Source organism: Panicum virgatum, chromosome 3N (genome assembly GCF_016808335.1).
Source record: "Panicum virgatum strain AP13 chromosome 3N, P.virgatum_v5, whole genome shotgun sequence".
In the NCBI taxonomy this organism is placed as follows: Eukaryota; Viridiplantae; Streptophyta; class Magnoliopsida; order Poales; family Poaceae; genus Panicum; species Panicum virgatum.
Window position 1 is genome coordinate 15,836,075 of NC_053147.1, and position 141,094 is coordinate 15,977,168.

Below are 141,094 nucleotides of genomic sequence, written 5' to 3' on the forward strand. Positions count from 1 at the left end.
GATGCAGTTTCAAGTATTTTATGGTGAATACAATGTTATGTATGGGCCAAATAGAGTAGATCTTTCTGCCTTTAAGTGCACATCTAGCGGCATAGATAAACCTCTGGAAAGGAGTTTTGGTTCCATATGTAAGTGGGTGCAGCGTGGGTTCCGTGTTGATCCGTTGACACATGTGATCACTGTCCAGTCTCTTGTTAATTGGGAGGTAGAAAGTGAATTATGAGAATTGATGATGATACACAACACTGATGACTGGCAGAAGTACATGCAAGCAGCTCTAGAGCGTGGGTGGCCTCTGGCCATTCTTGTTCAAATCCGGGAGAAGACACAAAATGAAATACAACATTGTGCAGATCAAGGAACTCCGAGTATTCGAAGAGAGACCAATTATGTTGAGCAAGATGAGTCAGAAGAGACAGAGAACCAAAACATGGGACCACAGGGCCTTGCTGATGAGGGAGAGAGGATACATAGCATTGTGGACGAGATGGAGGCAGAAGACCAAACCGCAATAGAGATGGAAGAATATGAGGGCTCATCTGATGACGAGCAGTACTCATTGCCAAAAGAGTGGAAGGAGCATGGTTTTGGCAGTCATGTCGCAGAAGATGTACGAAATCAGGAGTGGGAGTACAGAGATAATGAGGTAGTGCAAGGTACAACATATCCAAACATTGAAGCTGTAAAAGATGCTGTGAGACTATGGGCAATCTCATTGAAACGAGAATTCAGAGTCGTAAAGTCTGGCAGTAAAGAATATGAGGTGAAGTGTGTGAATGCTGGATGTCCATGGCGAGTACATGCATTCAAAGGAAAATGGAAGTCAAACTGGAAATGTTTCATTGTTACAGAGCACACTTGTTTGCTGTCAGAAGTTGTTCCCTCGCATCGCAATATATCATGCGACTTTGTTGCAAAGCAAATGTATGGGTTTATTATGGACAACCTAAATTATGAGCCAAAAATAATTGTTTGACACATTGAGCAGACTTACCAGTACACCATCAGTTATTTGAAGGCATGGCGGGCTAAACAAAGGGTGTTGGAGATGCGGTTCGGCACATACGAGGCATCATATGATAACCTACCTCGTATGTTATCCCAGGTTGCTGCTAGAAATCCTGGAAGCTTTTATGACACATACCTTGTACCAGCCTTGACTAGGGGACAAAAAATTATGCAACGAGCCTTCTTTTGCATAGGTGCTTGTGTTAGAGCATTTCAGTTTTGTCTTCCGGTGATCTGCATTGATGGCACATTTTTGACTGGAAGGTATAAAGGTCAGATACTCACCGCAATCGGTGTAGATTGCAACAACCAAATAGTTCCGCTCGCATTTGCATTTGTTGAGAATGAGAACATAGACAGTTGGTATTGGTTTCTTGAACGAGTGAAGATTTATGTTGTTGCTGCACGTCCAGATGTATGCCTTATTAGTGATAGGCATGCAAGTATCCTGCAATCAATACTGAAATTGCAATGTGGAACTGCGACAACGCCTCCATTATGGCCCGATGTCCAAAACAGGTGGTGCATTAGGCATATGGGTGCAAACTTCTATGAACACTTCAAGAACAAGGATCTTAAGAACCTGTTTAAGAGGTTGTGCACCCAAAATCAACAGAGAAAATTCAATGCATTATGGTAGATGCTTGATCAGTTGACTGCAGAGCTAGTGAAGGTAAGGGCATCAGGAGCAGGCACGAGTCAGGCTGCAGAGTCTAGGGATTCAATTGAGAAGCCATTTTCACACTGGATTCGAGGTGCACCTAAGGAGAAATGGTCATTCCTTTATGAAACCAACGGAATACGGTATGGTATTCAGACAACGAACCATGCAGAATGTTTCAATATGGTTATGCGTTCTTGTTGTGCCTTTCCACTTGTGGGAATTGTTGAGTTCATCATGTATGGGTGCATGAAGTATTTCAGAGAGCGTTACACGGCTGCAAGCATAAACATCAGCAACCCCCAAATTCAGTTTTGCAAAAGAGTGACACAATATATGCAAGAGAAGATTGAAAAGGCCAAACTGCACCGCGTCATATCCACAGGTACAATGGAGCATAGATTTGAGGTTCTATGCAAGGATAGAAGTGGTCGTGGTATCCGTAGAGATAGGGTGGTACTGGAGAGTTTGATTACAGTTGATGGCAAAGCCTTCTGCTCCTGCATGAAGCACAAGTTATTGCATATGCCATGCTCCCATCTCATTGCGGCATGTGCAGAGTCTGCGTTGCAGCCAGGACTATTTGTTTCACCGTACTTCAGCAAGGAAGCAGCTGTATCCACATGGGGACATGAGGTATACGTGATTGGAATTGTGGGGCCTTTCACTCAGGATAATGAGAATAAGATGTTTATTCCTGATCCAGCCACTAAGAAAGGCAAAGGCCGCCGCCAGACACGTCGTATTCGGAATGGTATGGACGAGTCGGAAGCAAGCAAGGCAGAAAAGCGTTGCAGCCAATGTGGAGCATTGGGTCACAACTACAAGAAGTGTCCTCAGAATGCACTTCACGATGCTGCTGACGTCGGTCCTTCCGGAAATCCCAGAGATGGAGCACCTCCTACGTTCAGACGACCATCGGCGAGAATTGCTCGTGGAAGGCATTCGGTGTCATGATCCACAATTGTATTTCATTATTTGTAATATGTAGTAATGAAATATTGCAGGTATGTAATAAAGTATTATTGTATTTATGTGTCCAGTTTGTATGAAATATATATTTACCTATGTGTTCTCATATATTTTTGAATGCAGGTATGGAGATGGACTCCTTGCTAGACCCAGTGATCGACTCGAGCCACAGGTCTTACTTTGCAGCTGTTGAGCACCGAGCCCTAGAGGTGCTACGTCCTCGTCCACCCGGCGAGGCGATCTCTATACACCACGATTGGTGTGACCGGTATGTAATGAAATATTATTGTTTATCGCCGGTATTCCTTTGTTTCGACATTTTTTGTTTTTTTGCAGGTTACGTGAGGCCGGCCTACTGACTCTTAGCCGTCTTGTCGAGGTTGGGCCTATTCAGCTCGACCGATCCCTCCTGACGGCGCTCGTTGACAGATGGAGGCCGGAGACACACACGTTCCACCTCCCGTGTGGGGAGATGACTCCTACGCTGCAGGACGTGGCCTACCTTCTTGGCCTCCCTATCGTCGGGGAGGCTGTAGGTCCGCGTGTGGTGGCGGGCTCATGGAAGGATGACCTGGAGGCCCGTTTTGCCCTGGTTGACCGCGTGGAAGAAGCAGGTCCGATCAACTCGCACCCGCGAGCAGCAGGTCCTTCGAAGACCTGGTTCCTACAGTTTACAGTACGTATTCATTTCATATATAAATTTAATTGTTACAATTCACATGTTCCATTGACAGTTGAAACCATTAATCTTAATTATTTATGCAGCCTGCCCTGTTGGCTGCGGATGCCGACGAGTACAGTGTGACCAGATCGCTGGAGGCGTACCTACTTTGGTTGTTTGGTTACATCATGTTCAACAACACTCATGGCAACTCGGTCGATAGGATTCTCCTTCCGTATGCACGGGAGATTGCGGATGGGTACGAGGACGTACCGCCCTACAGCTGGGGTGAGGCGGAATTTGCAGCCACTTACCGTGGACTCTGTGACGGCTGCATGAAGACACATGGGAACGCTATCATGGCAGGGTGCCCACTACTGCTACAGCTTTGGGCGTACGAGAGGCTAGCCGTTGGTCGGCCCTTGGTCAGCCACGAGTCTTACCACGGGGGCATGTACGGCGACGAGGAGGACGAGAGGCCCACTATGGGAACTATCTGGATCTGGCGTCAGGTACGTTCGCAATAAATCTAATTTTGTTATTCATTGTTACATGATGTATTAGCGCACTTTTAATTTTACTTATTCGGAATGCAGAGATCCTGGGCCCATGCGCGGGTTAGACGCGCATATCCTGAGTTTGTTTCGGAGCTCGACATGCTGACGCCCGAGGACGTTGTCTGGGAGCCTTACAGCCCAGAGGCTGTGGCTACCCGTGCACCAGCAGGCCTGTCTTCGCACTGCTCCGCAAATACGAGCCTGTGGCTTACTAGCGCCGTCCTGGTTTATGACATCGCGGTTGAGGCATATTGCCCCTGGAGAGTCATGAGACAGTTTGGGCAGCGTCAGGAGTTTTCGGTACCCACTGCGTTGGAGCGTGTCAGTCGCCAGGACCACAGGTAATTATGAATGAACTTGGGTCGTATATTCGTGTCAAATCTCACGATTCTTCGTGGTCCACTTTTGTAGGTTGTCAAGGAGTGGCTTGCCGTGCTCTGATGATTGGCTCACCAAGATGCAGCCGTGGGTGGACCAATGGGAACAGGCAGACGAGCACTTGGTCCCTCCAACAGGACCACACACAGACAGCTCCTTTAGGGCTTACCTCACCTGGTACTTACCCCGGACTCGGGCTCGTCTGGTTTATGTTGACACTCACCCGCAGCCACACCAGGCGAGGCCTCAGGATGGCTATGCCCGGCACCACGTGGAGGCACTAGCTGGCGCGGTGAGTCTCTTGATCATATTTGCATATATATATATATATATATTCATATTCGTAAGATAATTCATGTGTTTCTAACTGTACCTTTACTGAATGGATGCAGTTTCGCCTTTGCAACATGATGGAGACAGACTGCTCGACTTACCTGACGAGGGTACGTGCCGGATCCCCAATGACCCAGTTTGAGCAGACAGAGGCATGGTCGAGGCAGCGTGATCAGTTGCGTCAGGTAGTGCACAACTTGGGAAGCCGTGTGCAGTACAAAGACAGCCACGGGTCGTCCCAGGCCTCGTCGTCGTTCCCGTGTCCGTCGACCGTGCGTGGGCCGACGTCGCAGTTCTTCCCAAGTGCAGGTAACGTACATATCTCTTTATAATTAGATCAAGTGTTACTACATATTTACTAATATCACATACAGGATACGATCCAGCTACTGCGTTCGGCCATACTGGAATGTTTAGAGGGACAGCACCAGTTGGCGGACCGTATCCAGGGATGGTACCGGGGCCACAGATACCGGTCTACACAGGTTAGTTTATGTTTCGTATTTCGGTTTCTACATGTCATTACGAAATATACGAGCGTACGCTAACATCCACATTTTTTGCGTAGGATTCTACCCCGATGCGGGCGCCGGACCTTCTTCTTCCTCCTTTCGACCAGATAACGAGACCTTCACCTTAGACGACTTCGACAGCTTGTCTCCAGAAGAGCCTGCCGCGCAAGGTGACCCCGATGTTTTGGGGTATTCACAGCTAGGAGGAGCACCATTTGGGATCTCTCAGCAGCAGACACCGCAGCCCCTTGCGCGTCCTGAGCGACAGGTGAGGTCTCCGGATGTTCTCACCTACTCCGAGGGCCATGTCCGTGCCCAACAGAGGGCTAAGAGGGCCCGACGCCCTAGGGGTGGTTAGATATATCTGATGTTTATTTGTAATGAGATAGCTGTGGACCGCTTATTTGTATCCGATGTTTATGATTGTGCTAGTTTACTTGTCATTTGTTTCTATAGATACTATTGATGTGAACTTGTTATGTTTGGGGGTTCCATAATGCTCGTGAAATAAGGGAAGTTCTTACGATTTTTTTCCGTGATTTAATGAAGGACAAGTTAGGTGCGGTAGGAGTTAGCGGCCGAGATCCTGCCGACAATGAGGACGACTACACGCTCGGATATCGCATTCTATAGATACTATTGATGTGAACTTGTTATGTTCCGGCGATCACGGGTTTCCCAAATATCGCATTCTTTGCCCAGACATATGTGACCAAATAGCAGTGCCCTTCCACCATTTCAAAAAGATGTGACAACACGGCAACCACTCCAGTTTTTTTCATAAATTTTAAGGCTCAAATGACAAAGGGAATGGCGGCTAGGGCTGGGTTTTTTTCCGATTTTTTAGGCTCAAATCACAAAGGGAATGGCGGCATACGGCGGCGGAGGGGCCCCTGTCGCCCCCTCAACGGGCGACAGGCCCCCCCTTTTTTCTCTCCAGGGACTTCGTTGCAAATTTGGAGAGAGAGAAAATTACACTTTGGGCCTGTCGCCCTATGGGAGGGCGACCGGGGTATATTTTTGAAATTTTCCAAAACGGACATATATTTTTGAAATTTTATTTTTTTTAAATATAAAAAAGAAAAAACCGCGCCGTTACCCTTGTTGTCCTATGGGCCAAGGTGCAGTTCGGTCCACTCGGAGGGTTGGGTCGTGGGGGCTCATCAGCTCCTGCAAACTTTGGGCCGTAGCATCTGAGCTATGACCGTGAGCCTGTGTTTGATCTACCGAGAACCAAAAACCGACTAGAGGTGGTGAATAGACAGTTTAAAATCTAAAACCAACAACACTAGAAAAATTAATTAGTAACAAAAAAAGCCCTATGTCATGCTACTACTAACTCTAGTTGGATTTGCAACCTAGGGTGACAAAATACAAATCAAGCTCTAGTAAAATAAATTTCTCAAAGTAAATGAACTAAACAAAATGAGCAAGAGATGTAACCGAGATAGACACAAGAATTTATTCCGTGGTGTCGATGACTTGCCGGTCACCCCTAATCCACGTTGAGGTGGCACTACTAGAAAACAAGCCTTAGATCCACCCCAAAAGTACTAGCATAGGTACCGGTTCATCTCCATACCGGTACTTTTATGGTGGATGGAATTTATGAATGAGCCTTAGGTACCGGTTGGTATTATCAACCAGTACCTAAGGCTCTCCATAGGTACCGGTTGGCTCTCCATAGGTACCGGGTGGTAACTTTTATATTAGTACCGGGTGGTACCACCAACCGGTACCTATAGATGAGCCTTAGGTACCAGGTGGTACCACCAACCGGTACCTTAGGCTCATCCATTGGTTACTTTAAAAGGAAAATATCTCCTTCTCGATCAGAACAACTATGTAGCTGAGATGGTAAAGGAGCAACGTGCGAGGCTAGAGGTCGCGAGTTCAAGTCCCAACCAAAGAGAATATTTTGCATGAATTTTGAAGGCTTAGGCACCGGTTGTTTTACCCGGTACCAAAGGCTCAGCCTTTGGTACCACTTTGGGGGTACCGGTTCAAAAAACTGGTACCAAAGGTTCCTTGCAACCGGTGCCTTAAGCCGATTTTCTAGTAGTGTGGATTCCAAGAGTCAACCGCTTCTCTATCAAGAACTCTCTTGACCTTGAGCCGGCTTGAATCGAGGAACCGCTCCACTCCTCGATTCCACTAGAGTTGCTCTTCACCACTCCGGTGAGGTGAGCACAAAACCTCTCACAACCGAAATCGGGGCTCCTCAACAATCTCCTTGGAGGTGCTCCACGAAATCCACTTCTCCAAGCCGTCTAAGGAGCGGCAACTCCCAAAAGTAACAAGTCGATGACGCTTGATTGAAGCTTCTCTAGTGCCACAAAGCTCAAACTCTTGATGCAATGCACTAGGATGCTCTCACACTCTCAAGAATGCAATATCTAAGCAAGTGTGTGAGGGAGGAATGCCTTAGCTCTATAGTGTCAAGTATGCAGTCCAAATGGCCAAGAGAGCCTCCCAATGGCCGGGCATTGGGTATATATAGTCATCCCCTCAAAAACTAGCCGTTACACTCTTTTCTGCGAAATCGCGGACCGTTCGCGGTTAAAAAACCGGACTGACCGCCGTTATAAACCAGTGAGTCAGAGTGTAATGATTGTGTGTCAGAATTAACCGTTGGAGCCCTGGCGGACCGTTCGCGCCCCAAGGGCGGACCGTCCGTGGTTATATGTTCCACTCCACTAGAGACGAACATCGTCTCTGGTACAACTTTGAAATTAGTCGGCGGACCATCCGCGCTGTCAGACCCGGGACAGCGGGACTGCTTATAGGCATAGAATGTTCTAGAGTAAGGGATAGTTCATGGATGTACCTTACCTTTTTTGTAACAACTCGAATAGGCATAGAACTAGCTGCAGTATAAAGGAAACTACCCGATCGTGTTGAAGTAGGATTCCAACTGTACTTGGCTAGGACTTTTCATGTAACCCTGTCACCCCAGATATATAAGGGCGCGCAGGAACCCCCTCCAAACAATCAATCAACACCTAAGGCAATACAAACCACACATGACGTAGGGTATTACACAAACTCGCGGCCCGAACCTGTCTAAATTTTTGTGTTTCTTGTACCATCGAGTTATAGAGCAGTCGATCCCTACCTACAAACCCTACTGCTAAGGGTATCCCTGAGCAGGCTTGACGGTGAACACTGACAGCTGGCGCGCCAGGTAGGGGATTCGGCGAGTTCACCAACGAATTCGATGGCCGGATCAAGCGACGCCAACAACGTGCCGGAAGGCACAACCCTCATTTTCGGTTCTTGGGCATGCATGACTGATGGAACGGGAGGCTGCTCCAGCCACCTTGTCACGCCTAACTCGCCTAAATCGAAAATCTGCTCCAAATTCGCCGACATCCACGAGTCCGCGGATCTCGACGAAAAAAGAGTTCCACATGAACTCGACTCGGACAATCTGGAAAACGTGACAATTCAAAACCGAACTCTCGGTACGGTCGAATTCGACACAAATTCTGACTCCGAAAAGCCTCACTTTTCCAAAACTCTTGGAAAGTACCTGGCTCATCTAAAAAAATCAAACGCCATTAGATCAAAAACTCAGAACTACTCGTCGGCGTAGATCAAGTTTCACGGTCAATTCAGGGCTGCATCAAACTTGCAGAAACCGCTCTCGGCACATCTACGACACAACAAAACCCTAAAGCACTAAATCCACCATAGAGGAGGTCGGGTGATATGCTCTCAGGGATTAATCGGGTGAATTCAAAGCTTGCCGACTGCATTAAGGTGGCCGAAAGCACCCTGCAAAATAAAAAGCAGCAAACGGGAGGAGGAATCTGTGGGGGAGCTGGTGAGACAAACCCCGGCTTGTTTGGATGGGACCGTCTATCTCCAGGATACCTCAAAGCCCTTCACCGAAACTTGCTCACACTGGGACTCTGAAACCAGACGAATCCAAGTTCGATCAGGACTTTGATTGCTTCATGAACGGCCTCGAAAACTTTGAACCATTCGACGATCTCGAAGATTGGTCAGACAACATCGTGCTGTTAATGGATGCTATGGCCAAACCAACCGAGCATGCTGACTCTCTTTGGGAACTGGCCAAGCTTAAAAAAGGAAAAGCGAAGGCTCCAGAAAAATCCAGCGATTCAATCTATAACAAACCCTGGATCAAGGAGCCTAAGGGGCTAACTCCTACTCAATCATGGCTACACTGGATGAACGAGAACGCCCTCCGTGTAGAGATGGGCATCCCGCTTCTTGCTCACCCAAACCATACATACTCTAAAATCGGTGGGCTAACTGACTCCGAATCCGAGTACTCTTCCGATCCGGAGGACAAACTGGACAACCTAATCCAGTACGGTAAACAAGTCGAGTCCAACTCGGCTAAGAGTACTAAGTCCGATCATGACTCCCTCTCTAACTTTATTATATATGCAACGCCTCAAGGACGGACAGTGCACCTCAGGAAGGCACAAGATCCCAACGCTTCGGCCTCACAGCCAGCGGATCTGCCCTACCAACAGAGCACTCCTTTAGACCCATCTTCAAGCAAACAAGATCAAGAAGTTCAAGACCTCTGCCGTGAAACCCTCATGGTTCGCATCTCCGAAGAACCCGAGGGCGATCCCACAGAGCGTCTCAACCTCGACGACTATAATTCTGAAGATTTCGATGAGTACCTTTCCGACAACATGGAAACTACTCCGCCCACAATCACTGAAGCACAAGCTACTACCAAGGAGGATCTACTTGCTCCTCCCCCCCAGCGGTGACCGTCACAGTCCTACTGGACGAGCAGAATCCAGCAGAAGATCTCTACGAACGTCGTCGACAGCTTAACCAGAAGAGGGCGTTCAGGCGTCAGCGCCTTGCTAACACCCTACAAGAACAACAAGGCGACAACTATGACTACTCCAACTGCGACGTCCATAGTGTGATCAACGTTGGGCGCGATGCGCGCAACATCATCATCTCAAGGAGAAAGGAACAACAGGAAGTCGAGGCGTACATCCCTTCTTCCAACTTCCGCATCCCGCCAAAGGCTTCTGCATCCTTCAAAAAGCACAAGCCGGTGTAGCGAAAATGGCCTCTCATGCCATATTTCAATATAATGTTTTGGCGATTGATGACACACACAACACTTGGACTAATATGATTGTCAAGACAAACATTCCCAGGCTTTTAGGTTCAAGTGATGACAAAGAGAAGATAGGCGCAGCTAGGCCCGAAGGACAAGAATCGAAGAGACTGTGAAGAAATTCAATACACCGGTTGAACCGATGTTAAGGAAAAGACACACGCCGGTGTAATTGTCCAGAAGCTGGAAACTGAAGATACACTCACCGGATTAACCGACGTTGAAGAAAATGCATACATCGGTGCATTGCCAAACAAAGACCGATGAAAATACATACACCGGTTGAACCGACGATGCATCGGTCAATTGCATCGGTTCAGTTGTCCAGAGAGGTGGTTTTTGGAGGAACGTGAAGAAGTTACAATCACTGGTTAAACCGACGCTAATTTTACATACACCGGTTGATTGCATCGAAATTGCATCGGTTCAGTTGTCCAGAGAGGTGGTTTTTGGAGGAACGTGAAGAAGTTACAATCACCGGTTAAACCGACACTAATTTTACATACACCGGTTGATTGCATCGGTTAAACCGGCGATACACTGGTTAATTGCTAACGGCTAGTTTTTCAAGTGGCAGTTTACATACACCGGTTGAACCGATGATGGCTTTTGGGGTACGTCGTATAACCGGCGTTAAGCACATTTCTGACAGCTTTTCTCCAACGGCTATATTTGCTTGTGCTGCCTATATATACCCCCAAGGCCGGGTCATTTGAAAGTGCTGGAGTTCAAGGAAGTATACAAGAGCTAAAGGTCATCTCCAACCACCATAGAGCTTCATTGTACATCATATAGGCTTAAGCACACTTGTGAGAGTGCTTAGTGCTTGTTTAGGCTTAGTTCTTGAGAGAACTAGCTTGAGAGAAAGCCTTGCTGCGGCAAGCACCTTGTGTACTCGTCGTGTGACCCTCCGACTTGGTGTGGAGTGGCAACGACACTTTGTGCGGGGAAGGAGGCCCCTACTTGGTGTTAAAGCTCCAAGATAGTGAAGACGGTGCCGTGGTGACGCTTCGAGATAGACGGTGGTGGTGACCTCGTCTTTGTGACTTGGCGTCACTTAGCCTTTGCTTGTCGGGAGCCTTGGAGGCGTGGCAAGACGGTGATCAAGCGAAGAGACTCGGCATCACACTTGTTCTTTGTGAGCAAGTGGCCGTGGACGTAGGGAGGGACTTTGGTGTCCTAACCGAACCACGTTAAATCGTGTGTCTTGGTGTCTTCACGGGAGTTTGCATATCCTCTCCCTTATCGCTTTACTTACCGCATTACGTTTCCGCATTTACTCTTTCTTGCTTACCTTTACTTTCCTAGTTAGTTTGATTAAGATTGGCTATAGGTGGCAAGTCTTTTGGGGTAAGTAGAGGGTAGCATAGATAAACCTTAGTCATAACTAGCATGTGTAGGACGTGTTAGGTTTATCTTATGCAATTAGATTGAGCCCTAGGATAGAAAAGCGATTAGCGACCCTATTCACCCCCTCCCCCTCTAGGGTCAGACACCCCGGTGATCCTTACAGCCGGCAACCACCAGTACCCGTCCGCAGGGTAAACCACGCACCACTCACCAGGGTGAATCATCTCAGCCAAGGAACAGGATCAACAAAGTACTGCTATGCAAGTGCTTCATCCACCCAAAGAGCTCCCACACGATCTTCCAGTGTGACTCACTCCGGAAGGCCCTTGGGGCACCTCTCCTGAAGGAGACCTTACCAATAATCTAGTTGACCTCCGCATCGATCAGTTCTACCTCGAATTTAGTCGACCATCATATCGACTAAGTTCCTTCTTCGATCAAGTTTTATTCAGTCATGTAAACCATTGCTCACGTCCAACGAGTAAGGGGTAGGTCTTAAGAGTCAGAGTCTGTCACTTTACAGTTATTGTAATTTCGACAAATCCAAATAAAGTTGATTTCTCCCATATCGACTACTTGGCTCTCGCTCACACAACCAATACCCCATCTCGAATGCCTTGCTCAGCATAAGAGCAGCCATCGAGTAGTTTTTATGGTTCATACTCGAAGTGCTTTTTGGACATTTACATCTTGGGCAACCCGACGGGGTTCGTACCTAACAGTTCTGTCCAAAAGACACTCTAGTCCTCAGGTAGGACACCCTACTCGCCCCGCCCAAGTAGGTCTTGGATACTCTTTTGGTACGTTCGTCTTGGACAACCTGACGGGGTTAGTACCTAACAGACTTGCCCAAGAGTTACTCCAGTCCTTGGTCAAAAGGACACCTTACTCGCTTCGCTCGAGTAAGTTTTGGATATCTTTTTGACATTTACGTCTTGGGCAACCCGACGGGGTTCGTACCTAACAGTTCTGTCTTAAAGATTACTCCAGTCCCTGACTAAAGGGACATCTTACTCGCTCTGCTCGAGTAAGTTTTGGATATCCCTTCGACATTTACGTCTTGGGTAACCCGACGGGGTTCGTACCTAATAGTTCTCTCTTACGGATTACTCTAGTCCTTAGTTAAAGGACACCCTACTCGCTGGCTCGAGTAGGTTTTGGATACTCTTTCGGCACCTTCGTCTTGGACAACTCGACGGGGTTAGTACCTAACAGACTTGACTTAAAGTTACTCCAGTCCTCAGGTAGGACACCTTACTCGCCCTGCTCGAGTAAGTTTGGGATGTTTCTAGAATATTCACGTCTTGGTTAACTCGACGGAGTTCAATCCTAACAGTCCTATTCTAGAAATTAATCCAGTCCATTAATAGGACATACTACTCGATACGATCGAGTAGTTTGGGATGTTTTCGCAAAACAGCTACATAATATCTGGGTAACCAAACAAGGTCTATCCTAACTGGTCAACTACGAAAACCCCTCAAGGAGTACAGATAAGTTCTTGATACTCTAAAATAAGATGATACAAGTTTCCCGCTTGCTTAAGTTTACTATGGGAATCTCCGACGCAGAATCTTTTCGCCTCGCGTACCTGACGGATACTACCCGCTTGCTTGAGATACAAAACGAATTCATGTTCCCCCTTAGTACTCTGAGTAGTTGTCGAGAGCTGCCTGTCTTCTTATCTATCAAGAAATTTTTATACCTCCTAAAATACTCAATAAGGGTTCTCCCCTCGATTGAACAAGAAAGTCCATATTAGTCGTGCGCTAATCGAAAAATTTCCTCCAAAAAAGGGAAATCTACATTAAGCTACGGCTTTTTCTCTCTTATGGTGCTATTCTCACTTGGTTAATCCCAAGGGATTCAATCCTAACCGGTTAGCACCATGGTTTTAGTCTAGAACCATACAAACTCGATCCTATTCGAGAATACCCTGCTTCCCAAGGCACCCGCAGATACAATGCATCGTATCTACTATTATAACTGAGTGGGCGCGATGCTGCCTACACTCAGGACCCTCGAGTACAATTACTCGCCACATCAAGGGATTCCACAAATCCTAACAAGTACTTAACTTTACACAAATATCCAACATTTGTTCAAAGTACTCTCGGCTTACACGCCAACTCAGTTACAAGAAAATTTCAAGGAGACTCAGCCCTGCTCAAGGACTCTACAATTTGATCAGCTACCCGGGAAGTTTCCGCTAAACACTGACGGAACTGATCTTCCGTACAGTCAGCTTTGGCTCCTTGCCCAACGGCGTCCAGACGAGTGGTTGGCTAGTAGGACTTCACCAACCCCAACACGTGACCCACATACTGACGGGTGATGTGGGAAACAAACCTCTCAAAGGCTCCGGGAACTCTGCGAAGCCTCCCTGCCAGTGTGAGCGGTTCATCTCCGTCGCTTTCCGGGATATCCACAGCCTCGACCATTTCCCGAGCAGCACCTTTCAGGTCAACGAGCTCGCGCTGCATCGAGTCTCTTGACTCTGACAAAGTCTTGAGCTGTTGTAGCATTGACGCAGCCTCTCGGTCGGAGTCCTCCTTGATCTTCTTGAGCTTCTATATTTCATCTGCATTGCGGTACATAAGAATCTTTAAATCCAGTACCAAGCTTTTCTGAATCTCTAAAGATTTGTCACAAGCTGTGTACTCGATAGAAAGAAAATCTTATAAACACTAAGCAGATCTACTAGTCGAGTGCATATCAAATGCTAAAGACTAACCTTTCTTAGATTGGGAAAGTTTCTTCAGCTTCCCCTCAAGAGCAGTCTTCTCTGACGAGAGCGTTTTAACCCTCTCTTTCAAGGCATTCAGCTCTGTCTCATCTGGAAATTGGGCATCCTTTCGTCCCTGTGCCTCCTGCAAAACAAAAAGATCAGTATACTATTTGATCTACACAAAAAGTACTCGAGGCACCCGACTACTTACTTCCAGCAGCTTGAAAGCATGCTCCACCTTATCTCGTGGCAAGATACCTCCCGATGTGATCTCGGAAGTACTCGCCACAACTTCAGCCACAGCCCTCCTGGGCACTTCCTCAATCCTTCCCACAGTATTCCCTGTGGCTTGGGAATCTACAGAAAGAACATGCTACTTAATCACACTGAGGGCAAATAAAAGGATACCTTTCCATAAGGCACTACAAGCTTACCCACAGGGGTCTCCGCAGGCTGTTTCTCAACGCCTCCCTCAGGAAGCTTCTCGCCTTCTCCTCCTTCTGGAAGCCTGCCGCTTCCGCCATCCTCTGGGATTTCCTCATTGGCCCTCTCAGGATCGGGCAACGGAGAATCCAGAAGCATAGCGTTGGCCATCGCCTCTGCATCATGAGCACTCATCTCAGGAGTACTCGGGGGCTTCCCCAGCCCCGGCTGAGAAGCCGAGTGGCTCTCAGCCTCCACGTCTTCTCTCAGGACCGCATCTCTGTAGAGACAAAGTAGTTACAAACTACTAGATTCAAACCAGATCCTACACATACAAGTTCTAAAAGAACTTACGCATGAGCTCTTATTAGGGTAAACCCCTTGATACCAAATTTGCGGGCAGGCTTTGTGATCATGGCCAGCTTACCCGCATCGACGGTCTTATCCACATTGAAACTACTCGCTGAAGGAGTAGCTCTGATCCCACTTGATGGGTCCACTATGGTGGAGGGGACAGTCTGTCCCACCACAATATCATCCCCAGATGATACGATCCGTGGCATTTTAGCCGCCATACTTAAAATCAAAACACAAAATTAGTGAATCGACAATGGAAGTTCCTGTTTAAAGTCGACTAGCAACATACTTGTTGTCAGCAGTTTGTGAGGACCTGCTTCACTTTCTTGCAGCTGAGTGAGTACTCGCCGGGTGATCCGTGCAAGTACCCTCGCTTCGACTAGGACTATTTGCCCTGGCTTCATCTCTAGCTGACTCTGCAGCTTCTGCATTAGCGGCTTCATTATCTAAACTAAATCTTTCAAATTCTGAAGAATCTTCAGAATCAGGCACAAATGGGTTATAAGCACTCGGAAGGAGATGAGACGGGCGAAATATGCCTGGCAAAGGAGGACTACTCCTATAAACATTCACATTATCCTACAAAAAAATATTGTCAGAAGCCCAAATAAAGTACTCGATTTTGCAAAATCGATTACTTAGCAATTACCTCTTTGGGAGGATTCAGCACTGAAAAAGCGTTAAGGAGTTGAGGAACATGCTCCACTTTGTCGAATAGCTGTTGTACTCGACGAAGAACTTCTCCATTTGTGATCTCTTCCTCCGAACACCGTGAAGGATCACTTCTACCTCAATATTCGAAACCAAAAGTAACTCGAGTTTGGAGAGGCTGGATTCTACGCTTCATCCAGTCAAAAGTAACAGACTCTCCACTTAATCCCTTTCCGCCGTTTAGACCATCAGCCCAACCAGAGAAACATCCTCTCTGGTGCAAATTTGAGTTAGAGGGGCGGACCGTCCGCACCCCATTGGCGGACCGTCCGCCCTTCATTTTTCAGCCCACACCAGAGACAACAATGTCTCTGGTACAATTTTCAAATGTACTGCGGAGCGTCCGCGCCCCATGGGCGGACCGTCCGCACTTAGTCAGTAAGCTCCCAAACTTGATCTTTTTCAAACTTTTTCAAAACTACGTTATCCCTCATGCATGCATCTAGACATTTTGAGCAAAATGACACTAAAGACCCGTCAAGCACGAGTACACGACCCCTCTTGATAGTACGGCTATCTATCCAACAAATCCGGTCACTTTTAATCCACTAAACACCTTGTGATCGGTAAAATTGCAAAAGCCCTATTTGATACCTTTGCCTTGAGCCCGAGCTTTGCACATCATCTCCAAAACTCCATACGTTCACAATCAAATCCCTTTCATCCGTGGATAAACCTTTGCTCATTAACTCAAATGAAATCGTTAATCCACAAATTGTTGTCATTAATTACCAAAACTCGAATTAGGGGCCTAGATGCTTTCAATCTCCCCCTTTTTGGTAATTGATGACAACATTAATTTTGGAGTGACAAAAAGTGTTCAAGTCAACTTTACACACAAGGCATAAGGTGGACTTGGAATTGAACTTTGGAAGAACTTACTCATTTTTCTTGAAAATTTCAGAATATGGTATGAATAAATTCACCTAAGTTCGATAAGTAAAGATAACTCTCCCTTGATATATGCTTATAAATTTGAATGAATACCAAGAGCACGCGCGCACACACACACACACACACACACACACACACACACACACACACACACACACATATATATATATATATATATATATATATATATATATATATATATATATATATATATATATATATATATATATATATATATATATATTTGAAAATTTTGACGGAGTTTCCCCTACAAGTGGAAATCGAGGCATACAAGATACAAGATATATATGATACAAACTTTAGCTTGGTTAGCACATCCTCAACAAACCACAAGATGAACATAAATAGATAAGAGTATCACAAACCAATATAATTCATCAAATATTACAAACCAAATGTTGAAATCCAACCACAAATCACAAACCGAGTTCATGCAAGACACAAATCATAAACAAGTAATGCAATAGAGTTCGACACAAATGAAACATGAGTGGCAAGCAGAAGCAAATCAAATAGAGTCTCCATGTGAAGTCGATGAGCCCCCTAGATCCGAGCATCACTCCAAGTCTCTTCTCCCCCTTTGGCATCAATTGCCAAGAAGATCAGTCCATCGGTGGCGGAGGCGGTGGCGGTGGGTAGAAAGGCTGGTGTGGGTAGAACTCCGGAGGCGGCACTGGAGCCGGGAACACTGAGTAGAAGTGGTTAGAAAACCCGGTGAAGGCTGTGCTGAAAGTATCAAATCTCTACTCAAGCTGTTGCTGCCTCTGCTCAAGCTGCTCAAACTGCTCCGTTGACGGCATATCCTCAAAGCATGAGTCCAAAGCTGCTATATCAGAGTGTAAACTCTCCTGGACCCCCTGCATCTGAGCCATCATCAGCTAGAAGAACTACTGCTGCATGTTCTGGAATCCAAGAGTCATCTGACTCTCCATCTGGCTGGCCAACCAAGCTATCTGAGAAGATATGCTATGCTGCATGGATACAAAGTATGGGTCGAAATACCCAGCTGGAGGAGCCCACTGCTGCTGCTGCACTGGAGGCTGCGGTGGTGGCATGGCATGCTGTGCTGCAGGTCCTCCCATGTGAACATCGTCATCACTATCAGCACCATCATCATCATGCCCTTGTGCTGCCTCATCCATGTCATCTCCGGGGAAAGGAGTCAAGGCCCTCAAGAGAAAAGCAGTGTCATTCTTGAACGTCCTGAAAGGACTGTGGTTGCACTCACATATCCCTCTGAAGGTAGTCTTAGCCTTGATGATCGACATAATATACAGTGCAAAATAAAGGTTCATCTCAAGGTTTAGCCTCAGGTCTACTAGCTTATCCATGATGGGTGCAATGACATTGATCCTGTTGCCATTCATCACATGCGAGATAACATTCCAATAGTGACCTCTGATCTTGTCTTTGTTGCCACTCTTAGGCATGAATGTGACTCTCATAATTTTATTGATCACTGCTGGATGATGCCTCAAACCCTGGATACCCCCAAAGCTTCTAGGAATACCAACATGTGCGGGCTCATAGTAAAGGGGATAATCATTCTCATGTAGTGTATTTTCCAATACAACATTCACACTTTGCTCACTAGTGATAGAATCATAATCCAATTGATTTGTAGCTGCAAACTGAGCAAAGGTAGCATAGTGTGTTCTCTTGCCAGTTTTCCACCAAAACTTATCTTCTACCATGTTTATCTCAAGAGTGGCATAGAACTGACGAATGACAGTTTCATTCCAATCACACCTATGCCGCAAAAAGTTTGCTAACCCCATAGCCTCAAATCTATCAACTAATGCAGACATAACAGGCTGTGATCTCATGTACCCTAGGTCTATGGTTTGGTGCTTGAAAACTGTCTTCTTAACTAAATGACCAAAATAGGCATCTTGTTGGACCATGGTACTGAAATAAAGAATGTTGTTGTCACTAGGCTCAAGGAGCTGATTTACTGACCTTGCATGTGCATATGACTCAGTAGTCCACTGCCTGCTCTCAAGATCAAGCCCCATCAAATCAGTCCCCATCAAATCAGTAACATCATCCTCAACACCCTCAATGTCTTCATCTGAAGAATCATCGCCAACATTTCCAACTGAGGATGCAACAGCCAATTCACTGAGGTTGGGATTATAATCCACATCATCTGAGCCATCACTATCCCTGTGCCTCTTTGATGCACTAGCTTTCTTGATTTTGGATGTGGTGGCTTTGAGAACCTTCCGGGGTAGCCTGAGATCAATAAACAATCATAAGATTCATATATTCAAGCATAATATCCAAGCCAAGCAAGACCATCACATCTCAGCACAAATCAACAGAAAACTGCTCTGGCGGACCGTTCGCGGCTAGGTAGCGGACCATCCGCGGGTTACTGAAACCCTACCGCAGACCGTCCACTGTCAGGGGGCGGACTGTTCGCGACCCATCTGTTCTGCACAGTAACTCAAAATCGCCCACAATTTGATTCAATCACAATTTGAGTTCTAGATCAAATCCACCAACTAAATTTTAACCAAAGTATCTCCTCATCACTAGGAACAAGATCCCCCAACTAATTTCATGAATCCATGGCCCAAAAATAGATCGGAGCACCCGAACCCTAGCCTCTCTCATGATGAAATCCAACAACACAAAGAGATAAATCATTGAAATACCGGGAGGACATGATGAAGATCGTTGAGAAGGGTCCGGGGATGCACTCGGACCGTCCGGGAATCATGACAAATGGTCTCCCCTTGGAAGGATCCTCCCACGTGCTTGAGAGAGAAAGGAGAGAGCTTTTGTTGCATGTGGGCGGTTTGGTGGGGGGGGGAGGAAGAGACACTCCCATATAAGTCAGATCTGGCCGACCCCACTTTCTGCGCAGGCGCGGACTGTCCGTGACTACCTGGCGGACCGTCCGCCTCTATATTTTTCGACTAGATTTCCACTGAATTTGCCTCTGATCAAATTTTTCTCAACACGGGCAGACCGTTCGCGGACCCATGGCGGACGTCCGCGACTTGCTAAAAGGACACACCTTTGATGTATCCGAAGCTGACCGGATGCACCGGTGACCCGCGGACCGTCCGCGGTCCTTAGGCGGACTGTCCGCCACTGCAAATTCCGGCTGACAACTTCTCTGCAGAGCCTCCGTTGACAAGTCCAATGAACGGCGGACCGTCCGCCTCTTACCCACGGACCATCCGCGCTACCAAACTTCAGACAGCCCAGAAATTTGCCAACTTTCTCAATTCCAACTTCAATTTGGGATCATAGCTCATAAAAAAACTAAAAATCTCAAAACTTGCATGGAAACCTTCCAAAGACTCATAAGAGCAAGTTTCAACAAGAAATCAACAATAAATGTGGTAGAGTCATGCAAACTCATAAATGACTCAAAAATGCCTCAAAAATTCAGAAAATTGAAACCAAACATGCATTGAAGAACCACATGCCGTGTGTACTAGTTTTCAAGCCATATTTGAGAAGTCAATGATATTGAGCTCATTCCTCAACTTGCAAAATCGAGATTCATCCAATGGCTTGGTAAATATATTGGCTAATTGATCATCCGTGCCAATACCATCAATCTTGATGTCACCCTTGTTCACATGATCTCTAAGAAAATGATGACAGATATTAATATGCTTGGTTCTTGAATGTTGCACCGAATTAGTTGTAATTTTCACGGCACTTTCATTATCACACAATAATAGAATCTCATCAAACTTCACACCAAAATCAAGAAGAGTTTGCTTCATCCATAATAGTTGTGCACAACAACTTCCAGCCGAAATATATTCCGCTTCGGCGGTTGAAAGAGCCACAGAATTTTGCTTCTTTGAAGACCAAGAAACAAGAGACCTTCCAAGAAATTGACAACCACCGGAAGTGCTCTTCCTATCAACCTTGCACCCCGCATAATCCGAATCCGAGAATCCAACCAAGTCAAAATGAGCACCCTTGGGATACCATAAGCCAATATTAGGAGTATATTTCAAGTATCTCAAGATCCTTTTGACGGCAGTCAAATGACATTCTCTAGGTGCGGATTGAAATCATGCACACACGCAAACACTAAACATGATGTCGGGCCTAGATGTGGTCAAATAAAGTAAACTACCAATCATAGAACGGTAAAGCTTTTGGTCAACCGGGTTACCTCCCTCATCTAGGTCGAGATGCCCTTTGGTGGCCATAGGAGTCTTGATTGGTTTTGCATCTTCCATACCAAATTTCTTCAAGATATCTTTCACATATTTTGATTGACACAAAAGGTGCCTTTCTTGAGTTGCTTGATTTGAAGTCCAAGAAAGAAACTCAATTCACCAGTCATGGACATCTCGAACTCTCTAGACATCATTTCGCCAAATTCCTCACAAAAGTTTGGGTTAGTTGAACCAAAGATAATATCGTCAACATAGATTTGACAAACAAACAAATCCTTACTAATTACTTTAGTGAACAAGGTAGTGTCAACCTTACCAATTTTGAAGCCCTTAGAGATAAGAAAGTCCCTCAATCTTTCATACCAAGCTCGTGGAGCTTGCTTAAGATCATAGAGAGCTTTAGAGAGCTTGTATACATGATTTGACTTCTTGGGATCTTCAAAACCGGGAGGTTGCTCAACAAAAACAAGTTCACTAATCTTGCCATTCAAGAAAGCACTTTTCACATCCATTTGAAAATGTTTTATGTTGTGAGAGCAAGCATAAGCTAACAAAATTTTAATAGCTTCTAATCTAGCAACGGGAGCAAAATTTTCACCGAAATCCAAACCTTCGACTTGAGTGAAGTCTTGAGCCACGAATCTTGCCTTGTTTCTCACAACCATTCCATCTTCATTTTGCTTGTTTCTAAAGACCCATTTTGTTCCAATGACATTATAATTTTTGGGCCTCTCAATTAGATCCCAAACTTGATTCCGGGTGAAATTATTCAATTCTTCAAGCATAGCATTCACCTAATCCGGATCTTTCAATGCTTCATCTACACGGTTAGGTTCAAGAAAAGATACAAAAGAATAATGTTCACAAAATGAAGCAATGCAAGATCGAGTTTGAACACCCTTACTAATATCACCCATGATTTGATCCACTGGGTGATCCTTTGCAAGAACATGGTGAATTTTTTTAGGAGCAATGGGCTCTTGAGTTGATGGAGAAGGTGCACTAGATGAACACTTGATCTTGTACTTGAGAATCTTCATTGCTTGAATCTTGTATAACTGGTTGTGCTTCATCATTTGAGATAGAGGTTGAAGGATTTACTCTAATAGAAATAGAAGGATCATCTTCATCCTCATCTTCTTCTCTTGGTCTAACATCACCAATTGGCATATTTTAAATAGCATTTCTCAAGCCATCACTTCTCACATCATCAAGATTTTCTTGTTCATTTTGAGACCCATTAGTTTAATCAAACTCTACATCATAAGCTTCTTCAACAATACCATGAGTTTTGTTGTAGACCCGATAAACCTTGCTACAAGATGAATAACCAAGAAGAAAACCTTCATCACATTTACTTTGGAACTTTGATAACCTAGTTCCCTTCTTAAGAATATAGCATTTGCAACCAAACACTCTAAAATATGAAATATTTGGCTTCCTTCCAATGAGCAATTCATATGGTCTTCCTTCCATGTTGATTGCTTCGGCCCAAAAGCTATCCGAAACATTGTACTCGGAGAGCATTGATCTTGCCATATTAATCAAGGTTCTATTTTTCTTCTTAACAAGACTATTTTGTTCCGGAGTGTACTTGGTTGCTTGATTCCTTTCTCATCACACCATTTATCAACTCTTGTGTTTCTAAATTCACTTCCATTGTCACTCCTCACTTTCTTCACCTTGAGCTCAAATTCATTCTCGGCCCTTGTCATGAATTTCTTGAATATGTCATATGTATCGGCCTTGTCATGAAGAAAGAAAACCCATGTATATCTTGAATAATCATCCACTACCACAAGACAATAGCAATTCCCACCAATGCTTCTATATGTTGTAGGACCAAATAAATGCATATGCAATAATTTCAATGGTCTCTTGGTTGACATGACACTCTTAGTGGGATGAGCATTTACAACTTGCTTTCCGGCTTGACATGCACTACAAAGCTTATTTTTTTCAAACTTCACATTCTTCAAGCCAACTACCAAATTATGCTTCAAGAGTCGGTTAAATTATTTCATGTCAACATGACCAAGTCTTCTATGCCATAACCAACCCAAAGATGATTGAGAGAACAAGCAAGTTGACAAGTTTGCCTCTTTAGTAGCAAAATCCACAAGATATACATCCTCATGTCTAAAACCCGTAAAGATGTGATCTTTTCCATCCAAGCTAGTCACTACAACATCATCTTTAGTGAAACTACACTTATAGCCAAAATCACAAAGTTGAGTGATCGCTAAGAGATTGAACTTGAGAGAATCAAGCAACAATACTTTTGAAAGAGAATGATCATTTGAGATAGGTGTAAGGATCGATGGACCAAGAGGGGGGGTGAATCGGGCCTTTTTCAAATTTCTAAAACAAAATAAAGCAACCTTAACCTATGCAATACTAGTAAGGCTCAATTCACCAACCGGCTAACTAAGCAACCTACACAAGCTATAAAGGATACAACAAGATATAAAGCTAAGCAAGGTAGAGCTAAGTTATGATCTCTAGGGTCAAGCACATGAATAAATTGCATGAATGTAAAGAGTGGGCAAGAGACGACCGGATTATTTCCCGTGGTGTCGATGTGTTGGCACACACCCCTAATCCACGTTGTGACACTCACTAAGAGTCTTGTCACCTCCCAAGTCACCGAGACGAGGGTGCTCACTAAGAGTCTCCGTTCACCATCCCGGCGTGGTGGAGCTCAAGCCACGTACAATCTTCTTCGGGCTCCCACAATGAACTTGGCAAGCTCCGCAAGAAACACCTCAATCACCAAGATCGCCTAGGTGATGCCAATCACCAAGAGTAACAAGCTAGGGCCTTCACATGAGCAAGAACCGATCACCAAGAATGGATGCACACAAGCTTCTCCCAACTCAAGTCCTTAGCCTTGCTTCTTGGATGATAGAATGATCAAATGAGTGGAATGTGAAGCTCAAGGTGGCTCTCAACAATAGAATGAGTGTATGAGTGTTGCCTGGTGTCAAGAGACATCAAAATGACCCATTGGAGGGGTATATATAGGCAGCTCACGCGGATAGAGCCGTTGGAGAAAAGCTGCCAGAAAAGTACGCAACCTTGGTTAATCCGACGGCCCTCCAAAAGTCATCGTCGGTTTAACCGATGAATGTAAACTGCCCATTTGAAATACTAGCCATTACAGCTCGGGCAATTTAACCGACGTATCATCAGTTTAACTGGTGAGTGTAGTTGTCCACTGATCAACTGAAAAACCAACTCTCTGGACAACTGCACCGACGCTAACTCAAATCCATCGTCGGTTTAACTGGTGAGTATAAGCTTAGAAATCCCTGGAAAACCAACGTTCTGTACAACTGCACCGATGTTAATTTCAAATATCGTTGGTTTAACCGGTGTACTCAGTGTCCATGCTTCAGTGACAGCATTTAACCGACGTATAGAAACTTGAAGCCGTCGGTTAAACCGGTGATAAGACTTTTTCCTGATTTTGTCTGTTTTGATTTTAGTCTTGAATGAAATCCATCTTTGCTTGAGATATGAGTTGAGTAGCACTTGTTTGAGCTTCCAAGAACCTGAGTGACAAATGTGTGCATCCATTTATTGGTTGACCATGTCCATGCTCAAGTTACTTGGCCTTAACCCCTCTTAATAGTGTGACCTCTACAAAACTATAAAACCTATACTAACCTAAGTGTCCTTCTCAACCTTGCGACACTTAGGACTAGAAAGATCCTTAGTCTTGTTATATATTTGAGTTGAATACCGAGATCGCCTTTTTGAATAATGAAATTTAGGGGCCTCTTTAACATATGATCCAATGAGCGATAAGATTTCATTAAGCTGCACAAACTCATTAGTCACAATAATGGTTGTCATTAATCACCGAAACATACCTTGAGGGCCTAGATGCTTTCAATCTCTCCCTTTTTGGTGATTGATGACAACACAAATAATAACTTAAATGAGTAAAGCAAGAAAGGTTAACGCGCGAAAAGAAAAGTATCCATAGACATGTCATAAAGAGTAACACGCACAAGAGTCAAATATACATGTCCATGAACCAAAATGCCAATAAAGATACAACAAACAAGTCCTGACATCTATGATCAACTCTGTTAGCTCTACCATCCCCTGACTCCAACTCCTCTCTGACTCCCCCTAACTCTCTCTCCCCCTTTGGCATCAAAGCACCAAAAAGGCGAGCTACGGGTCCTGCTGTCGCGGCACGGCAAGGAAGCGGTCCAGGTCGTCGTCGTCGTCGGACGGAGAACCCTCGGTGACAGACGGTAGCTGCGGGTCCGAGCTAACTGGAGGTGTAGCTGTCGTGGATGCTCTCGTGCTGGCACTGCCTAGGATAGGATCCGTAGAAGTCGTAATCGGGTTAGCAGAAGAGGTGTCAGCATCTAAAGACGTGACTGCTGAGGCTGCTTGCTGTGTCAACTATGGAAGTAGGGACTCCTCTCCTCCTCCTCCCCCTGAAGGTAGTGCCTATGGTACGATGGGGAGGGCGACTGACTGAACCGCTGATGGTGAGTCCTGAAAAAGCGTAGTCACTGGCAGTGGCGAGAAGATCTGACGACTGGCAGACCCAAGAAGTGCGGCAAATGAGAATGTGGTCTCTAGTGTCGTCGAAGAAGCTAGAGCTGCAGTAGAGGCTGGAGCTGGAGTGACTGTAAGTGTAGGTGTTCCCATACCTTGAAGACCTGGCTACTGCGGGGCTAGTCCGGAGTGAGAGTATAGCTGTGTGATCATGCCGAACATAGCCATCATGCCCTGCTGCATCTGCTGAAACTGAGTGTCTGTCCTCTAAGTAACTCCGTCAAGTAGGCCGACAAACCTCTCCTCAGATGCAGCACGCTCTAGAGCAGCCTCCCTCTGGATGGCAGTGAGCCGGGCCTCTGTCGCGAGCCGACCCTCTCTCTGCTGACTGACTAGCTGCTGGAGTAGAGAGGTGAGCTCGGACAGCTGAGTCACCTGAGACTTGGAGACAGTAGTGACTGCTGGCTCAGCTGGCTCTCTGGATCCTCCTGCCTCGTGATCGTGAGTAGCTGGTGCAGGAGGGAAGTACTCGTCGTCCTCAGAGGAGTCGGTCTCTATGTCTGACCAGTGGATCTCGTCGTCTCCTCTGAGAAGCTGTGCATCTGCCTCAAGTAGTGCCTCGTCCTCCTCGGCCACTCGGGCCTGCACCTCAGCTGGTAGCTGTGCCATTGCAGCTTTGTCTGCCTGTCTGCCTCTCCTCCGGTCCTGTGGAGCAGTGAGACGGTAGACTAGGAACCGGGGAGCCTCATCCTGGCGGTAGACAGCACTGATCGGCGAGTTAGCAGGCACGATCATAGAACAAATATAACTGATCCAGTGTGCATAAGAAAATTGCCGCACGACCCCCATCCCGTCAGTGATCACATCCTTGATCTCAGCCAAAATAAAGTCCACAATGTCAAAAGGCTCATGAGTGAGGATGTGGAGTAGTAGTAGCTGCTGCAGTCCTGTGAACCCCTCTAGGTAGCCACTCCTCGGTAACATGGTCCTCCGGAGGGCCATGTGTACTGTGTAGGCCTCAGCTATCAGCAGGCAGGGGACCCTAGCATAGGTAGCAGGGAACGGCTGACGGAAACACCGAGAGATCGCCTCGTGAGAAGGTGCTATCCCACCAATCAACGCCCTGCGAGGTGGATCTGCATCCCCGTAAACTCTCTTGTGCAGGGAGACATCGACCAAGTCGACTCCAAGTATTCCTGCAATTGTCGCCCTCGTCAAACCAAAGACCTGGCCTCCAAACATGAAATGCACGGCTCTACGCTCGGGAGCAATCCAGGCTGTGGCATAGAACACTCGGACCCAGTCCTCAATGTACCTGTTCTGCTCCATCTCAAGCAGTCTAGGTAGCCCTCTGAAGTGTGCAAAATGCTCCTTGATGTCCGCTCCCCCTGCGGCTATCCTCAGTGAAACCGAGTCGAGCACTCGGTGAGGGAAGCTCCGGTGGCCCCTCCTCTGATAGGTCTCGTAAAAACTGGCCTGCAATAGGGTCCAGAACCTCCTGTCAACACGGCTGTCACGGCCAACTGGGAACCAATCCTCCTCCCCAATGCTCCACCTGAGCCTCTTGACCTTAGCCACATTGGCTCTGGTCAAGTTCTGGAGCAGGACCCCTGGCTCCAGACGCACTATCGTGTCCATACGGAACACCGCGCGCTCGGCCTCTAAGGCCTCGGCTTTGCGTGCTGCTACTGCTGCGGCGGACCTCCGAGGTGGCTGAGGCTGGTGTCCACCTCGTGTCCTAGGTCCGGTGCGACGCTCGGTCGCTGGCGACTCTTCTGCCGCTGCTAACGTCTGCCGAGTGCGGCCAGTACGTTGTGGAGTAGGAGAACTCTGCCCCTCTGACTCAGCTGACGGCTCCCCCTCAGACGAATCTCTCTCTGTCTGCTGTGCCATGGCCCTGGTGGCCCTGCCTACTCTGCCTCTGCCTCTGCCTCTGCCCCTGCTGGGCTGCTCCCTAATCCGGAGCGAACGAGCACGCCCCGAAGCCTGCTCCTCGGTGGCCTTGGCCACCATCTCAGCCCTCTCGGCCTCTCTCTGCACGGGTCAGCTTGTGGACCGGCTTCTCGACCACGACCTCCTTGCCCTTCCTTTTCTCGCGGCCCGTCTTGGTGAGCTGTGGTGGCGGCACAGTTTTGTGGCGGCGGCGCAGGCGGTGTGAGACAAAGTGCCAAAAAAAATGTATGAGCCATGTCATAGGAATATTGAAGATGGAGAGCTTCAAACTCATCATGACATGACTCACTAGGCAATAATGCCCCTAACACTTTGCTCTATTCACTTCTCATGAATTGAGATATTGCATATGAAACAAGTCTCATTTCCATCAAGTGATCTCCTTTGTGACCCTTACGCATGCAATGATGGTGCAAGCTATAACCACATGCGAGAGAAGGGTAAACATGAAGTGCACATCTATATGACAAGAAATGCATAACAAGAATTTAAGTTCTACTTGTCAAGTTTGAACACATGGGAAGCTTCTTCATGATGAGCCTTTCTACAAGCCTAGAGCAAAACAAGTGAACCACCACCTCTAGCTAAGCTCATGCTCATCATTATCTTACCATGGTTAGACAAGTGTCTTATATGTATGCATTTATATGACATAGCAACTTTACATGACATTTGCCGCATCTAAAACATTTAGCTCATTAGCCTAACAAAGGTACTCTTGTCTAAAGGTTTTGTGAAAATATCCGCCAATTGCTCCTCGGATCTCACACCTTGAAGATATATGTCTCCTTTAGCTTCGTGATCACGCAAGAAGTGATGGCGAATATCAATGTGCTTTGTGCGAGAGTGTTGAACCGGATTTTTGGCAATTTTTACGGCACTTTCATTGTCACAAAGGAGTGGAATCCTATCTAGTTTCACACCAAAGTCCAAAAGGGTTTGCTTCATATATAGGATTTGGGCACAACATGCACCGGCCGCTATATATTCCGCTTCCGCGGTGGACAAAGCCACGGAATTTTGCTTCTTACTTGACTACGAAACTAGAGAATGCCCAAGCAAGTGGCAACCCCTGGAGGTACTCTTGCGATCCACACGGCTTCCGGCAAAATCCGAGTCCGAGTATCCCAAGAGATCTAAGCTAGCGCCCTTGGGGTACCACAAGCCTGTGCTTGGGGTGTGGTTGAGATACCGAAGGATCCTATTCACAGCCGAGAGGTGTGATTCCTTTGGGTTTGCTTGAAAGCGGGCACACAAGAACACCGACTAGAGGGGGGTGAATAGGCGGTTTAAAATCTAAAATCAACAACACTAGAGAAATTTAATTAGTAACAAAAGAAAGCCCTATGTCATGCTACTACTAACTCTAGCTGGGTTTGCAACCTAGGGTGACAAGATACAAATCAAGCTCTAGTAAAGTAAATTTCTCAAAGTAAATGAACTAAACAAGATGAGCAAGAGATGTAACCGAGATAGACACAAAAATTTATCCCGTGGTGTCGATGACTTGCCGGCCACCCCTAATCCACGTTGAGGTAGATTCCAAGAGTCAACCGCTCCTCTATCAAGAACTCTCTTGATCTTGAGCCGCCTTGAATCGAGAAACCGCTCCACACCTCGATTTCACTAGAGTTGCTATTCACCACTCCGGTGAGGTGAGGACAAAACCTCTCACAACCGAAATTGGGGCTCCTCAACAATTTCCTTTGGAGGTGCTCCACGAAATCCACTTCTCCAAGCCATCTAGGGAGCAGTAACTCCCAAGAGTAACAAGTCGATGACACTTGCTTGAAGTTTTCCTGGTGCCACAAAGCTCAAACTCTTGATGCAATGCACTAGGATGCTCTCACACTCTCAAGAATGCAATCTCTAAGTAAGTGTGAGAGAGAGGGATGCCTTAACTCTATAGTGTCAAGTATGCAGTCCAAATGGCCAAGAGAGCCTCCCAATGGCCGGGCATTGGGTATATATAGCCATCCCCTCAGAAACTAGCCGTTACACTCTTTTCTGCGAAATCGCGGACCGTCCGCGGTTCAAAAACCGGACTGTCCGCCCTTATAAACCAGTGAGTCAGAGTGCAATGATTGTGTGTCAGAACTAACCGTTGGAGCCCTGGCGGACCGTCCGCGCCCCAAGGGCGGACCGTCCGCGGTTATATGTTCCACTCCACCAGAGATGAACATCATCTCTGGTACAACTTTGAAATTAGCCGGCGGACCGTCCGCGCCCTAGGGGCGGACCGTCCGCGCCCTAGGGGCGGACCGTCCGCCGTTCAACCTTGAAAACCAACATAGACAAAAACATCTCTGGTACAAGTTTGAAATTAGCCGGTGGACCATCCACGCCCCAGGGGCGGACCGTCCGCCATTCAGACCATCAGCCCAACCAGAGAAACATCCTCTCTGGTGCAAACTTGAGTTAGAGGGGCGGACCGTCCGCCCTTCATTTTCCAGCCCACACCAAAGACAACAACGTCTCTGGTACAATTTTCAAATGTACTGCGGACCGTCCGCGCCCCATGGGCGGACCATCCGCACTTAGTCAGTAAGCTCCCAAACTTGATCTTTTCAAACTTTTTCAAAACAACGTTAGCCCTCATGCATGCATCTAGACATTTGGAGCAAAATGGCACTAAATACCCGTCAAGCACGAGTACACGACCCCTCTTGATAGTACGGCTATCTATCCAACAAATCTGATCACTTTTCATCCATTAAACACCTTGTGATCGATAAAATTGCAAAAGCCCTATTTGATACCTTTGCCTTGAGCCCGAGCTTTGCGCATCATCTCCAAAACACCATACGTTCACAATCAAATCCCTTTCATCCGTGGATCAACCTATGCTCATTAACTCAAATGAAATCATTAATCCACAAACTGTTGTCATTAATTACCAAAACTCGAATTAGGGGCCTAGATGCTTTCAGGTTGGGTTCCGGTTCCTGAGTCGGTTAACCGAGAAACCGATCTATTGTATATTCAGTCCATCAACCTATTAGTTTGTAGTCTGCTGTGAGTGTGAATCACTGAATTATTTGTGATTGTTGCTTGTTTTCCTTTGAATTCTTTGTAGTATGTTGTACATTCAGCCCATTGTACATTGTTTTCCTTTAAATAAGGCGAAATGTTGTCGAAATTTGCTATTGAATGAGTATTTATGCATCTTGGTAGTTCGGTTCCATCGGTTATAACCGGAACTGAACCGAAAGGAAACGAAACCGAAGTTCCTTGGTTCCTAGTTCTAAAAAGAACCGAACAATTTTTATTTTTCAGGAATCGAACTTCTCCAAGAACCGAGGAACCAAACCGATCGGTTCGGTTCTAATCGAATGCCCAGGCCTACTCTGATTTGCTTTGTAGCACCAGATACTGAAGAGTGCTGAAGGGCTGGTGCACACACCTCGGAGAGTCGCGGATTTTCCTACTGCAGCACCGTGCCTCAGTGAGCTACGACACCAATTTTCTACGTTTTCTTTGGCACTGCATTGTTGGAGTTTGACCCCCGAACAGACGAGAGATGAGATAGAATGAGAGGGAGAGCAAACCAAACAAACAAAAAAGCAAATGGCCAAAAGTTCCCATCTCCACCTCATGGGGTGCTATTTATAATAGGGAAGAGGAGATGATCGTTTATGTTTATTCCATTAGTGGGGTCGAATATTACAAAAAAGTCCCTAAAATTTATAAATAAATCTCTATATGCTGCAACTAAGTCCCTAGACCTCATAAATTGGCCATTAGACCCCTTAACTTTGCCGCTTTCACAAAAAGGGGGTCCCTAGCCTTAGGTGTCTGCCTAGGGCGCACCCCCAACATGCATAATGGTCTATCGTCGCAAACAGAGATAGGTTATATGTTTAGAAAAAAATTGGTATCCGTTTCGTATTTTTATTTAAAATAAATTAGTTTGATTTTTAGACGTAATTTAAAATTTACATTTTTCTAAAAAAAATACAAAACTATCTTTGAAACCATCGTAAGGGTCAAACTTGACCGGTTTCGATAGTTGGATGGCCTTTTTAGTTATCCGATTCTATAATTGAAAATTGAATCAGATTTTTGTGATAGTTCGAATGTGTAAACTGAATTTTTTTCTTATTTTTCTCAACAATGCAGGATATAGCTAAGGCTCCGTTTGGATGTTGATATTGGAGGGCTTGACATTTAATTGAGTTCAATACCAAATCAGACTAGTTTTGGAAATGGATCACAATACCAAATCCATTGTTTGGATGTCAAAGAAATTGCTTGACAGAATTCAACATGGTGGCCAATACCAATTCATGTTTGGATGTATATACACTCAAATTACAATTGACCCATCTTCTTCTCCAATGTGCCCAGCCCCATCGACGCTCCTCCTCCCATCACCAGCACCATTCACACTGCCCTCCCGCTCCTCCTCCGTGAGCTAGCTCCATCGCTCCTCCGTGAGCCAGCCCCCATCTTTGCTCCTCCTCCATCAGTCAGCAACCATCGCTGCTCCTCCTCCAATCGCTCGAGCTCCATGGCTCCAACCAGCCCATAACCGCCGGAGCTCATCCTTGAGTTCCTGGACTCCTGGATCTGCAGCCCGTGGAGCAAGAGGCGGCCATGCAGACCACTGCCCGTGGAGAGCATGAGAGCAACGGCGCCCCTGCTGGATCAGCATCAGAGGGGAGATGGGGATCTGCTGCGCAGATAGGGATGAGAAGAGAGAGGGGAGGGGGGGATGATGCGGGAGAGCAGAGAGGGGGAGGTACGGAAGGGAGGAGTACGGAGGTGGGGAGCTCGGTATTGCGGGAAGCGCTGCGGTAGCATGCCGAATGCGGCTGGGTATTGGAGCAATTTTCTAATTCCAATTCTGAGATCATCCAAACAATTGAAATTTAGTGTTCCCAATACCAATTCCGAATTCTGAGCTTCAATATCTACATCCAAACAGAACCTAAAACATGATCGTTTACCCTGTTCCCAGTGTAAGGGATTGTTAATAGGAATAGGTTGCACAGGCTAAGAAAGAATTTTTTTAATATATTTGTCATCTCAAGATTGGCACTGGCACCCGAAAAAGGTTAGCAAAAATGTGCGGTGTTGGCCCCAGCCCCCAGGACATCCATCAGGTAAATCAGATGTCTGGCATGCAACCATATGCATTAGCAATAGAGCAGATCATAGTTTTTTTTTTCTTCGCGTCTCTTATGATGTAGACATAACCAGAACTTCTCGTCTAATCGTTGCCAAAGGCATAACTAGCACTGCCTATTTGCGATGCAGCAGTTCGAGTTCAGACAACGAACACAGCAAGCAATTTCCTTCTCGGTTGGAACCCAGTAATTTATATCATGGTACAAACTGAAACCAATGCGCGCTCACATCCGGACCTCCTACAGATCGAACAGTTCGGGAACCGACCCCTCACTTGCCGGGCACGAAGTTGGTGGCGTAGGCCCAGGCGTTGTTGTTGACGGGGTCGGCGAGATGGTCGGCGAGGTTCTCAAGCGGGCCCTTGCCGGTGACTATGGCCTGCACGAAGAAGCCGAACATGGAGAACATGGCGAGGCGGCCGTTCTTGAGCTCCTTGACCTTGAGCTCGGCGAAGGCCTCGGGATCGTCGGCGAGGCCGAGCGGGTCGAAGCTGCCGCCGGGGTAGAGCGGGTCGACGACCTCGCCGAGCGGGCCGCCGGCAACGCGGTACCCCTCGACGGCGCCCATGAGCACGACCTGGCAGGCCCAGATGGCGAGGATGCTCTGCGCGTGGATCAGGCTTGGGTTGCCGAGGTAGTCAAGCCCGCCCTCGCTGAAGATCTGGGAACCCGCCTTGAACCAGACGGCCTCGCCGAACTTGACGCCGTTGCGGGCGAGCAGCTCGGGGAAGACGCAGCCGAGCGCGCCGAGCATGGCCCAGCGGGAGTGGATCACCTCCAGCTCCCGGTTCTTGGCGAAGGTCTCGGGGTCGGCCGAGAGCCCGGCGGTGTCCCAGCCGTAGTCGCCGGGGAACTCGCCGGTCAGGTAGCTCGGGGGCTCGCCGGAGAGCGGGCCGAGGTAGAGCACGCGGTCTGGGCCGTACCACGGGCTGCCGGAGGCAGCCGGCTTGGGCTTCGCCGCGGTCTTGCGCATGGTCACGCGGGCCTCGCCAAAGAGAGACGATGGCACGTTGACGGCCTTGCCGGCGAAGGCCGTAGAGGAGAGGGCCATGGTGCTGGTCGCCATTGCACTTCTAACACCAAGGTGTCTTGTGGTTTAGGATTAGGAGTGACTAGTGAGACTTGACTTGCAGATGGCTTGAGATGTCTGGAGACGAGGAAGGTATTTAAAGCGATGGAGGCAAACGCTGCCGCGTGCAATCTATCTTGAATTTTGCCAAGAGTTTAAAAGAAAAATCTGCTGCTTGGACGCCATTGGTGTGCCTGAGATCCTGGCACACTTGGCACAACAGGAGCCCCAAGCGGATGAGGTAGCTGTGGCTGTGGCTAGGAATCTCCTTGGAGAAGGGCGATTGGGCGCTCTGGATTTTGTGGCGGTTGTGGATTTTTCTTCAGATTTCGAATACCAGGGGTGCGCTACTTCCTCTCAGTCCGCTGATATTTCTGCAAGTCAGTGCTCAGTCGCTTTGGAGTTGGGAGTCGCGTTGCCGTTGGGGAACGAACGGGTCATCCACACCCATGCCTGCATATTATCCGTCCCCAATTTATCCATCCCCGTGTGAGCGAATAATTATCCAACAGGTATAGATAATCCATAGGTAAACTCCTACATCTGCTGAGCTTAGCGTTTACACGGCTAAACGCAACTAGCTAGTACTCCGCTGCTCCCTGCGCTCGTATTAACTCATCGCCACAAGTGCAAGGCACACGCTCTTGTGCCTGGATCGCTAGATGGAGAGCTTGCGTAGAGCCTCGAACTCGACGACAAGGTCGTCAGTACTCGGCGGCCTTGACCCGGCTGATCAGCTGGAGGGCGGCGGCGGCTGCTGCACGTGCTGCGCCGCCGGTGGAGGGGTGCCGTTGTCGGCGAGGACGGTCGCGCGGCAGAGCGGACATGTTGTGTGGAAGCTTAGAGCAGGCGTATGCGACCCTCGTCGCTGTCCGCGAACGCCGGCGCTACTCTCATCACCATCGAACGAGGAGCGCAAGGAGAGACAAATGATGATGCGCTCCAATTCCAGCCGGTCCTAGAGCTAGGCGACGCCGGAGACGACGAAGCTGCCGAGGATGGGTATGGGTAAGACGGTTATTATCCACATTTTATCTGCCTTACCCAAGTTTAAATGGGCAAATCCGTACCGTACCCTACCCAAATACCATGGATATGGGTTTGGGCATGGGCGACGGGTACCCAACGGCAACAGGAGTTGGGAGTCATGTTCAACCCGAGAGGAACGGTAACAAACTAAACTGCCTTTTTTTTTTGAAAGAGATTGTCTTCGTGACAGTGACTCGGTGAGACTAGTGAAATGGTACGTTGGTAGCCTGGTTTCCAAGCTAGCGATGATTGCAGTTTGCCAGCTTGGCACAACATCTTTCGCTGAACCAAGTGGACAATCCACGTTTACGTGCAGCTGTATACAGCCACTATAAACTTGTGCACTCGAAATAACAGTCACGTCCACTAACGAGGATAAACTGCACTGAAGTCCACACAAGTAATGACGTAATGTAGTATGCAGACAAGCAGAATCTTTCAGACATCGGTGTTCAGACAATGAAACGATGCAAAGGTTGGTTTCCAGCAAAATAATGGGCCGCAACGAGCACGGTTTCCAGGCTTCCAGCCCCAAACCAATGCTAGGACGCATGCGGTTTTTTTATTTTTATATTTTTCAAAAACATTTTTTTACAGAAATATATTTTTTGTTTCATAATTTACAGTTCCGGCCCCCTACCGCCCCGCAGACGGGCGGTAGTAATCTATATGTAAATAAAATTTAACTTTTCTTACATGAAGATCCCTGGCTCGATCTGGCCGCCTGCTGGTCGGGCGGCAGGCACCGGCCGCCCGGTGGCGGGGCGGCAGGCTGCCACAAATATAAAAGCTGTGGCCATGGACAGGTGGTGTGTGTTCATATCACCTGTCACCATCTCGCCCCTCTTTCCCACGCCTCCTGACAATTTTCGGCTTGCCTTGTTTCTGCCCTCTGCCCTGCTTGCAATAAATGGAGCCCACATCTCACACGCTCACCTGCACGGCTGCACACTGTATACCTGTGCAGCTCCTTGCCTACGAGCCTACGACCACAAGGACTCGCCTTGCTCCCATGGACAAACTGGAACTGGCCAGGGAGCACTGTTCGGTTCTGTTGCTGTAGTTGGTTTTCTGTCTATCCTTCCTCAAAAAATTTAACATCAAAGAGAATTTATTATTTAGAAGTATTAATGAAATTTATTATATTTATCTTGCGATTTTTACAATCCATTAGTGCAAAAAAATTTGTAAACAAATTTTATTTAATACTTCTAAGTAGTAAGATTCTATTTTAAAAAAAATTGGAGGAGAAACTAAAGACAATCTTGGTAATCTCGTTGAAAGCATCTAGGCCCTCTAGGTATGTTTCGGTGATTAATGACAACCATTATTGTGACTAATGAGTTTGTGCAGCTTAATGAAATCTTATCACTCATTGGATCATATGTTAAAGAGGCCCCTAAATTTCATCATTCAAAAAGGCGATCTTGGTATTCAACTCAAGTATATAACAAGACTAAGGATCTTTCTAGTCCTAAGTGTCGGAAGGTTGAGAAGGACACTTAGGTTAGTATAGTTTTTATAGTTTTGTAGAGATCGCACTATTAAGAGGGGTTAAGGCCAAGTAACTTGAGCATGGACATGGTCAATCAAAAATGCATGCACACATTGGTCACTCAGGTTCTTGGAAGCTCAAACAAGTGCTATTCAACTCATATCTCAAGAAGAATTGGATTTCATTCAAGACTCAAATCAAAACAGACAAAATCAGGAAAAAGTCTTTGAAAGGATCTTGATCACGCGATGTCGTAGCCTAGAGGGGGGGTGAATAGGCGTTTCTTCAAAATTTGGCGCTTAATCCCTGCTGGAACTGCCTGGACCGGTCAGACCGGTCTACCAGACCGGTCTATGCAGGCAGACAGCCCAGTCAGCAGGAACAAGTCCCCTCTCGAGCTTGAACCTATAAGAAACTTGGGATATGTGTCTTGCAGGGTATTTCTAACAATATAAACACGTCCCTACACACAAATAGAGCACACCCAAGAAGATCGAGCGGAAGCACAATTCAAACTCAAAACTATAAATGCCAGGTAAGTAAATCAAACCGAAATAGAGATGATGCAATGAAGACACGGTGATTTGTTTGACTGAAGTTCGGATTCACCCCGTGCACCCACGTGTGAATCCTACTCTCCGTTGAGGAAGCTCGTAGTGACCCCAAGGTCAAGCTATCTCCTCTTCTCCACTATATGACCATGCGCCCTCTTGGCACACGATCGAAGCCGCAACAAACTTGCCGCTGCTCACCACAACTTTGGGAGCTACCCGGCGACGCCTAGCCGTCTAGGAGCCGATGCTCCAAGAGTAACAAATGCTTCAATCGAGTTGGCCAACGCAACCTCAAGTGCTCAAAGCTCGGGATGTTTCTCTCTTGCTCAAATGGCTCTCAAGGAATGGATTCACTCAACCCAACTTAAAGATTCACCTTGAATCAAGCAACTCTCACAAAGAGAAAGGTTGGGGAGGACTCTCCAAGTGCTCACAAGGATCTCAAGATGTTCTGAAATGTTCTTGTATCAGCACCCCCGAATGGGTGAAGTCATGGGGTATAAATACCCCTTCTCACAAAACTAGCCGTTGCCCTGTCAGTGTTAGACCGGTCAGACCGGTCTGTTTTGAAAACTAGCCGTTGGAGGCTCACCCTGCTCAGACCGGTCAGACCGGTCCCTCGTACCGGTCAGACCGGTACCTCACTGTTTTCTGCAGTTAGTACTCTCTCACTTTGGCTATTCTCTCTAGGGACTACTTGAGCACTTTTAGTATTGTCTAAACCTACTGATGTTGCATCCCTCTTGATAGTACGACATACCTATACTCAAGTGTATAAATGAAATATACAATTTCCACAATCACAACTTGAGCTTCTCATTTTGATCATGCCGTCCATTCTTCAATACTTTGAGGGCATCAACATCTTCACTCTTTGAGCATACCCACTTTGAGCTAGTGACTTTGAATCTTTGATTTGCATAGGAGTGAAATCCAACTTGATTCACAAGTCACTTTCTTTACTTAAATAATGACACTCTTCAACATAGAGCTCTCCATGACTCTAGGATCTCCGGCCTTTGACCCGTATCGGTTTCTTTGCTCCCCCCCAAGCTGTCGCTTGCATAGCCTCTTGAAACACGCCTCTCGGTCCTCTACCTTTATCCTAACCGTCCATCTTGAACTCATATTGATTTGTGTCATGCATGAAATCTTCATTGTCAATTCGAATTCTCAATTCAATCTTATATGCAAGCTTTCCTATTTGAGACATCATATATGCATCAACTCATGTCTCATTCTCTTTTGTCTTGCTTGCTTCTTTATTTAATAACCATTTATCACATGTGACAAGATCTTCTATATTTGAGACTATGCATAAGCATATCACATCTCATTCACAAAATCTTTACTTGTCACTTTGAATCCCATCATAGATCGAAACAAGCCTTCGCAAATATTAGAGCCTTTATATCAATCATGAATACTTTGCTCTATTTTCCTTTTCTTGTTTTGCTTGTCACATACACATTATACCAATGGGATAAATACGCTTGCTTGCAACACATGAGCCATCTCTTTCAATACACATTTCATAATTAAATACATGTTCATAATCTCATGCAAACAAGTTAGTCCTTTAATCGTGTTGTCAATCAATGCTCCAAAAACCCACTAGGGCCTAGATGCTCTTTCAGTCTTATCACTGGTTTAACCGACGACATCAATTTTCTATACGTCGGTTAAACGCTGTCACTGAAGCATGGACACTGAGCTCACCGGTTAAACCGACGATATTTGAAATTAACGTCGGTGCAGTTGTCCAGAACATTGGTTTTTCCAGGGATTTCTAAGGTTATACTCACCGGTTAAACCGACGATATTTGAAATTAACGTCGGTGCAGTTGTCCAGAACGTTGGTTTTTCTAGGGATTTCTAAGGTTATACTTACCGGTTAAACCGACGATGGATTTCAGTTAGCGTCGATGCAGTTGTCCAGAGAGTTGGTTTTTCAGTTGATCAGTGCACAACTACACTCACCGATTAAACTGATGATACATCGGTTAAAATGCCCAAGTTGTAACGGCTAGTTTTTCAAATGGACAGTTTACATTCATCGGTTAAACCGACGATGACTTTTGGAGGGCCGTCGGATTAACCGGCGTTGCGTACTTTTCTGGCGGCTTTTCTCCAACGGCTCTATCCACGTGAGCTGCCAATATATACCCCTTCAATGGGTCATTTTGAAGTCTCTTGACACCAGGCAACACTCATACACTCATTCTATTGTTGAGAGCCATCTTGAGCTTCATATTCCACTCATTTGATCATTCAATCATTTAAGAAGCAAGACTAAGGACTTGAGTAGAGATAAGCTTGTGTGCATCCGTTCTTGGTGATCGGTTCTTGCTCAAGTGAAGGCCCTAGCTTGTTACTCTTGGTGATTGAGAGCACCTAGGCGATTTTGGTGATTGAGGTGTTTCTTCCGGAGCTTGCCAAGTTGATTGTGGGAGCCCGAAGAAGTTTGTACGTGGCTTGAGCTCCACCACGCTGGGATGGTGAACGGAGACTCTTAGTGAGCACCCTCGTCTCGGTGACTTGGGAGGTGACAAGACTCTTAGTGAGTGTCACAACGTGGATTAGGGGTGTGTGCCAACACATCGACACCACGGGAAAAAATCCAGTTATCGCTTGCCCACTCTTTACATTCAAGCACTTATTTTCATGCAATTTATCCATGTGCTTGACCCTAGAGATCATAACATAGCTCTACCATGCTTAGCTTTATATCTTGTTGTATTCTTTATAACTTGTGTAGATTGCTTAGTTAGCCGGTTGGTGAATTGAGCCTTACTAGTATTGCATAGGTTAAGGTTGCTTCATTTTGTTTTAGAAATTTGAAAAAGGCCCAATTCACCCCCCCTCTTGGTCCATCGATCCTTACAATTGGTATCAGAGCCTCGTTGCTCATTTCGATCATTAGGCTTCACCGCCTAGAGCTATGGCCAAGATGGTTGGATCGCCTCCTCACTTCGAGGGCAGGAACTTTGCTTATTGGAAAGTTCGCATGGCCGCATATCTTGATGCGATTGCCCCCGAAGTGTGGTTAGCAACAAAGACCGGGTTCACCGGAAATCCCACCCCCGAACAACTAAAGTGGAATGCTAAGGCTAGAAATGCAATTTTCGAAGCCATTAGTGAGGAAGTCTTTGCTAGAGTAAATGGCATGGACTTGGCAAGTGATATTTGGAAGGAGCTCATTGAAATTCATAAAGACTCCACCAAAGTTCGTGAGCAAAAATATCACTTGTTTAGAGCTATGTATGATTCTTTTAAAATGCTAGCTCATGAAAATTGCAATGATATGTATTCTCGGTTGAATGTCATTGTCAAGGATATTAATGCTCTTAAAGTATCTAAAATTGACAGTGGCTACATCAACCGCAAGATACTCATGCTACTTCCGAAGCCCAAGTACAACATCATCAATGCTATGCTTCAAAAGGAGAATCTTGATACGATGGAAGTGGGAGAGCTTGTGGGCGAAATTCGCGCTCATGAAATGGGTATTCTTGGTATGTCCGAAGAGCCAACTTCAAGCAAATCAATCGCTCTCAAAACCAAGGTCAACAAGCATCGCAAGCTCAAGATGATCAAGCAAGAATCAAGCTCAAGCAATGAAGAAGATGATCGTCATGAAAGCTCATCCGATGATGAAGATGATGGAGAACTTGCTCTCATGATGAAAAAGTTCACACGCTTGAGTGACAAGATCAACAAGAAGGGTTACAACTTTGACCCTAAAAGAAGAATGTTCCGGTCAAAGGAAGATGTCAAGAACAAAACATGCTACAATTGTGGAGAAAAAAGTCACATCTCTCCCGATTTCCCCAAGCCGGACAAGAGAAAGAAGGATAACAAGAGCAAGCATCGCCATGATTCAAGCGATGATGATGAAGATGAAAAGAAGAACAAAAACAAGAAACTTGGGAAGAAGAAGAGTAATGACAAGAAGACCAAGCTCTTCCCAAAGAAGAAAGGCAACACCAAGAGAAGCTTCTTGGTGGAAAAACAAGAATGGGTGACCGATGTCTCATCAAGTGAAGAATCAAGTGATGAAGAAGACATCGTCACCATTGCTCTCTCCAATGAAGAACCATCGCTACCTCCATCTCCCATGTGCCTCATGGCAAAAGGTAACACAAAGGTATGTGAAGAGGATAGTGATAGTGATGATGAGCTTGATCCTAATAAATTTGCTAACCTCATCAATGAGTATACATCCGTCATCAAGAGGGAAAATGGTCAGGTCAAACTTCTTGAGAGCATTCATGCCAAGCTAGAGCTAGCTCACTCCGATTTGCTTGGCAAGTATAATGACTTGCTCAAAAAGCACCATGAGTCACTTGCACTTGCAAAGCAAGTTGAAGAGAATCACAAAAAGCTCAAGCAAGAGCATAGAGAGTTAGCTCATAAATATCAAGAGCTTGAGTTTGCCTATGAAGCAATTGACCCGAGTCTTGAGAACTCTACCAATGAAAATATTGAAAAGGTCAATGCTTCTACTTCATGTGATGACCTACTCAATGATGCAAATGCTACTAATGTTTTGCCCGAGCTTGCTCCCTCTAGGGAAAAGGAATTGATGGATCCAGTGGCAAGCCTCAAGAGTAGTGTGGAGAAGCTCTCACGAGAGGAATACATCCCTAAGGAAATTCTCTTCAACAATGCTCGTGACTATGCAAGAGAGGTCTTGGTTCATTTTCCGAGTCAAACCAAGGCACTACTTCTCCGGAGATCAAGACTAGCTTCATAAAAGAAGTTGGATCATATTGTCAACATTGCCAAGTCACCGGGCATCACACTAGGGAGTGTCTCTTGCCATCACGTCCTTTCCCTACTTTACCTAAAAATTACTCATCTATGCATCAAAATAACCATTTTCTTTTGAGTAAGGTAAAGGGCAAGGTGAAGGCCAAATTCATTTGCAAGATTACAAAGGAAGCAAAAAAGAAGCTCCCCAAGCAAATTTGGGTTCCCAAAGCTCTTGTCACACATGTGCAAGATCCAAAGCTCGCTTGGGTTCCAAAAACTCAAAAATGATTCTCATTTGTGTAGGTGAACTACAAATCCGGTGGAAAACATTGTGTACTTGATAGCGGTTGCTCTCAACACATAACCGGCAATGATAGCATGTTCACCTCTCTTGAAGACCCCGGCGATCATGAACATGTCACCTATGGTGATAACTCAAGGGGGAAAGTTTTAGGTTTGGGTAGAATAGCAATTTCTAAAGATTTATCCATTTCTAATGTCTTGTTTGTAAAATCACTTAGTTTTAATCTTATTTCAATTGCTCAATTATGTGATCTTGGACTAACGTGTACCTTTGACAAGAATGGTATTGTAGTAACCTTTCAAGAAGACAAGTCATTGGTATTCACGGGGTTTAGGCATAGCAACATTTACTTGGTGGATTTCTCTTCAAATCAAACAAGCTCCATGACATGCCTCTTCACCAAGTCGTCTCTTGGGTGGCTTTGGCATAGAAGAATTGCTCATATTGGCATGAGCAACCACAAGAAAGCCGACAAGAGAGGGATGATCACCGGCTTGAAGGATGTCACCTTTGACAAGAACAAACTATGTAGTGCATGTCAAGCCGGAAAGCAAGTTGCAACACATCATCCCATCAAGACGATGTTGTCTACCTCCAAGCCGCTCGAGCTACTTCACATGGATCTTTTTGGTCCAACCACATACAAGAGCATTGGTGGTAACCTCTATTGCCTAGTAATCGTTGATGATTTTTCACGTTATACTTGGGTCATGTTTCTAGGCGATAAGAGTGAAACTCTGGAAGTCTTCAAGACTTTTGCAAGAAGAGCTCAAAGGGGGTACAACTCCCCAATTGTGAAGATCCGGAGTGACAACGGCACCGAGTTCAAGAATATGAAGATTGAAGAATGGTGCGATGAAGAGGGTATCAAGCATGAGTTCTCCGCCACCTACACGCCTCAACAAAATGGAGTGGTGGAAAGAAAGAACAAAACACTAATCACTCTAGCAAGAGCAATATTGGATGATTATGGCACGTCCGAGAGGTTTTGGGCGGAAGCAATCAATACGGCTTGCCATGCATCCAACCGAGTGTATCCTCACCGACTCCTTAAGAAAACGTCATATGAACTCATCACAAGGAAGAAACCAAACATATCCTACTTTCGAGTCTTTGGTTGCAAATGCTTCATTTATAAGAAAAAAAGACTCGGTAAGTTTGAGAGTAAATGTGATGAAGGATTCTTTCTTGGTTATGCATCAAACTCCAAAGCATATAGAGTATTCAATCAAACCTCCAGGTTAGTTGAAGAAACATGTGATGTGGAGTTTGATGAATCTAATGGCTCCCCAAGATGAGGTTATTGGCTATGACAATGTAGGTGATGAGGAGATTGAAGAACCTTTGAAGAAGATGTCCATTGGGGATATCAAGCCGGAAGAGGTGCATGAAGGCAATGATCAAGGGGGAGGACCTTTCTCGTCTACACCAAGCACCTCCATGGCACCCCAAGTGGATGAAGATAAAGAAAAAGATGATCCACAATCTCAAAAAAGTGTTCCAACGCCAACACCCCAAGTGCAAGAACAGGAAGAGCAAAATGTTCCACCACAAGCACAAGTCATCCATGATCCACCTCAACAAACTTCCACGCATGTACCGCTAGTGAAGCATGGTCGTATCTCCAAGGATCATCCAATTGATCAAATCATTTGTAGTCCTTCCAAGGGAGTAAGAACTCGTTCTAAGCATGCTTTATTTTGTGAACATTACTCGTTTGTTTCATGTATTGAACCCACTAGCATAGAGGAAGCGCTTGAGAACTCGGATTGGGTGATGGCCATGCAAGAGGAATTGAACAACTTCACGCGCAATGAAGTTTGGGTCCTCAAAGCCCCTCCGAAAAACAAGAACATCATCGGCACTGAGTGGGTCTTCCGAAACAAGCAAGATGAACATGGGGTGGTGGTACGCAATAAAACAAGACTTATGGCAAAAGGGTTTTCTCAAGTGGAAAGTTTGGATTTTGGTGAAACTTTTGCTCCGGTCACAAGACTTGAAGCTATCCGCATCCTTCTTGCTTACTCTTCTCATCATAATATCAAGTTATATCAAATAGATGTGAAAAGTGCATTCATAAATGGCTTAATTAACGAACTTGTTTATGTTGAGCAACCTCTCGGGTTTGAAGATCCGAGGAATCCTAACCATGTTTATAGGTTGCACAAGGCACTCTATGGGCTCAAACAAGCTCCAAGGGCTTGGTATGAGAGGCTTCGTGACTTCCTAATCATGCAAGGCTTCGAGATCGGGAGGGTGGACACCACATTGTTCACAAAAGATGTCAACAGGGATCTTTTCATTTGTCAAATCTATGTTGACGATATTATCTTTGGCTCAACTAATGATTTACTATGTCATGAGTTTGCTACCATGATGTCTAGAGAATTCGAGATGTCCATGATCCGTGAATTGACCTTCTTCCTTGGTTTTCAAGTCAAACAATTGAAGGAAGGGACATTCATCCATCAAGAAAAATATACTAAAGATATCTTGAAGAAGTTCAAGATGGATGAATGCAAGCCGATCAAGACACCCATGGCAACCAATGGGCATCTCGACTTGGATGTGGACGGTAAACCGGTTGATCAATCCCTCTATCGTTCTATGATAGGGTATTTGCTTTACCTTACCGCATCTAGGCCCGATATAATGTTTAGTGTGTGCTTGTGTGCCCGCTTTCAAGCAAACCCAAAGGAATCACACCTCTCGGCTGTGAATAGGATCCTTCGGTATCTCAAGCACACCCCAAGCATAGGCTTGTGGTACCCCAAGTGCGCTAGCTTAGATCTCTTGGGATACTCGGACTCGGATTTTGTTGGAAGCCGTGTGGATCGCAAGAGTACCTCCAGGGGTTGCCACTTGCTTGGGCGTTCTCTAGTTTTTTGGTCAAGTAAGAAGAAAAATTCCGTGGCTTTGTCCACCGCGGAAGTGGAATATATAGCGGCCGGTGCATGTTGTGCCCAAATCCTATATATGAAGCAAACCCTTTTGGACTTTGGTGTGAAACTAGATAGGATTCAACTCCTTTGTGATAATGAAAGTGCCGTAAAAATTGCCAAAAATCCGGTTCAACACTCTCGTACAAAGCACATTGATATTCGCCATCACTTCTTGCGTGATCACGAAGCTAAAGGAGACATATCTCTTCAAGGTGTGAGATCCGAGGAGCAATTGACAGATATATTCACAAAACCATTAGACGAGAGTACTTTTGTTAGGCTAAGGAATGAGCTTAATGTATTAGATGCGGCAAACATCATGGAAGTTGCCATGTCATATAGAAAAATACATACATATAGGACACTTGTCTAACCATGGTAAGATAGTGATGAGCATGGGTTTAGGAACAGGTGGTGGTCCACTTGTTTTCCTCTAGGCTTGTAGAAAGGCTCATCATGAGGAAGCTTCCCATGGGTTCAAACTTGACAAGTAGAACTTAAATTCTTGTTATGCATTTCTTGTCATATAGATGTGCACTTCATGTTTACCCTTCTCTCGCATGTGGTTATAGCTTGCACCATCATTGCATGCGTAAGGGTCACAAAGGAGATCACTTGATGAAAATGAGACTTGTTTCATATGCAAGATCTCAATTCATGAGAAGTGAATAGAGCAAAGTGTTAGGTGCGTTATTGCCTAGTGAGTCATGTCATGATGAGTTTGAAGCTCTCTATCTTCAATATTCCTATGATATGGCTCATACATGTTATTTGGCGCTTTGTCTTACTTTGCGGCTTTTCCTTGTGTTTGAAAAGAAAACTATTAAGCTAGTATGCTATCCTAAATATTTTGAGGGGTAAAGTAGCCTATGCAAGTCCATTAACTTGAGATTAGTTGAATTTTATAAGTTTATTGGACTTAGCATAGAAGAGTGAGCTGAGTGAAGGTTTTTCGGGTTCACCGGTTTAACCAACGCTTAATGGATCTACACCATCGGTTTAACCGGCGTTACTAAGTTCTGTCTCAGCTCAGTCAAATCCAGGCGTTCAACCAGCATATGCAAATGTCACAACATCGGATCAACCGGTGAACATAACACAGTTTTGACCTAGCAATCAACCGATGATTTCATTGATCAACCGACGAGTTCAAATTTCACATCATCGGTTCAACCGGTGTTCAGATGCAGTTTTGCTGGAGTCTCGGGTGAACTGAACCGATGCATTTAACTGGCGCTCTAAACCTAAGCATCGGATCAACCGGCGTTAAGAAAAATCGCGGGGCCCACATGTCATATATCTCTTGCCCGCGCACGCCGCTCTCACTTCTTCCGCCCGTTCACTGCCCGCTACGCGCCGCCGCTCGCCCACGCAACCGCCTGCCGCGCTTCACCTCCACGCGCCGCCGCTCACCGCCGGCCTGCACCGCCACCCGTGCTCCGCCCGCGCACGCCCGCGCCGCTCCACTCATGCGCAATCTCCGCGCCACCGCCGCCCGCGTGCGCCACCGCCCGCGCGCCACCGCCACACGCTCAGAGCCGCCGCTGTCGCACCTCATGCCGCCCACGCAGCAACGCCCTGCACGCCGCAGCCGCAGCCTACACACTCGCACAGTGCTCGCAAGGTGTTTGACAGATTGCCTGAACCGAGATGGGTCGCGAGAAGAGGAAGGGAAAGGAGATTGTGGTCGAGAAGCCGGTCCGAAAGCGGACCCGTGCAGAGAGGGAGGCCGAGAGGGCCGAGATGGTGGCCAAGGCCGCCAAGGAGCAGGCGTCAGGCCGTGCTCGTCCGTTCGGGATCCGAGAGCAGCCAGCCCGGGGCAGAGGCAAGGGCAGAGTCAGAGGAGGCAGGGCCATCAGGGCCACGTCTGAGGCAGCTGCAGGGTCAGATAGCTCAGATTCAGATGCAGTGCAGTCAGAGCAGTCTCAGGGACAGAGTACTCAGGGGTCACCGACTCCACGATGTTCTGGCCGCACTCGGAAGACGTCCCCAGCAGCAGAGTTTCCTCCAGCGACCGAGCGTCGCACCGGGCCCAGGACGCGAGGTGGTCACCAGCCACAGGTGCCTCGCAGGACAACAGTAGCAGCAGCAGCCCGTAGAGCCGAGGCCCTAGCGACCGAGCGCACAGTGTTCTGTATGGACACTGTTGTGCGTTTGGAGCCAGGTGTGCTACTCCAGAACTTGACCAAGGCCAATGCGGCGAAGGCCAAGAGGCTCAGGTGGAGCGTGGCAGAGGAGGATTGGTTCCCAGTGAGCCGTGACGGCAGAGTGGACCGCCGGTTCTGGACACTTCTTCAGGCCAGCTTCTACGAGACCTACCAGAGGCGAGGTCACAGGATCTTCCCACACAGAGTGCTTGACTGGGTTTCACTGAGGACAGCCGCAGGGGGAGCGGACATTAGAGAGCACTTTGCACACTTCAGAGGTCTGCCCAGGCTACTTGAGATGGAGCAGAACAGGTACATTGATGACTGGGTCCGAGTGTTCTATGCCATAGCCTGGATTGCTCCCGAGCGCAGAGCCGTGCACTTCATGTTTGGAGGCCAGGATTTTGGTTTGTCGAGGGCGACGATTGCAGGGATCCTTGGAGTCGACTTGGTCGATGATTCCCTGCACGAGAGAGTCTACGGGGACGCAGATCCACCTCGCAGGGCGTTGATTGGCGGGATAGCACCTTCTCACGAGGCGATCTCTCGGTGCTTCCGCCAGCCTTTCCCAGCCTCGTATGCCAGAGTCCCCAGCTTGCTAACCCCAGAGGCGTACACAGTTCACATGGCCCTCCGGAGGACCTTGTTACCGAGGAGTGGCTACCAAGAGGGGTTCACAGGACTGCAGCAGCTACTACTACTCCACATCCTCACTCATGAGCCTTTTGACATTGTCGACTTTATTTTGGCTAAGATCGAGGATGTGATCACTGACAGGATGGGGGTCGTGAGGCAGTTTCCTTATGCACACTGGATCAGTTATATTTGTTCTATGATCGTGCCCGCTGACTCGCCGATCAGTGTTGTCTACCGTCAGGATGAGGCCCCCCGGTTCCCAGTTTACCGTCCGACTGCTCCCCAGGACCGGAGGAGGGGCAGACAGGCCGAGAGAGCTGCCATGGCACAGCTATCGGCAGAGGTTTAGGCCCGAGTGGCCGAGGAGGACGAGGCACTACTTGAGGTAGAGGCACAGCTTCCCGGAGGAGACGACGAGATCCACTGATCAGAACTCGAGACCGACTCCTCTGAGGACGACGAGTACTTCCCTCCTGCACCAGCTGCTCACGATCACGAGGCAGGAGGATCGAGAGAGCCAGCAGTCACTACTGTCTCCGAGTCTCAGGTGACTCAGCCGTCCGAGCTCACCTCTCTACTCCAGCAGCTAGTCAGCCAGTAGAGAGAGGACCGGCTCACGACAGAGGCCCGGCTCACTGCCATCCAGAGGGAGGCTGCTCTAGAGCGTGCTGCATCAGAGGAGCGGTTTGTCAGCCTACTTGACATAGTCACTCAGAGGACAGAGGCTCAGTTTCAGCAGATGCAGCAGGGCATGATGGCTATGTTCGGCATGATCACACAGTTATACTCTCACTCCGGACTAGCCCCACAGCAGCCAGGTCTTCAGGGTATGGGAGCACCTCCACTTGCAGTCACTCCAGCTCCAGCCTCTACAGCAGCTCCAGTTTCTTCGAAGACATCAGAGACCACATTCTCATTGTCAGCACTTCTTGGGTCTACCAGTCGTCAGATCTTCTCGCCACTGCCAGCGACTACGCTTTTTCAGGACTCACCGTCAGTGGTTCAGACAGTCGCCCTCCCCATCATACCACAGGCACTACCTTCAGGGGGAGGAGGAGGAGGAGAGGAGTCCCTACCACCGCAGTCGACGCAGCCAGCAGCCTCAGCAGTCACGACTTCAGATGCTGACACCTCTTCTGCTGACCCGCTTACGACTTCTACGGATCCTCTCCCAGGCAGTGCCAGCACGAGAGCCTCCACGACAGGTACACGTCCAGTCAGCTCGGACCCACAGCTCCCGTCCGTCACCAAGGGTTCTCCGTCCGACGACGACGACGACGACCTAGACCGCTTCCTCGCCGTGCCGCGACAGCAGGACCCGTAGCTCGCCTTTTTGGTGCTTTGATGCCAAAGGGGGAGAGAGTTAGGGGGAGTTAGAGTCAGGAAGAGGGTAGAGCTAGCAGAGCGATCGTAGATGCCAAGTCTTGACTGTTGTATCTTTATTGGCTTCTAGTTCATGGACATGTATATTTGACTCTTGTGTGTGTTGCTCTTTTATGACATGTCTATGGATTCTGTTCGAGCCTTCGTGCTCTTTGTGCTTTTCTTTTCGTGCGCTAATCTCTCTTGCTTTACTCGTTTAAGTTATTGTTTGTGTTGTCATCAATCACCAAAATGGGGGAGATTGAAAGCATCTAGGCCCTCTAGGTATGTTTCGGTGATTAATGACAACCATTATTGTGACTAATGAGTTTGTGCAGCTTAATGAAATCTTATCACTCATTGGATCATATGTTAAAGTGGCCCCTAAATTTCATCATTCAAAAAGGCGATCTTGGTATTCAACTCAAGTATATAACAAGACTAAGGATCTTTCTAGTCCTAAGTGTCGCAAGGTTGAGAAGGACACTTAGGTTAGTATAGGTTTTATAGTTTTGTAGAGATCGCACTATTAAGAGGGGTTAAGGCCAAATAACTTGAGCATGTACATGGTCAATAAAAAATGTATGCACACATTGGTCACTCAGGTTCTTGGAAGCTCAAACAAGTGCTATTCAACTCATATCTCAAGAACAATTGGATTTCATTCAAGACTCAAATCAAAACAGACAAAATCAGGAAAAAGTCATATCACCGGTTTAACCGACGACATCAATTTTCTATACGTCGGTTAAACGCTGTCACTGAAGCATGGACACTGAGTTCACCGGTTAAACCGATGATATTTGAAATTAACGTCGGTGCAATTGTCCAGAACGTTGGTTTTTCCAGGGATTTCTAAGGTTATACTCACCGGTTAAACCGACGATGGATTTGAGTTAGCGTCGGTGCAGTTGTCCAGAGAGTTGGTTGTTCAGTTGATCAGTGGACAACTACACTCACCGGTTAAACCGATGATACGTCGGTTAAAATGCCCAAGTTGTAACGGCTAGTTTTTCAAATGGGCAGTTTACATTCATCGGTTAAACTGACGATGACTTTTGGAGGGCCGTCGGATTAACCGGCGTTGCATACTTTTCTGGCAGCTTTTCTCCAACGGCTCTATCCGCGTGAGCTGCCTATATATACCCCTCCAATGGGTCATTTTGAAATCTCTTGACACTAGGTAACACTCATACACTCATTCTATTGTTGAGAGCCACCTTGAGCTTCATATTCCACTCATTTGATCATTCAATCATTCAAGAAGCAAGACTAAGGACTTGAGTAGAGAGAAACTTGTGTGCATCCGTTCTTGGTGATCGGTTCTTGCTCAAGTGAAGGCCCTAACTTGTTACTCTTGGTGATTGGCAGCACCTAGGCGATCTTGGTGATTGAGGTGTTTCTTCCGTAGCTTGCCAAGTTGATTGTGGGAGCCCGAAGAAGTTTGTACGTGGCTTGAGCTCCACCACGCCAGGATGGTGAACGGAGACTCTTAGTGAGCACCCTCGTCTCGGTGACTTGGGAGGTGATAAGACTCTTAGTGAGTGTCACAACGTGGATTAGGGGTGTGTGCCAACATATCGACACCACAGGAAAAAATCTGGTTGTCTCTTACCCACTCTTTACATTCAAGCACTTACTTTCATGCAATTTATCCATATTCTTGACCCTAGAGGTCATAACTTAGCTCTACCTTACTTAACTTTATATCTTGTTGTATTCTTTATAGCTTGTGTAGATTGCTTAGTTAGCCGGTTGGTGAATTGAGCCTTACTAATATTGCATAGGTTAAGGTTGCTTCATTTTGTTTTAGAAATTTGAAAAAGGCCCAATTCACCCCCCTCTTGGTCCATCGATCCTTACACTCGCTGTTGCGATCAATATTTATTGCTAGCTTCTTCTCTAGAATTCCTTGCTTCAAAAGATATGCCCGCTGGATTAATTTACCACCGGTCCATGGGTGAGAGCAGTAGAGTACAAAAAAACTATCAAGATGTGCACAATTACATGCACATCAAGGCATGGGAAAGAGGGGCGAGATGGTGACAGGTGATATGAACACACACCACGTGTCCATGACCACGACTTTTATATTTGTGGGCTTGTGGCAGCCTGCCGCCCCGCCACCGGGCGGCCGGTGCCTGCCGCCCGGCCAGCTGGCGGCCGGCTCGGGCCAAGGATCTTCATATAAGCCCGCCGGCTCGGGCCAAGGATCTTCATGTAAGAAAAGTTAAATTTTATTTACATATAGGTCCCTACCGCCCGGCTGCATCCTAGCCATCATGGGCCTAACGAACCAAATTCTGTACTATGTAAGGCCCGCAAGACCACTGCATGTTTGGTGGGCTAGACCAGCTGCAAACGATGGGGATGGTTGCAATGGATCTGTCCAACCAACGGCTGCAGCTGCATCTGCATCCACACGGGCGAACGCGAGTCGCATGCATCGCACAACACTACAGCACAGCTTTCACTCACATGTTCTGCACATCGCTTGCGCCCGTGGCACGGCGGCCGGAAAAATCTTCTGCTCGAATCGTCCGTCGTGACGGCAACGTTCAAAGCTCGGCACACCACGCGCAACATCGGCACGGGAAAAAAAAGCACCTTTTGGCCGCCAGATCACAGCTCACAGCAAACCCCCCGCCTTCTACCCACGGGAAACCAGCAACCAGCCGTCTAGCCTCACGCGTTCGCGAAGGAGATCGCCGCCCGTCACGCCAGGTCGCCCTTGTCATGGCGCGCGATCAGTTCGCAGTTCGCACTCGGGACCAACTTCACAAGAGGCCGAGCCGAGTCCCGCACACCCACCGCAGCAGGCGGGCGAGACAAGCAAGGGCACCGGGCGCCGTCCGCCCCTCGTGGCGCGCGACGGGAGCGTGCGGCCCCTCGTCGACCGTCGCCTCCCCGCGCGCCGCGGCGGGCACGGCCCGGGACGGGAGGGGAGGCCCCGGCCCCCAACACGTGGCCGCCCGCGGACTCCCGTGGCCGGCGATTTTTAATCCCAGCGGCTCGCTCGCCTTGTCACCGCGGCAGCATCACATCATAGGCCTGCCACAGTGCCACACCACTCCAGAGGGAGCCGAACAGCTTCCCCGGGACTCTAGAGGCATCAGCGCTGCGAGCAGCGGCAATCGATCAATCAACCAACCCACCTCCGCGAAATGTCCATCTCGATGCGCCTCGCGATCCCGGCGCCGGCGGCCGCGACCGTGGCGCCGCCGCGGCTGAGGGTGCGGGTGGCCGGGAACGGGGGCTCTCTTCCCGCCGCGCGCGTCGCCCTGCGGACGGAGACGGCCGCGCTCAGGTGAGGCCGTGACTGTCCACCATGGGTAAAAAAAAAACTCTGCGCCTCGTCTTTCGTGTGTGATTAATCCAAGCTGTGCCGCGGTGGTGTGCATTTGTGCAGGGGATGCGCCTCGCTGCCCCTGAAGCCGCAGCCTCTGGGCGCGGGCCAGCCGAGCCGCCGCCGGGGGGCGGCCGCCGTGTGCCACTCGTCGGCGCACCTGAGCGCGCGGACGATGCAGTGGATCTCCGCCGGGGCCAGCGCGTGAGTGCCTCCTATCCCGCCACCCAAAAGTCTCTTTCCGCTATGTTCCTTTTCAGTGATACGTAGGAAAACTATCATTTCCCACACTCTAGCGGGATGCATGCCATGCCTTGTTTGTTTGCCTTGTATCTGTTCGCAATTATGCCTCTGAGGATCCTGGTGTAAGTGATGGCATGCTGATAACTGGATCAATTGCGATGTGTGCCATTCTGTGAGTTATTGTGATCTTATGCATATGTTAGTCTTTGGAAGGGTAGGACACATGTTATGCAGATTATATACGGGTCCTGATCACAGGTTAGAGAACATGGATCAGCAGATGCTGGCACCATTCGAGCTAGTGCTGGCTCCAGTGAAAAACAAATGTCGTCCTATTTATGACATTTGCAAAAGTGTGATTAGAGGTGGACGGTTAATTGTAAATATACCTAATCCCCCATGCCCCTTGGATGTTTATCCAGTGTCCCAGATTAAGGTTTGCACGGTTTACAAGAAGAGGTTGATTTGCACCTGATATGTTCCCTTTATTTTTCACTAGCAAATAGGCACGTGCGTTGCTACGGCCGAAGATTAATGCATATATTATTGCTTGTTTTTGAAATAGTAGAGATAGATATTAGGATTCCGATTGACAGACCAAGGAATCATTGCTTGCTTTAGACATAGTATAGGTAGATAGATTTGAAAAGATAGGAGCGTTTTTTTTTTTTTGAAAATGGTTCATAGAATTTTATTTGATCTTGCAAATATTGTAGACTTTGATATAATGGTACCAGACCTTGCTTTTGATCTCTCAAAAATTACTAGATATGCTCATATTCTGAAGAAGGTGAACTACATGTAAAAGGTTGAATTAATGCAAAGCTAATCTTCAGAGTGATCTTTGATGAGTTATCAAAGCTGTTCATGTAATCCATGCTATGCATGGAAAGTCATGTAAAAAGATGGAATGAAATGGGCACAAAGATAGTCTGTTTGGAAATTCAGCTACTGCTACGATTTTTAGTGACCTCCGCATGATAAATGGGATTGTGAAATACATAGACAGTACAATTTTGCAGTACCCTGTAAGATTTTTATTTGAGTAATGTCGATCTTTTGTCTTTTGCAGAGTGCTATTGCTTGCTAAAGGAACAGCCATAAACAAATCTTTCCTTGTGCCATTTTTCGCTTTGCAAGCACCTTGCAGCATAATCTCGTGGATCAAGTAAGATGCTGATATATGTGGAAAATAATTTAAACCTTGGTTTTCTTATCTTTCTTCTTCTATAATATACTATATATGTTTCATAGTTTTAATGAAAGTTTTATAGTGATGGCTACTTATTTTATGTTACCAACATCCGTCTCTAGGGGTGATTATGGCCAATGGACTGCTTTTCTTGCTCTTTTGGTGCGCTTGTTCTTCTTCATTCCAGGTAGAGTAACAAAAACCACACATGATGAATTTTCTTTTTTGTCATGCTAATAAACAAGTTCATACATTGTTTGTGAGGTAATGCAACTTTTACATTTCTTTTGCGGGATCAACACAGACCTTATGGCCAACATGAACAAATTTCTTTACTTTTTGCAAGTATTTGTACAAAAGTTGAAGTAGAAAGGAACAGGAGGATCGAGGACGAAATTAGATCATAATTTAATTACACCAAATTAGAAGACAGTTTGCATCTTTGTACTGTACTATCTGAAGACAGTTTGCATCTTTGTACTGTACTATCTGAATACAATCTGAATCAATTTACTACATCTGACCATCATAGGTGAACTTGAGCTTCCGCTGTCAACAATGCTGCTAGTGAGCGTTGCTCCTTACCAATTAATGAATCTGAGGTATGTAACATTTCAACATCACCCCTGTTTTGCAAGTGCAATAGCTAGAGCCTCATCTGCTAATCCTGACATTTCTGATGCAAATCCTTATGACCTTTATTAACACAACTTTTTCTCAACTAAAATATACAAACGTTTTCAGTCCAATTAGCCAAGTAACCACATTTACTGCTTACTACTGAACTGTGTTGTGTGTAAATACCAGCAGCCACCATTTATGTCTCTGATCAGCTGTTATTGCCAGAAAACTACTCCACGTTTTCTTCATTTTTAGTTGATGTCCTGATTATGAGGCATACCTTGAGCCCACATATCACTGAAAATTGTGGTAGCAATGTGGCATATTCCAAGCACCACATGCGGAATTTCATATTCTCGTTCCCTTATGAAAGCTATTGCTTGTTCTTTGCTAGAAGAAACAAGTTAGTAGTTTTTTGTCACGTGCTCTAATTCCCAATGTCTGGTTACAGGGGAACTCAAGGTGGTGCAGTTCTGTCATTGGCCATAGCTGGGTTTCTCGCTTTTCAACACTTCACCAGGGTGGGAGGTCTAGGCAAAGCCTTTGAGCAGGGATCGGTCATTGCGACCTTGGCCATTATCTGCATCACAATCATCCCCTTGATGCTGCTATTCTGATTGGAGTAGGTTGGCAAGAGTTTGGTCCTCATTGTGCATCCAATGATGGATAAATAAAAACCTTGTGATGCAACACTCAGTCTTCCTAGTTCCTTTTCGCAAATAAGACCGATTTGTTATACATTCCGAAATGTATGTAGTATGTACTGATGTACCCTGTTGTGCGGTTTGGTAATGTCAGTCCAAAAGATTTTGATTTTCTTCAGTAGCTATTGAATTCTCTGCTCTGTCTATTCTCTACTCTCTTGTTCAGTCTTACATCACTGGGTGCATCTGTTGCTTGCAGCGGTTCTTAAACCTGACGAGATCACGTGCATCGAGTAAGTAAGAATTGTTTTCTTCAAGTGGCGGTGCTGTTTGTATATGCCGTCGTTAAATGTCTGATGTTTTGTGAATTATAACAAGTTGTAGTTTTAGTTGGAGTGGAAATTTGTGAAACTGACCATGGCTCCATAGCTGTCCATTACAATTTATTATAACTTGGTGACCTTTAGGTTCGATGTTGCCTTCCCCTTCCCTTTGCCTGCTGAGCTGGGATGGTGGATCACAAGATTCACAACTTGACAATACCAAGCAAACTCTGAAGCTGATTGACCAAGACGTTGCTCAGCGCGTCGAAACGTGTACCACAGGTATAGATGTACATTCGGGCCGTCCGGCCCGAGCCCGGGCCCGCCTTTCACCGGGCCGTGCCTGGCCCGGCCCTATGGCTCACCATGCCGGGCTGGGCTAGCCCACGGGCTGGGGTGACAGACTAGGCATGGTGAAAGGCCTTTGTTTGGTTTTGGTAATTGAGTGACAACTTAGGTGGACTAATAAGTGTTTATGTTGAGATACACAGGAGATTAGTCCACACAAAAACACTAGTATGAGCCACATGTGCCATGGAGGAGAAATGGCTAAGTGTTGATACTATGCTCATATAGTGTGATTGAAGAGCTCATTGCATATGAGACATGACATGGAGTTATGTGACCAAAGTGGAGAAGATCAAGACAAGGCTTGGCTTGATGGACCGGTTGCAATGAAGAAGGGCAAGTCAAGGCTTTGAAGCGAGGGACCGCGAGGCGGTGAAGCTTGGGCAAGATTTGGCGCCGATGGACCGAGGCAACGGTGAAGAGCGAGCAAGATCAAGATCGATGGACCAAAGAGGTCATGTGATGATATGGAGTGGATCATATCATTTAAGAAAGATCAAGCCAAGTGTTGACTCATGATGATGATCAAAAGGCTTGATGGAGTTTGGTGCTTGTGTGGCATCAACATTTGGGAATATGAAATGGAATGCGCAAGGCAAAGGTATGACTTGTAGGGCATTTCATTTTACCGATCAAAGGTTGTGTAGAGAAGTGCATGACCGGATTTAGGATAGATGGCCGTACTATCAAGAGGGGCAAACTTTCTTGCATATCGGTCATCTAGTGCCACTTGAGCGATCTAACATTGCGATGTTGCTAGGATCGAGTGGCGTGGTGAGATCAAGTGAAAATCCTTTGAAAATGTCTGTGAAATGCTAACACACTTGCACATGGTGTTGTTCACGTGGTGGTGTTGGCACTTTTGCAAAGGAGAAGGTGTTGGAGTTAATGTTGATCAACTTGTGGGAAAAAGAAGTTAAGGGCGGACGGTCCGGCCAGGTAAGGCGAACAGTCCGCTAGTATAATTCTTTTCTTGTCCAGAGAGGTTGCAGCTCTGTTTGGGCTTGAAGGCCATATTGCGGACGGTCCGCCCCTGAGGTACGGACAGTCCGCAGGTGTTTTAAAGAAATCATCCAGAGAGGTTGTTTCTCTGGCTTGGGCTGAAAGGTTGGACTGCGGACTGTCCGGCCAAGGGGAGCGGACGGTCCGCAGGTTACTTAACAATTTGACCAGAGACGTGTTGGGTCGCTGGTGGGATTTAAGAGTGAACCGCAGACGGTCCGCCCCTGGGGTGCGGAGGGTCCGCAGGTCAGTTGAGAATTTAGTCAGAGACGTTTACAAATCAGTTGGTTCGAAGTTTTGAACCGCGGACGGTCCGCCCTAGGGGTGCGGACAGTCCGCCCGGGGCTCTAACGGTCGACTCTGACACATAATCATTGCAGTTCTAGCCGTTGGTTTTAAATGGCGGACGGTCCGGTCTCTGTGAGGCGGACAGTCTGCGAAAACTCTGTTTTCACGGGATTTGAGTGTAACGGCTAGTTTGGGGCCTCCCTCTATAAATAGAGGGTGTGGCCGGCCATTTGAGAGTGCTGAGCACCTTGGGGACTTAGTGTCCATGTGTGAGAGGGCTTGAGAGCCCTCTACTCACTCTAACTTGATAGTAATCATCCGATCGAGTGAGAGAGCGATTCTAGTGCGATTGCTTTGAGAGATTGCATCGAGTGGCACTAGGTGATCGTGTTGCAAGCCGGTGTGCTTGTTACTCTTGGAGGTTGCCACCTCCTAGACGGCTTGGTGGCAAGAGGCTCCGTTGAAGCCCGCAAGAAGATTATGCGGTGCTCCGGAGAAGAGATTGTCAGGGGTATTGTGCTCACCCCGCGGGAGCCGCGAAGAGCAACTCTAGTTGGGCGAGACGTGAAGAGCAACAAGTGGTCCGGCCGGATCATGTGCTAGAGCTCGGTGTGAGCACTCCACGTGGGAGAGTGTGACTTGAGAGTCACCACAAGCAAGAGGATCGGCGGCAACCTTGGAGCTTGTCTCAACGGGGATTAGCTTGGTGGCAACCAAGTGAACCTCGGGATAAAAATCACCGTGTCAATCTTGTCTACTCTTCTCAGTGGTTTGCATTCTCCAAATCATAAGTCTTGTATTTACATTCATCTATATCTTGTGCTTGTGTAGTTGCTCTCTAGTGATTAGTTAGCTTGTGTAGCTTGCTAATCATCTTCTTGCTTGTGTAGCTAGAAGTAGAGATCCTAGTGTAACTAGTTAGCTTGTGTAGCTTAATTAGTTGCTCGTGCTTAGATTGTGTAGCTAAGCAAGTTGAGCTCTTGGATTTGGATTGTGTATCCTTGTCCTTGAGCATCTAGTGAGCTTAGATTTGGTTTTGTGCTTTTGCTCATTAGAATTGTGTAGGAGCTCTTCCGATTTGTGAAGTACTAGTGCTTAGGCTTGTGTGACTTGGCATTAGAATTGTTAGGAGAGCTCTTACTAGCTTGGCACTCCATTTGCTTTGTGTAGGATCTTTTCGGAGGTGCCTTAGAGTCATAGTTAGAGGAGTGAAGCCTTGGCTAAGCGAATAGTTTCAATTCCGCATAAGTTTCGGTTAGCCGGCGCAATTAGTTTTAGAAAGGACTATTCACCCCCCATTTAGTCCGCCATCTCGACCCTACACATGGGCCCACGAGCCCATTTCCGTGCCGGGCCGCCCGAAAAGCCTGCTAGCCGAGCGGCGACCGTGCCGCCCGCTGGCCGCCACCGCAGTGCACCGGCCGCGCCTGCTGCACCTCGTGTGATGATTTATTGTCTATGCCATGTACTTCACATATAGATGCTTGTTCTTCTTCTACTATGCAATATGAGACTAACCTTTTAGAAGAAAACAAAGAGCTCCAAAGTCAAGTGAAGTATTTGAGCAACAAGATAGAGAGATGGACAAAATCAAAAGTCACACTTGAAAGTATAATAAAAAACCAAAGAATCTTCGGTGACATGAGTGGCATTGGTTCCAACAAGAGTAAAGTCAAAGGCAAGAAATGGGGCAAGAATAAATATAATAGGAAGTTGAAGAAGCAAGAAGAAATAAAGCTATCTCATTTCATGTGCTTTCAATGCCATGAGATGGGACACTTTGCAAATAGTTGCCCCAACAAAGAAAAGCTCAAGTTGAAGAAGGAAGAAGAGAAGCTTAAACATGTCAAATGCTTCAAGTGCCGCACTTGGGGTCACCTCACCTCAATGTGCCCAACCAAGCAATTGGTGAAGCAACAAGAACCTCAACCAAAGCCACAAGTTGAGCAAGAGAAGGTACCCCAACCTCAAGTCAAGATCAACCATGATGATCAAGTTGATGACTTGAAAATGATGAAAAAGAGAACAAGAAGGGGTGGCAAGGCAAGAGCAAGGCATCCAACTCACATTCAAGATGCCAAGATGTTGAGCAAGAACAAGATCCAAGAGAAAAATCCACATGCTCACATCAAGTGCCATAGTTGTGCAATATTGGGTCACCTAGCTTCGGGTTGCCCAAACAAGTTTGAGAAGAAGGCTCAAGCAAACAATGAGAACCAAGGCAATGAGAAGCATCAAATGAGTAAGGAAGAAAAGGCTCAACAAAAGAGAAGATGCTACTTATGCCGGGAAAGGGGACTCATGGCTTATTCATGTCCCTTAGGTAACAATTCTAAGCATATTTCAATTGATGCAAATATTATGCTTAGAAAGGATGGTAATGGTACCTCATTTGTTACTATTGCAAAACATCCCGCTATTCATACTAAAGAATTGCCAAAGTATGTTGCTCCTAACCTGAGAGGACCCAACCTAGTTTGGGTACCATCAAAACGTGGATGAATGTGTGTAGGTACCAAAGGCATTGGAAGCTTGATTCAAATTAAATTCTTATTTTTGATCTTATGATTGAATCAAGGAATTGAAGTTTTCTTTGCATATATACAACCCAATGCCAAGTCAAAACAATGAAGTCCAAGTGCTACAACATACAAGTATCTTATTCTTGTTGTGAGAAATTCATTGGAAATATTTGATGGCTTGCAAACTTATTTGTGTTAAACCTTGCTTTTGGATGAAAAATCATTTTGCAAAGTGAAAAATGAGCTAAATGTCATTTACTTCTCAAATGTGGTTTGAAAACTAGTACATATGACATTTGTTTCTTATGTGCACTCTTTGCTTCAGATTTCTGATTTTTCAAAGCTTTTATGGGCTATTTATGAGTTTCTTTGATTTTACTTGATTTATTTTTAATTTCTCCTTCTTACTCACTCATATGAGTCTTTGGATGGTGTTCATGCTAGTTTTGAGATTTTTGGAATGTTATTTGAGCAATAATCCCAATTCAAAGTTGAGATTGTGAAAGTTGGCAAAATTCTGGGCTGTCTGAAATTTAGTAGCGCGGACGGTCCGCGTGTAAGAGGCGGACGGTCATAAGCCACTCCACGCGGACTGTCTGAAACATAGAGCTCGGTGTGAGCACTCCACGTGGGAGAGTGTGACTTGAGAGTCACCACAAGTAAGAGGATCGGCGGCAACCTTGGAGCTTGTCTCAACGGGGATTAGCTTGGTGGCAACCAAGTGAACCTCGGGATAAAAATCACCGTGTCAATCTTGTCTACTCTTCTCGGTGGTTTGCATTCTCCAAATCATAAGTCTTGTATTTACATTCATCTATATCTTGTGCTTGTGTAGTTGCTCTCTAGTGATTAGTTAGCTTGTGTAGCTTGCTAATTATCTTCTTGCTTGTGTAGCTAGAAGTAGAGATCCTAATGTAACTAGTTAGCTTGTGTAGCTTAATTAGTTGATCGTGCTTAGATTGTGTAGCTAAGCAAGTTGAGCTCTTGGATTTGGATTGTGTATCCTTGTCCTTGAGCATCTAGTGAGTTTAGGTTTGGTTTTGTGCTTTTGCTCATTAGAATTGTGTAGGAGCTCTTCCGATTTGTGAAGTACTAGTGCTTAGACTTGTGTGACTTGGCATTAGAATTGTTAGGAGAGCTCTTACTAGCTTGGCACTCCATTTGCTTTGTGTAGGATCTTTTTGGAGGTGCCTTAGAGTCATAGTTAGAGGAGTGAAGCCTTGGCTAAGCGAATAGTTTCAATTCCGCATAAGTTTCGGTTAGCCGGCGCAATTAGTTTTATAAAGGACTATTCACCCCCATTTAGTCTGCCATCTCGACCCTACACATGGGCCCACGAGCCCATTTCCGTGCCGGGCCGCCCGAAAAGCCTGCTAGCCGAGCGGCGACCGTGCCGCCCGCTGGCCGCCACCGCAGTGCACCGGCCGCGCCTGCTGCACCTCGTGTGATGATTTATTGTCTATGCCATGTACTTCACATATAGATGCTTGTTCTTCTTCTACTATGCAATATGAGACTAACCTTTTAGAAGAAAACAAAGAGCTCCAAAGTCAAGTGAAGTATTTGAGCAACAAGATAGAGAGATGGACAAAATCAAAAGTCACACTTGAAAGTATAATAAAAAACCAAAGAATCTTCGGTGACATGAGTGGCATTGGTTCCAACAAGAGTAAAGTCAAAGGCAAGAAATGGGGCAAGAATAAATATAATAGGAAGTTGAAGAAGCAAGAAGAAATAAAGCTATCTCATTTCATGTGCTTTCAATGCCATGAGATGGGACACTTTGCAAATAGTTGCCCCAACAAAGAAAAGCTCAAGTTGAAGAAGGAAGAAGAGAAGCTTAAACATGTCAAATGCTTCAAGTGCCGCACTTGGGGTCACCTCACCTCAATGTGCCCAACCAAGCAATTGGTGAAGCAACAAGAACCTCAACCAAAGCCACAAGTTGAGCAAGAGAAGGTACCCCAACCTCAAGTCAAGATCAACCATGATGATCAAGTTGATGACTTGAAAATGATGAAAAAGAGAACAAGAAGGGGTGGCAAGGCAAGAGCAAGGCATCCAACTCACATTCAAGATGCCAAGATGTTGAGCAAGAACAAGATCCAAGAGAAAAATCCACATGCTCACATCAAGTGCCATAGTTGTGCAATATTGGGTCACCTAGCTTCGGGTTGCCCAAACAAGTTTGAGAAGAAGGCTCAAGCAAACAATGAGAACCAAGGCAATGAGAAGCATCAAATGAGTAAGGAAGAAAAGGCTCAACAAAAGAGAAGATGCTACTTATGCCGGGAAAGGGGACTCATGGCTTATTCATGTCCCTTAGGTAACAATTCTAAGCATATTTCAATTGATGCAAATATTATGCTTAGAAAGGATGGTAATGGTACCTCATTTGTTACTATTGCAAAACATCCCGCTATTCATACTAAAGAATTGCCAAAGTATGTTGCTCCTAACCTGAGAGGACCCAACCTAGTTTGGGTACCATCAAAACGTGGATGAATGTGTGTAGGTACCAAAGGCATTGGAAGCTTGATTCAAATTAAATTCTTATTTTTGATCTTATGATTGAATCAAGGAATTGAAGTTTTCTTTGCATATATACAACCCAATGCCAAGTCAAAACAATGAAGTCCAAGTGCTACAACATACAAGTATCTTATTCTTGTTGTGAGAAATTCATTGGAAATATTTGATGGCTTGCAAACTTATTTGTGTTAAACCTTGCTTTTGGATGAAAAATCATTTTGCAAAGTGAAAAATGAGCTAAATGTAATTTACTTCTCAAATGTGGTTTGAAAACTAGTACATATGACATTTGTTTCTTATGTGCACTCTTTGCTTCAGATTTCTGATTTTTCAAAGCTTTTATGGGCTATTTATGAGTTTCTTTGATTTTACTTGATTTATTTTTAATTTCTCCTTCTTACTCACTCATATGAGTCTTTGGATGGTGTTCATGCTAGTTTTGAGATTTTTGGAATGTTATTTGAGCAATAATCCCAATTCAAAGTTGAGATTGTGAAAGTTGGCAAAATTCTGGGCTGTCTGAAATTTAGTAGCGCGGACGGTCCGCGTGTAAGAGGCGGACGGTCATAAGCCACTCCACGCGGACTGTCTGAAACATAGAGCTCGGTGTGAGCACTCCACGTGGGAGAGTGTGACTTGAGAGTCACCACAAGTAAGAGGATCGGCGGCAACCTTGGAGCTTGTCTCAACGGGGATTAGCTTGGTGGCAACCAAGTGAACCTCGGGATAAAAATCACCGTGTCAATCTTGTCTACTCTTCTCGGTGGTTTGCATTCTCCAAATCATAAGTCTTGTATTTACATTCATCTATATCTTGTGCTTGTGTAGTTGCTCTCTAGTGATTAGTTAGCTTGTGTAGCTTGCTAATTATCTTCTTGCTTGTGTAGCTAGAAGTAGAGATCCTAATGTAACTAGTTAGCTTGTGTAGCTTAATTAGTTGATCGTGCTTAGATTGTGTAGCTAAGCAAGTTGAGCTCTTGGATTTGGATTGTGTATCCTTGTCCTTGAGCATCTAGTGAGTTTAGGTTTGGTTTTGTGCTTTTGCTCATTAGAATTGTGTAGGAGCTCTTCCGATTTGTGAAGTACTAGTGCTTAGACTTGTGTGACTTGGCATTAGAATTGTTAGGAGAGCTCTTACTAGCTTGGCACTCCATTTGCTTTGTGTAGGATCTTTTTGGAGGTGCCTTAGAGTCATAGTTAGAGGAGTGAAGCCTTGGCTAAGCGAATAGTTTCAATTCCGCATAAGTTTCGGTTAGCCGGCGCAATTAGTTTTATAAAGGACTATTCACCCCCATTTAGTCTGCCATCTCGACCCTACACATGGGCCCACGAGCCCATTTCCGTGCCGGGCCGCCCGAAAAGCCTGCTAGCCGAGCGCCGACCGTGCCGCCCGCTGGCCGCCACCGCAGTGCACCGGCCGCGCCTGCTGCACCTCGTGTGATGATTTATTGTCTATGCCATGTACTTCACATATAGATGCTTGTTCTTCTTCTACTATGCAATATGAGACTAACCTTTTAGAAGAAAACAAAGAGCTCCAAAATCAAGTGAAGTATTTGAGCAACAAGATAGAGAGATGGACAAAATCAAAAGTCACACTTGAAAGTATAATAAAAAACCAAAGAATCTTCGGTGACATGAGTGGCATTGGTTCCAACAAGAGTAAAGTCAAAGGCAAGAAATGGGGCAAGAATAAATATAATAGGAAGTTGAAGAAGCAAGAAGAAATAAAGCTATCTCATTTCATGTGCTTTCAATGCCATGAGATGGGACACTTTGCAAATAGTTGCCCCAACAAAGAAAAGCTCAAGTTGAAGAAGGAAGAAGAGAAGCTTAAACATGTCAAATGCTTCAAGTGCCGCACTTGGGGTCACCTCACCTCAATGTGCCCAACCAAGCAATTGGTGAAGCAACAAGAACCTCAACCAAAGCCACAAGTTGAGCAAGAGAAGGTACCCCAACCTCAAGTCAAGATCAACCATGATGATCAAGTTGATGACTTGAAAATGATGAAAAAGAGAACAAGAAGGGGTGGCAAGGCAAGAGCAAGGCATCCAACTCACATTCAAGATGCCAAGATGTTGAGCAAGAACAAGATCCAAGAGAAAAATCCACATGCTCACATCAAGTGCCATAGTTGTGCAATATTGGGTCACCTAGCTTCGGGTTGCCCAAACAAGTTTGAGAAGAAGGCTCAAGCAAACAATGAGAACCAAGGCAATGAGAAGCATCAAATGAGTAAGGAAGAAAAGGCTCAACAAAAGAGAAGATGCTACTTATGCCGGGAAAGGGGACTCATGGCTTATTCATGTCCCTTAGGTAACAATTCTAAGCATATTTCAATTGATGCAAATATTATGCTTAGAAAGGATGGTAATGGTACCTCATTTGTTACTATTGCAAAACATCCCGCTATTCATACTAAAGAATTGCCAAAGTATGTTGCTCCTAACCTGAGAGGACCCAACCTAGTTTGGGTACCATCAAAACGTGGATGAATGTGTGTAGGTACCAAAGGCATTGGAAGTTTGATTCAAATTAAATTCTTATTTTTGATCTTATGATTGAATCAAGGAATTGAAGTTTTCTTTGCATATATACAACCCAATGCCAAGTCAAAACAATGAAGTCCAAGTGCTACAACATACAAGTATCTTATTCTTGTTGTGAGAAATTCATTGGAAATATTTGATGGCTTGCAAATTTATTTGTGTTAAACCTTGCTTTTGGATGAAAAATCATTTTGCAAAGTGAAAAATGAGCTAAATGTCATTTACTTCTCAAATGTGGTTTGAAAACTAGTACATATGACATTTGTTTCTTATGTGCACTCTTTGCTTCAAATTTCTGATTTTTCAAAGTTTTTATGGGCTATTTTTGAGTTTCCTTGATTTTACTTGATTTATTTTTAATTTCTCCTTCTTACTCACTCATATGAGTCTTTGGATGGTGTTCATGCTAGTTTTGAGATTTTTGGAATGTTATTTGAGCAATAATCCCAATTCAAAGTTGAAATTGTGAAAGTTGGAAAATTCTGGGCTGTCTGAAATTTGGTAGCGCGGACGGTCCGCGTGTAAGAGGCGGACGGTCATAAGCCACTCCACGCTGACTGTCTGAAACTTAGAGCTCGGTGTGAGCACTCCACGTGGGAGAGTGTGACTTGAGAGTCACCACTAGTAAGAGGATCGGCAGCAACCTTGGAGCTTGTCTCAACGGGGATTAGTTTGGTGGCAACCAAGTGAAACTCGGGATAAAAATCACCGTGTCAATCTTGTCTACTCTTCTCGGTGGTTTGCATTCTCCAAATCATAAGTCTTGTATTTACATTCATCTATATCTTGTGCTTGTGTAGTTGCTCTCTAGTGATTAGTTAGCTTGTGTAGCTTGCTAATCATCTTCTTGCTTGTGTAGCTAGAAGTAGAGATCCTAGTATAACTAGTTAGCTTGTGTAGCTTAATTAGTTGCTCGTGCTTAGATTGTGTAGCTAAGCAAGTTGAGCTCTTGGATTTGGATTGTGTATCCTTGTCCTTGAGCATCTAGTGAGTTTAGGTTTGGTTTTATGCTTTTGCTCATTAAAATTGTGTAGAGCCGGGCCGTGCTTCGGGCGGACTAAATTGGCCGTGCTTCGGGCGGACTGCATGAACATCTATAACCACAGGAAGCGCCCGAGCCGAAACCTATACCGCACCGCACGACGCATCGCCCGAGCCGAAACCTATACCGCACGACGCGCCGTTCGCGGCGCGTCCTGGCGGCAAACGCCACACGGGTGTTTGACCCGTCTTCCTGAACGCAGGGACGCTCACGCGCTCACACAGCACAGGCAGCAACGGCAAACCAGCATCTCGGTGCGCTCCTGGTGCCCAGTCTCCACGTACCTAGTCGGCGTCTGATCTGTGAAGTCGATCTGAGGAAGCAGAACAGCACGAGGAAGAGCTGGGGAGAGCTGAAGACCATGGAGACAGAGCCGACACAGGAGCAGCGCTGCAGCAGCAAGCCAGCAACAGAAAGAGCGGGTGGAGCTGATGCGGGCGGAGATCAGAGCTAGCAACAGAACGCGGCTCTGAGGGTGGAGCTCCCCTCCCCTCCCCGGGAAGGAAGGACTCGCGCGTCCATGGACGTGATGACGGAGGAGGATTACACTAAACCTTGCGTGATCATGAGCACATCAGGGGGGATCGACGATTTGGGTTTTGCCTGCCAACAGTTCGATTGTCCAAACATAGCTAACAAGCGGTCTCTCATGGGGCTGGCTTATGTCCAAACATTTGCTTAATTCGTTTTGGACTATACCACGATAAGTATGATTTGCATCAAGTTTCAGGTATACATACATGAGATCTCTATAATTTACTCAAATCTTGTTGCATGATCACACGTGCCGTCCTGCTATATGTTTTTTTCCTTCCAGAATGAAAACATCAAGTAACGAGCAGAATTAAAAAAAGAAAAAGCGAAGCACACCTGCCTCCCGATGCGTTGGTGGGCTTCTCGTGGGCCTGGGGCCTCCCAACGCGCGGCGGATGCTGCACGAAGTCCCCCTCTCTCTCCTCTCCTCTCCTTTCCTCTCTCTCTCTCTCTCTCTCTCTCTCTCTCTCTCTACAAGCGGCGACGACAGGGGAGTGGCGCCGCCTTGCCCGTTCTTCGTCGGACGCTTCGCCGGCCGACAAGGTATATCCGCTCTTTCGCTTCCCTTCCTTTCCTGCTGTGTGAAATCGAACACCCAAAGCCTCTAACGTGTGCTATTTGTATTAAGATCTGACCATGGATTTTACCTACTAACTTCGATTCTTTTCCAAAAATTATTGGGTGTACATGTGTACACCCATGTCCTATACTGGTCCGCCCCTGATCTGGGCGTGATTCATGTCCTCTATTCATTAGCCTTATTTCACCACACGGATGTATCTCTGATATGCTAGTTTATGAACCGATGTTAAACTTTGATTTATGATAGTAAACAGGTTTTTGCCTTATCTGCTGTCAACGAGACATTTCTTTTGTGATGTGCGGAGTGCCTTCACTTTGTGATGTTTTAAGAGTAAAATTGCAAGGGAGTGCCTTCACTTTGTATTATGACTGGTGAATCTTTCTACTTAATGTGATACTGCGAGTCTAACCATGGTATTGTACATGGCAAAGTTGGATCTGTGTTCTGTTTTGTTCGTTAGCCACATGCTTTGTTTGAAACCTTATCTCTAGCTACTCCATTTGTAGTGTGAGTAACATGATGGCAGTTCAAAATTAATTTTATGACACAATTGCCTGAGATAGTTTGCCAGTTTATATTTTAGTGGCAATCCATTAAGATAGAAATGGTCACGTGCACACATCATTCTTTATAAAAATGAAACAAAAAAATCAGTAGGGACCTCCCCTGCTGTTCTGTTAAAAGAAGTCTCGTAAATTATAGATAAACTGTGTAATTAGTTATTTTGTTTAGCTACATTTAATACTTAATGCATGCGTGTAAAAATTCGATGTGATGAGGAATATTGTAAAATTTTGGAATTTTGAAGGGAACTAAACAAGGCCTTAGAAATGTCCAGCAGAAACTTGTACTCACAAGTCAAAAAATAGAGTCCCATATATAATTGTACCTCAATCCAAAGGATATTTTTTTGTGCTACTATTTAACTCCTATCTTGTTAAGTTTTCTGCTTGTCCATTCAGTCTTTGTATTTTTCTTGCATTGATCAGCGTTAACCAACATGTGACTCGGTTACAAGTAATGTGAGCCATGATTAGATGTAATTTCTGAAAAAAAAAAGAAAGAGGTTATGTGTTTATAAGGTAACCATGATTGGAGTGTCGCGCATCAATACCAAGTTTCTCTTGCTAAGGATTCATCTTTATAAATTTGTAGCCTAGCTACAAGTTACTTTTATGCTATAAATCTTGGATGGTTCCGTTCTGTATAGCTGTGGGGCAGCCAGGGCTATTAGTGTTTGAGGACAGTTTTTGATGTCCTTTGGCATGGTATTGTGCCAGAATATATTGGCTGATTCATTCCAAGTTAGTACTGAATTTTGTTTGTTAGGTTCATTGAGAATTTTGTTTGTGTTAGGAACTTTTTTGGGACATTTATGAGAGACCAGGTTGCTCTGCTCTCTTCTAGTCATTTCAACGATAAAGGCCTTGTTCAAGAAAATTGCCATTTATACGGTTTCATACTTCTCCTGATACCAGATTGACCAAGATATAGCATCCTAGTTTGAATTCAGTGTTAGGAGTTATGACCTGCAGACCTTACTTGGGGATGGTAAAATCTATTACTTAGATACTTATATTGATGTTCCTGCAATACTAGATTGATGTTGAAACATGAGACGGTGTTTTCCATCATCTAATTCTGACCCCTTCCCCTTTTGTACTTTGTATTTCCCTGGGCATTTGATGATTTTGGTGGCTTCAGGATATATTATCTGATAGTAAATCCATATGATTGCAGCATCGTTAAGCACAGTATGTCGGAGAAACCATCTGATGCTGCAACTGGTGATGTGAGGCCTGAAGATATTGTTTCTGATGAGAAAGTGGAAGGTTCTGATCAGAATGAAAGAGATGGTATGCCTTCGCCGCAACAAGAGGTATCGTCAATTGCAACTTCTACCCTTAGCAATTCTTTTCATGCTTGCATGCCTCTCACTCCCCAACCCCAATTTAGTTTCTATTATGAAAAATTGAGACTCTAAGAACTCTATTCTTTTACAATATGGAACTTAGCCAAATATTTGCAGGAAGCAGCGATCAAGAAAAAGTACGGAGGAATAATGCCCAGAAAGACACCACTTATTTCCAAGGTTACTCTCATTGACTTTAAACATCTGGACCCTTTTACATCAACACAATTTACTTGATATGTACATACACCAGTCAAAGAAGTTAATTTAATTTTCTCTATGTCCATGTTCTCTTACCTATGTTTAATTTCATATCAGGACCATGAGCGAGCATACTTTGATTCTGCTGATTGGGCTTTGGGGAAGGTACTGTCCTGATATTTTTGAAAAAGCTAAAGCTGACTTTTGTACAATGCTGCTAGACAACTATCTTGACAGTACAATCCTACGCACCTGATCCTTGGCTTCCTGCAGCAAGGAGGAAATCATCAAAAACCTAAAGGACCGCTCGAAGCGCTTCGACCAAAATTACAGGTGCAGAAACTGAACCTCATTGCTTGTAACAAGTACCTTTTACTGTTGGTACTTTGTAGCCTTGGCATCAAACCATCAAGTGCAAACCTGGATTATTAGTATACTTTTTCTGTAATAACTCAAGAAATCACACATCTGTATTTGCATCAAGTTTTGAGTCCAACTCGCACCACTGAATCGAGTATACCTGACATATTTTCTTTGCATTGTCATTCTTCTTTGTGTTGGGAGGCTGATATCATTTGTTTTCATTGAACTTGATTCTAGGTTCAAAGTCAACTTGCATTGCATGGTTTATGCTGTGCACTATAAACACCTAAAAGTCCATATGTTGTTATGATGTTTTTCAATCTTCTTTCAGCCTACTCAACAACAAACTCGTTCACGTCGATTTCTTGGTGAATCTGCTGACAACGAAGGTAACCCACAACCAAGCAAGCAGTGCGTGATGTTTATGTTACAATTATCACATCACTTTTGATTTTGACTTGCAGAGAGTGTCCATTCACCTACTGAGGATGTCAATTCACCTACTGAGGATGCAGGCCAGAACCAGGATAACGCTGAAGGCAAGGGCAAGGAATGATGGGCGGTTCCAAGTTTTGTCTATGATTTTCTGCTTAAAGCAATAAGCACTCGGGTGCATGTAATGATCATGCCCCGTGAGGTCAAGCTGAGTTTCGAATTGTCAAATGCCGTAACTACATGTTATGTTGTTCCATTTGTGACGCCTATTGCCAATCACAATTTGGGATGGAATTGGGGTGATTCCTGGATCACGGTGTGGTGTCACCCGTTTGAGGCTTTGAGCTAACAAAAATGAAACATGAGAATACCAGACTATTGTGGCGACAGTATGATCTTGCCTGAAACAAAAATGAAGATACCAGACATTTCTCGTGTCCCGTTTTCCTGCATCATTGCTTGTTTCTTTTTTTTTTCTTTTTTTTGGCACTGAACCTGTACCTGTCTGTCGTCTGCACTCTGGGGCTCTCTTCCACTTCTGAACTGATGATGATCTCACTTCTCTTGAGAATGAGGGTGTGTTTAGTTCACTTTGTATTTTGCATTTTTTACTTTTTTGCAAAGGAATCTTTAACATTTGAAGTACTAAATGTATACTAATCGCAAAACTAATTACATATCTCGTCTGTAAATTACGAGACGAATATAATGAGCCTAATGAATCCATCATTAGAGCATGGTTACTGTAGCATTAATGTAGCAATTAAGTGTCTAATCATGTCCTAATTAGGCTCATTAGATTCGTCTCGCGATTTACAGTCCATTTGTGTAATGTGATTTATTTTTTGACTACATTTAGTATACTATGCAAGTGATTTACAAAAAATTTATGTTTTGTCTTTACATCATCTAAACACGGCCTGAGTAGCCTTGTAGGAAGTAGTACTAGTACTACTAGGGTGTGGTTTAGGGTGTGGTTTAGTTGCTACTCCGTAGTCAAACTTTACACATCAGTCACTTCAATGTTTGGACATATGCATGGCATATCAAATGTAAATGAGAAAAAAAACAGTTTTCACATATTGTCTCTAAATTGCGAGACGAATCTAATGAGTATAATTATTTTGTGATTAGATAATAAATTGCTACAGTGAATATGTGCTAATGATGAATTAATTTGTCTTAATAAATTTATCTCTTAGTTTACATACGAGTTTTGTAATTAGTTTTATGATTAATCTATATTTAATAGTTCAAATGTGAAAAGATTTTTAAAAAAAATTTAGACAAAGCAACTAAACGAGGTCTAGATTTGTTTGAGACGAATTTGTGGGCATTTTGAAGTCAAAGCAAAACAGTCTGTGTTTAGATTTCAAAATTTTACGTCAAAAACATCACATCGAATGTTTAGACACATACATATAGTATTAAATAAAATCTATTTATAAATTTTTTTTGCACGGATGAGTTGTAAATTGCGAGATGAATTTAATGAGCGTACTTAATTAAGGATTTGCAACAATGATGCTACAGTAACCATCCATTATGAATTAATTAAATTTATTAGACTCATCTCGTAATTTAGAATCCATCCGTACAAAAAAAATTATAAATAGATTTTATTCAATACTTTAAATTAGCATGATTTCCTTTCAAAAAAATTTTTGGCAACGTCGTATAACGGTAAGTGCATAGGATGACATCACGTGGACCCTCGAACCTGACTCTTGTTTGTGGGCCATATTAGGCCTGCCATAAGGCCGTAGCGCTGCATGCCTGCATCAAATATATCAGAAATTTTTTTCCCGCAAACCCTAAAGCCTCTTCGGCACTTCCTCCTCCCTAACCCCTCACCCCGCCGCCGCCACCTCTAACCTCCAGATCTAATTCACCATCGCCGCCGCAACCATGGGCTTCGACGTGGGCGTCGTCCCTTCCCACCCCGACGGCTGGGGCCCTCCTGACGTGCCTGCGATTCCGCAGTCCCTGGGCGGCGGCGCCTCCGTCCCCTTCGCGCCCTTCTCCCGCTCTGACAAGCTGGGACGCATCGCCGACTGGACGCGCAACCCCGCTGGCCCCGCCGCCTTCGCCGCGGCTTCCCGCGACTCCGTCTTCGACTTCACCTCCGCCGACGACTCGCTCGTCGCCGGGGCCGAGGACTCCTCTTTCCGCCTCGTCGACGCCAAGCCGCCGCCGCGCCAGCCGCGGTTCGGCCCCAAGTGGCGCTTCAACCAGCGCCCGCAGCTCCCGCAGCGCCAGGACGAGGAGGTGGAGGCGCGCCGCCGCTTGGCCGAGAAGGAGCGCGCCCGCCGGGACCGCCACTTCCAGAACAACCGCTCACACCACCACCCTGGCTTCCGGGGCAACCAGTCCTCGTCGTCGGCCAAGCCCTCCGTCGACATCCAGCCCGACTGGACCATGCGTGAGCAGATCCCCTTCGCCAACTTCACCAAGCTCTCCTTCTCCGTCGCCGACCAGCCCGAGGACCTCCTCCTCTGCGGCGCTGTCGAGTTCTACGACCGCGCCTATGACCGCGTCAACCCCAAGGCCCCGCGCCGTCTCGAGCGGTTCAAGTCCCGCAACTTCTTCAAGGTCACCACCACCGACGATCCTGTCATCCGCCGCCTCGCCGAGGAGGACAAAGCCACGGTGTTCGCCACTGATGCCATCCTCGCCGCGCTCATGTGCACGCCCCGCAGCATCCAATCATGGGACATTGTCGTCCAGCGCGTGGGCAACAAGCTCTTCTTTGACAAGCGTGATGGTTCCCAGCTTGACCTGCTCACAGTCAATGAGACTGCACAGGAGCAGCTCCCTGAGAACAAGGAGGACATCAACTCAGCGCACTCACTCGCTGTTGAGGCCACCTACATCAACCAGAACTTCTCACAGCAGGTGTTGCACCGTGAAGGTGAGAAGGTTACCTTTGATGAGCCTAACCCGTTTGCTTCTGAGGGTGAGGAGGCAGCATCTGTTGGCTACCGCTATCGCCGCTGGAAGCTGGATGATGAGATCAGCCTTGTTGCTCGTTGTGAGGTGCATGCTGTCAATGCTGATCCAAGTGGTGGTCGTCAGTTCCTTACTCTCAATGCTCTCAATGAGTTTGATCCTAAGATTACAGGTGTTGACTGGAGGCAGAAGCTTGAGACCCAGCGTGGTGCTGTCCTTGCTACAGAGCTCAAGAACAATGCGAACAAACTTGCTCGCTGGACTGCCCAGGCTTTGCTTTCTGGTGCTGACATGATGAAGTTGGGCTATGTTTCACGGGTGCATCCACGTGATCACTACAACCATTCTGTACTCACTGTAATGGGGTACAAGCCAAGGGATTTTGCTGCACAGATCAATCTCAATACTGCTAACATGTGGGGAATCGTCAAGTCAATTGTGGACATTTGCATGAGGTTTGAAGAGGGCAAGTATGTGTTTGTGAAAGATCCAGCAAAGCCACAGGTTAGGATCTATGAGGTGCCCTCTGATGCGTTCGAGAACGATTATGTTGAAGAGCCACTTCCAGAGGAGGAGCAGGTTCGCCCGCTTGCTGATGTTGATGCCACTGCACAAGAAATGGATGCAGCTGCTGAGGCAGAGGCCAACGGTGCATTGGTTGCTAACGGTGGTGAGGGTGACAAGGGTGCAGAGGCTACTGCTGCTTGAAGGGCATAGAATGTTTCCCTGTTTCCTTGCAAGATAGGTCTTTCTTTTGGCTAATTATCTGTTTTGATGGATACCTTGATGAGTTGAACTTCCGGTTATTGATACTTTGTCTCGTTTTGGTCATTGAGGATACTGTTACTCTCATTTTACATGCTTAGGCATGTAAGTTTTGTTAGCACCTATCAGTTGAAATTGAGTGACTATGCTGGTAATTTAATTGTTTGTGCTGCCGTTTGTCAGTGTTTGAGCCATGGTCTACCTGATATCTGCATGTTGAGCTGACAACTGACCCTTGTGAACTGATGCACCATTGAAACTTCTTATCGTGCTTCATAATGTTCAGCATTTTGGTAGTATCTTGCAATTAATTAACTGTTGCACTTGAACGCTATTGGTATGTGCTTGAGATGTGTGGTTATGTTGCTGGTGGTGCTTTCTAGTTGAAATGCTATAAATTGAAGAGAGCTGTGGGTAAGAATCATTTTTAGCTGTGAATATAGGGATTTCGCAACAATTTAGCATACCATAGAGGCATAGACATTGTTACATAGATGAGACAATGTGAGTTTCTCCATTGCAACAGGTTTTAAGTTCCTCAGGTTGTTTCCAGGCTACAAGTTTAGTTTCATATTGCATATTACATATCCCAGTCTTGCATTTCACATGTTGAATCTTGTTTGTCGAATATTAGGAGTTCGCTCTTTTCAGCCTCGAGATATCATGTCTAGAATAGCTAAGCTGTTGTAGATTCTTCATAGTACTACTACTAGGATACCATGTTTTTTGTTTGGGAAGATGAGTTGACCAGGGAACTTGAGTAAAAGATATCAGATGTGAAATTTTATTGGCCAAGGAACTTGCAGGAACATGAGATGATACAGGTTTAGCAGGCTATTTTGGAGAACGAAGTGCTTTGAGTGCCAAAGTTCCGAGTGCTGTGGAATCTGCAGTGTGTTCTTGAACTGTTAGTGCCGAATTGTATTTGCCCTGGAACATCTACTATAACCTTATAAATTGCAATCGAAGTCATAACTCATAACTTAACCTGTTGGCTGTTGCATTTGTCGGCTTTATCTCTCTATTGTTCGAACCGGCAATCTTCTGTGAATTTTTGTTGTGTTTTCTTGTGGAGTTTTGAGCAGGAAAGCAAAGGCAAATTCATCAAAAGATTGCAAGCCTTGGCTGGCACTGTGGCGCGTCATGAATCGCCAGACTTCTCTAGGTGCTACATGCTGATGTCTGCTTTGAGGAGTCGGTCGCAGCAGTCCGTCTCTTCCTTCGGTCGCCAGTTAACCACGGTTGCGCTTTTAGCCGGTCATCATAATCAGTTGATAACTTGATATACAGCGATTTTCGTGACTTCAAATACTGCGGAGTAACTGTTTTTTTTAAAGAAGACACCAAAAGATGTCTCATATCTCATTCATAACAAGGAAAACAATTGGTAGGCGGAGTAACTGTTAGTGCAGGCGTGCAGCATTGCACATTTTTATATTTTTTAAAAACGTTTTTTACAGAAATATATTTTTGATTTCATAATTTACAGTTTTATACCCCTGCCGCCCCCCTGCCGGGCAGTAGGGACTTATATATAATTAAAATTTAAGTTTTATCGCATGGAGGACCCTACCGCCCGGTGGAGGGGCGGCAGGCAGGCCGACCGCCCGGCAAGGGGGCGGCAGGCTCCCCCCAATATAAAAGCTGAGGTCCCCCACCTGCATTTGCAGTAAACAACATCCATAGAGGGAAAAATGGGAGATGTGGGGTGAGGGAGGGAGTTGCAACAGCGAAAGCCATTGTCTTATGCTGCAATATTTAGAAACAAGTTTAATACTATATTTCACTATCCAAAACTTAATTCTATTTTAATTTATAATTAATTTAGAAACAAGTCTGTAATAAACTGAAATTTTAATACTGAAATGAAATTTTAATACTATAGCATTAATTAAATTAAATTGCTTTACAATATTAATGGATTCATACGTAACTTACCTGCAGATCACAAGTGCGGAATCCGGCGGGACTTCGCTGTTGCAACTCCCTCCCTCACACCACGTCTCTCCTTTTTTCCCTTTATGGGTGTTGTTTGCTGCAAATGCAGGTGTGGGGGGACCTCAGCTTTTATACTGGGGGGAGCCTGCCGCCCCTCCACCGGGCGGTAGGGCCTCTATGCGATAAAACTTAAATTTTAATTACATATAGATCCCTACCGCCCGGCAGAGGGCGGCAGGGGGCCGGCCGCCCCGCAGATAAAGGTATAGAACTGTAAATTGTGAAACAAAAAATATATTTCTGTAAAAAAATGTTTTTAAAAAATAGAAAAATAGAAAAAAAACGCCAACAACGATCTGAAATCTTATTACTAGGGCCTCTTATGATTCCTGGCATCCTGGCAGCACCTAAAAAGTCCGATAGTAAGGCCCACGTTTCATTCCAGCCCACAGGACTAAGCCCACTTGCCTCCCACCGCGCCACCGCGACCCACCGAGGAGCCCGCAGCGGCAGGCCATAACTAACCCTAGCAGGTCGCCGCTTCGAGGAGACGCCACGATTCCATTCGCCCCCATCCATTCCCAGGAGAAGCCGGAGGCGGAGGAAGTGAGATCGCGAGGAGCCGCAGGCGGAGATGAAGACGTTCGACCCGTGGCCGGTGTTCTTCCGCCGGGAGTGGAAGCGCAACTGGCCCTTCCTCACCGGATTCGCCATCACCGGATTCCTCATCACCAAGATGACGGCCAACTTCACCGAGGAGGACCTCAAGAACTCCAAGTTCGTCCAGGAGCACAAGAAGCACTGATGAGGCCAGGTGAGACGCCGAGGCCTTGCACCGTCAACTTTTCCCCTGCCTGATCTGTCTCTAGTTCCCACGATGGGGTAGATCTGCATCGCTCTCTGGGAGTGGTTCTTGTGCGGTTTTAGATCTCATTCGTTGTTGATGCTTGTGTGCGATGTCACTGCCACTAGTGGATGCCACGCAATGGTATTTACGATCTGTTCTAGTGATGCTTGGAATTAGGAGGCTTTTCGATCCTGGTGAAACTTGTGTGCGATTTGGGGAAAACTGACACGAGGAGAAAAAGGGTGCTGTCTTAGGGGAAATGTTGGGCAGGAGAATAATAGGGTTCAGTTGACGTATCCTCTACGGTAGCAAATTGCATTTTACTTCAGATTGCAGCAGCCAATGAGATAATCACCATTTCCAATTTTTTTGTTCTGAGAAATATGTGTAGTATACCTTTTTGCAATCTATTCTGTTGCTTTGAACCTTCCTTTGACTGCTGTAGTTCTCACATGTTCTACTTTTAACAGCCAATAAGACGTCTGACTAGTGTATTGTTTCTCGATGCATTAGTGCAAATTATTGAAGTTGTAATCCTGATGTCCACTACCATCAAGATGCCATAACCAAGTGTGATGACGTGGTTACTGATTCCACAGTCTAGTATGTGGTTACTGTTGCCATATACCTTTTGTGATGATGTGGTTACTGATGCCAGAACCTTCAGGATCCTCTTTTGTTCCTCGTGAAACTTGAAGCAAAGAGGGGTAGAATCCAAAGAGGGGTGTTAGTAGCAATTACCTATTCTCAATTGGCCTGTTAGTATTGACAGATTAACTGTGGTGATGCAAAGAGGGGTAGAATCCAATCCATTTGTCTTGTAGCTTCTTATTGAGAAAGCGTTTGCTTGGCATTTTATCTAAACTTGAAGCACCAAGCACGGAGTGATAAATGACAACAAATTCAGGGTAAATTTAGTCATACTGTTCACGTTTTGTTTGAAGCAAGACATCTGATAATCTTTAACTTAATTAGCTTGGTATGCAAGTGTAAAACCACAACCCTGAAGGGTCATTGGATATTGCTTTTACATATATTGCACATGTATCTGTTCACGCCCAATCAAATTCCCTGCCTGTGAATAGAGGTCATGTAATATATTTTTAAATGTATTGATATTCTAGTAATTCTTGGTTGACTATTTTTTCTCATATGATAGCATTCTCAAATTTGGCAAATGAAAACTGTCTTCTGGCAAAAAAAAGGGGAATCGTGGCCATGAAAACAAACAGCCTATCTGACCTATGGCCTAATTTGCTGGTAGCTTGTGGGTGAACATCTAGTCAAAAAAACTACTCCCTCTGTCCTAAAATGTAAGGCATTTTGGTTTGTCCTAAGTCAAACTGTTCTAAGTTTGACCAAGTTTATGGAAAAGAGTAATAATATTTTGAATACCAGATGAGAATAATTAGATCCATTATGAAATATATTTTCATAATTTACTTATTTGATGTGTTAGATCCTGATATTCTTCTCTATAAATTTGGTCAAACTTAGACTACTTTGACTTAGGACAAAGCAAAATGACTTGCATTTCAGGATGAAGTACTGACTTATCATGAGCTTTTAAATGAATGGGCATTTATTGTTTAGGTCATGGAGGATCGAGATGTTCACAGTATCAGGATGACAATGGATTGGTCCATGGTACTAAAAAATCGCCAGCACTGTAGAAAAATTTTCCTGTGGTGACAATGAACATTTTGTCTGAAATTATTGAAATTCCATAAATTTCCTTCTATTTGTTATTTTAAACCTGCAAGGATCACTAATGCCTATCACTGCTAAAAACCTTACTAAACATTGTGTGTGCTTGCTGTTTGACACTGCTCACTTGTTCAGACTCTTCCTAGCACCTTGTGCATTTCGGATTTATACTGTTCAAATTTTTAAATCAAAGTGTTTGACGCTTACACTCCTTTGCAGGTGGAGTTGCCAGAATCGCCTATGCCGTGGCCAGTTCTACTATGCCTGTCTGAAGGAAAAAATAGTTCCCCTCCTTTTTCCCCCCTTTTATTTAATCTGAATATCTGCACTCTATGCTCCATTTGTAATGTAATAAGAGGCAAATGAATTGTTGAACCAAAAGAATCCAGCTTCTGATGATACTTAAGTTTGATCCAGTTTACTGACTTGGTATGTGGGCCACCGATCGTGTTATCTTGTTAATTGGTTGGAGCCTGTTTGAAAAGAAAGGGGTCGAAATCTTGTATGAGATTTAACATTGTTTACAGATTTGAATGTAAGGCCCCCTTAAAGGAACATCTCGTTTTTTTTGAGGGAAACTGTTTTTGGTTTTGTTTTTTCTAGTTTATTGTAATATTGTGAAACACGAAAAACGTTTCCTCCGGAATCAGTTGAGAAGGCGAATCTGAAAGCCAGTCAATTAGCAGTGCTTTTTTGTTGTATCAAAATTAGCACTAGCCAGTTAATAGTGTTTTTCAAAATTAATCAGCTTCAGCTAACCGAACAGAGTCATTTTAGACTGCCTCGCTTCCTACTCCGATTTCTGTTGTGACTCGTACACCTCGTCAGACACTCAGACCACTTAACGAAATTGTTTTTTTTTCTTCTGTGAGCATCCGTGTGCCGTCGTCCACCTCGTCAGACCCACTCGACGAAATTTTGCTGCCAGCTGCTAGTAACAGGAGACCGGTCAGCCCAGCTTGCGGCCCACTAAATATCTCCCAGTGGCCCAACCACTCACTAGCTTACTACTGTTCGTACCGGGCTGGTGGACGGTGGCGTCCGCCCAGGCCCAGTCAGCCTTGCATTACAATTTGCATCTTCCGTCTCGCCTGGAGCCGTTTCTTCTTCGGTCTCCATGGCGCATAGCCGCATACGGATTCGTCTCGTTGGCGATGGTTGCGAAGGATTCCAACAGAAGCTGAGATAAATGCAATCATCGCCGCAGCGCGCGACGCTCTACTCGTGGCAACTATCATCGTCCCGTCTCCGTCGTCAAAATAATGCGCGCGCACAATGCGAATCCTCGTCGCGGTTCAACATCAGCGTGCCGTCGCACCACCTGCGTCTTCAAGGCCGGGATCGTCCGTCCGTCCATGTCTGTGCTCTCCGGCCGCTGTACGTGGCGGGTCTGCCCGATACATGTTCTCTCTCCGAGCTCGACATGACACGCACGGCACGGCCGGATTCCGGCAGCCTCAACTGGTACCGTGCATCCGAAGCTGCTGCAGGCGCCCTGGTCGTAGAACTGACAACCAGCGGTGGGGCCAAGATACTCAGACACGGTTAAGCTGGCGGAGACCATGGCAGGCGCAGCGCAAACGGAACGGGCACTGTCTCGCTCAGAGCCCGGACGGCGACGGGGAGTTGTGGTGCTTGTGGACGGACACGGACGGCTTGCGCTGAAGGCCGCGGAGGAAGGGGACGGACAGGGGAGGTGCCATCGGAGAAAAGGCACCACGACCCGCTGATCGAGCCGTGTGGCTCCTGCTGTTCCCTCCGCTCCGATCCCTCTCGCTCTCGGAGAGCAGCAGCAGCGGAGGGAGGGAGTTGGGCTGGAAGTGGCGGGTGGGGTGGGGTGGGTCCTCGTCAGGGTTCACCTTAGCGGTCGGTAACCGGCGGTTACTGCCAAATTTTCCCGATACCGCTACTAGGCGGTAATTCATACCGGCGGTAAATTTTAAAAAATTTCGCCGAAATTTAAAATTTTCAAAAAAATTTGAAATAAAAAAAGAAAAAAATATGGTAAGAAAGTAGAGATGACATACATCATTCTAATATAGAACATGTTCAAATATTTGACTGTTTGGGCACTCAAAAAAATAAAAAAACTTTCGGAACCCGTTAACCCGTTAACCCAAAAGCGTATTTACCACCCCACCGACACCCCATCGATCTCGTGACAGCGCTAGAGTCATTTTCCCCTCCCCTTTCACCCCTTTCACCCTGAGCTGAGGCCCCAGGATGATGATAGCTCTAGCTCAATGAACACAGACTATACTTATCCACACTATCCATATGACCAACTATATGCATATCCATCACATCGAGTACCCTATTTGCCACCCCCCTATGTTGGCTATACAAGCACCAACATGCAAGATGCTTACAATGTGCAGGTAAATGGCGGTTTAGCAACTAGTTTGTATTATTTTTATTGTTTCATCAAACTTTCATCACGTTCAATACGCAGGCTCAAGGATATGCGACATATGGTGCCTATGGCGCATATGGGGCCTATGGAGCCTATGGCAATAGCTCATATCAACAGGATGAGACTGAAGAATAAACTCCATGTGGTATGTATCGTGTGAACTACTATGTATTATGTATATTAACGTTGATGGTTTGTAAGGACTACGGTTGTGATGATTTGTATGGACTATGATTGTGATGACTTGTATGGACTATGGTTGTGATGATTTGCATGGACTATTGTTGTGATGATCTATATGGACTATGGATGTGAATTTCTATTTTTATGGATATGAACTTCTATTCTATGTATGTGTAAATGTTATATAATTGTTTGATATATACCATCAGTAATGATATTAAAAAAAATACGGTGAAATGCTACCAAAATTTTTAATTTTCCAAAGTCATACGGTGTTTACCGGTTAAAACTGACGGTTACCGGTCGGTAAACATCGATTACCGGTCGGTAAACAACGGTGACCGGTTTTTTGAATTTGAATTGTCATTTCGAGCGGTTTCTAGCGGTTTCCGGCGATTTACCGCCGGTTTACCGATACCGCTAGTTGGCGGAAATCGCTTTACCGTCGGTAAGGTGAACCCTGATGGAATATGCTCGGTGTACTCGTAATCTTTGATTCCTGCGTCTGTGTGTGACACATCACTCAGCAAAAAAAAATAGTAATAATCTTTGGCCCTGTTTGTTTGGATCCATGTGTTATAGTTAGATTGGGTTAGATTGGAGCCATCTAACCCAAAAATAGCCAAACAGGGTGGGTTAGAGTGGGTTAGATGCATCTAACCCTCCCCAAAAAACTATCCCCCTAAGGGGTGCTTATTTGGGTTAGAGTGGTGAGGCCCATGTGTTTTTTTTCCAATCTGGATCTGGCTGTGGCAACCCCCTTCCCCTCCCGACCCAGCGCACCCGCTCCGTTCCCGACCCCCTGGCGACCAAGGCGCCTGGCGGCGAATCCGGCGCCGCCGCTCGCCCTCCGTCCTGCGCTCGCCCTCCCCAGCGCTGCCCCCCTCCGAGCTGCTCCCTGCTCCCCGACGCGGCCCCCCTACAAGCTGCTCCCTGCTCCCTGGCGCGGCCCCACTCCAAGCTGCTCCCCGGCGCGGCCTCCCTCCGAGCGGCTCCTCGGCGCGGCCCCTCTCCGACCGGCTCCCCGGCGCGGCCTCCCCGGCCAAGCGCCCCCCGACCGACGCCAACGCCTGTCCAGGAATGCCCCCCCCCGTCTCCAAGCTCCACAATGGACGGGGATGGCTTCGACGGGGATGGCTTCGACGGCAACGGTAACGACTGGGCCTCGCAGGACTCCTTCGTCAGCGCCGCCTGGAGCCAGCAGCCGCCGGCGAGCGGCCCTGGTCACGGTCCCCCTGCCCGCGGCGGCTTCGACCTCAACTCGCAAGCGGCCGCAGCAGACGAGTTCCCGAGTCTTCGACAGTACGGAGCCTTCCTCCAGGGCGACGACGTCGAGCTCCCCCCTGGCCGCGGCAGGAGCTCCGAACTCCCTCCTTATCGTGCACCCCGTGCCGGAGCAGGAGATGGATGGACGACTCCGACGGCACCCTCCGCACGGCAGAACCTCTTTGGCGGCAGCTCCTCGGCGGGAGCCGGTCGCGGAGGAGGAAACGGCGGTGGCCTGAGGCAGCGCGCGAACTCGGCTACCGCGGCACCCAACTGCCGTCGTCGAGGCACCCGCGCACCGGCGTCAGGGTCAAGCGGCAGCGGCCTGCGTGATTTCGACATGAGATTTACCTTTGTGTTGTCGGGATGGCCTGGTTCAGCACATGACATGAGAGTATTCAAAGATGCTGTGACTACTTATGCTCACAAATTTCCACATCCACCATCAGGTTTGTTACTTGAACTGTTCCGCAATTACTTTTATCTAATTGCACATGAGAGTATTCATTATATGACTGTCTTTCATAATATGTACGGAAGTATTATGTGGTTGATGCGGGATATCCAAACAGGACGGGCTACCTTTCACCATAATGATGTACAAGGTACCATACCGAGCAATGGCATGACGCCCCACCGCCGGAAAGTATGAAAGAAACTTTCAACCATGCACATGCCAAAGTTAGAAATGTGATAGAGCGGTCTTTTGGAGTGTTGAAGATGAAATTTAGAATGCTGTTAAACATGCCAAGCTTTCCAGAGGACAAGCAAGCTAGAATTATTGTTGCTTGTATGGCTCTTCATAATTTCATTCGAGAGAGCAGAATTGTAGATAGGGAATTTCATGCCTGTGATGCGGATGAAAATTATATGCCAATGCCTAGTTCTTCTGCATCCGGATGGCCAGAAGATGAACCTCTTGTTGAAGATACAAACATGAATGAGTTCCGTGATGAGTTAGCTCATGCTTTGTTTTATGGAGTGTAGTTTTTTTGCCATAATTGAGGGCTTGTATGTTTAAGTGAGACATCTCATTTGTATGGACAAATTAATTTTATCATATTTTTCTTGCTTTTTTTTGCCATAATTGAGGACTTGTATGTTTAAGTGAGACATCTCATTTGTATGGACAAATTAATTTTATCATATTTTCCTTGCTTCATTTGTGGAGATATTTATTTGTGACACTTGTGAGTGGCAGGAGGACACACAAGAGCTGGCCACACCAGATCCAGCCAAATGATTGGAAAAGTGTCTTTAATCTAACTCTAACCCATCCAAACACCACTTGGGTTAGAATTAGTTGAGAGTTAGTCTAGAGCTAGAAACTAACTCTAACTCTAACTACTAACCAATTATCCAAACAGGGCATATGTGTGGTCCAGAAAATGTTTCTTTAGGGTCTCGGGGACACAGCTTCGCTAATGAATGTGCCCTGGGATCCAGCCCAAGTACCATCATCTTCTGCAGCGGTGGTACGATCTCGTTAGCGACAGGCCTCGCCGTCCCCTGCCGCTAGCTGCTGGTGGAGCTGAGTGGAGTGGCGCAGACAGTAGGTGGCGCGTTCCGTCGGCGCTGTAGCTCGAGCCCGATGCCCCAACTGACCGCCGCTGGCCTCTCCTCTGATTCGGCTAGTGTTTTTTTTTTTTGGTATGGCACACACATGACACAAGCCATGCTCTCTTGTTTAAGCAAGCGCTTAGCGTGTTGGGAATAGTTTAAGCACGCCTGCATCGGATTCTGAAATCGTTTTTTTTCCTCCCGGTAGTTTTGCCTCGCGGGTTGCAGGAGCCGGTGGTGAGTCTCGCTCTCTGGGCTTGGGCTGCGTGTGGACGGGATAACTTAGATTATTGTATGCTTCACATGCCCGTTTAAGGAACAAAATGCGATCTTGCTTTATTCATTCTGGGTATAGTAGCTAGGGTTGTTGCTGCATGCGTGCTTAAATTTTACCTAGTTTTAGTTTTCTTCACTCTCGGTGAGGTTTGGTGAGTGGTCATAAGATCGAGGAGACCAAGTTTTTTTGTCTTTCTTTTTTATCACATATACTCCCTCTCCCTCCATCCTTAAATATAAAACATTTTGGGTTGAGAGTGAACCCAATATTTTAATTCTACATCGTTTTCAGACTTTTACCAACAGAAGGACATGCATGCAGCCATGTAGAGAGGGTGCATGGGAAAGGAAATGCTACTTTAATTATCACATATTTAGTTACTCAAATTGAGTCACAATCTTATTATTACTAATTGGAGGTTTCTTTGAAGCCTCCATGTGAAGCCACATAGGATCATAGGTGGACACACTAGAAAAATAGTGAAGTCCTAGAAATTCTCACAAAAATTAGAAACATATGGCCATCCATCTGACTACTCTAATCATAATAGTCATTGGATCTGTTATTTTTATAATAAATTACCCACCTCTATCATTATAAAAATAGACTAAAGTAACCCCCTAAACATGCATCTAAATTATCCACATCTGCCATTATAAAAAAAATCCAAAGTAACCCCCTAATCTTCGTGTAAATTACCCACCTATGCTATTAAACAATAATGCAAAACAGCCCAGATATTTCTAATTTTTGTGAGAATTTTTAGGACTTCTCTATTTTTCTAGAGTGTCAACTTATGATCCTAGGTGTTTTCACGTGGAGGCTTCAAAGGAGCCTCCAATTAGTATAGTAAGATGTCATTATTAAAAGTTAAAGTAACCACTAAATCTGAATATAAATTATATAATTATAATAAAATATTAAAGTATATCAATAAAAAATTCTAAATTACTATTTCTATCATTATTTTATTATGATGTATATAAAAATACTACCCACGATAAGTGTCATTGTGTATTCATGTACCACGAAAAAAATAAGAACACTAATTCATAAATAAATAGTTTAATTTAATATATTATATCAAACACACATGGAGGGGTGGTGCAAAATAAAATCTATTGCAACTATATTATGATAAATATATATTTTATAGTATGTGTTTGAATATTCAATAGATGGGAGGGCGTGAGATAGATAATTATAGTTATTAGTTGTATGATTTATTTTTAAAATAACTCTAATTAGCCTGTGGGGGAGCACGGGTTGATAGGCTAGTACTTAATAATTAAGGATAGGAGAATATTTTCTACATAGCCATAATTTATCCTAAAATTTTCAGAACACCTTATATTTGAGGATTGAGGGAGTAGAGGGAGTCAGAGAGAGCTCCTGGCTGCAGTACATTAGTTGGTCTACATCCATCACTGTATGCAAACCTGCTAATGGTTTGTGTTAAAACCGGTTGTGGTGGTTTGGATTTTGTATTGGGTCCACTTCAATTTGGTGGGATATGGTTTCTCTAACAATCAATTCGGTTTGGTTTGGTTTCACAAGAGAAACGGTTTGCTTTGGTTTTAGTCATTAATAACACCGAGTGACTGCTCTCTTAACGTAGGGTCTGCGAGTAGGTCTAGCTACACTATTTTGCACAGAGTAGCTATCAGTTATACTGAGTCGTCTCAAAAAAATTTCAGTCGATTTCGATAAAATTTTATAGTGTGAACACGAGGTTTTATTTCCGGGGTCCGACTCTTGACGTGGGGTCCACATGTAGTTTTAGCCACACTGCTTTGCAGAGAGTAGCGGCTAGTCATACTGAATCATCTCCAAAAATTTCAATTAATTTCGATAAATTTTTGTAGTGTGAATGCGAGATTTTATTTCCAGGGTCCGGCTCTTGATATGAGACTCACATATATGTCTAACCTTCTAGCAGGCTCATATGGTGTGGTTTGGTTTGGTTTTTACCTAGTATGGGTTGGTTTGGAGTGGTTTATGTGAATATATTTAATAAAAATAGTTTGGTGTGGTTTTGGTTTGGATCCTAAACCATTAGCACCTTGATGCGTATGTTCAGAATATTTTGAGGGATTAACCGATGGACACATTATGTTTGCACGCATAGGAAATTGAGACCGAGCTGTGGGGTCTTCTAGTTTTTGCGGATGTGTGTGTCCCCCCGTAGTTTAGACTGTTTGGGGTCAGAACACGCAAGACGGCCAAAAGCCGAAGAATGAGGAGGTGGGCTGTCGGTGGCAGCGACCGAGCTGAGATCCAATAAGCGTGCCGGCAAAAACATCATTTCCGCGTCATGAGTGATCATACTATTTCTCTGTTGGAACTAGCAATAGTGTGTGTATGTGTGAACCAAATTGTTTGAAAACGTACAAGGGAAAAGGCGAAGTGAATGATTAACAAGACAAGTTCCGATTGCGTTTGCTTCGATGAACAGTTCCCGGATGGCGAGATGTGCGTGTAGCTCCACACGCCAACGAAGGATCACGGGGTCAACGAGAGCATATAACCCGGGCCCAGACGTACTCGATCATCCAAGTCACCCCCGACCGACGTGGCGCCATTAAAAAACACGCCTCCTCGCTACAGCCAGTAACCTTTCCTCCATCAGCACGTCGTCGTCCTCGAGCTGAGACGTTGAGGCGCGAGCAAACGAGATCCTGCCGGGCCCCGGATCCGCCTTTGTCAGTCGTTGCTGCTTGAGTGCCTAAAAATTATAATAAGGCCGCACCTTGTTAAAAATGAAAAGAAATCAGGCGGCATGGAACACGCATGCACGTTGCTGTTTGTCCCTGAGCTCAGCTCAGCTCAGCTCCGTCGCGCGCGGCACGCGCGTGAAATGGATGGGATCATGGGAGTGCTCGAGCGAGCAGCCAGTGCCAGTGCCAGTGCCAGTGCCAGTGCCAGCGCACCAGCCCAGCCGCGACGGAGAAATTTCCCCGGCTCGATCAGCGCCACCCATCCACCCATGGACCATGGGTGATGGATCCATGGTCCATCCCACTCCCCCCTGAGCGGCGGCAGATCGATCGGGAAGGAAAGGAACGGCGCGGCGGCCAGTGTGGGCGTGGCTGGCGCCCGAACCTTCCGCCCGAGGACGCAGTACGGACGACGGACGGGTACGAGCGAGCGGCGCCACGGCGCGCACATGGCGGTCGAGATTCCCATGGATTTCCCGCATGTGCCGACGCGCGCGCGCGCGGTCACCGTCGGCCCCCCGTCGCTCGGTGTCACCGTGCGTGGTGCCGGTGGATGTGATCCCCTACACTGCAACCTGTTTACGCTTTCGTTATTGCTTCATGTAAAAAGATTAACCTAAAATTACAATACTTTTTAGAGTTAACTATTTAAATTAGCTCATCTCACTCTTAACTTTCCATGTAGAATTATTCTTGAGCTACCATACTTCAAATATGGTACTTCAACTATGGTCTAACCGGTCTGGATGTCACATACAGTATCTGATGAAACCGCTCGATCGGGCCGCTGTAAATCCGTACCGTACGTGGAAGCAGCTAGCAGTGGTAGCTAGTAGTGTGGCCGCACCGCACACGCACCGAGTGACGCACTCAAGCGCCTCGTTTTTGCAGCACGTGCTTGGCCATGGATCCGCACCGGCGCACCCACCCACCGATCTCCACTGCCCAGCGACGTCGACCGCGGGCGCGCGTCCCGAGCCGGGACAAGCGAGACCCCCTGGCCCACGCAAACCCCGCCGCTCGCGGTAGGATCCGGCGCTCACGAGACCCACGCGCGCTTGTCCCGGCGCGCAACGCAACGGCAGCGAGACCATGAAAAGCACAGCGACGGCGGAGCGCCGGCGCTCCCCCTCCTCCCGTCTGTAACTTTGTCTGCATTGGGACGGGTGACCGGTGAATGACCGCCGCCGCCGCTCGCCGGTAGGAAAAGGAGGAGCGGTGACGGGCACAGAGGATCCGCGCGGGTCGCCCTCTGTCCCTGCCTCTGGCCTGTAGCTGGGCGCTCGCGTCCAAATAATTCTTTGACGCCGACGCGCGGGAGGGGATACCCTGCCGCGCGCTGTGTGTGGACGGGAGCGCGGGAGGGCTTGGCCTTGGCGCGTGCGTGCAGCTAGGGGCCCCGCCGGGCCGTGGTGGAAACAGGAAACGGAGGAGGCAGGCAGGGTGGCCGCCGTCGAGCGCGTGACGTCAGGAGGACTGTCAGGATTCCATTGCCCATCGGTAATGTCCCATCATTGGTCCCAAGGGCCTGACAAAGTTTAACACAAAATTCATTTGCTGCTCATATAATTTGGTCTCAAGTCTCCTTTTGTGCGTATCGGCTTGTTTACTGAGGCTAAACCTTTATTATTACTAATAAAGTTTTTTTAAAAAATGTTATATTCCGACATCTATGTGGTCCATAGTTCCTGATAAGTGTTTTTTTTTCTCTCATGTGAGAGCTTTGCTTTTTTTATCCCTCTTTTTTTTTTTGCCTTACTATATTGTTCGTCCAGGGTTATAGATTTTTAAGATATTCTCTTTTGGCGTTGAAGATACGGTGCATTTTCCATACACGTGGAAAAGTAAGAATTATCCACTAGCGGGTTAAACCCAGCAAGTCAAGCCACGTCAACGCCAGCCCCACGTAGGCTGCACGTCATGCCCAGCACGGCAACAGCACGGATACCGAAACTACCCCTACCGCTTCCACCCAACAACGACGCGGCCACCAGCCCACCACCGCCGCTCAGCTGTCCCCGGAGGGGTAGGACCGTCCACCCGAGGAGGAGGCCACACCTCCCTCGGCTTGTCTGTTTGGCACCCACCCCCCTGCACCGCGCGCATATAACCAAGGGGACGCCGCTGCTCCTCCCTCGTCCACTTCCACCTCCTCCTCATCCCCGTCCTTGCCTGCGTTTTCGCTGCGGATTGGAGCGGCAAGGGCTCACTTCTCTCCGGCTGCGGCCTGACGATGCCGGAGGCAAATGCGGGTGCGCTGGCGCAGGCGGAGCAGAGGAAGAAGGTGGGGGAGCTCGGTTCCAGAGTGAAAAATCACTTCTTTTCTCTGCCTTCTTGGTGCCATGGATACGAAGAGTCCCGTGGGGATTAAGGGAGGCAACGGGGCGTGGTGCCCCGAGCAGCGGTGCTCGTGTGGGATGACTGGATAAGGACGTGGCCCTCTGTCTTCTCCGGATTTTGGCACGGCCGGAGCTGCTGGATTTGGGGGGATTTGGATTTCTTGCGGCTCTGATCCTGACTACTAGTTTGCTTCCTGCGCGTGAGAATATGCTTCCTGGGATAATGGGATTTACCACAGTGATTTCTTGCCTTCTTAGGAGATCCCGTCTTATCCGAATTATTCGAGCTATAGTATTCCTCAGAATGCTCCTTGGTACTGCACCCGCAGGAAATCCGCTCTCTCTTCAGTTAAGGTTTCCAATCCCCCAAAATCTGGCTTTTTCCGCGCTATCGTAAAGAGGGCGCGGTAATTCTTGTTTACCACGCAACACGGGTGGTCGAGGAGTCTTGGTAAACGCGGGTATTGGATTCGGTGACCTTGTATGTTTATCCTAATCCGGGTCGGCTATTTTCTTTCCCTTTGTGGGTCAGAGATGGCTTAGGCAAGCATAAATATTCCTTTGCCCACTGGGGAGGCATATTTACCGTCTATATATTTTAAGCTCAATGCCAGTTCAGAGGTGATTATTAGCCTTGATAAGGGTTTGAGAGATCACGAGTTCTTTGGCCGGTGGCAAAGGTCAGTCTTGGCTGGGTCAGAGGGGGTAGATACTGCAGAGCTTTTGCGTTTGAGTTGCTTGGATTACTTGCCGGCAGTTTTTGCCTTTGCGGTTTGCAGGTTTGGTGTGGGTGAGTACAAACTAGGCTAAGACTTCACTAGTTTACTATTCCATTGGTTTATTTAGTAACCAGAAAGCTTCTCTTGGTGCATATCAGGAGTAGTTGTCTCTTGCTATCTCTGGAAGAGTCGGTTTGTATGTTCCTCTTGGGGATTTCACCTCTGCTTATTTTGCTGTGCTGATTGTTTGGTTTGCTGGTTCAGCTGTTTAATACATAAAAAAAGTATGAATTTCTTCCTAATTTCCAAGTAATATGTCATCGCTTAAATTCTTAATAGTTGACTTTGATATACTTTTCAGAGAAAAGAACGTTTACTGTGTCCTCAATGCTAATGTTTTCCACTATGAAACTTCCAGAATTCACCAGAGATGGATTTCTTCAGTGAATATGGTGACGCCAACAGATACAAAATTCAGGAAATAATTGGCAAAGGAAGCTACGGGGTTGTTTGCTCAGCTATTGACCAACAAACTGGTGAGAAGGTAGCAATCAAGAAAATACAGAATATCTTTGAGCATCTGTCCGATGCCGCTAGGATCCTCCGAGAGATCAAGCTCCTCCGGCTTCTAAGGCATCCTGATATTGTTGAGATCAAACATGTAATGTTACCTCCATCAAGGAGGGACTTCAGAGATATTTATGTTGTTTTTGAGCTTATGGATACCGACCTTCACCAAGTTATTAAGGCTAATGATGACTTAACAAAGGAACACCATCAGTTCTTTCTCTATCAGATGCTGCGTGCATTGAAATATATTCATACTGGTATACTCCTTTAAAGATCCCTCATATTACACTGAAAGCACTTCTAACTAGCATTCATAGTGTGATGGTGCTGCGTTTCTGTTTTCTATTAGGAGTATCAACATTTGTGACTAGCCTTTGCGCACGAATTCAACTTTTAGCTAATGAATGACAATGACTTATTCTATACTTCCCGTTCTTTAGAGTTATTTCTCAACCTATCCCACTACTTTCATGTGTGCACTGTATTCTGGATCATTCCTTGCTTTTTGAAATTAGCTTTCAGGTTCTGATTACGTAGTATTCCTTCCGTTGTGTTGAAAATTTGAATGTCTTTGACATTCTCTGTGCTTAGATGGCAATATACATGAATATCTCTTGATTCAAAATTTACCTTAGAGAATTAGTTTTGCATTGTCTGAGTCGATCAATTAGTTCTGCCTTTATTTCTTTGCAATAATTTTCATGCACATACTTTCAGATGTACTGGTTACTTTCGTGTAAATCCTTATTTAAATTCTGTAAAGTTGAAAAATCTATGCTTATTTCACTTATAATCTGCCATAAGCATTTACTTTATATCTGCTGCAGAGTGACTTTGAGCTATGCTCTGATCACATGTCTATTTTGCTGCAGCTAATGTCTATCATCGTGATTTAAAGCCAAAAAATATACTAGCAAATGCTAACTGCAAACTCAAGATATGTGATTTCGGATTAGCAAGGGTTGCATTTAATGATTCTCCTACCACAGTCTTCTGGACGGTATGATATTTCTAGAGTTCTACTATAGTTGATTCACAATACAACATTTGTATCGAAACTCTTTATGGCAAGGCTGATGTAGTGTGTTCGACACCAAAGAGTCCTGCTTCAAACGTAAGTCTCACTGTCTGCACTAAAATGACTTGCAGGACTATGTTGCTACTAGATGGTACAGAGCTCCTGAGCTGTGCGGGTCTTTCTTTACTAAGGTACCCAATTTCCTCATGCTGTGGTTTTGTTAAGTCTTATCAGCTGGGTTTTCATTTCCTTCATGTTTAGTTTCATGTCCCTGTACTATTCTGATGGCATTAAGTTGGTTCTCTTGTGCAGTATTCACCAGCTATTGATATGTGGAGCATTGGTTGCATTTTTGCGGAGATTTTGACTGGAAAGCCTTTATTCCCTGGTAAAAATGTGGTTCACCAATTGGATTTGATGACTGATCTCTTGGGCACACCATCAGCAGATACTACTTCACAGGTGATTTATTATTTATGGAAATGTTGACATGGTAGGATAAATAATTGCAAAGTCTAAAATGTTTTTTCCCTTTGACTACAGATCCGAAATGAGAAAGCAAGGAGGTACCTTAGCAGTATGAGGAAGAAACAGCCAATACCCTTTTCAGAGAAGTTCCCCAATGCAGATCCTTCGGCGCTCAAGCTCTTGCAAAGGCTTCTAGCATTTGATCCTAAGGATCGACCAACAGCTGAAGAGGTAGGTTTGTCGTCATGGAACATCGATTTTATGTGTTGCGCTGCTGTTATTTGTGTAACTTCACAGAATTCTAACCAAAATAATTCTGTGTATGCATGAGCAGGCATTGGCTGATCCCTATTTCAAAGGCATTGCAAAAGTGGAGAGGGAACCATCCTGCCAGCCAATTTCGAAAATGGAATTTGAGTTTGAACGGAGAAAGTTTACTAAAGAGGACGTCAAGGAACTTATATTCCAGGAGATACTGGAATACCACCCTCAACTTCTAAAGGATTACAAGAATGGCTCTGAAAAAACAAGCTTTCTATATCCCAGGTTGTTTACCTTGACTGTATCATTAGTTTCTTTTCCCTCTTGTTATTATGTTTGAATGTGGTAATATTTCATAACATACATCCTTAGATGTTTCTTGATTTTCTCTTTATTATGCAGTGCTGTTGACAATTTCCGGAAGCAGTTTGCTAGCTTAGAAGAAAATGGAGGGAGGAATGCCACAGTCGACAGGAAGCATGTTTCTCTCCCAAGGTAACTTAAATTGTTCTTTTCCATTTTCTTTATAATTTGTGCTGCCATGTATTGGTTGTCTTGAAATTGGTTAAACTGGGTAATGCAGTAGTTACTTAAGGGGTTTTCTGTCAACTAAATATAGAACGGTGTTTTCATTACAATTCTTGAACATCTTATCCCAGAAAAACCTTAAACCCTATTAGATGATGGGTTGGCCTGGGGTGTCAAAAAATTCAGAAATTTTGCTCAAACTTGACTGCTGACCTTGATTGGCTGCTTGCAGGACTACAACCGTTCACTCTACTCCAATTCCTGCAAAGGAAGGTCCGGCTGCAACGTCCCAGGTTCCTCAAAGGATTCCAACAGGTAACTGTTTCTATTTGCTATTTGTCGCTACCCAGCACTCTGTTTTTCTGTTCCTCCTGAGTTCCCATTTTTCTGACATGTTTAATTCTGCCAATCTTTCAGCTAGACCAGGAAGAGTTGTTGGCCCAGTATTACCATTCGAGAATGTAAGTGCTGTCGATCAACACATCATGCGACGGGTGGCTAGGAACCCAGCTGTACCTCCAGCAACCAACAACTCATCGGTCTACTGCTACCACCTGAAGTCGGGCAGCTCAGACAGGCAGGAGCATCAGCTAGAGCTTGAAAAAGACCGGATGCAGTATAGGCCAGGGCAGCATGCCACGGAAGCCAAGGTAGCACCTGAGATGGCCCGGGACATGTGGCCGTCGCCGTACTATGTCTCGAGGGGTGTACCCAAAGCTGATCTAACAGAAAGGGCCGCCCCCCAAAGGAGCATGCTGCACAACGTTGCTTCCTTTAATGGCTTCACGGCGGTCGCTGGTGGGTACAGCAAGGCCGGCGTTCTTCACTATGGAGTCACGAGCTTGTACTAGAGCAGTGCCCCTGATAATAAGATGGGAACCGGAGCGCAGCTCCACTGCCCCTTCCCCCCACTTGGAAGTTCGGAGCACGGACTGGAGGTGCATACCCGATCAACGATGCAGGCGTCCGGGAAGGATTTTCAGGCTGGGAAAATGGCGAGCGCCAACTTTCGTTGCTCTTGTTTGGTGAGCGATGGGCCGGTGATCTCGCGCCAATGTTGTGATCTTCCTGATGCCGCAAAGAGTGAAGAGGAGGGCGGGGTTGAAAATTCTCACAGCCCCTTTCGAAGGAAGGGGAGAATTACCCGTCTTTAAAAAAGGGGTGGCCAAAAATTGTGGATATGTGTACAGTGCAACGCTTAATTTTGTATTTAACCATTTTGAACGTTCTGCTTCCAGTTCTGCACATTTGAATCATATCATTATGTTTATAGGTTCCACAATTTTCCATTCGGCTTGTACGTATGTCTGAGTCCCTCAAATGGCCTCTTTGGCGCAAAAATTTTAGATGAAACGAGGCAAGAATTTTGGAGAAAAGAAGACAGCAGACTAACATAAGACTAACATAAAGTGAGATTTAAACTGATTTACACTCAATGAAATTACTGGAATAGGAGCATGTTTGATAAATTATCAAATCTATTCCTTTGTTCAAACCAAGGCTCTAAATAGCAGGTTATAGGATTTAGCGGTAGCAATCCAAAATTCACGCTATAGCGCACTAAATTCCCACTATAGCCTGTTGTGGCGACCCTCTCGAGCTATTGCCCGCTATTTAGAGCTTTGGTTCAAACAGCTTCGAGAGCAAACAGAATCCTAATGTTGATTGAAATTCACAAAAAGGTCTTATGAACATCCTAGCTATATATTACCATTCACAAAAGGTTTTTTTAATCTTAAGTCATTTTAGGCTGTGAAAGTAGAATCGGCAGTGCGTGATTGGCTCATCAGTGGCCGGTATTCTATTCGGTATCTGTTCCCCTTGAAACTCACACAGCAGGTGCAAAGCAACAGTAGAAAAAGCATCGCACATGTAGCAAGTAATTGCGATTATGTAGAAACTTTATTGCTCTATAATCTCCATAACGCACACTTTATCAACAGCGCAAGAGTTCAATACACTCGCAACGTCGGCATGCAGACGATGGGAATTTGCCGCCTCCGGCTGGATGGCGACCCACTGGCCGTCGACAAGCTCGACGTGCGCATTTTGCTCAGGGCAGGCGGAGAACCTGAGCTGAGTGACATCTCGGCACATCTTGTTCAACTGGTCGATGGAAAGGATCAAGTCGAAATAATCTCCTGGTTCACTGGTCTTGGAGAGCTTGATGCCAACATCAGCACCACGGGAAGCGACAGCGCCAAATAGCAGAGGATGCCCAATGACTGGCCTGTTGGATGAGCTGCATATCTGCGATGGAAAAGTAAAGTCGTTTCAGGTAATACCAAGCTACAGAACAAAGTGTAAGGATGAACGAACGAGGTGCAAAATTGTTGGGATGTATCTCATCATTGTCGATCCATACAACAAATTAATTCACTCTCCATAATTCAGAATGATCAGCAAATGCAATTATATGTATGATGAGAACAGTTAGGTGACCAGCAGATGATCTTACCTGTATATACTGTACACCCATTTCGTTGAGGGAGTCCAAAATTTTGTTTGATGATAATAAGCTGAAAATACCCCCAGATCCCGCTGGCTTTTTAATTATCTCCCAGGGCGACTTCATCAGAACCTTTGTTCTGTTTGCCTCGGAGGACATACTGACAATTGGAAGCTCCAGCTCTTCCAGAACCCACACCTATAAATTATTCCACAAGACATTATAGGAAGCAAGAAGAATTAGGATGCCGATCATAGTAAGACAATGCTTTGTACCTTTTGAGCATCCAAACCAAAATAGTTACTCTCTATCAGCCAGTTTGTAACTGACTCCACATGACCAGGTTGGGAAACAATAACGAATGGGGGTGACACACGATTTTCAATAACCTGTTCACGCAAAAATACGATCAGCCTTGTCCATGTGAGATGTGACGACCATTTTGTCAAGCATAACTTCCAACAGCACAGCATATATGCAGCAACTAAGCAACAAGGGACCACCTATAACTGTGTTTTTTCATGACTAAACATACTAATCCTTCCAATTATATATTTATCAGAGTTATTCCTGATACAAAAAGTAGGTAGTAAAACTACAAGACCAAAGGTCAATGGGCAGGTTGAACTTCAGTATCAACAGCAGTGATCGTTATCAGCTATTCACTTTCCCTACATTTATTTATTATTTTCTTTGGGGAAACTATGTATGTTAGAATTAAGTAACAATCAACAACCATGAAAAAGAATGTATACCTTCATTAACTCACTAAAAGAACTGAGCAAACTCAGAAACTCAGCATCAGAGTCTGAACCATTTCTAACAAGTACAAAAGCTGCTTTTGACTTCACAAGAGTCTCAAGACCTTCTTTGAGTTCTCTACTGAATGCAGGTTCAGATTTCTCGCCAAGGTTGATGAAACTCTTGTATGGTATTTTGATCACCTTTTTCCTTGACAATGATGAATTAGCCAGCAAATTCTTTGAAGAGCTGAAATTGACAAGTTTGGAGCAAATAAGATTAAGAACTTTGGACGAATGAATAAAATCTGTCGTTTCACCATGATTCCCATAACCAGCACTCAGGAAGTATCGAGTATGTAGTAAAGGTGCAGTAAATAAACCAAATATCATGTTTCTTTTGAATAAGACATTGACACAGGATACTGAACAGGTGTTACCTCTCAGTTTGTTTGCTAGCACAATGCACTGCATGTCGGAACAATTGAAAGTCAACACATCCAATCTGCGCTGCAAGTGATGCCTTTTGGACCTTGTCCCCTGATAGCAAACCTTCCAGAACATGGCCCTGATCCATTTCGGAGAGCACCTTCTTTCCAGAAATTACACGACGTTGAAGCCTCTTCCTGTCCTTCCACTCCTGTAACAATCAGAAATGGGCCATGCATTAATTGAAAAAGAACTCAAATAAATACACCAGCGCCTAACATCAAATTGGTTTTTGCTAGGACCTGAAGCATGAAAGTTCATGATATACTTCAAATCTGTTTATTATACAAAATGCCACATAATAGCCAGGATATCTGCTGCTATCAACATTTCGGCACTATGGACCTGAAGTATTCTTTGTTTGTTATGCAAATCATGACTGTTGATGTGAACATGACGTGCAAGACAAGGATCCCTGTTCCGCTAGGCGGCGATTAGACGCCGCCCAGGCGCGATTAGTCGCTAGGCGACGGCCATCGCCTGGCCTAGGGGGGGAGGCGGCAGTCTGGGCGCGAGGCGGAGCTAGGCGGCGCGAGGCGGCGATTAGGCGGAGCGGAGGCGGCGCGGAGGCGCGCGAGGCGGCGCCGAGGCGGAAGCGCTGCCGATTCCCGCGAAAAATTTGGCCCCGCGGCGCGAGCGCGCTCGATTTCCCGCGCGGAAGCAGATGGGACGGCCCGGCGCGCGCGAAATCAAGCTGAAAGAATAAAGGGGAGAGAAGAACCGAGAACGACGGCCGCGACTCGCCGCCTGGAAGCTCCTCGTCCCCGACGGCGCTAGCTGCTCCTCTCCCTTCCACCGCCGGCTGCTTCCCCCGCTCGTCCTCAACGTGAGTTGCCTTCCCCCCTGCCTGCAGCTTCCACTTCCCTGCTCGTCTCCCCTATCCCGCCGGCTGCTCCCCTACCTGCTCCTCTGCTTTCCCCTCCCGTGCCGGCTCTGCTCCTCCCCGCCTGAAGGTCCACCCGCCGGCTCTGCTCCTCCCCGCCTGAAGGTCCACCCGCCAGCGCTGCCCCTCCTCGCCTGGGAAGTTCCACCTGCCGGCGCTGCTCCTCCAAGCCTGGGAAGCTCCGCCGGCCGCACTGCTCCTCGAACCTCCTCCCCGCTGCTGCGCTGCACTGCTCCAGCCTCCAAGTCTGCAAGGTCCTCACCGCTGACGGCCTCATCCTGCTCCAAGGTCAGTCCCCTCCCCTGCTCCTAGGATGACAGCAGTTACCACATAAAGGGAACCGAAAATGGCACAACAAATCCAAACATCCTACACAACATGCCATCTTGTTATATTGAACAATTGAAAAACACGAAGTCATATATATCAGGTTAATTAGATAACGTACCTTTGTGACTGCAAAACTTTGATGTAGTAGTATTACTAGCCCAATGCAAAATATCAGAGTGATCCCCAAACCGGTGTCCTTCATTAACAAGCACCAGCTATCTTCTTCCATTTTTAGTACATACAGTAAAGCATTTGTGGTATGGAACAATAAAGCCAAAAACCAGAGAGAGAATCTCCTTGCTCTACCAAAATGAGACATCTGCAATGCTAGGGCAGATGGCAATAACAGAGCTGTTGTTAAACCATCTGTCGCTACCAAGATTTTCTGTGAGTATACTAGAGCTTGATCCCCAATGGCACTGTAGCCTATATATATTCAGCATTTTTTGCTATATATACATAATATATATTATATATATAAGTTGTATGGCAAAACGCCTAGAAAAACGCCTAGCAGCGCCTAGGCGCGATTACTCCCGACTAGTCTCTAGGCTGAGGGTCATCGCCTAGATTGCGCCTAGCGCCTAGCGGAACAGGGACAAGGATGATGCAGACCTAACCATCGCACGCCTTTCTTTCTTCGATCTCTTGTCAGAACGTGAATTGAGCTCCAGTAACCCCTTTGGAGGTGTAATCCACATTTCTCTGCTCTCCATATCAACATCAGGTACAATATCTTCGGCAAATGGAATCCACACATGCTCACGTGATGAAGTTGAATCTTGATTTTCTGGATCTGGATCGACAACAGTACCCTCAGCAGAGCCAATCATCACCTGTAGAAGATCTCCACCTCCAAAATTGAAAACCTGACCAACTGTTCCTACAAGCTTGCCTGTATCCTGTGAGAGCGAATTTCAGTTACTAAATTGCGATCACAATACCTCCTTGGAAAAATAAGTACATACTATTACTATGTGCAGCATCTGTGCAATTTTGACTACTTTCAGGGGGTGGGTCCAATTTTGAAAGGTAACAAATGAAGGTCTTAACTATTGTGCCTACTTTTGGAGACTGGAGAGAGCTATTTACAAGACAAATGAATCTTAACTGAACAAGTTTTGCAAACCAAGAGCATAAATCGGATAATCCAAAAAAAAACAATGGCATGGACCAAAAGCGTGATTGAAACAGTGGCATAGGCCTAAGTTTCCCTTATCAGGTAGTGACAGTGCATGTGTGATGTGCCTTTTGATTGCCCTTGTAGCTGAATTAACCAATGATGCCACAATAACTTGAAGAAAAAACATAAAAACGCATGTACCTTGACAATAACTCTCATTCCAACAAGATCAAGTGAATAGAACTCATCAGCCTCAATTTCTGGCCTATCTCCAGCTTTCACGAGTATAGCTGAACCGACTATTTGCCTAGCCTGATAGGAGAGTAGCAACTGAATCATATCAGAAGGTAAAGTGTACTTCAACATAAGGCAAAGCAGTAACCCAAACTCAAAGAAGAGCAACATCCGCTAGTTTGAGCCGGACTAATCTGACAGCCATGCCCAGTCATAGAACTTGAGTCAGCCAGCTGTCATGATTTGTGACTCTACATCTCATATGCACATCTAAATCAGTAGAAATACAACACAGGATTCCACATTTAATCGAGGATTTTCAGCAAGCACTCTACTGAACTTCAAAAGCGGTATTACAGCTAGGATTGTTGATTTAGACTGCTCATCCTAGAAATTAAGCAGGTCTGCTTACTGCACTGTCTCTTAGACCAGTTGACGTGCACAAATTAACAAGCAAAAAGCTCCAGGGGAATGCAAAGCTGACAGACCTCATCCAGATTATCGATGCCATCAAAGCTGACGATCCAACACTTCTTCCCCGTGTGGGCCCTTCCTCGAACAAGCTCGAATTCCCTGACGTGTTGCTTCCCAGCAGCCCGAGCCCTCAGCCATCGCGTCCCCGGCTGTCAGAACAAACAAACGGCAGCCGTGAAACCCCAATTAGCATTTGTATTCGGTATGAGAGAGCGAGCGAGGGAGGGAGAGAGCCCACAGCCAATTAAACATGGGTTACCGTGGCGAAGCGGAGCTCAGGGAAGTCGGTGCGTGGCGTGACGAGGACGTCGCCGCGCACCCCGTGCGCGCCGGACACGTAGCCCACCTCCACCAGCTCCTCGTCCTCCTCGTCGTATTCCTGTTCCTCCTCGTCGTCGTCGTATTCCTGCCGTTCATCCCCATCCTCGTAGAATTCCTCTTCCTCCTCCTCATCCTGCTCCCGCGCGTCGCTGAGGCTGGAGAGGAGCGCGGCGCCAGGCCGCCCCGGCGCTAGCGCGACGCGGCGGCTCGGGAGGAGGCGGGAGGAAGGCAAGGGTAGGACGCGCGAGGAATAACGGGGGAATGGTACGGTTAGGGTTAGGGATAGGGGCCGCGCCGAGGCGGATGCCGGGGACGCCATTAGCGGCGTGGGAAGAAACCGACCGGAGGTTGCCTCTCGGAGAGGGAGAAGAACGGAAGCGGATAGGGGTTAGTGGAGACGAATAAACGGCTGCCGGGGGGTTTTTGCCACGCGGCCCGTGGGCTACTTTGAGCCTGACTGCCTAAGACAAGTTTCTCAACGGAGTTTGTGTGAAGATACAGCCAGCCCATCTCAAATTTGCTCCGATTTGTCTCATTTTTTGTGTTTTTTTTTGTTTGGAAACAACTCTTTCTTTTTGTTTGCGATTTGCGATACATGGGGGCAGATGTGCGTCCAATGAAAGACATCCAAAAATATTTTGTATTTAATGGAAACTGAAATCCAGTGCAATGAACTAGGTGGGGAATCCTTTTCCCCTCCATTTTCCCGTAAAAGAAAAGGGTTTTGTGAATATAAGCATAGCAGACATGTACCTGCCAGGCACAACGGACCATCGGCAAGTTTGATTCAATCGCAAAAAATTTCACTGCACGCATACACGCATACTTAGACTTTTAAATACTAGCGGCCACAAACATAAAAGGCATTAGTCTTCTAGTATGTTCACAACCTGTTCGGTTGCCAAAACATAAGAAATTTAAAAAGAGATTCCTTCATCTCTTCCTGAAACATTTTTCTCACCCCGATTTAACCTATCAAGACGACTGTTAGCAAAAAGCCGTCACTGTTCCCAATTGTTGAACTTTAGAGCATCTCTAAGAGGTCTTCTAAATGACTTTGTATCTGGAAAAATAGAAAAGGGCGCTAAAAATCAGCTTCCAACAGGTCTTCTAAAATTCTCCACTGGCTTTCTCCTCCTTCATCCCGTGAAAGCCGGTAGCCATGTTTGCCCCTCCCCCGCCGCTCGCCATCGGAGATTCCTGCCGCATACTCCCGTTACCGCGCGCGCTCACCCTCCCGCGCGCCCATTTTGGCGGCTCCATCCCGCGCTTGACTCCTCTCGCTCGCGCGACCCCTCTCCCGGCTTCCTCCCTGTCGCGCGGCCGTCGCCTCCTCTCACTGCTCCCGCCTCCTCGCGCCGCCGCCGCTCGTTGTCGCCATGTTCAAGTGGCCGCGCCCTGCCGGAGACGCGCCGACGAGCCGCTTGTACCCCCTTCCGCCGGTGCCGCTCCCGCGCCCTACTGCCGTGGCAGAGCTGCTCCCACGCGCTGCCCTCCTCGCACCGGCGCCGGTCGTCTCGATGCCTCTAGAGGAACCCGGGTTCGCTTATCCGCCATCGAACTTCAGTGGCCAGATGCGTGAGGATCTGCTCAATGGTGAGCAATTCGTACGGGATGGCTGCAGTGGTGAGATTTCAGCTTTATCCTTGTTTTGCCTGAGTACATGATGCTTGTTCTATGCAAACTGCCATATATTCTTAGCTTATTAACATATGAATGGTATGGTTAAAATGCTGGATTCAATAGCCTAGGAGTATTCAGTATCAATTTTAGATTGTTTGAAACACCCACTGCGACCTGCACAATTTCAAAATCTGAACATCAGGAAAGCATCAGTACATTTATGAGATGCCTGAATTAGTGAGTAACAAGAATAGAGTTTCTAAGTGTTGAACAGACTGTGATATTCTTATTATTAGTTGCACTAGATCTATGTCATCTGCCAAAGGAATGGGAAGATAACACAGAAGAGAAAATGAGCTTACCTCACTTGACTGAGGATAGTCAGAAGTTTCTGGTCTTGATCCTGATTCAATGAATAAAGCAATCATTAATTGAACAGGAAGGTCTCAAAGGAATATTAGAAACGCAGCAATGCCTTTTAGTAGCTTATACTAGTGTAGGAAAAATATCCTGCTGTCATAAAGAAAAAAAAATTGTAGCATTTAACTTGCAGTACCAATAATGCCTACTCCAATATTTACAAGAAAAAATAACAGTACCCAGTAGATCCTCATGCCTACTTCAGGCCGTTACAGTCTGATCCTCATGCAGAAAAACAATAGTATGTTTTTTGTATGCTTCATAAGTTTAATATATAGTTCAGAATTTGAAGAAATACTTATGGGAAAGTTGGGAAACATTATTCAGACACGGCACAGCGTGGCAGTATTTAACAACCGTAGCAGCCAAGTGGGTGATATAGGCATACCACTCAGTATATGATGCTGATATTTAGGCTGCTCTCAGATGTCTGGTTGGACGAAGCATGCACGGATAATCTGGTTTAATAAGCTGAAACAGACTAGGCAGAATTATGTCCAACTGAGATAGCTACCTCTCACTAGACATGCATGGTAGACTAATGTTTTAGAGTGTATAACTGAACCTGAACCATTACCTCATCTGATTGAATAACTTCCAATTCATGCTGTATAAAAACACAGCGGTGTTTCTCAGGCCACATACTCGGAACATTTCTGTTAACCTCTTCTCTGTTGCCGCTTGTCATCTGATTAATTATGTTCTTGTTGTGGCAGGTGATATGGGTTTAGGGTCATATCTCAGCGATCTCATAAATCTGCCTGTACAAGAGTCTCAAGATCATGGTCCTGCAGCAGCTAAAGGATCCCAGGGAAGAACAAAAAATTTCAGAGATGATGAGGACAGACTGCTTGTGTCTGCATGGCTAAATGTGGGCATGGATATTATTCGAGGAGTTGATCAATCACAAGCCTCCTATTGGGAAAGAATCCATGACTATTTCCATGCTAATAAGTCATTCGAGTCAGATCGTACACAAGGTTCTTTAATGAATCGATGGTCCACTATACAACATGATGTCAATACTTTTTGTGGATGTGTGACCAGGATTGAGGATAGAAATCAGAGTGGTTGCTCAGTTGATGACAAGGTAAATATATTCCTTGCAAACAAATATATTCCTCACTACCAACAGAAATATGGTAAACCCAGTTTATGGCTTAGGCATGTATGAATAATATCTTAATTTTGTGGTTCTGATTTGTCTAAGATAATTTGCATCAACTTCATTTTTTTTCACGCAATGTTTCTTGGAACAACAATATCTCTTACACAGGAATTAAACAAATTGTTGTATATCAACAGAAGTGTCAGCTTAATATTGATATAGCAGTTAAAGTTTGTTTCATTGACAGCATGATATATATTTTTATGCATCAGCTATTCCCATGACTTGCATGTCAGCAAACTGATGATATTTAGCTACATTTGATAGGGCAAGAACCTCTAACCTTTTTCTTGTTTCTTTTACATGAACTAGCAATTTTGTCATGTTGTTTAAGTTGATTAAAGCCAATAACTGAGTACCCACTTTCCTGTCTGTATTTTTTTTAGAAGTTTGTTTATCCTAACTTGTGACTAAAGGTTGTACTTTCATGTCTATGTACAGATTGCAGCAGCATGTGCATTGTTTAAGTCAGAAGACAAGAAACATAGGAATTTTGCCTTAATGCATTGCTGGAGAATTCTGAAGGACCAGCCCAAGTGGATAGAAAGACGCAAGCAAATTGGTGGACCAAAAACAACTAGTAATAAGAAACAGAAGACAAAGGAAAACTCTTCTCCGTCATCACTTCTACCCGTAGTCACAAATGCTAGTAGCGGTGCAAATGAAGCACCAGCTCAAGATTCTTCACAAAGACCGGATGGAACCAAGAAGGAGAAAAAGAAGCTACGCCAACGTTCGACCATCGAAGCATTGGACTATCTTGCGGCAAAGATTAAAGAAGCTGATGCTCTGAAAGATTTGAAGAAAGAAGAGAGATGCAACAAGGTCTTTGCTCTGCAGGAGGAAAAGATCAAGTTGGAGAGATATCTGCAGGTGGAAAAGATGAAGTTGGAGAGAGAGAAATTTGAGTTCGAAAGAGAGCTGGAAGAAGACAAAATTATTGCTATGGATTTGAGCACAATAGCCTTTGAAGAACAGCAGTATTTCCAATATCGTAAGAACAATATTCTAGAAAGGCGTTTGAATATCTAGATTTTGTCACGATTTAGTTCGGGTTCAGTTCTGGAACTGTTTAGGTCAGGTTTAAGTTCAGTTTAGTTGAGTCTATCGTTGTTTACCTTTGTCGGTCATGAAACTATTTTTATCATCTGGATGCCCTGGATACTATTGTTTCTGTCAAAAGTGAACCTGTGTCCATGTATTCGACACCTTATCTTGTGCTGGGTTGGAAAATGTGTCTATCATCTTGACTGAGTCCAACAAAGAGAGGCAAAATGAGAGAGGCATTCCATGATTTGCCTCATACACAGTAGATGCATTCCACCGGCAAAAATCGTCATCTCCAACACACGGAGGCAAAAGCAAATGCAACCGACGGCCGTTCCTCTCGCGCGCGGCCGAGACTTGGACGAGACGAGGCGAGCGGCGGCGGCTCCCTCCTCCCTCGCCACGCCGGCCGAGCGGTGGTGGCTCCCTCCTCCCTCCTCCGCCCCACCTCCCTCGTCGGCCCTCCGCCAGGGCCCGGAGCGGCCAGATTCCGTGCGCTCGGCGGTGGCGAGGCCCGGCGGAGGCGCGGCGGTGCCGTGGCGGCGGCGCAGTGCGGTGGCGGGGTGGTGACGCGGCGTCCTCCGCTGCCTCCTCCTCCTCTGGTCCTCCGCCGCCGCCTCCTCTGGTCCTCCACCGCCTCCTCCTACTCTGGTCCGCCGCCTCCTCCTCCTCTGCCGGCCGGGCATCGCCGCCGTCCGGGGCGTCCTCCGCCGCCCGAACACGCCGGCTGGCCGTGCCCCGCGCCGGCCTCGCCCGTGGTGGCGGTAGGGGAGGGCGAGGAGTGAGAGCGCGAGGAGGACGAGGACCGGGGGGAGGTGGCGGCGCCGGACCCGGCGCGCCACCCCGCGGGGTTCCGCTTCGTCCCCGTCCGGCAGCTACGCGGACTTCGACGGCGTTCCGGGACCGCCTGCGCTAGGCGCTCGCCGAGGAGGAGGAGGACGGTGGAGCGCCGGCGTGCCTGGTGGTGGACTCCAACCTGTGCAGGATGCAGCTGGTGGCGGAGGAGCTCGGCGTGCCGATGCTGGTCCTGCGCACCGGCGCCGCCGCCTGCCTCGTCGCCTACATGGCGTTCCCGGCACTCTGCGACAAGGCTGATCTCCTGGTGCGCGGCCTCCACGAAGCTCGCGCTGCCCGGGGAGGCGGTGCGGCGGTGGCCAGGGAGGCGGTGCGGCGGAGCAGGGGAAGAGTAGGGGAAGAGAAGGGGAAGGAGCTCCCACTGCAGGGGATCCGCTGGAGCAGGGGAAGAGAAGGGGAAGGAGCTCCCGCCGCCGCCGAACCCGCCGCCTCGACCCGCCGGATCTCGGGTTCGGATCTGCGTGCCACCGGTCAAGCTCCGCGGCAGCCTCGACGGGGCGGCCATGGCGTCGGGGACGGTGGACGGGGCGGCCGCGGAGGTCCCCGAGGCGCTGGCGCGGATGCGTTTGAGGAGAGAGGCGATGCAATTTTGCGTCGCTTCTCCTCGAAGGCAATATGCCTCTCGCATCTGCCTCCTCTGTTGGAGGGAATGCCTCGCGTGAACAGTACTCCGCGGAGAGGAAAAAAGTGTTTGCACTCCTGTTGAAGTCAGTCTTACTTTTGAATGTGCTCAGCGACAAGCTTGATGATTTCAGTGCCCCTGTTGGCTTGAGGCATGTGCTGCTTGTTGTAGCTACTGAATTGAAATTCAGTATCATCCTTCTGTGCGGTTGTTTCATCCTTCTGTGCTGGATCAAATTGCTCTCATGCTTGTGATTCATGGAAAGAAGTTGTGTTTTTCTGTCATGTCTCCAATGGCATGCATGCTAAGGCCTGCGAATGCAGTACGGATTGAATGCACTATATGGTAGTCACCAAGTACCTGAATTCAATTTGATATGGTGGTGAAAACAACCTGTGTTTCTGTCAAAACAACCTGTGTGCATGTGTGGCCGGTCAAAACAAATTCTATTGCTGATTTTTTTTCATGGCAATGAGGCAAACTCAAGATGGTATAAATCACGTTACTGTGCTAGCTTGTACCTTGTGACCGTATAAAAGAACCTGGTGATGGGACAAACAAGTTCCATTTGCTAATTAATTAAGAGGGTATAAATTACCAGCATTGTTGGGAAAAAAAGACATAAACGGAGAGGTTACAAATCTGGGCACAACTTGTCTAATTAATCAAAAGGGTACGACTTCTCTAATTAATCAAGAGAGTATAAATCTGGGTGATAATTCCACAGGTGCTCGATCAAATCTGCCTGAAGGCGAGTGTGTGTTTCCTTATTCTTGATGTTCTTGTAATTCTGAATGAAGGCTTCTGGCGCTTCATTATGGGATACTGTCACCTTTTCTCCCATGTCGTCATAGTCGCAATCATATTCATCAGTGTACTCATCTCTCTCATCTTCAACGATCATATTATGCATTATGATGCAAGCCTTCATAATATTTCCTAGCGACTCTTCATCCCACAAGCGAGCCGGCCCACGAACAATAGCAAACCGAGATTGTAGAACCCCAAATGCCCGTTCAACATCCTTTCTACAAGCTTCTTGCGCCTTTGCAAAATATTTCTTTTTATTACCTTGAGGCTCCGGAATAGTCTTCACAAAAGTGGCCCACGACGGATATATGTCATCTGCAAGATAATAACTCATAGAATAATCATTGTCATTGATGTTGAAATTAACTTGTGGACCTTCTCCCTCAGCAAGCCTTGCAAATATAGGAGACCTTTGAAGCACATTGATATCATTGTGTGAACCAGGCATACCAAAGAATGAATGCCATATCCAGAGATCTTTAGAAGCAACTGCTTCAAGTATAATTGTTGGCTCCTTTTTATGTCCACGGTACATACCGTGCCATGCAGTAGGATAATTTTTCCAGCTCCAGTGCATACAATCTATGGACCCAAGCATACCAGGGAAACCTCTGTTGGCTCCAATTGCCAGCAATCTAGCGGTATCCTCTTCATTAGGCAATCTCATGTACTCCTCCAAAAATTTCAACAACAGCCACGGTAAACTTTCTCAAGGCTTCTAAAGCGGTACTCTCACCAATACGAATATACTCATCCAAAGCATCGGCCGCGACGCCATAAGCTAGTAGTTGAAATGCTGCCACAACCTTCTGCAAACAAGATAGTCCTAGGGTACCAGTCGCGTTCCTCTTCTGCACAAAATATTCAGCATGCTCCTCAACAACATTCATTATGCGCATGAATACATGTCGTTTCATCCGAAACCTATGTCATGACACAAATAAAACATTAGCTCCATTTATAAAGCAACCTATTAAAAGTAACGATAATGATAGAAATTGTAGGCACAAATACACCTGTGTCTAAAAGTTTTTGGTCCGAAAGTAGGTTTTTCTGAGAAATAGTCTTTGTAAAGAAGACCATGGTGTAGTACTCTTTCACGATCCACAACCTCATATCCCTCGACGGAACCAATTCGACCCGGATGATTAATCGTATCCTCAACTATCATGTGCGCGGCACCCAAAATAGCAGCTTTCCTCTCGTCATCAGAAGAGGAGGAATCAATGATTTCATCCATTACAAATTGATTGAATTCATCGTCTGAATCCATAGTCTAGGACGTTGTTCTCCAATACCCAATTAACCACGCAAGATTTCAGTCTGAATCAAAACATGGCTCATAAAAAAATGGCTTCAATGCAGTACGGATTGAATGCACTATATGGTAGTCAGCACGTACCTGAATTCAATTTGATGGAACGTCCACCAGCAGGCGGTCGCTGCTTGCTTCTCTGATTATCCACGTGCCATGGATTAAGGATCGATGGTACTCAGCACGGCGGCGATAGGGATCGATGGATCGCGGCGGAGGCGGGGCGCGATGGATGTGGCGTCATGCGTCCTTGCCGGTCACGTGGACGCGATGAGGCAAAGGCGCCGGCGGCGCGGCGTACAAGATGATCGCGGTGGCGGCGTTCCTATGGACGCGGCTGCGAGCGTGGAAAAGAAACGATCGGACGGAATAGTATGACGTGGAATCAGTTTTGAATATAGCAATTATGTTTTACATAATTTTTTGAATTATCCTATAGAATTAGGTGGTTTTCTATTTTTGCAAAGGAGATATAGGGCGTTTAGTTCCCAAAAATTTTCACCTCGAAATTTGTGCCTTCTCCTTTGGACACATGCATAGAGCATTAAATGTAATTAAACAACAAAACTAATTACACAGTTTGGATGTACACGACGAGACGAATTTTTTAAGCCTAATTAGTGCATGATTAGCTATAAGTGCTACAGTAACCCCACATGTGCTAATGATGTGGTCAAAGGCCTCAAAAGATTCGTCTCGCGGTTTCCAGGTGAGTTCTGAAATTAGTTTTTTAATTAGTGTCTGAAAAGCCCTCCCGACATCTAGTCAAACTGTTGATGTGACACCCAAAAAATTTTGATTTGGGAACTAAACGGCCCCATAATCTTCAAATTTACCTAACATAATGCAAGAGCTGTTGGAGATGCTCTTAGATTCGGTTTCACCAACCATTTCACGTTTCATCCCATCGCTGGCCCTTGATTCGATTTCACCAACTAGCAACTTATGCAAAACTTAAATGAAATGGGCCTTCGCCTTCCATTGTAAACGGTTGCTTGGGTCCAGGCTTAAATGAAATGGGCTGAAAGGTTCCTGCAGATCAAATCAACTTTTTTACTTTTGGACACTGTAAAAAAGATAATCTTGAACTCCAGTCGTGCTCGTGTGTCGTGTCCCGCGCTTCGGACATGCTGAGAGCTTGAGCCATCGAGCGATCAGCAGGTGGTTTTTGTTTCCCCATTTCTACTGTTACCGCACCTCTTCACTGGGACAGAGGCACAGAGCAGAGCTGATCTACGTACGCGTACGGATCGAAACAACTGAACTACACCGATCGCCTTTGGCTGTGACTGCGATCGCAGCAACCGGACTGTCACTGTCCGTCCTCCGTCGTCAGGCCGATCTCGCCAAACCATCCCTCCCCACCTTGGCACATTCAATACTGCTGGCCGATCAATCGTTCCCCCGGCCGGCCCACGACGGCGAGAGCTCGGTCGACCCGTCCGTCTCGCGCCGCCGTGGATGAGCCTGGCGCCGCGCGGTCGAGCAACCGCCGTCCCTCGACACCTCCCTTTCGGAGCCCAAACTCAAGGAGGCTTCGCGTTCGCCGGAATCGCGTGCGTCCTCGCCGTTGCACGGCCGCCCACCGTCGCACGGCGGCGCGCAATTAACTCCCCCCTGGCGCAGCCGCGCGTGCGCTTTGATTCTCTCGAAGGCACGAGCGGGGACGCTCGCCACCGGCCGGCCATGGCCGGGCGTTGATCCATCCACGCGCCAGCACACGGCCGCCCACCGTCGTTGTCGCGGATCGGTCTGGCTTGCAAACCCAGCTTCCTTGGCTAGCTCCCGTCGCAGCTCCAGCTCGCATTAATGGAACCCAGAAACGCCGTACCGCGCATGTGCCGTCGCTGCGATTGGCACGCCGGATTAGCGCCTAATTCGCTTTCGACAATTAATAATCACAGCTACAAATTTTAGCTTTTGTATGTCTCTTTCGATAATGAATAATCACACTGCAAATTTACAAGCAATGAAGTTCTCCTGTGTATTCGAGAGAAAAAACTCCAAATGTTAGCTTTACACACCATGCTTAAATCCTTAATATCTGTCAACAATAAATAATATCTCGCTTTGAAATTACAAGTAATATTTCGTTAAGATGGTCTTTTGACTAACATGTACTCCGTTGATGTATAACTTTTGTGCCAACAAGTTAATGTCAAATATTAATAGAGTACTTATTGATCAAAATTTATCGTAATAAAAAGGAATATGCCTTGGATCTTTCCTAAAGGACGATAATATTATCAGAAGAGAATTAGTCCAAGTTTTTTAAGCTAGGATGTAAAAAAACCCCGCAATTACCACAACAAGTTGCATGATCAGTACTTCACCAGTTCCAAAATATTAGTCATTTTAACTTTTCTAGACACCGAATTTTTACAATACATGCATAGTAAACTGAATGTATCTGAAAATCCAAAACTACTAATAATTTGGGGACGGGAGGAGTAGATCACTGAGCAAAACTAAAACCAAAACAGCTAGCTCAGCACCTCCCATCCGCCACGCGACCAGCCCAGTAATTCTCGCAAAGAAAATAATGAAGAGAAACTCCTACGCCCAAATAAACAAGGTTAACATACACTGTTCTGTACTGATGAAGTTAATGATTTTTTTCTCTCGAATACGCAGCAGTCCCGCTACTGATCGATGAAGCTAACGTGAGGAGGAATAGCGACGCGTGTCCTTGCATTGTTGCCGCGGCTTAAATCCTGTGGCGCGGTGGCGTTTGACGTACGCGCCCGGCGCGGCAACGTTGACCGGCTACTCGCCCGTCGGTTTTCGATGCCTGTCGCAGCATTAACCACGTGCCCAGGGTCAGTCATTTGACCGGATTAATCCCGTGGCGCTCGCCCAATCAATGCGCATTTCGCTAGCTTAATTCTCATCGTTCTGCTACCTTTCGACCTGGCATACGGTCGGATGGTGGACCCATGGAACGGGTCGACGACCTGGGTGTGGATGTGGCCGCATACGTGACGTGCGTAGTAGTATACTCCTACGCGGTATACCTAGCGATAGCTGGACGTGTAGGCAGCTAGCGTAGCCTGCCGAGATGGAGTCGTCGCTGTCATGGCCGCGGAGCTGACTTTCCTTTGGTTCAAAGGCATCGTCGCCCCGGCCCGCGCGCGACTGTTGACGACGATCAGTGACGGGTGCAACCGCTGCCGCGAGCTGTCTCTTATTTATTCGAGTGCGTGTTGAGCGCGTCTGTGCTGTTAGTTTTTGCATCGTGTCGACGACGTTGGTGGCATAAATGCGATGGGTAAATGATGTTAAAAATCCACATAAGTACCCTCACGGAGCATAGAAGTATTTCCGTTGTACATGTGCATCCGCACTCACTGTATAGCGCAGATTGCAGTTTTTTTTCTCCAAAAAGTAAAGAAAGAAAAATACTAACCTATATTTCATGTCAAGTAGTGCAGTCACGTTCTTGGTAATGAGAATGCCTTCCTATCGGAAAAAAAAAGAAGAAAGAAAGTGCAGTCTACGCTGCGCACTAGCTACTATACATGCGAACTAATTGTCTTCGCGTAGTCAAAGAGGTAGTGCCACTTTGGGCGCGACGCGGGGTCTTACAAGATGCATGGGTCTTTTCGTTTCTGATGACGTATGCCATGACGATATATATGCTGGTATTTGAGTTCTGTGACCTGTAGGTAATTAAGCAGCGGTGAAGCCAAGATTAAAATCTACTTATGCCAAATCTACCACTACCTACTGTATTCTGTCCAAACATACCTGGTAAGCTATGATGGCAGCTGGTGGCTCCGCAGGCCATGTAAGTATCCAAACCAGCCATTACGCGCGCACAGGTTATTTCATGGTAAAATAGGCAAAGTCATCCCTCAACTCTTTCCAAAGGGTCAACTTCGTCATTGTACTTTCCCGCAGGCCAAATTAGTCCCTCAACTATTGATTTTTGACTCAGTTACGTCCTTGAACCAATTTTTCCGTCGACGCCGTCAGTTAAGGGGCAATGGGTCACATGAAAAGACCAGTATGCCCTCATTTTAGTCCAGCCTCCCCTGTACCCTTCCGTTTCGCTTGGGCGCATCTCATCCCGCTGCTCTGCTCGCCGACAGCCGCCACCCACAGCTCTTCCCGCCGCCTTTCCTGGGTACCGCCAGCAGGTCCTCCCGCCGGTCCTAGTGGCCAAGCCGAAATCACGCCGGTGCTCCATCCTCGCCGAAAGCCGCCGCCCAAAGCTCCTCCCGCCAGTCTCCTCGTCAACGGCCACCCCGGATCTCGTCCGCCTCTCCCGTTCGCCTTCGGCCAAGCTCTGTTGATGGCGCGTGGCAGCAGGCCCAGGTTGGGGAGGGAAGGAAGGACGAGCCACGACCCTGAATCGGATCCCAGGCGTGGAGAGATGGAGGTGAAGCATCCATGGCGATTTTGTGGTAGAAATCAATTTGTTTTCTGCTTGGCATGCCTTCCTGCTGTGATCTTCTGATGAATTCATTTGGTTTCAGCAGCTAGAAAGGTTGCTCGAAGAACACAGAGAATGGAATGGTAGTCCGGACGGGGATTACTTGCCGCCATCAAATTCAGCAAAATAAAAACACTGAACACAGCATCCACGAATTAAAATGCATTGCAATGTGCTTACCTCCTTCAGGCCGTGGGAATAGGGAGATCTGGAGCAGCTCTTGGGCGGATGGGAACAGGCGGAGGCGATCTGGAGCAGCCCTTGGGCGGATGGGAACAAGCGGAGGCGGATGGGAACAGGGAGAGCCGGAGCAGTCGATCTGGCCGATGGCCCCCTCCTGGGCGACGCGGATGGTTGGAGGGGAGGGGTGCGGGCCACCACCTTCAGGCGCCGCCGAGGTTGGGATGGGATGGCGCGGTCTCGCCTCCCTTCGCGCGGATGTGGAGGGGACGACGTGGTCTGGCCGATGGCTGCGGGCTGGCGACCAGGAGACGTGGGGTGGGCGGCTGGTCAAAAACAGGGGCATATTAGTATTTTCATGTGACCCGTCGCCCCTAAACTGACGGTGTGGACGGAAAAATAGGTTGGAGGACGTAACTGGGTCGAAAATCAACAATTGAGGGACTAATTTGGCCTGTGGGAAAGTACGAGGACGAAGTTGACCCTTTGTCAAGAGTTGAGGGACGACTTTGCCTATTTTGCCTTATTTCATAGCGACGACGTTCGTAATACAGATGTAGATCCAACAGATCGAGAGATAAAGGGAAGTTAATTAGCCTATGTATAAACGCATCGTCCACACATGATCCTGATTGTGAGGAAATGTCACGAAGCTAGAGGGTAAAACTGACACAACTCAACAGCACAGATGTCCCAAATTGATAAGTGCAACGCGTGATGGGCTCATTAGAATCAGGTACATGTTACAAGAACCACAAAGTTAACAAACCCTCTGGTACTGGAGCCCGTCCTACTGCTAATGCTACTGCTATAGCTACCTCAGATATCATATCAAAGGACCATACAATGATACAAGGACCACAAAGTTAACAGCAACCAAATCTCTATCGGGCTACTACTACGTACCTCTCGATCATCATCGTCATCATCATCAATGGCTTCAAAAAAAAAAGAGAGAACCTCTCAGTCATCAGTGGTGGTGATTGTCGCCATCGTCGTTGTGGATGAAGGATGGAAACATGTCCTGCAAGAGTCCAGCGTAGTCCTGCGCCATGAAGTGCTGCATCCGGAGCGGAGCGCTAGTTGTTGTAGCGGAGGTGGTGGCCGTGGCAGCGGTAGTACCAGCCGTACCGACAATGGCAGCAAGGCCATGCTGCTGGTGGTCAGGCAGCGCATGGCTTGACATGGCGTTCGCCTGCTGCAACCCGGAGCCGGCGGCGGCGGCGCCCGCGCCGCTCATCACCAGCTGCTGCATGGCGTGGTGGTGGCCCTCCTGCTGCTGCTGCGGCGGCGGCTGCAGGAGCCCGAGAGCGTCGAAGGCGCCGGGCCTGAAGGTGAGGCCGCCGGCGCCGACACCCGGGATCCGGAAGTGCTGGTGGTGGAGGTTCGCGTGGTGGTGCGCGGCGAGGAGGTGGGAGCTCCCGCGCAGCGTGGCCGGGATGGGGTGCGTGTGCTTGCCCTCGTACGTGGTGATCACCACCGCCGCGTCCTGGAACGACCGCTCCACCCGCTTCTTCACCGGGCACTTCTGCGTCGTGCACCGGTAGTAGCTCCTGCATTTTGCATCATCAAGCACCACATGATTTGCTCGTCGTGAGAACCCTAGCTAATTCGTGGATGCGTGAGGTGACGTGGCGAGTACTGAACACCTGATGATTTTTTTTTGAAAGAATTTTTTTTGAACGAAGAACACCTGATGATTAAGTACAAAAGAAAAGGAATTAACATGTACACACGTACCTCGGGAATGGGCTGTTCTTGACGGCTTTCTGGCCGTACTTGCGCCACCGGTAGCCGTCCTCGAGGTGGTCGACCTCGCTCTTGGTCATGAACGCGAACCGCGGCTGCCGCGGCCGCTTCTCGCCCTTGCCCTTGCCCTTCGCCGACCTGCAGATCACACGCGCACACATGCCAACTTGGTAAATCTGTTCAAACATGGCGGTAGCTAGATCTGAATACATGTCTTGAGTGTGCTAGTAGATGCTGCGTTCATACTCGTACAAACTACAAGTCCATTATTATTCAAACATGCTTGGCTGTCGTGGAAGAGTAGCTATGTACGGTCCGACGACGCACGCATACATGCTGGGTTCGACGATCAGGTTCACACAGTGCAAGTGCAACATGCAGTTCTTAAAATTCTGTTCTGCTGGATTCGGAGAGCCGTCATGGTCACAGGTTTGCAACAAAAAGGGAAGTTGCAAAGTATACTTCGATGAGATTTAATGATCAGTTGGGCAAGCTAGCTACTGATTGGATTGATCAAAGTCGTCTGCCGATCTTAAATCCTTCCGGGCGGGTGTGGTTATGATCTATGAAAACGGCAGGCAGTTGGTGCAGTCAAATTGGAGGTAGATGCCAAGACAAGGAAGACGAAATCAAGGAGGCAAGGTAAAGCCTATATTTGTGAAGCAAAAAGGTGCCATCGATCGACTTTTGTATATGTAGAACCCTAAAGATCAAGTTCTTTTCGTTTCCTTTTCTTGGGGATGCAGCTTGCTAAACGAGAAACCCTAGCAGAGTTCACACTGCACCTTGTCCAAACCGAAGATGCAAGCGACAACAAATAGTACTCATTTTGCATGTGGATGAAGGGATTCGCTAACGAACAAGCAAGACCTTAGAGAGAAGTTACTCCATATGTAAATCTGCTCCAGATCCTGATTCATGCATGTTCTACAGATTAAAAAAATCCGGTGACTAAAATTTCTCGGAGATTAAACTATCGCATCAAAGACTTGTTAGCAAATCAAACATCTACATAATATATGAGGCTATATAGCTGATCTAAAAGAACAACTGCAAGATCCGGACAGAAAAATTTTCTGAAGAGATGGTCGAAATCTGATCAGATCAACTCACCCTTTCTTGTTCTTCTCCTCGCCTTCCCCATCTCCCTTGGCCGCCGCTGATCCGTCCTTGCTCTCCTCCCCCTCCTCCTTCTTGCACTTCCCGGCCGACTCCTCGCCCGCTCCGGCGCCGGCGCCGCAGGCCTCGCTCGACGTCGACGACATCGACATGCTGTTCGGCGTGAGCGGCGCCGTCGTCGTCCCGCCCCCGCTGCCGGCCGCAGCGCCGGTAGTGTCCACCACGAGCTCCCTCTTCACGTCATCGTCCACGGCCGGCACGTCGAAGTCGTCCCCCGCGAACGCGTCGTAGTCCAGCGGCGTCGGCGCGCTCGCGTGCAGGTAGTCCGTGAACCACGGCTGCTGCATCATCGGCGTCGGCGCGTCGGGCTGCTGCGCGAACAGCGACGCCAGCTCGTCGTGGAACTGGAAGTCCCCGGAGAAGTGGTGCTGGTGGTGGCCGCCGGCGCCGGCGTGGTCATGCCTCGCGCCCGACATGGAGAGATGATCGGCAGGTGCTGCTCGCTGCCTCAGAGATCAACAAGCTGGTGGCCTTGAGCGTGTGTGCTCGCTCGCTCTTCACATATAGATTGCTCCAGCTAGCAGTAGCAGCCTAGCGGTCAGGTGTGGCGACAGGCGAGAGAGAGAAGATGAGGAAAGGGAGAGGTGTGTAAGCAAGGGAGCTTAGCTTGGTAGAGAGTGTGATCGTGTGCGGGGGAAAGATCAGAGATGGATGGGTGGTTGGGTGGGAGGGCTAGCTAATAAGGGCTCCGGTTAGAATGACTAGTTAGTTTGTGGCTTGCTTAAAGTTAGTGAATTGATTTGATTCGTCCTGTCAGCAGTAAACTTTCTTTATGTTCTAGTAGCATCAGACTTTTTTACCAGTTCTCTAGAGCAAAAGTCGGTGCCAGTTCTTTTATCCTGTTGCACTCTACCACTTCTCCTATCAACTGGAACACGAGGAAGACGTCAAATTTTGCTTCTTTTGCAAATCGTAGCTAGGTGAATTTGCATTTGCAAGTGAATTTTAGCCGATTTCCTCGCTTGGTGTGTGTGTGTGTTCCAACGGGCCCGTCTTGTACAGGTAGGTTTCTTTCTGGTTACCAATTGCAGAGCTGTTTGTTTCAGACAAGAGTTTGTCTGCTTCTAAAAAGTCATTAGCAACAGTGGAGCAACACTAGTGGGGTTAGCAGCGGTCCAAGGTCGCAGGCGCATCTGGTGAGTCAGCGACGGCTACCGGGCGCAACCGGTCACGTAGGTCAAACAGCCGGAGCTGCGTCAAACCGTTCAAACTCTCCTTCACCGACACGTGTCCGTGCCGCTTTGACCGGCCCCACTTCTCTGACCCAGCCGCGGCCCCTGTGGGTTGTTGATGCCAGCATGACGCTGCCGGTGCCTAACCGACGGCTGCGGGCTGCCACGCCACGGACGCCGCGGAGCTGCGGGCCCGATAAATCTCTTTCTGCCAGGTGGGCCACACCCTCGCTGGGTCTCTGCATAGGAGTCGGAGAAGAGATCCCTTCAACTTGAACAGCGACCACCGGCGGCGAGCCATCAGAGATGAGCGAGAGATGCCGCCCCTGTCGCTCGTCTGAATGAATGCGAGCGGCCGGAGCCACGCCGCGCGCGCTCGCGGTCGGGCGGCGAGCCCGCGCCCTGGGACAGGTCACGAGGTTGGTCGCGGGCGGACCGACCGCGGACTGCGGCGGCGTACGTGTACGCCCACCGATCGATCGGGCGACGATGGCCGCCGGGCCGGCGAAAGCAATGCGAGCGCGCTGGCGGCAGCCCTCCTTCCTGGCTCCGGGGTGCTCCGCTCTTTCGTGTGCGTTTCGCTTGATTTGACGCGAGAGCTCGATCGCTGTATAAGGGCGACTTTTTTGCTGCGGCGAAAAGGTTAGACTTGGCACGATCGCGCGGCGGCGGCAGCGACGGAAAAGTCACTGAGACCGAGCGCCGCCGCTCGATTTCTCGCCGTAGCATTTTGGTTCAGATTTCAACGGCCAGAGAAGTAGCTAGCGGTTTAGACAATCGGTCCACTGGTTTCTTCATGCTGCACAGATCCCATGCGCCTCACGATGGTTTATTAGTGTAGTTGGTAACAATAACATAATTGCTGCTGCTGTTGTGTTCAGCAGATTTGAGTTCACATTATGATTTGACGCCAAATGACGCCTTAGCGCTCTAGCTAGCAACATGGTCTCAGTCTCTCAGATGATCACCATCAGGTTGTCATCGTTTAAATATAGTTTTGTTTACTGTAATCGCGTGGACTAACGATCTAGTTCCCGTGATGCAGCTCTAGGCGCTGCTTCAGGCTTAGAATAGCATATATCACTCAACAACCAGCAATAATAGGCGTTTGAAAACCGCATGAACTTTCTATATATATAACCGGAACGGCGCCTAGCTGGATTATCCAGGTACACGCAGCGTTTTCTTGATGCCTTATTATTCGACAGTTGGGTGCTGAATCCCATCAGGGTTTGGTATCAGGGTACTTCATTCATCAGTCAAGGCTCAAGACAGCGTTGGCACCCTGACCAGAACAACCGCACTAGCTCTTTTCTGTCGCAACCAGGACGCAACGAAATTCAGAGTTCAGACACAAGGAGGTGATGGCCCTTTGGTTCAGACTTCAAACAGAGGGATAAACGTATTATAGTACCGCAGTGGAGTAGGAATCTTTGGCACTGATTAATTCTTAACAAAGTTTTTTGTGCAGTGTTTATATTTGACATAAAAATTTATAGGATAAGTATTGGAAGCGGCCAAACCAAAGTCAATCGCATGCAGATCTGCAGATGCACGGAAAGGACAACTGCTATCCACAGAAAAAGATACTTTTTGGTCCCAATAAATATATTTACAAAGCTGACAGCAACTGGGAGGGAGTGCAGCAAGCAAAGCACGTCAAATGCGAGGCACCCAACTACTAACCTACGTGTATCCAAACGTCGCTACCCCCATTTGTTAATCCCCTGCGAGACCCGGCCGGTGACTTGCGATCATCTGCCAGAGCTTTGACCTGCGCCAAGGTCCCCTGTGGGCCGGGCTCGCTCGCGCGACACGACCCCGGAGTAAAATAACCCCTGGTCTATCACTTTGGTTAATCCAAGCAAAGACCGTGTCCTCACCTAATCCGCAAAGCTACACGACAACAAGCATCGTCGTCCTATATACACGAAGGAAAGAAAATTATTTTGTCCCATTTTGTCGTGGCATCCTATCTACCAGCACTAGCGTGAATTCCCATGCATCTGTGTTTATACTCGTACTCTGGAATGCTAGATGCCCATCAAAGCATTTTTGAAGTCACAAGATGCCTTCAAAAATGCTTTTGAACTCGCAGGATGTATATACCTGCAGGATGAGTTTAAATATAAAAAAGAATTGGGAGAATACTTTTATCTGCCTTGCTTGCATAGTGAATGGATTGTGGTACTAGAGAAATTCCTTGTGCTTGTTCTAGAATGAAAGATGGAAGGAAGACTGCAGCATGAGAATGTTGACCGGATCAACCATCACTCAACGCTGGCTGGTACGTAATCGTACATGTTTGGCCGCTAATTCCGTCATGGAAATTAAAGGTTTGTTTTTTTTAAAAGGAGGAGATTAAAGGTTCGACACAGAGGTGACTGGTACTGTGGTACATCTCTCACCTTTGAAGTTTGAACGGGGAGGCATACAGCTCCCGCTTTTGGACTCCAGTCCACCACCGTCCCTCTGCTCTCGCGGCTCACATCGATCCCCGCCGGCCGACGTGCCGCCGCCGTCGTTCTGGCGACCGGGTTCCGGAACTGCCGCCATCCGGAATCCGAGCTGCATTTACATTGGTACTAACACGCTATGCGATCATCATTATGCTGCTAATGCATTTTTGCAGCTCTATGCAATGCATGGGTTAGGCTCCCTTGGAATGAGCGTGGCCTGCCAGGAGCCCAAGGCCAAAGGACAGCAAGTACTAGTTGCTTAATTAAATTCTTTTTCTTACATGAAAAGCATAACACTTTCTTCTTGATTCTTTTCAGAAACCTTTCTGATTGATAGGTTTCTCACCTGCAGAAAGATGGATCAACATGTACTTGCACGCAAGATATAGAATTATCTCCAAGCCTCTGCACTTCTGTCTAGCTATTAGCAGCCTACAGGCTACATCACATGGATCACAAGGCTGCCAAACACACGAAAAAAAAGGGAGTTGTAAGAAAATTTCCTATAATCTGAAGTTCTGCTAATGAATTCTTCAATCTCTGTACGGTGTCAACAGTTAAGAAAAAGATCTTTGCAGGCGTAAATAAATCATGAAAAGACAGTATATTTATTTTGACAGGCTTGACTTGATCAGGTTAAGAATTGGACTATAGCCTCACCAAGTCAAGTTCAGCTCTTGGACTGCGTTCCAACTGTTCAACTTGGAAGAGTGATCATCGTGTCATTGTCTTCAAGGGTGCAACTGTGCAGTTTAATATATTGATTTGTTATCTATCCGGGAAAGGGCTAAGCATTTTTCGTATTTCACTCTCTGGTTCGCACAAAAAAATTACCTTAGCATACGATAAGTTGCTAATTAATCACATTCTTTCTACTTTGAATCCTTCGTAATTCAGTCAAAAAAAATCCGGCGTCCTGGAAGATTTTATTCCACTCTTATGGTAATGGTTTTTTCAGCATCTTGGTTACTCCTGATCCTGAATGCTTCGTAGGACATATTTTCCAAACTATTCCTGCCAAGGAATAATAAGCATCTTTGAAAAGTCCCTGGGTGAAAACAACATCCCATTTGCCTCTCCTGCCAAACACATGAGATACTGCAACCAGGCGCATAGATCCTCGTGGAAAAAGAAAAGAGCAGGAATCTTTTCCATGTTCAAACGCGGGCACTCCTGCTAGAAGCCAGTACAATTACCGTATAAATTCCACTATCACAAAATTTTGCAGCGCGTTCCTGATCTTGTCAAAAGAGAGAAATGCCAAAGATTTCAACTGTGGACATGCTTATTCAGTCAGTCAGATCGCCTCTGGGAACGAACCAGGCCATCAACTTGACTGAGTCGCATTCGCAAAGCCCGGCAGGTTACTGATGACCATAGGAAAGACAGGCGCGAGAAAAGTCTGCAGCTTTCTAGGGTTGGTTGCTGGATAATGGGTAGGAAAACCTCGCATTTCAGTATCTTTTTCACCCCACTGAAGGACAGGACGTAGAAAGGTTAACTTTTCCAATCTGAAAATCTCATCCCTTTTGATCCTGCTTTTGTAATCTGAAAACTCACGCCCTGTATGAGCTGAAAGTGATCTGAGCCGGGACTTGGATCTGATGCCGAGGGCAGGGCTTTTTGGCTGAAGAATTATCCATGTATTGGCCTAGTCTCCTGAATCTTGGACCAGGAAAACCACACTGGCTCTATGGTTGAGGAAAACCACAATGGTTCCATGGCAGAGGCTGCTATCCAACACTATTCTCGTAACGAAAATAACAAACAGGTACTGACCGTGAAATTTTTTCTACTGAATTGTCTCGGCACCTGTACATTTCGTTTGACCTGTGTCGCTGCGTCCTTTTTATTACTCTGGCGTTAAGACTTTCGGAGCTTGAGTTTCTCTGAACATTTGGTAAAACCAAGTCCTTACCGAGGGAATACTTCCTGGTGAATGGTGATGCGATCAGTCAGCAGAGACCATAGCGGATATAAAATCCAAGGGCGCAGCACACATATGCTAGTACACCTTGTGGGCATGGCATGCTGAACTTCGGTGGCAAAGTCAACAGAGGAGACGACCCCTGCTGTTCCTGTTCCAAAGGCATTTCTGTGGAGATCCACTCCCCTATAGTTTACTCCTGTTATACTCATTTGGACCAGTGCCATGAGACCAGCCAATAAACATTGGAAGCTTTCAGAGGCAGGATCTGTGTCATGTGATCCACTCGTGAAGGATTGTTAACGCGCAGACCAGGAACCTGCAGGCAGGGCTGATCAGTTTTGTTTATGTGGCAGGTGAATGGTTTCATTCCCAAATAATTGTGTTTTATGCTTGGCCCTTTTGACTCGCTTCTTGTCATATCATTATGTTTCTTTTGGCATTTGTCTGCCTCTTTTTCTGGGGCTGCAGCTACGGCCTGGCAGGGAATCTTTTTTGCATGAACCCCATCCTTGAAGGTTCACACTGCAGTGCTGGGGGGCCTCCAGATTAGATCATTACCTGGCTAAAAAAGGCTGGAGAATGCGATCTGTTTCTGTACATACACAGGCCTTGCTCAGTTGCTCCCTTGCTCTCAGCTCCTTGTGGGTTTGAGCACTTCAGCAGAATGTTTTTTTTTTAATAAAAGGCAGGAGCACTGTTACATCATATAAGAAGAAGAATCATTCGTATGTAACACGCCGAAGCGAACACCACCACCATCACACAAACAACGCACGCAAACAACACACCCAACAAAACACTACACCACCACAAACTGGGAGAGTAAGCGAAAGAAACCGCTGCGAACTGCGCCCTCGTTGCCAACGCTGTGCCACGCCAAAAGCCACGGCCCGCTGCAAGTCTGAGCGGCACCTCGAACTCCTCCACCATGGGAGATCACCCTCAAGCCACACACACGATCGTCGATCCCCCTGTCCCAGGAGCATCAGTAGAACACCCCCGTCGCAGCGCCGATGAATATCACTGATCCTGGCCACTCTGCGTGGGGGGCCTCGCCTCTCCCACCGCCTCGCACTTCTCTGCCAAAGACTCAGATATATGAGACCGCTATAAGAGCGACACCTCAGCTCAGCCAACACCGGGGTCACCACAGCACCAAGCACGCCAGCGTAAGACCTCCAGCACCTAGGGGTGGTAAAGTGCCCAACATTTTGAATTAAAAAATCTAAGGGCCAGGCCCTAAAAGGGCCGGACTCTAATCTTATACAATTTTGAACTAAAAAATTTAAGGCCCTTGTTGGGCTGTGAAGAAGCCACTAAGGCCATGGCCCGTTACCACCCCTATCAGCACCCATGGGTCCTCTGCACCTCCCAGCCAACACGAACCAAGCACACCTCCACTGCCGCTGCGCGCGAGCAACACCATCAACCAACTAGACCGGAGCGTTGCCTTATCGATTATCCCCGTTCGGGGTAACACCACTACCTAACCAAAGCGGGCCTCAGATGCGGCACTTCCAAGGAAGGCACGACGCCAATGGCGCCGCCATCGCACGTCCAGAGATGGACAAGGTTCTCACCCTCGAGCGCCCCATGCAGCAGGGGACATGGTGCCTCACAATGGTGCCCCCAGCGGGGAGAACGACGCCACAAGGCGCCGCCACCATCGCCACTGAAAAAGGCGTCGGTGAAGGCTTTCGCCCGACTCAGCACTATGCCTGCCACACGTCCTTGGTCAAGCCAGTAGCCCACTCATCGTCGCCTCCACTGGAAGATGCCCGGCCCACCCCGAAGCACCACCACGACGCCATCAACATGCACCAGCAGCCCCCAACCCCACGACCAAGGCGACGCCGGGCCAGCATCACCGTCGAGAAGCACCAACCGCCTCACCTCAGATCCCGTCGCCCGAGTGCCAGCCACGGCCACGGCCACGGCAAGCCACGGCCGGGCCACGACCCGCAGCCGCCACCACCAGCCCCCTGCGCCCAATCACACCGGCCGCCGCTACCGCCGTCGACCTGCACCGGCCGCCACCACCATCGCCGCATCCCAGCGCCGGCCGCCGCCCCCACGCACATCACGCCGGATCCGTGGCCAGCCGCCGCCGCGACGGCGGCGCGGCGGCCCGCCGCCGCCTTCCCCGCAGTTCGCGCGGGTTGCGGCAGCCCGCTCGGGCGGCGGCGCGACGGAGGGGAATGGGATGAGGGAGGCGGCGGCTAGGGTTTGGAGTCCGCTCGGTCGCCCGCGCAGGGGGCGACGCGAGCGGAGAACGGGGCCTCTTCTTACGGCCAGGATCTACTTCACCAGAATGTTGATGAAACTATATAGCCTCTTTTTTTAACCCCGTGGGTAAAATCAAAATGTAAAAGGGAAAAGCTACAAGATTCATGCAGGAAATTGGTTGACGATCTTTCTCCAGTGGGACATGACCGGAGAGTATGGAGAACAACATTTGAAAGTACACCATTCGTTCAAAAAAGAACAAAGTTGAACTTCGGCAAAATCGACCGTTGAGCTTTTGGGAAAAGGTGGGAGTGACTGAACATTGAACCAGCCTTGTTCTCATACGGAGACCATGGGTTCTCCGATCCGATCACGGTAGAGCGCGCGCCCAAGAACGCGTAATTCACTAGGCGCATAGGCCTGGCCGCACGCACATCTCAGGACGACAGCACCTCACATGACGTGCTCTGCTCTGCCGCTCCTGTATGACCTCCACGGCTGCACCATGCTGCGTGCACCTGCAGACCCTAAACCTACATCTGTGTAGCCATGCCATCCTCCCAAGTCCACCGCAGGCGCTCACGTTCACACCCGCCACCGGTTTCCCCACGGAGCCGAGCAAGCAGGAACACGGAGATCAGGCGGCTCGTGGCCCAGCACCTCCACTGCCCGCACGCTGGCTGCACGCACAGGCACACTGAGGCACAGCACCACAGCCCCCCCCCGGCCGGCCCACAGCCGCTCATGCAGCATTGCAGCACGCAGCAGAGACGCGTTCGCAGCCGCCGCCGAGCGCGAGGGCGGGGACAAGCGCAAGCGCGGCACGATGCGCGGCGGGGCACATGCCGCGGCAGTCAGCCCCGCACGCCCCGCCTCCCTTTGGGCTTTAGGCTAGATTCTCCTCCGGCTGCGGCTACCCATGCCGCAAGGTCGCCGAGGTCAACTCTCGCAGGCTGTTCTCGCGCTGAGTCAGTGCGAGCAGTAACAGTTAAAACGCACACGAGCGAGCAGGACTCGTGTGTGCTTTTGCGTGCATTGGGGTGCGTCGCGCTCGTTGCACGAGCACGGTGAAACCACGAGACGATGGAAGAGCTAGTAAAAAAGGCCGCGACTCTTGCCGCGGTGAACGGGGACAAACCGGGCACCGGGGTCAAATGCGGCCACGGTGGCGACAGATCGTTTCCCGTCTCGGTCTCAGGGGAGGAGCATGGGCGCGACGGGATTGGGTTGGGAGACCAAGGCTGGCTGCCGGGCAGCAGCTGGGGCCTGGAAGGCGATGGAGTCAGAACGCTTGACCCGTTCGCTCTGCGCGGATACTTTTCGCCGTGCGCTTGCGCGACTCGCCGATGCTGTGCGGGTTGGACGGCGACTGGCGAGTAGCCCTAGCCCCCGCGGTCGAAGGAAAATCCGGGCGCGGCGGCTGGCAATTTGGAGCCCGTCACCCCGTCGGTGGTGTGTGCTCGCTCGTGCCTGCATGCACGGCACGGCGCTTACTGGGTTCGCTTGCACACCTGGACGGCTTTTCGAACGACGGGTGGACATGGACTTGAGCAGCATGACGCATGAGCACACTGCACGATATTTAGTCTACTGTTTCGTTGAATAAAAGGAACAACATGAAGAAGAAGAATCTTTTTTTAAAAAAAAAGATGACGAAGAAGAAGAAACAAGAAGACTCGGACAATTCGGCCCAACTATATCCGTCGCTCTGCACCGCGACAGCCCATAATGTAGGCCCAAACAACAGAACGTCTCTCTGGGCCAAGCCTCCTTCTACCACTGGCCCACTGGGGTACTTTGGTCCGATTTGTTCTTTTTGCCGGGGCGCAATGCATGGGCCCGGCTTCAAATGTTCATTTTGCCGATGATCTAAATGGGGCCCGTCTCCTGATTAAACTCTGTCGAAATAAAGCCTGACACCATGCTGGATCATCCATCACCAGACTGATCTCCCAAACTTTGTAACTGTTCTTGTGGCCACTTTTTCTATGATAGCATATTCTTTTTCGCGACCGTGCCTGAGCACGTATTTCATTAAGAGAGAGAAATTTTGCCGATGGGGTATCCCAAATACTCCCAGATCATGTTCAAAAGGTATCCCAAATACTCCGGGTATTTAGTCCCTGAACTTTGCCGATGGGGTGCATATATGACAGCATGGGTCAAAAGCATCACCGATAGACGCTGTTACCTGTACCATGCTTGAGCTCGACAGACGATATCTACTCTTTACATCTGAACACCATCACCTGTTCATGGTGGTAAAGGTGGCGTCGAATATGGGATGCAGGCACCAGGCCATGGCTTTGCATAATTTACTACCGGAACTGGGTTTATCATTACACAGCTCTGCTCACAGCGTCGAATATGGATTAAGATTTGCTAAGCAGCCGGCCGCCATTGGTTCTCCTAACAACAACCATCATGAGCAGGAAACGCCTCTCCCTTGTCCTGATGACTCATGCGTGCGGGCAGGGAGACAGCAGAGCAGCGGTGGGCAGCTGTATACGCTCGTGCTGCGCCATCATTGTACCCAAATCCCCCCATTGTTCAGTGCTCGGGGCAGCAAAGTGAGCCATCCCAATTTTTCTTTTCGCTTGATGTTAGTGGGCCGCCTCCGAATTCCGAGACAGATGACAATGTTTAATTTTTTATTAGAAAAGGGTTCTACCCGGCTTTTAAATGACAATGTTTGCATAAACAAATCGGCGATCGCAGCGCTTATGTTTAACGCAGAAACAAATCAGGGATCATAGCGCTTTTTCCTCGGAATGATCTGCCACTTTATGCTGATTGCTTGTCTGTAACAGCGGGTTTTCAGGTGCAGACCCGATCCCTCTAATGAAAGCTGACCCTCGTCTGAATTCCAAACACGGTCAAGAGCCGAGTGGTCAATCGCCAGGACGCTCTGGAGACGCAAATCGGCAACACAGAGAAAGAAAAAAGCAGCCACCACCACCATGCCGTGCTTCCTTTCGCGCCATCCAACGCTAGGGGCGCGCGGCGCCGCGCGCCCACTTCGTCCCTCCGGCGAAAGAGAAAGGGAGAGCCGGCATAATCAATTTGATTTGCGTCTTGATCGGGGCGCCCAGCCTTTCAATGGTTGGTGGGCCCCTACTGCATAGCGCGATAATAAATAGGAGGTGGGGGCCGAGGCTCACGGCAGGCTGATCTGAGAGGGTGTGCTGGAGCAGCGGGAAGTCCCGCCGCCGTCATCGCCTCTGCGTCACCGTCGTCGCCACCGTCCGCGACGCCATCACCCCGGCTTCGACATCTCTGCTCCACTCGTCGCCACCTTTGAGTAAATCTGCATCAACAAGGACGAGATGGCCTGTTCAAGCTCTTCCTCTGGCGCCGAAGGTTCTTTACACCAATACTGTGTCTTTACTTGTAATAGATCTAGGACTCATGTACTCAAAGAAAGGAAAGAAGAAGAAATCCCACTTGATCTATGCGCTGCGTAATCCTAGAGTCTAACAACCTCGTAGAGACAGACGGGGGGGAAGCGTGAACGCCCGCGCGATTTCTGGTCCCAGGCTGCACTTTGGATTGGAGCTCAAGGCCCCCCGGAGATGGAGGCCAGCGAGTACGGCGTCGACGTCCCGGCCGCGTGCATCCGACCTTGGCCTTTTGCTTCCCCTCAAGCTAAAGCAGTGCAGTTGGCTCAGCAAAGACTGGTGCTATCTTTTTTTCTACTCTTTTTCTTTCTTTTCTTTTTCCAAAAGAATACCGATCCTTTTTTTTGTTCTGTACAATGAGCTGAAGCAGGTGCACGGAACCGCGGATGGAAGTAGAAACTAGAAACTGTTTCAGTGCTAAGTTTTTTCAGACTCCCCCGATGTCAAACACGCATTATTCTCGTTCTGCCCGCCCCTGGTTCGCGCAGCCGGTGCAGCAGGTTGGAAGGCGAACATATTCCTTCGCTAAAGAGTGAAGAAAAAAAAGCGAGAAATCGTGTAACAGTATATGCAGTGCAACGAACACACTGGCAAAGGAAGGCGTGATTGAGACCATCACTCGCGTTGGAAAATCGATGTTGGTTTCGCTAGGGGCATATATTCTCCCACAGCTAGAAAGCGATCTCCCGCAGCTCGTTAGCTTCGCTTTGGTCCGAGGGGTGGCGAGTTGTGGCCGCACCTAACCAGGAATCCTCTGTTGTGCAGGTCCAACAAGTTGCTGCAGAATACACACCACACCTGTCCGGCTTGCTCTGGAACAATTTTCAGTGCGGCAATTATACCGTGCAATCCTCTGGTTGCATTGAGAAATGCAGGCAGAAATATAGAATAATGGCCTTGGGGGTTTTTTAAACTGGAAGCTGCAAGGCAAAGCTGCACCATGTGTCAATCCATCTACCTTTCCCTTTGTAGGAGTAGGAGAATATGTATCAACACGGTAGCGCTGCTGCTTTGTTTAAAGGCCAATTTTTAGTGTCCGGGAATTTTCGTGTCGGTGCGCCTCAAAGCGTCGTGATGATTCTCCAATCCAATTTCCAGCACTCAGTACCGCAACCTGTCTTGTCTCTTCTCCACTTATTCTAAACGCTAGCTCTGGCCAATCCGCCTATACGGCAAAGAAAGAGCAGAAATTTTTGAGGTCACAAGGTTGAGCCAACCATAGATAGATGGGTAGTAGTAGCTGTTAACGGCTAGAACATTAGTTTACTCTGGTGATTGGTGGAGGGGGGCTGGTTCCTGCTTGGCATGCGTAACAGAATGCGAAATCGCATTGTTATATGGATTTGTCTTCCACAACGACTAACACATGTATTATGTATATTTTAACTACTGCTGCTTAACTGTAACCTTGAACTGGTCCTGATCCGTTGGGAACTTTGGGTAGAGACTGAGCTGTCCGAAGCTCTGGATGGTTTATATGTTTTGCAGGCTCATCATTAGAAGCTGATGAATGTATCCATCAACGACACCATTAATAATCTGGTGGGGAAATTATAATGGGAAATGAACTACCAGTATTTGTCAGCGCTCCAACGGTCCGAATGGTAGCCGTGAACTCCCCCATCCTACAAAAAAAACTGTTCGTTTAGTCTTTAAATTTTATCCCACAAAGAATATTCATTTAGATTGTAGTAAAGTCCATATAATTAAAGCAATATCATATACTAAAAAAATTGCATAGAGAAGGATATGGAGGCAATCAAATGCTCAAGTAGATGCTATTTTTCTGGTTACATTGCATTTGCATTTAATGAGAATTTAAGGAACCAAATAAATAACGCGATCTTCAATCACAACTGTATTAGTTAATTATGAGTAACATGGATATTTTCTACTATTAGTAATATATCTGTAAATTTCTAAATGAACAGTATTTGTAAGATGGAGGGAGTACACCGATGTATGAGCTGAAAGGGAAAAAAAAGAAAGAGAGGAGATGAGCAGAAATTTCTAGAACAGGTAGCACAGTGACGTCGTTCTCAACAGCTGGTGCCTCAGCCGACGCGAGCAAGTGAAAATGCTCGCTAGTCGCCACCCGGGCTACCAACCCGACGCCCAAGGCCCAACTCCTTCCGCTCGCGCTCCACCGCCGCCGTAGCACCGTGCATTGCAACGGCTGGTCATCAGTCGCAGTGTCGCACACCACGAGTTGCTGCACGGCCCCCGACCAAACCGCTCTCAGCTCGCCCCCGCAGGTCTCAACCGCCTCCATCTGGCTGCCCGGACGACGGGCTCTCCATCCCCCACTTGCCGCGGTTGCGTGGGGGTGCGTGATCACAGCCCACGCCTCGCGACTAGCGAGTCGTGGGCGGGCGCGGACAACAGCTAGCACGAGCAGAACAGAACGCGACACGTCTGGACGTGAAAGTAAACTGCGGCAGCTCTGCTCGGCCATCGGCAGAGAGGGACGGACGCGCACAGCGAAACGATCGAGAGGCATGTTAAAGGCGGACGGCCGGCGGCGTGTGCCATCGGCCAGCGCGGCTCCAGCCGCCGCGGGGGCGCGGGGAACGGGTTCGCCCTGCGCCGCCGCGCGCGGCCATCGGCAGAGAGGGACGGACGCGCACAGCGAAACGATCGAGAGGCATGTTAAAGGCGGACGGCCGGCGGCGTGTGCCATCGGCCAGCGCGGCTCCAGCCGCCGCGGGGGCGCGGGGAACGGGTTCGCCCTGCGCCGCTGCGCGCGCGGCGGCCGGGGCAAGGCTTTCCCTGGCGCGCGTTCGCTAGCCGTCCGTGTCTGCCTCTGCTCTGCTGCGGCAGAGCTGTAGCGGTATGGAGCGGACAGTTGTAAAGCGTCGCGTTTTGCAGCTCGCACCCTCTGCCTCACCAAACTTGCCGAGGGACGCCGTGCTCTCCACTAGTCCAATGTATGGCTCTGCATGCATGCGCACAAGAAAATGTTATCTGCCGAGGTTTACTCCCTCAGTTTCAAATTACAAGTCATTTTAAAAATACCTCCCTCAGTTTCAAATTACAAGTCATTTTAAAAATTTTGGAGAGTCAAACCATCTCAAAGTTTGACCAAAATTATGGAGAGAAACACAAAAATTTATAACATCAAATAGTTATACTATGAAAATATAGCTAACAAAAAATCTAATATTACTATTATTAATTGGAGGCTCTTTTGAAGCCTCCACATGAAACCACCTAGAATCATAGGTGGACACTCTAAAAAATAGAGAAATTCTATAAATTCTCACAAAAATCAGAAACATCTAGCCATCAATCTAACAACTCTAATTATAATAGCCATCAGATCGGTTATCTTTCGTTATAAATTACCCAACCCTGCCATTATGAAAATAGACTAAAGTAACCCCCTAAATATATATCTAAATTACCCACCTATGCCATTATAAAAAAATTAAAGTAACCCCCTAATTTTTGTGTAAATTACCCACATATGCCATTATAATACAAATAGCCCCCTAAATTTGCATATAAATTATCCAATTATATCATTATTAGATTTGAATTTAAAGTATCAATATAAAAATCTAAATTATAATTTCTATCATTACTAATATTATTGTTTATATAAAAATACTACCCACGATGTGTCACTATGTATTTATGTATGATGGAAGAGATAAGACTACCAATTCACAAATAAATAGTTCAACTAAATATATATATCGAATACATGTGGAGGTGGGATGCAAAATGAAATTTATTGTAACTAAATAATGATAAATATATATTTTAGAGTATGTGTTAGAATATTTAATTGATGAAAAAACGTGAGATACCTATTTTAATTATTGACCTCATTTTTATATTAATTTTAATTAGCACGTGCGGGAGCACAGGTTGATAGGCTAGTGATACTTAATTGGTATTATAAATGTTATTATCTTGTTATATAACTTTGGTCAAATTTGAAAAATTTTGATTCTCCAAAATTTTTAGAATGACTTATAATTTGGAACAGAGGGAGTAGGTTTTAAACTCTAGTTTTTCTTAAGAAAAAATAAACCAAACATTGTACAAAACATTTTTGTAGCTGAGTGGTGAACTGGTGGTGGACTCCTACAGCCGAAGTCGAGACACACGTCGTTTGTTCGCTGTCTGAATTGTTGAGTTTGAGACAGGTTTATAGTTTCTATCTAAGTACTGTCTCGAAGGAAGTCAATCCAAACATCTCTCCAAAATAAAGTATAAAGCCCACTGGTTTGCAAGAAAACTAAGCTGTCCCCAACGTCTCTGATCTTGCTGCCCCCTAAACAAAAACACCCGTACTGTTGCCTTGGACTCAAAGCAACGTCAAGGACCGTATCGTCAAGGAAATGGAAACTCAGGTGTTTTTTAGATCTCAAAACGTAAAATGCAAAAATTTTATAAATCGCTTGTATGGTGTACTAAATATAGTTAAAAAATAAATTATATTACACAAATGGATTGTAAATCGCGAGACGAATCTAATGAGCCTAATTATGACGTGATTAGACACTAAATTGCTACAGTAATACTACAATAAACATACTCTGATGATGGATTACTTAGGCTCATTAGATTCGTCTCGCAGTTTACAGACGAGATCTGTAATTAATTTTGTGATTAGTCTACATTTAATACTTCAAATATTAAAGATTCCCTTCTAAAAACGTAAAAATGCAAAATGCAAAGTGATCTAAGGGGGTGTTTAGTTGGTGAAAAAGTTTAGGTTTGGCTACAGTAGCATATTTCATTGTTATTTGACAACTAATGTCTAATTATAAATTAATTAATATTATTAGATTCCTCACGTAGGAATCAGTTAGATTATGTAATTAATTATTTTTTAATTATATTTAATGCATAACACGCAAACTTTTTTTAAGGAACTAAACGCAGCCTGGGGCAGAGCGCAAAGCGCAAAACAGACACCTCCTCCGCCGGCTCCCATATAATTCTTCCCGGTCTCGCTTCCAATTCCCCGCTCCAAGCAGGCAGCAGCAGCAGCAGCGCACGTCGCCTTCCACTGTCCCACCTCTCTTTCCTTCCAATTCCCAACCAAAACCCCGGGTCTTTACCTGCCAAACCAAACCTCACACGAAGGCAGCGGCGGCAGCGCGGCCAATGGCCATCGAGGCGGACGCGGCGGCGGTGGCGAGGGCGGTTTCGGTTCCGGAGACGGCGCCCATCTCTCCGGCCGCCGAGGCGGCGGCGGGCCCGGCGCGGCCGCGCGGCGGGTGGCTGAAGAAGCTCATCCCGCGGGAGTACCTGCCCCGGAGCCGGCGCTGGAGGCTGGCCGCCCCGTCCGCCGGCGGCGCGTCCAGGCTGGCGTCGTCGCTGTCGCGCTCGCTGCGGTGGAAGCGCCTCCCGGGGCTCTCCTCCCTCAGCCTGCGCAGCGGCTCGGCGTCGGCGGTGGTCGACGCGGTCGCGTTCCGCGTCATGTACGTCGTGGAGGCCGTCGTGCTGGGCCTCGCGCTCTCGTGCTTCTTCCTCTGCTGCGGCTGCCACCTCTGATTTTGCTGTTTCTTCTCCCCCTTTCCCCGCTACTTGGCCGGCGTGTAGCAAAAATGCCATCTTTTTCCTTGTTCTTCAGTTCTTCTATCGTTGATTTTGCTGTAAATTATCTAACTACAAAAATGAAAATTTGCATTGTCAATCGGCAGTTTATTAGTTTAGTTTTGCGTGTTGTTGGATGCTGTGATGCAAGAAATTGCGTCATGGGAGACTGGACCCAATGTGTTCTTGTTTGTTTTATGCATAATACTCCATTGCTGTCGTTGTCTCCTTGAAAAAAAAAAGGAAATGGGAATATGGGATTGCTATTATTCCTTTCCTTCCCTCCCAACACTCTGATTTTTCTCCCCCTTCCACTTCGCATCCTCCTCTTCAAAAAAGCGAGGAAGCTTTGGATAATTGGTAGCTTGAGTTGAGAGCACCTCTGGAGGGGATCATGGAGGAGGAGCGGAAGGTGGATGCAGCGGCCTTTGGTTTCCCGGGGCCGGTGCGCCCGGGGGTCACGCGTGTCGGGTGGATCGGCATCGGCGTCATGGGCGGCGCCATGGCTAAGCACCTCCTCGCGGCTGGGTTTGCAGTCACTGTGTACGCTCGCACGCCGGCCAAGGCGGAGAGCCTTGTCGCCGCTGGCGCGAGCCTCGCGGACTCGCCGGCGGCCGTGGCTGCTGCATCCGATGTGGTGTTCACTATGGTCGGAAACCCCGGCGACGTCCGCGCGGTGGTTCTGGACCCCACCACGGGCGCCCTCGCCGGCCTCCGCCCTGGCGGCGTGCTGGTGGACTGCACGAGCTCCTCCCCTTCCCTCGCGCGCGAGATCGCCGCGGCCGCAAGCGCGACAGGCTGCTACGCCGTCGACGCGCCAGTCTCGGGGGGCGACGTCGGCGCCCGCGACGGGACGCTGGCCATCTTCGCCGGCGGCGACGAGGCCGTGGTCGCCTGGCTCGCCCCGCTCTTCGCCCACCTCGGCAAGGCGACCCACATGGGTGCGCCCGGCAGCGGCCAGAGCAGCAAGATCGCCAACCAGATCGCGGTGGCCGGCGCGGTGGTGGGCCTGGGCGAGTCCGTGGCCTTTGCCAACGCCGCGGGGCTCGACGCGCCGCTGTTCCTCGACGCGGTGTCCAAGGGCGCGGCGGGCTCGCGCGTCATGGACATCTTCGGCGACCACGTGCTGCGCCGCGAGTTCGGGTACGGGGGCAGCGTGCGTTACATCGTCAAGGACCTCGGCATGGCGCTGGAGGTCGGGGACGGTCAGGAGGAGACGAATGTGCTGCCCGGAGCCGCGCTGTACCGCCAGATGTTCACCGCTATGGTGGCCAATGGCGACGGCGACCTGAGCTTGCAGGGACTGATCACCGTCGTTGAGCGCCTGAACGGCATTGGCAAATAAGGTAGGCTGCAGGCAAGATGTTCACCGTAATGCCGCATTGAATTTGAAAACTTCTGTATTTTTTTCTGAATAAAGTTTGGGACTCAAGGAGCATGTCTCAATTGTTCATGGACTATGTCAGTGACTCGGTATGTATTAAGCTTGACTTGCTGATTTGCGGTTGTCAATTTGTCATTTCGCTCCTGCTTGTTGATATCAGACATCCAACGTGAGAACCTCTGCACTGGAACTAACTGATTATCTGACGGCTGAGGACTAGTTTGCAAAGGACTACAAACACAAAGGGGCTTCTCGCTGAACCTTGTAATAAGATATTTGAAGTGTCAGACAGATATTTGCACCGTGGAGGATAACATATACACCCGGCCGTTTCTGCGTACTGGCATCAGTCATCTTATCCCTTCTTCCCTCTCAAAAATCTTCAGCAAAGGGTTAGCAGGAGAGGAGCAGCTGAGCAAGAATGGCAGCACCGGGCTCGCTAGGACTTCTCCATGCCCCGTCCTTCACCGCTGCCAAGTGCCAGCCGGTGGCGAGCCGAGCAGGTGCGCGGCGAGCACCACGACCACTGTTCGCCGTGCGTGCTTCGGCTGCTGACGCCGCCAACAAGGACGCCGTCCTAAGGGCCTTCCGCGAGAACAGGGCTCTCAAGGTTTATCTTTCTATGTGTCTCCTTCACCTTATCAGTCTTTTGATGTCAACATTTACGTTCCATTTGGAACACGAGTTTCAACTGTTTTCCAATAAAATATTTATGAAATGCGTGCGTTCCAAACATGACATTAGAGCAAGTTTCACATGTTACTTTCAGAGTTTCAGTGCATTAGAAATCTGCAGATTTACTGCCGTCTTCAGATTGGACAGTTGAAGCATATGGCCTCCGAAATTTATATGGTTGGATGGGTTTTTCTTACTGAATGCTGATAGTCACTTGCTTATGCAGATCATCTCTGGGCTACAAAACTTCGACAGGAGCAGTGTTGCATCTGTTGTCACAGCTGCAGATAAGGTGTTGATGATGCATCTATCTTTCAGTGTTTATTATTTTGTTCTTGCAGACTTCTTTGAGACTGAATAATGTGAAAATGAGGATTAGAAGGTCTGATTCCTTGTAAAGACAATATGAAAATATCATTAAAACTTGAAAGCAATCATGAATTTGCTCATGTTATCTTGTCCATTGGTGACTTCTAGAGCTGTGAATAATCTAAGATCATGTCGCTGATGATTTTTCTTAACAAAAAAGTCAAAATACGCGGCAGGTCACTGTCCCGGATTCGATGTTCGAGATCGAGCACTCATTATCCTTCATCCAGTATGTTAATTAGTATATCTACGGAGAAGTTATTATCAAAACAAGTTAGCTGTATCATCAACCTCCTCTCTTCAAATACAGTCAACATCTATGTGTACCAGGAAGCAACCTAAATTAGCTATAATTTTCCAAGACATGTGAGCTTTGTTAAGAAAAACAAGAAATCAACTTATGTCATTTTGAATTTTCTTGGTGATGTGAACCTTCTCTAGGAAAAGTAGGAATTGCACTATAATTTGGCAGGAGTCTGTGGAAAGGGCCTCTATCATTTTGTAGTTCCAAAACAAACTTTGTTTACTTTTCATACTTTGGATCAGCAGACATATATTATACTCAACTTTAAGTATATGAAAAGTTTGGCACATGCTATTTTATTCATGATGATATCATATTTTGGACTGAAAGATTACTCATCAGTCATAATAACAAGTTTGAGGTAATTTTGTTAATGGTTGCAGGGAGGTGCCACCCATGTTGACATAGCATGTGCTGAGGACCTAGTAAAGCTTGCTCTGGACCTTACCACCCTTCCGGTAAGCTATCCCTTCACAGGGTGATTGGAATTTCAATGTAATTTCCATTAAGGTTGTACAACAGAGTTCTTATGTTAAGTGCATTCTGGATATTGCATACTGCAGATTTGCGTCTCATCTGTAGATCCTTCAGCGTTCCATTCTGCAGTACAAGCTGGAGCCAAAATGGTCAGGCTTTAAACTTGGGATGAGCCCTACACACACAAAAAAATATATAAAAGAAAGGCACTTTTTAAAATAATATTTTCCTCAGTAAAAACCTTCTTTCTTGCAGGTTGAGATTGGAAACTATGATTCCTTTTACGAGACGGGCATCGAGTTCTCTTCTGACCAGGTATTCACTGACCTTCCTATTCTGAGCTGCTAAATTTGCTAATTGTGCATCTCTTACTGCAACATAATCCACAAGTGGACAAAAGAAACTCACACGAGTAATTGATTTCAGATACTGAAGCTGACAAGGGAAACAAGGAAGATGCTTCCAGACATCACCTTATCAGTAACAGTTCCTCACACACTGAGCCTGCCAGATCAGGTATATGTTCATCAACAATCACTACATTTAAACACGAAGTCTTCTGAAATGAAAATAACTGGCACATGCTTTCAACTGGCAAATTTCGATGCATATTTGCAGATGAGACTTGCAGAGCTACTCGAAGAGGAAGGCGCTGATATCATCCAAACTGAAGGCGGAAAATGTTCTAGCCCTACAAAGCCTGGAGTGCTGGGATTAATTGAAAAGGTATGGCAAACCTGGACTAAAAAGTGAGCATGTTATATCAAGCTGTTTCTCCGTTGTACCGGATTTACGAAATTGAGTTACAATTGGCAGGCAACACCAACACTGGCCGCAGCGTACTCCATCTCCAGGGCTGTCAGCATTCCAGTGATGTGCTCGTCAGGGTTAAGCTCGGTAACAGCACCAATGGCCGTAACTGCAGGAGCTGCTGGAGTGGTATGCACTAATGTATACCTGAAGTTTTTTTTTTCTATTAGAAAAAACAGCGATGTGACTTTGACAGGAGCCGATTTTTGTTCTTCTGATTGCAGGGAGTCGGTTCTGCTGTTAACAAACTCAACGACGTTGTGGCGATGATCGCAGAGGTGAGAAGCATCGCACAAGCAATGGGTCTGGACTCGAGAAACGTGCCTGAAAACTTGAGAACAGTTCATCACTAGTGGCTAGGAGTCAATCTTTTGCCTTTTCTTCTCGAACTTGAACAGTCAATAAGAAAGCAGAGGATGCAGCCGCTCTGCATTTTCTCTCTGCTGCCTTTTGCCGTGGCTGTGGGTGAAAAGCACCATAGTAGAAGTGCTGCCTTGATCGATAGAAGTTGTATTGTTGTAAAGACCTCAATGCATGTGCCGCTGGATCGCTGCAAGTAGTCTTTTTTGGGGACATGGTTTGTGCAATGAAAATGAGATCGTGCTCTTGCAAATTTGACTCTATTTTATGTTCCGTGGAGGAATACCGTTTCTGGGCATTGCTTGTTACCTGCGGCCCCTCGTTCGGCCGCCGCCGATGTCCGTCTCGACCTTCCGTCCCCCTAGAATCTCGATCTATCAAATCTCTCCGCTCCGCTGCAGCAAGGAACGGAGGCGAGCGATTTGTTGCCATCCAATCCAATCCCGGGAAGCACTAGCAGCCGCGCGCTTCAGCTCACGCTGCCCGGCAATGGCGATTCCCGACGGAATCCTTCACGGAAGTCGGAGTCGGAGCACAGGCATTCTGGGTTCGATGCAGTCGCTTGATGCCGGGGTTGCGGTTATATTGAAATTTCATAACCACAGTACCATCAAGGACTCCGTGGCCCAATGGATAAGGCGCTGGTCTACGATCCCCAGCGGAGTCGCTTTCTCGTTTTACTTTTTGAGCTTCCTATGTTTCACTGAGAGGTCATCCCCTACTTTTTGAGCTTCCTATTTTTCACTGAGAGGTCATCCCCAACTCGTACTCTTAACAGAAAAACAGACATATAGAGTCGATAATAATTCTTCTCCAAAACTATTTTTTTTCAATTTCCTACTTCACTGAGCCCGTATTGCAGTTCTGCTCCTTATTGGAGTCCCCAACTCATAGCATTCTCAACCCTCCCCATCCAAATTTGAGGGCATGATCTACCTTTCCTTCTTTTACAACATGAAAAGGAAAATTTGAAACTCCCAAGTCTCTAGCACATCAGCACCAAATGATGCGAAACTTATTCAAAAACCAACAGATGGTTAATGCATGCTGAATGACAAAGTACATCAGCTGCACGCCGAGTATAAAGCTAAATCATGATATCTTTTATCGGCGTTTATTCCCAGTTGCAATTTCCCATGCTTGCAGAATATGATTCACAATTTCCTCCACACCCACTCCGTGTTTCACCTGCACGCGGTAGAAAGATGCTTTCATCCATGGTTTCAGTAAAGAATTTAAGTGTATTAACAATGTAAACCATGTCGCTTGCAACTAGCATGAAGAATAAAAAATAAATAAATAAAGATGTGCACAGCTTGATCCTGAACCTGTGCAAACACGAAAGGCCCTCCTTCCCGCATGCGAAGTGCATCTCGTTCCATTACAGCCAGGTCAGCCCCAACAGCCGGGGCAAGGTCTGTCTTATTTATCACCTAAGTTTAGAATGACCAAAACCGATTAAAAAAAGAGGAATAATGTCAAGCAGGTGAATGTCGAAAGTCAAAAACAGGTTCAGGTAGTTATAGATGAAGTTGGCGAAATACAGTATGACGCACCAAAAGATCAGCTTGGGTTATCCCAGGGCCCCCTTTTTCTTGGTATCTTGTCCCCACCGGAGACATCAATTATGTAGATTATGTAGTCTGCTAATTCTCGGCTAAAGTTAGCAGCCAAGTTATCTGCATGAGAAATGCACAAACGGCACCCTTTAATGCTTGATTATGGAGTTGTGTAAAAAGATGGATATTACCCAGAACTAAGGATACACGTTATCATTCCGAAGCAGAGGGATGCTTGAAACATGATGCTCCCAACATATACAGCAGAATAGGCATGCAAAAATTTCTTTTTTGCAAGGACTTGAAAGGAGCATTCTCTGTATTCACTTTAAAACATGATGCAAAGTTCACATGATAACAAGCATTAGACAGGCAACATGATCTCAGCAGGATGAATAGGGTGGTTTACACAAATATATGCATGACAACAGAAACAGCCTATTTAGTTTAGATCCAGAAAATAAAATACCTCCTCCAGATTCACAGAGTAGCAAATCAGCTTTGTACAAGTTCGATAGCTCCTCTAGAGGACCAAGATTTATACTGATGTCTTCACGTATAGCTGCATGAGGGCAGCCTCCAGTTTCCACTGCACGTATGCGCTCTTCTGGGAGTGCTCCATGCTTGATTAAGAATTCCCCATCTTCTTTTGTGAAAATATCATTTGTGACCTGCATATGAAGAGAACAGATAAAAAAAGGACCAAATGCGCGATTCAAGGTTCATGGTGGAGATTCTATGCTTTAGAAAATATCTCAAGAAGGCGAAATGCTTGTATTTCTATATCAGCGCATAGGTAAATCATCGAATAAGAGAAGAAAACATGCTTTAGTTTAAGTTGAGTTATCAGAAATCAGAAAATAAGACTTCTTTTAACAAGCGAAAAGTCTGAAGATCAGAAGCAGGGACAAAAATGAAGCAGTAGATTATAGATGAATATCTCGAAATTATATAATCAGTCATGCGAAAATCTTACTTTGCAATGAATTTTCAATTTGATCAGGAAAAGTAGATAACATCTGTAAAAGAACCGGAGGGCAGAGTGATGTCACATACCGCTGCAAGACTATATTTGTCACGTAGGAATATGCATAGTGCTAACATCAGGGCAGTTTTCCCGAATAAGGAAAGATGTTCATATAAGCATTAAGAACCATAAAACTCTAAAACGTAGCTGTTCAATGCATATGCAACAACGAAATTTATTGGATTTCAGCAGTTAAAATTATTCTGATTTCTGAAGCATGTGCCTATCTGCTGTGTTCCAATCTAGTTATACCAACTCGCCACTCCACACGTCAGGATGGAACTTCAGGAACAAAGTCAATGAATAATCAGAGAATGTACAGGAAACGAGGCATTTATACTGAAAAACAACTCAGAGGAAATCCATTTGGAAATGACAAGTAAGCACACCGAGAAGCACAAATGAATTTATATTCCCGCGTCAATGGCTTACATTCAGTGTGTAAGTAACACTCCTAACTCAATTAGAGTCATAAAAAAATACGATGCATCTACATTAAATAAAGGTGAACACCAACGAGCGCTTTATCGACAAGAGATCCCAAAGATGTCGAGGCTACATACAACAACAACAACATAACCTTTTTGTCCTAAGCGAGTTGGGGTAGGCTCCATACTACCAAACAAACCAAAATCCCAGATGAAGCTGAAATTTGCAGCGGTGCAAAGGAGGAATTTGGGATTACAAAGCAACCTCGACACGAAGTAGAGGATATGCGTTTCTCACAGCCTCCAAATAACCGCACTAAACTATGTGATCCAGGCTACCCGCAATTGGAAGGAGTAAAGGAAAGTAGATGGAAATAATCGAGCTTACCCCGTGCCGACGGGGCTGCCAATTCCGACGGTGAAGGCGCGGTCAGTGAAGGTGCGCGAGGCAAGCGGCGGCGCGCGCTTGGTGAAGTCGCCGGAGGAGTAGATGGTCTCGTGGGAGTGCGGCGCGAGGCCGTCGTGGGAGTGCCACACGCGACCATCGTCCCCCGACCCACGATCCCCCCGCTGCATTGCCACCGCCGTCCCTGAAAGCGCAGCAAAAACCAAATTCAAGCTTGCGTTAGGTCAGCTGTGCGGACAACGAGAATGCGGCGGCGCGGAGCAAGAGGAATGAGGGCACACGCGCTCGCACCCGTGCGAGTGATGGTGGTGGTGATCGTGGGAGTGGGAGTGGTGGTGGTCGTGAGACGCCATGGATCGGAGCTTGGAGATGGAATTGGGAGGCAGGCTGGAGATTTCAGATAAGGAGGCGGAGCGCAGATTCGGCGATGAGCTAGATTTGAAGTCAGAAGATGCTCGTTGACTATGGGTGTGTTTGGTTGAGGGGCTAAGTCTAGCCTAGCTAGATTTCTAAGCCTGGCTAGCCCAAGCCAGGGTTGGACAAGCAATGAGTCCATGTTTGGTTGTGTGCCCTGACTAAGCTAGGCTAGAGCAAGATTTTGTTGCATAAAGAGATGGTCTGCATCTGGCAATACAAGATGACTTGTTTGGTTGGCTGTGCAAGATCTGATCGAGTCACCCATAACCACTAGTGGTAAGCTTACCCCCAACTTGTGCATAAATTAACATGATTCGTCTTCTTAATTTATATAATCATGTACTAATATCATTGATGTCACGCTAATATTGAAAGGCATCACAAATTTATTCTCGTATACAGATCCATCAAACTGGTATTTTATCTAACTTCGAGACATGAAGAAAGTAGCACCATCAAAGTCATTGCCTTATTGAAACAGGCCATTAGATTTCCACAGAAAATTTCTACCATTCAGGACAAGAAAAAATAAGAAGGGAAACACGCAATCCATTCACTAGTCTGTATGTGCAAGAACAGCTCTAGCAAGAGATAGAGAGGGGAATCTCGTGTTGGAGTTCGGACCTACCAGATTCGCAAGAACACAAGGTCCCATCACATGACCTACTAGAGAGGAAGAGAGGGGAATCTCGCTTTGGTCCTTGGATGCACTGTCCCAAGCGGAGTCCTTTTCTTTTTTTTCTAAGACTTCATGCTTCCCCTTGCCCATGATGGCTTCTCCATGCGTTCCGTATCCCCTTGCCCCATCAAGATTCTTCCTTGCCCAGCACTGGATCTAGATCCTCTACAACCGAATCGGAGCATGCTTGCTGGAATCGAGCTCATGCGACGGCGCACCATGGATGGGGAGGAGAGGACGTGAGGAAGGGGAAGACACCTACCAGGTGGAACCAAGTGAGTCAAATGACGAGACGGAGGTGAGCGGAGCTAGAACCCCTGCAAAACTCAACATCCCGCCTGCATCTGCCTGGCCAAGTGTGCGAGCGCCCTTGCACTCACAGAGCCTGGCCACGCTAGTACGCTCGATTCGAGCGTACTAGCTAAGCCTGGCTAGCAGCCATCTCATGCATTGCTAGAGCCTGGCTAGCAGCCCCATCCAGACAACCAAACAAGTTCACGGTGCATTATACAAGCCTGGCTAGAAGTTAGCCACCCAACCAAACAGGCCCTATGCGGATTCTAAGAGAGAGGGGAAGCATATTGAGCTTGTTCGGAAGAAGTGGGCCGAATTAGGTCTATTGGAGAGAGGTAGGAAGAAATAGGCCATCGTTCTGGAAGGATGGGCCGGTACTGGGCCCTGCAACTGTGGTTGTGACTTCAGAGAGATGGGCCGTTGCCTAGTGACATGGACTAGAACCTTTGGATTTACCATTAGAAAAAAGAACCTTTGGATTTATTAGATCAGATGAAGCAAGGTCTAAAACCAAATGATGTCACCTTCCTTCACATCATTGGCTTGTTAGCTGCTTCAAGTCATATAAGGGTTTGAGGAAGACCCCGGTTACATTTTCAAATCCATGTCTATTGGGTACGAAATTAATCCAATACATAACCATTATGCAGAACAAAGGGGGCAACCTAACAAGTACTCCCTCCTTTGTAAAATGCAAGATGTTTTAATTTGTCCTCAATCAAATTTCCTCAGGTTTTACCAAATTAAATAAAAAATACACCAATATCAGCAG

At 46.8% G+C, this 141,094-nt stretch overlaps 10 protein-coding genes, 1 long non-coding RNA gene and 3 pseudogenes across 15 annotated transcripts; 9 read left to right on the forward strand and 5 right to left on the reverse strand.

Annotated features, from left to right (window-relative positions):
* Positions 1–32,464: 32,464 nt before the first annotated feature.
* LOC120664618 (chlorophyll a-b binding protein M9, chloroplastic) lies at positions 32,465–33,725 on the reverse strand. The gene has a single exon (XM_039943896.1). It carries the CDS (start codon positions 33,512–33,514, stop codon positions 32,720–32,722), a length of 795 nt encoding a protein of 264 aa, XP_039799830.1. The 5' UTR covers positions 33,515–33,725; the 3' UTR covers positions 32,465–32,719.
* Positions 33,726–51,603: 17,878 nt separating this feature from the next.
* LOC120664620 (cold-regulated 413 inner membrane protein 1, chloroplastic-like) lies at positions 51,604–54,972 on the forward strand. The gene is made up of 6 exons (XM_039943898.1): positions 51,604–52,048; positions 52,151–52,291; positions 53,403–53,498; positions 53,645–53,709; positions 54,055–54,124; positions 54,595–54,972. Exons 1-6 carry the CDS (start codon positions 51,906–51,908, stop codon positions 54,758–54,760), a joined length of 681 nt encoding a protein of 226 aa, XP_039799832.1. The 5' UTR covers positions 51,604–51,905; the 3' UTR covers positions 54,761–54,972.
* An 11,337-nt stretch (positions 54,973–66,309) lies between these two features.
* LOC120664621 lies at positions 66,310–69,864 on the forward strand. Its single transcript, XM_039943899.1, has 7 exons — positions 66,310–66,473; positions 68,254–68,392; positions 68,543–68,605; positions 68,744–68,791; positions 68,900–68,959; positions 69,321–69,378; positions 69,454–69,864. The coding sequence occupies exons 2-7, from the start codon at positions 68,270–68,272 to the stop codon at positions 69,543–69,545; spliced, it is 444 nt and encodes a 147-aa protein (XP_039799833.1). The 5' UTR covers positions 66,310–66,473; positions 68,254–68,269; the 3' UTR covers positions 69,546–69,864.
* Positions 69,865–71,216: 1,352 nt separating this feature from the next.
* On the forward strand, positions 71,217–73,320 carry LOC120664619 (eukaryotic translation initiation factor 3 subunit D-like). Its single transcript, XM_039943897.1, has one exon. The coding sequence runs from the start codon at positions 71,333–71,335 to the stop codon at positions 73,079–73,081; it is 1,749 nt and encodes a 582-aa protein (XP_039799831.1). The 5' UTR covers positions 71,217–71,332; the 3' UTR covers positions 73,082–73,320.
* A 2,284-nt stretch (positions 73,321–75,604) lies between these two features.
* On the forward strand, positions 75,605–78,185 carry LOC120664622. Its single transcript, XM_039943900.1, has 2 exons — positions 75,605–75,890; positions 77,850–78,185. Exon 1 carries the CDS (start codon positions 75,711–75,713, stop codon positions 75,879–75,881), a length of 171 nt encoding a protein of 56 aa, XP_039799834.1. The 5' UTR covers positions 75,605–75,710; the 3' UTR covers positions 75,882–75,890; positions 77,850–78,185.
* Positions 78,186–88,167: 9,982 nt separating this feature from the next.
* Positions 88,168–93,238, forward strand: LOC120664624 (mitogen-activated protein kinase 7-like). Of its 2 annotated transcripts, none has more exons than XM_039943901.1 (10): positions 88,168–88,330; positions 89,523–89,931; positions 90,547–90,674; positions 90,824–90,883; positions 91,005–91,154; positions 91,236–91,391; positions 91,495–91,706; positions 91,824–91,916; positions 92,182–92,264; positions 92,367–93,238. In XM_039943901.1, the coding sequence occupies exons 1-10, from the start codon at positions 88,280–88,282 to the stop codon at positions 92,798–92,800; spliced, it is 1,776 nt and encodes a 591-aa protein (XP_039799835.1). In that variant the 5' UTR covers positions 88,168–88,279; the 3' UTR covers positions 92,801–93,238. The 2 variants fall into 2 exon arrangements, with proteins under 2 accessions (XP_039799835.1, XP_039799836.1); XM_039943902.1 differs by having other exon boundaries at positions 88,186–88,330; positions 89,466–89,931.
* Positions 88,337–89,370, forward strand: LOC120664625. The gene is made up of 2 exons (XR_005670971.1): positions 88,337–89,175; positions 89,263–89,370. It is a non-coding gene; the product is annotated as an uncharacterized LOC120664625 (long non-coding RNA).
* Positions 93,239–93,802: 564 nt separating the features above from the next.
* On the reverse strand, positions 93,803–99,387 carry LOC120664626. Of its 3 annotated transcripts, none has more exons than XM_039943903.1 (9): positions 98,931–99,386; positions 98,686–98,820; positions 98,165–98,293; positions 97,461–97,742; positions 95,579–95,778; positions 95,154–95,388; positions 94,674–94,787; positions 94,408–94,596; positions 93,803–94,199 (listed from the first exon to the last, which is right to left on the reverse strand). In XM_039943903.1, the coding sequence occupies exons 1-9, from the start codon at positions 99,309–99,311 to the stop codon at positions 93,852–93,854; spliced, it is 2,013 nt and encodes a 670-aa protein (XP_039799837.1). In that variant the 5' UTR covers positions 99,312–99,386; the 3' UTR covers positions 93,803–93,851. The 3 variants fall into 3 exon arrangements, with proteins under 3 accessions (XP_039799837.1, XP_039799839.1, XP_039799840.1); XM_039943905.1 differs by having other exon boundaries at positions 93,830–94,199; positions 98,165–98,275; positions 98,931–99,387; XM_039943906.1 differs by lacking the exons at positions 97,461–97,742; positions 98,165–98,293 and having other exon boundaries at positions 93,830–94,199; positions 98,931–99,387.
* An 804-nt stretch (positions 99,388–100,191) lies between these two features.
* LOC120664627 (glutathione S-transferase T3-like) lies at positions 100,192–103,451 on the forward strand. Its single transcript, XM_039943907.1, has 3 exons — positions 100,192–100,618; positions 101,752–102,125; positions 102,645–103,451. The coding sequence occupies exons 1-3, from the start codon at positions 100,372–100,374 to the stop codon at positions 103,233–103,235; spliced, it is 1,212 nt and encodes a 403-aa protein (XP_039799841.1). The 5' UTR covers positions 100,192–100,371; the 3' UTR covers positions 103,236–103,451.
* Positions 103,452–105,415: 1,964 nt separating this feature from the next.
* Positions 105,416–106,810, reverse strand: LOC120667604 (annotated as a pseudogene).
* Positions 106,811–112,158: 5,348 nt separating this feature from the next.
* On the reverse strand, positions 112,159–115,054 carry LOC120664628 (probable WRKY transcription factor 48). The gene is made up of 3 exons (XM_039943908.1): positions 114,330–115,054; positions 113,208–113,354; positions 112,159–113,020 (listed from the first exon to the last, which is right to left on the reverse strand). Exons 1-3 carry the CDS (start codon positions 114,809–114,811, stop codon positions 112,438–112,440), a joined length of 1,212 nt encoding a protein of 403 aa, XP_039799842.1. The 5' UTR covers positions 114,812–115,054; the 3' UTR covers positions 112,159–112,437.
* A 15,494-nt stretch (positions 115,055–130,548) lies between these two features.
* Positions 130,549–131,252, forward strand: LOC120664629. The gene has a single exon (XM_039943909.1). The coding sequence runs from the start codon at positions 130,702–130,704 to the stop codon at positions 131,089–131,091; it is 390 nt and encodes a 129-aa protein (XP_039799843.1). The 5' UTR covers positions 130,549–130,701; the 3' UTR covers positions 131,092–131,252.
* A 217-nt stretch (positions 131,253–131,469) lies between these two features.
* LOC120664630 lies at positions 131,470–135,773 on the forward strand (annotated as a pseudogene). Its single transcript, XR_005670972.1, has 10 exons — positions 131,470–132,479; positions 132,868–133,127; positions 133,419–133,484; positions 134,249–134,323; positions 134,429–134,491; positions 134,598–134,657; positions 134,769–134,858; positions 134,961–135,068; positions 135,159–135,281; positions 135,377–135,773. The product of XR_005670972.1 is annotated as an uncharacterized LOC120664630 (transcript).
* Positions 135,774–136,608: 835 nt separating this feature from the next.
* LOC120667380 lies at positions 136,609–139,285 on the reverse strand (annotated as a pseudogene).
* Between the last annotated feature and the right edge of the window lie 1,809 nt (positions 139,286–141,094).

Excerpts from the sequence above, each read along its gene's own strand:
- LOC120664618 (XM_039943896.1), bottom strand. The coding sequence starts at position 33,514 with ATGGCGACCAGCACCATGGCCCTCTCCTCTACGGCCTTCGCCGGCAAG.
- LOC120664620 (XM_039943898.1), top strand. The coding sequence starts at position 51,906 with ATGTCCATCTCGATGCGCCTCGCGATCCCGGCGCCGGCGGCCGCGACC. Across the intron at positions 52,049-52,150 it reads ACGGAGACGGCCGCGCTCAG|GGGATGCGCCTCGCTGCCCC; the intron begins GTGAGGCCGTGA and ends GCATTTGTGCAG. Across the intron at positions 53,710-54,054 it reads CTTGTTCTTCTTCATTCCAG|GTGAACTTGAGCTTCCGCTG; the intron begins GTAGAGTAACAA and ends TGACCATCATAG.
- LOC120664621 (XM_039943899.1), top strand. The coding sequence starts at position 68,270 with ATGTCGGAGAAACCATCTGATGCTGCAACTGGTGATGTGAGGCCTGAA. Across the intron at positions 68,606-68,743 it reads AGACACCACTTATTTCCAAG|GACCATGAGCGAGCATACTT; the intron begins GTTACTCTCATT and ends ATTTCATATCAG. Across the intron at positions 68,960-69,320 it reads CGCTTCGACCAAAATTACAG|CCTACTCAACAACAAACTCG; the intron begins GTGCAGAAACTG and ends ATCTTCTTTCAG.
- LOC120664619 (XM_039943897.1), top strand. The coding sequence starts at position 71,333 with ATGGGCTTCGACGTGGGCGTCGTCCCTTCCCACCCCGACGGCTGGGGC.
- LOC120664622 (XM_039943900.1), top strand. The coding sequence starts at position 75,711 with ATGAAGACGTTCGACCCGTGGCCGGTGTTCTTCCGCCGGGAGTGGAAG.
- LOC120664624 (XM_039943901.1), top strand. The coding sequence starts at position 88,280 with ATGCCGGAGGCAAATGCGGGTGCGCTGGCGCAGGCGGAGCAGAGGAAG. Across the intron at positions 90,884-91,004 it reads GCGGGTCTTTCTTTACTAAG|TATTCACCAGCTATTGATAT; the intron begins GTACCCAATTTC and ends TCTCTTGTGCAG. Across the intron at positions 91,917-92,181 it reads AAGCATGTTTCTCTCCCAAG|GACTACAACCGTTCACTCTA; the intron begins GTAACTTAAATT and ends GGCTGCTTGCAG.
- LOC120664626 (XM_039943903.1), bottom strand. The coding sequence starts at position 99,311 with ATGGCGTCCCCGGCATCCGCCTCGGCGCGGCCCCTATCCCTAACCCTA. Across the intron at positions 97,743-98,164 it reads GAATGAGAGTTATTGTCAAG|GATACAGGCAAGCTTGTAGG; the intron begins GTACATGCGTTT and ends TCGCTCTCACAG. Across the intron at positions 94,200-94,407 it reads TGGGTGTACAGTATATACAG|ATATGCAGCTCATCCAACAG; the intron begins GTAAGATCATCT and ends TTTCCATCGCAG.
- LOC120664627 (XM_039943907.1), top strand. The coding sequence starts at position 100,372 with ATGTTCAAGTGGCCGCGCCCTGCCGGAGACGCGCCGACGAGCCGCTTG. Across the intron at positions 100,619-101,751 it reads CGTACGGGATGGCTGCAGTG|GTGATATGGGTTTAGGGTCA; the intron begins GTGAGATTTCAG and ends TTGTTGTGGCAG. Across the intron at positions 102,126-102,644 it reads GTTGCTCAGTTGATGACAAG|ATTGCAGCAGCATGTGCATT; the intron begins GTAAATATATTC and ends GTCTATGTACAG.
- LOC120664628 (XM_039943908.1), bottom strand. The coding sequence starts at position 114,811 with ATGTCGGGCGCGAGGCATGACCACGCCGGCGCCGGCGGCCACCACCAG. Across the intron at positions 113,355-114,329 it reads GAGGAGAAGAACAAGAAAGG|GTCGGCGAAGGGCAAGGGCA; the intron begins GTGAGTTGATCT and ends TGTGATCTGCAG. Across the intron at positions 113,021-113,207 it reads AAGAACAGCCCATTCCCGAG|GAGCTACTACCGGTGCACGA; the intron begins GTACGTGTGTAC and ends TGCAAAATGCAG.
- LOC120664629 (XM_039943909.1), top strand. The coding sequence starts at position 130,702 with ATGGCCATCGAGGCGGACGCGGCGGCGGTGGCGAGGGCGGTTTCGGTT.